The sequence below is a fragment of the Phyllobates terribilis genome, unplaced genomic scaffold, assembly GCF_046119375.1.
Source record: "Phyllobates terribilis strain yellow unplaced genomic scaffold, ASM4611937v1 Scaffold_8__6_contigs__length_399053987, whole genome shotgun sequence".
In the NCBI taxonomy this organism is placed as follows: domain Eukaryota; kingdom Metazoa; phylum Chordata; class Amphibia; order Anura; family Dendrobatidae; genus Phyllobates; species Phyllobates terribilis.
The window spans coordinates 166,186,184-166,330,362 of NW_027362768.1; the positions used below are offsets into that span (position 1 = coordinate 166,186,184).

Genomic DNA, 144,179 nt, shown 5'->3' on the forward strand with positions numbered 1-144,179 from the left:
TGCAAAGAAAAAACCTGAAGCTCTGAACTGAAACGTAAGTTGATGTGCATGCAAAATGTAAATGCATGTACACATAAGGCCATTAAACAGAGAGAAACCAAGAACAAGAAAAATACCCAAATAACTGAAAGTAGATGTATAAATAGGACTGTCCCATAAGGGTTGCCGTGAAGTTTCGGGATGGCTTTCACATTATTTTGATCAAAATTATGTTAACTAAATACCCTTTATTATTTATTATTATTTTTGCACTGTGCGATTTATACATCTACTTTCAGTTATTTGGGTATTTTTCTTGTTCTTGGTTTCTCTCTGTTTAATGACCATCTTAAAAATATTATTCCCATTATTGGGGAGTGGGTCTCCCTCAGTTTTTGCTTATGCCTTCCAAGCAAAAGCTGTCAAAAATAAGGACGGAGGTACTTTCAATAATGGCAACACAGACCACGGTCACCCTGGTGGTACAGTGGTGGTGGAGGCTGAGGATAAGGAGAAGAACATAAAACAGCCGAAATGAGGAAGCGTATACCCATGTGTGGGTGTGAAGCGGTGCATGGGAATACACCTCCCGAAATAACACAGTGGATTTGACTTTGTTACTCTGCTGTCATTTGGTGGTGATGAGAAGTCTGGCCCAATCCAGCCCTTGTTCATTTTGATAAGGGTCAGCTTGTCAGCATTGTCAGTTGACAGGCGAGTGCGCTTATCAGTTATAATTCATCCAGCGGCACTAAAAACACGCTCCGATAACACGCTAGTGGCAGGGCAGGCCAGGACCTCCAAGGCGTACAGAGCGAGTTCATTCCAAGTGTCCAGCTTGGATACCCAATAATTAAAAGGCACACTGGTACAGTCGGCAAGGTACTCCCTCACCATCTTTTGAAACTTTCCACTCCTTGTGAGAGTACCCCGCGCCTCAGGGTCTGTCCGAAGGGAGGGTCTGAGAAAACTGTCCCAGAACATTGACAGTGTTCCCCTGCCTCTGCTGGATTGGAGTTGCCTCTCTCTCGCTTGTATGCTTTGGTTGGTCAACGAACTGTGACCTCTGCTGCTAGAGTGTTCAGATGGGAATTTTTTTAACAGTTCTGCAGCAAGGGCCTTCTGGTACTGGCCCATTTTTGTAGACCTCTCCACCTCAGGAATAAGAGAGTGAAAGTTCTCCTTGTAGCGGGGGTCTACAAGTGTCACCAACCAATAATGACTGTCACCCAACATTTTGACAACGCGAGGGTCACGGTTAAGGCAGCGTAACATAAAGTCAGCCATGCGTGCCAGACTGGTAACGGGCAAGATTTCCGTGTCCTCACCAAGATGACGACTGACCATGCTCTCCTCCTCCTCCTCCTCCTCCTCCTCCTCCCCCCTGTCCTCAGGCCACCCACGCTGAACCGACGGTATGACACTTGTACAGGTACTACCATGTACAGTGCATGATACCAGCTCCTGTTCTTCCTCCTCCTCCTCGTCTCCCTCATTGTCCCCCAATGCACGTTGGGATGAGATGAGGCTGGGCTGTGTGTAATCGCCCGCTATGGCTTCTTGATCCATCTCATCATACTCTGGCTGCAATGCCTCCTCTTTAATTCTCTGCAGAGAGCGTTGCAGAAGACAGACAAGTGGGATGCTGACACTAATGATGGCATCATCGCCACTCACCATCTTGGTGGACTCCTCAAAGTTTGTCAGGATGGTAAATATGTCAGACATCCAGGTCCACTCCTGAGGTCTTATGTGTGGAGTCTGACCTGAATATCGATGGCCTTATTGCAGCTGGTACTCCACAACTGTTCTATTCTGCTCACAAATCCTTTGCAACATGTGGAGGGTAGAGTTCCAATGTGTGGGGACATCACACACCAGTCGGTGTGCCGTAAGCAGCAAACGCTGCTGCAACACAGCAAGGGCGGCGGAAGCTGTAGCCGACTTGCGAAAATGATCTGACAGGCGGCGTACTTTCGCGAGCAGATCTAGCAACTCGGGGTACGATTTAAGAAACCGCTGAACCACAAGGTTAAGCACATGAGCCATGCATGGTAAGTGTGTGACCTCGCCTCGCCTCAGAGCCGCCACCAGGTTAAGGCCATTGTCACACACAACCATGCCTGGATGTAGGTTCAGCAGTCTCAGCCACAGATCTGCTTGCTCTTTCACAGCTGTCCACAACTCACAAGCAGTGTGAGGTTTATCACCTAAGCTTATGAATTTCAGCACAGCCTGTTGCCGTTTGGCGGAGGCAGTAATGCAGTGCTTCCAGCTTGTAACTGATGTGGTGATATCTGAGATGGAGGCTGAACATGAGGAGGAGGAGGATGATGTGCAAGAGCTGTACACTGTGGGGGCATCTCTGACTGACATAGGGCCCGCAATCCTCGGTGTGGGGAGGATGTGTTCCGTCCCAAGGTCCGACTGGGTCCCGGCTTCCACTATGTTTACCCAGTGTGCCGTCAGGGAGATGTACCGTCCCTGGCCACAAGCACTTGTCCACGTGTCCGTTGTCAGGTGGACTCTCCCAGTAACTGCGTTGTTGAGGGCACAGCAGATGTTTTGGGACACGTGCTTGTGTAGTGCGGGGATGGCACACCGGGCAAAATAGTGTCGGCTGGGGACCGAGTACTGAGGGATGGCCACCGCCATAAGGTTGCAGAAGGATTCCGTCTCCACCAGCCTAAAAGGCAGCATTTCCAACGCAAGCAGTCATGAAATGTGCGAATTTAGGACTGTGGCCTGTGGGACGTTAGCTGTGAATTTCCACTTTCGTTCAAAGGTCTGGGATATGGACAATTGAACGCTGCGGTGGGACGTGGACGTGGATGCTGTTTCTTGAGAAACTGCCATAATAAGTGAAAACTGAGAGGAGGGGGCATCTTTACATGCAGTATGGACAGGGGATTGACTTGCACACACAACAGTGGGTTCTATTGCATGCAAAACAGAGGAAGAAGCAGTGGTGACACCCGCTGACACTGCTCGTGGACCCTGGGTTTCGCCCCACAAAGTCGGGTCCTTTGCTGTCATGTGCCTGATCATGCTGGTGGTGGTCAGGCTGGTAGTTTTGTCACCCCTGCTGATGCTGGCATGGCAGGTAGTAAAAATGGCCTTTTTGGGGTTATCAGCAGAGTCTTTAAAAAAATTCCAGACTCTGGAAGACCTACCGCTTGTACTGGCAACGTCCCTCATGTTGGTGTTACGGGGAACGGTTGGTCGCCTTCTGTCTGCGACCACCACACTGCTTCTTCCTGCCTGTTGGGGTACTCTACCTCACTCCCCCTGTGTGCTGCTGGCCTCACTCTGCATGTCCTCCTGCCACGTTGGGTCAGTTACTAGATCATCCACCACCTCCTCCTCATCCACTTGCACACCACGATGCTCCTCCTCACTTCCTGGCAATTGTGTCTCGTCATCGTCCACCTCTTGTGACAAATTGCCAGCGTCGACTTCCTGTGGCCGTGGCTGTTCAAATATTTGGGCATCGCTACATGGGATCTCCTCTTCCACCACTTCAAGCGTAGCAGGCGAGGGGCACAAATATGGAAATGGACCAGTGAACAGCTCTTCAGAGTGTCCGAGTGTGGGATCAATTGCTGTCTGAAGACACTCGGCATGGTGGGAGGAAGGAGCATCAGGGTGAGGAGGAGTATGCGGTCGAGACTCAGGGCTACTAAGAGTTGACCGTGTGGAAGACAGACTGGAGGTGGTGGTGCCCAGGTAACTGGAAGTATTATCTACTATCCAATTAATGACCTGTTCACACTGATCAGTTGGCATTAGTGGTGTTGTTGTGGCTTCCCTAGTAATTTGGTCAAGAAGTGGGAGTGAGAAGATGTGGCTGTTGGTTGTGGCACATTTTCACCTTGGCCACGGCCCCGTCCTCTGCACGCACCATCACCAGAACGTCCAGTTCCACGTCCCTTGCCACGCACCTTGCCCATTGTAAAGGAAGTAAAATAGCTTACACTCGCACTATCAATGGAAAAAGGGTAATAAAAAGTAGATTAGAACCATGGAAGAGGAAAACCACAGTTCTATTTCTCTGGCCTACACCCGACCCTTTTAAACAATCAGAACAATCAGGGAGAAACTATTACTGTTTTTCTTTACGGAAAAAATACCAAAACCTGAATAATAGAGATTTTTTACCGTGAAATGGCAAAACCACAGTTATTGTTTACTGGTATATACCAGACTTTTTAAAATATATATATTAGCAGCTGAATAGTGAGCGACACACTCACACTGGGTTTTTTTAGATACCAAAGGCCCAAAACTGGACACTACAGAGATTTGACCCATAGAACTGCAAAACCACACTGAGATTTGTCGGGCCTACACCAGACTATTTTCAACAGATATATTTTTGTGTCACAACAATCAGGAGACACTACTGTTTTTTTTTACTGCAAAAAATGCGAAAAGCAGGATAATAGAGATTTTTTACCATGGAACAGCAAAAGCACAGTTTTAATTTACTGGTGTATATACCAGACTTTTTTAAATATATAGATTTGCGGCTGAACAGTGAGTGACACACTCAAACTGGGTTTTTTTAGATACCAAAGGCCCAAAACTGGATACTACAGAGATTTGACCTGTAGAACTGCAAAACCACACTGGGATTTGTCGGGCCTACACCAGACTATTTTCAACAGATATATTTTTGTGTCACAACAATCAGGAGACACTACTGTTGTTTTTTTACTGAAAAAAATGCGAAAAGCAGGATAATAGAGATTTTTTACCGTGGAACAGCAAAACCACAGTTTTAATTTACTGGTGTATACCAGACATTTTTAAATATATAGATTTGCAGCTGAACAGTGAGCGACACACTCAAACTGGGTTTTTTTAGATACCAAAGGCCCAAAACTGGATACTACAGAGATTTGACCCGTGGAACTGCAAAACCACACTTCTGTTTCTGTGGCCTATACCAGACTATTTTCAACAGATATATTTGTGTCTGAAAAATCAGAGACACCCTTTTTTGGGGGGGGGGGGGACACAAATAGGTTAATAAGACGGGTATTTGTACAGTGTGAAGGAGGGGAAAAAAAAGAGGATTTAGATGAAAAAAAAGGATTTTTCTGGCCCCCGAGACCTGGAGCTAAGTCCAGCAATTTCAGAAACAGGAGCACAAAGGACTGTAATGTAGCGTTTTCTGGTATAACCACTGCATCTCCTATACAGCCTGCCTGCCTGCCTGATATCTGGGATGGATATTAGTCCTGAGAAGGACTGTTTGTTTTTTCTGGCAGCCTTTACAGACCCTACACTAACTATTTTGCAGTATAAATCTCTCCCTAGCTCAGCAGCGATGTCCCTACACTGTCTAATCCGGAGCGACTGTGTCCAAGATGGCGGCGCCCGGTTTTAAATACTCGAGGTGACGCTGTGCGGCCAGCCAATCACTGTAATGCCCACAAACAACATGGCTGCGGCATTACAGTGACTGGCTGGCAATCCCTGCATGTTCATTGGCTCTGTAAAGAGCGGCAAACATGCAGGGCGGAGACCCGAGCTCCTGCCCGAGTAACCCGGAAACGCTCGGTGCTCACCGAACATCCCGAGTAGCGTGATGCTCGGGCGGGTACCGAGCAGTGTCGAGCATGCTCGCTCAACACTAATACTGAACAAATACTGAACGTGTGAACATGGCCTTAGTCTGTAAAACAACAAACTTCACAAGCTGGTCAAAGCGGGAAAAGTCAATGGTTTCAAAAAGGCTTTGATGCTTTTTTTTTAGAACAAAATCACATTTTTTATTTCGCCTCTCTTCAATGGAGAAGCAAAATAAAAAAAAAGTTGCATTGCATTGTATGTCCAGGTCAACATGAAATTTTGGTAAAAAGTCCTCTTTGAGCATCAAAGCCACCATTAATAGGGAAATTAATGTGAGCTCATCTGATGCTCTGACAAGGTGGAACAAATCCAATTTCTAATAAATCATAGGTTAGTTAAATGTTATGATTTCTGCATGTGTGAATGTGTATATGCATCCAGTCCTTCAGATGGTAATCCAACATTTAATGCCAGATTATAAGAATTTATTGTGCTTCTAGTTTTGATTGTCAGATTTTTTTTATTATTACATATATTTATATATACAAATATCACGTTGCTAACAATAAATCCTTTAAAAAAATAAACCATTCAATAAATAGACATATAAGATAAATAAATGAAGTGCTCATAGGGGTGCTTGGGGTTATTCATAATGTTCAGCAGACGGGCATGATGTTGTATGTAGAAATGAACCATTGTCCTGTTTGTCGTATGATGTATCCTATGTGTGTGATATCTGACCATCCATTGGTAAGGCCAAAATCACTGTAGACATTAGTGCAAATCCACAGACCTTCATTACATTTCTGATACCCCCTGTCCTCCCAGACAACTACCAGTGACCACAGCTATGTGCAGATTACATATGTGCAAAATGTGGTCACCAATACTGGAAATGGCTGGAGGGAGATGGCAGAATCGTGATACAGGGGCTTACTAGGTGATTATAGAGTAGAGGACATACAATAGTGGTCTTCATTCAGTGTTTCTCCAGCTGTGCAACATCTCCTAGAATGGCCGATAGTCACAGACTGTATGGAGATTGCGTCTCTTTGCTGCTGTATTACTAATTTGCAGGTTTTAGATGTAGCAGGATCTCTGGATTAGAAGTCGTTCTTTTACTACAGTTGCAATGATCTTTCAGAAATATTGGACGTCTCTCATTGCACTTTGTCCCTCTTTTCTGGTTTATTGGATGATCAGTGAATTGGGCATCCACATCTGTGCAGGAAAAAAAATTACATCACTGAATAAGATGGATGCAAGACTGATACACCCGCCATTGTCTGTAGAATGGTGCATAAGCATAACTCCCAGCTGTCCTGTATTTTTGGGATATAGCCACATAATGTTTGTCAATGTGGATGAGGCTAGTACAAAGTGCCCAACAATCCTTGATCCTGACACAGTCACGTAGGGCATGTGCAAAGAAGCCAACAGAAATTCTCTTACCGTTGGAAGTGTCAAAACTTTAGGTTGGGATCCCAACATTAGGCAAGGTAAAGGACACAGTAGTGAATCTGGCAGCCTAAAAATCAAAAAATGATATGTATTACACTGGTATGGAAAAGAAAATCTGCAAAACAGCCAGGAACGATCTTTACAACCATTTTGGACCCTGTGCACTTTGCATTTCACATTAATCAGGGAACCCCAGTATTAAATGAAGAGGGCAGTACTAATGATAACTTCTATGTCTTTTTAGGACCATTGCTCATTGCCAACATTCAGAAGCTTCTTTCCTGATCTAGTCCTGCTCACACAGCTGATGGGCTCCGACAATGTATCAGTCTAGATAACAGCTATCAGTTTGGCCTAGGACAGGAGAAAGATTTATACTGCTGCTGTACTTACAGTAGCTTAGAGAATTGTTTAGACTGGATTCATTGTAACAGTTTTTTATGTGAAATATTACATATACTTTCCCTAGACATGAAATACATTTTACAGAACAATTTTGCCATAATTATTATTTTTTTTAATTCAGCAGGTCTGAGCTTTCCTAAAATGGAGAGGATTCTGAGAGGAACCCCCTTTTAGGAAATATGGACAGGTGTTTCTCATAATGAGTAAGGTATCAAATGCTCTCCTAACTAAGCAGGGGGTAATCATCATAATATTTATAGGAGCCCCAGTAATATGTCTACATACCACAATGAAGCATACAGGTACAATAACGATAACGACAATGACCAGAACAATTAGGGCAATTCCAAAAGCAGGGATAGAGGCTGCAGCAGCAGTAATTCCTGTGGAAAAACAAAATGGAGCAAAATTATGTACATAAATAAGAAATGTATATTATCATTATACAATATGTTTTTTTGTTAAGCCAAAATACCTAAAATCAATTACAAAATAGCAGTGCTATGTATCTGTGTTACTGGCCTCTTTACCTTGTGGCTGATTTGATTGAGTTGGAGCTAAACTTTGCGTCGTTGCAGTTCCCGGCGTTGGTGTTGCAGGTCCTGGGGTTGTTGTTACTTGTCCTGTGGTTGTTGTTGCGGGTCCTGTGGTTGTTGTTACTGGTCCAGTGGTTGTTGTTGCGGGTTCTGAGGTGGTGGTTGTAGGGCCTGGGGTTGATGTTGTAGGTCCTGGGGTTGTTGTTGCGGGTCCTGAGGTGGTGGTTGTAGGGCCTGGGGTTGATGTTGTAGGTCCTGTGGTTGTTGTAGGTTTTGGGGCTGTTGTAGGACCGGTGGTTGTTATAGGTTTTGGGGCTGTTGTAGCACCTGGGGTTGTTGTTGCAGGTCCTGTGGTTGTTGTAGGTTCTGGAGTTGTTGTTGGAAGCACTGTGGTTGTTGTTGTGGTTCCTGGGGTTGTTGTTGTGGGTCCTGGGGTTGATGTAGCGGTTCCTGGGGTTGATGTTGCGGGTCCTGGGGTTGTTGTTGCGGGTCCTGAGGTGGTGGTTGTAGGGCCTCGGGTTGATGTTGTAGGTCCTGTGGTTGTTGTAGGTTTTGGGGCTGTTGTAGGACCTGTGGTTGTTATAGGTTTTGGGGCTGTTGTAGCACCTGGGGTTGTTGTTGCAGGTCCTGTGGTTGTTGCAGGTTCTGGAGTTGTTGTTGGAAGCACAGTGGTTGTTGTTGTGGTTCCTGGAGTTGTTGTTGTGGGTCCTGAGGTTGATGTTGCGGGTCCTGGGGTTGATGTTGTGGGTCCTGGGGTGGTGGTTGTAGGGCCTGGGGTTGATGTTGTAGGTCCTGTGGTTGTTGTAGGTTTTGGGGCTGTTGTAGGACCTGTGGTTGTTATAGGTTTTGGGGCTGTTGTAGGACCTGGGGTTGTTGTTGCTGGTCCTGTAGTTGTTGTAGGTTCTGGAGTTGTTGTTGGAAGCACTGTGGTTGTTGTTGTGGTTCCTGGGGTTGTTGTTGTGGGTCCTGGGATTGTTGTTGTTACAAGTATTGGGGTTATTGTAGTTACTGGGGTTGTTGGAAGCTCTGTGGCTGTTGTTGCAGGTCCTGGGGTTGTTGTAGGTCCTGGGATTGTTGTTGTTGCAGGTCCTGAGGTTGTTGTTTCAGGTCCTGTGGTTGTTGTTGCTGATCCTGGGGTTGTTGTTGCTGGTCCTGGGGTTGTTGTGGGTCGTGGGGTAGATGTTCGGGGCTTTGGGGTTGATGTTGCGAGTCCTGAGGTTGATGTTGCGGGTCCTGGGGTTGATGTTGCGAGTCCTGGGGTTGATGTTGTGAGTCCTGGGGTAGTTGTTATAGGTCCTATGGTAGTTGTTATAGGTCCTGTGGTTGTTGTTGCTGGACCTGTGGTTGTTGTTGTGGGTCCCGTTGTTGTTGCAGGTCCTGTGGTTGTTGTTACTGGTCCAGTGGTTGTTGTTGCGGGTCCTGAGGTGGTGGTTGTAGGGCCTGGGGTTGATGTTGTAGGTCCTGTGGTTGTGGTAGGTTTTGGAGCTGTTGTAGCACCTGTGGTTGTTATAGGTTTTGGGGCTGTTGTAGCACCTGGGGTTGTTGTTGCAGGTCCTGTGGTTGTTGTAGGTTCTGGAGTTGTTGTTGGAAGCACTGTGGTTGTTGTTGTGGTTCCTGGGGTTGTTGTTGTGTGTTCTGGGGTTGATGTTGTGGGTCCTGGAGTTGATGTTGCGGGTCCTGGGGTTGTTGTTGCGGGTCCTGAGGTGGTGGTTGTAGGTCCTGGGGTTGATGTTGTAGGTCCTGTGGTTGTTGTAGGTTTTGGGGCTGTTGTAGGACCCGTGGTTGTTATAGGTTTTGGGGCTGTTGTAGGACCTGGGGTTGTTGTTGCAGGTCCTGTGGTTGTTGTAGGTTCTGGAGTTGTTGTTGGAAGCACTGTGGTTGTTGTTGTGGTTCCTGGGGTTGTTGTTGTGGGTCCTGGGGTTGATGTTGCGGGTCCTGGGGTTGTTGTGGGTCCTGGGGTTGATGTTGCGGGTCTTGGGGTTGATGTTGCGAGTCCTGGGGTAGTTGTTATAGGTCCTATGGTAGTTGTTATAGGTCCTCTGGTTGTTGTTGCTGGACCTGTGGTTGTTGTTGCGGGTCCCGTTGTTGTTGCAGGTCCTGTGGTTGTTGTTACTGGTCCAGTAGTTGTTATTGCGGGTCCTGAGGTGGTGGTTGTAGGGCCTGGGGTTGATGTTGTAGGTCCTGTGGTTGTGGTAGGTTTTGCGGCTGTTGTAGCACCTGTGGTTGTTATAGGTTTTGGGGCTGTTGTAGTACCTGGGGTTGTTGTTGCAGGTCCTGTGGTTGTTGTAGGTTCTGGAGTTGTTGTTGGAAGCACTGTGGTTGTTGTTGTGGTTCCTGGGGTTGTTGTTGTGGGTCCTGGGGTTGATGTTACGGGTCCTGGGGTTGATGTTGCGGGTCCTGGGGTTGTTGTTGCGGGTCCTGAGGTGGTGGTTGTAGGGCCTGGGGTTGATGTTGTAGGTCCTGTGGTTGTTGTAGGTTTTGGGGCTGTTGTAGGACCCGTGGTTGTTATAGGTTTTGGGGCTGTTGTAGGACCTGGGGTTGTTGTTGCAGGTCCTGGAGTTGTTATTGGAAGCACTGTGGTTGTTGTTGTGGTTCCTGGGGTTGTTGTTGTGGGTCCTGGGGTTGATGTTGCGGGTCCTGGGGTTGTTGTGGGTCCTGGGGTTGATGTTGCGGGTCTTGGGGTTGATGTTGCGAGTCCTGGGGTAGTTGTTATAGGTCCTATGGTAGTTGTTATAGGTCCTCTGGTTGTTGTTGCTGGACCTGTGGTTGTTGTTGCGGGTCCCGTTGTTGTTGCAGGTCCTGTGGTTGTTGTTACTGGTCCAGTAGTTGTTGTTGCGGGTCCTGAGGTGGTGGTTGTAGGGCCTGGGGTTGATGTTGTAGGTCCTGTGGTTGTGGTAGGTTTTGCGGCTGTTGTAGCACCTGTGGTTGTTATAGGTTTTGGGGCTGTTGTAGTACCTGGGGTTGTTGTTGCAGGTCCTGTGGTTGTTATAGGTTCTGGAGTTGTTGTTGGAAGCACTGTGGTTGTTGTTGTGGTTCCTGGGGTTGTTGTTGTGGGTACTGGGGTTGATGTTGCGGGTCCTGGGGTTGATGTTGCGGGTCCTGGGGTTGTTGTTGCGGGTCCTGAGGTGGTGGTTGTAGGGCCTGGGGTTGATGTTGTAGGTCCTGTGGTTGTTGTAGGTTTTGGGGCTGTTGTAGCACCTGTGGTTGTTATAGGTTTTGGGGCTGTTGTAGTACCTGGGGTTGTTGTTGCAGGTCCGGTGGTTGTTGTAGGTTCTGGAGTTGTTGTTGGAAGCACTGTGGTTGTTGTTGTGGTTCCTGGGGTTGTTGTTGTGGGTCCTGGGGTTGATGTTGCGGGTCCTGGGGTTGATGTTGCGGGTCCTGGGGTTGATGTTGCAGGTCCAGGGATTGTGGTAGTTGGAGGTTCAGTACTGGTGGGAGCCTGTGTGGTAGTTGGAGGCTCAGTGCTGGTGGGAGCCTGTGTGGTAGTTGGAGGTTCAATGCTGGTGGGAGGCTGTGGGGTAGTTGAAGGCTCAGTGTTGGTGGTAGACATTGTGGTAGTCAGAAGGACAGTGCTGGTGAGAGGCTGCATGGTAGTCGGAGACACTGTGCTGGTGGGAGGCTGTCTGGTAGTCGGAGGTTCAGTGCTGGTGGTAGGTTGTATGGTAGTTGGAGACTCAGTGTTGGTAGGATGCTGCGTGGTAGTTGGAGGCTCAGTGCTGGTGGGAGGCTGTGTGGTAGTTAGAGGCTGTGCGGTAGTTGTTGCTGGTCTTGTGGTTGTTTGTTCTGTGTTCGGTTCCATAGTGGGTACTGTTGCTTCTGCATAAATAGAAAAATTGACATTTACAAACTGTTCTGCTCCTTTTCTTATTTGTGGATCTCACGATAAAATCTCCATGAATCTCATCCTGGATTATAGAAAGAATTAGCACATATGATTCCTAGATTTACTCACCAATTACTGACATGTTCACAATTTATTTCATTGCTGGAGCTATGAGAAGACTTTGTATTGCCTTAGGTTATTTTCACATTGTAGCTAACTTTTTTGTCTTTCTGATGATTTAGGATAAAAGCCAAGCCAGAATCTCAATTTGCAGACAGTGTTTCGGATATTGCCCCTCATCAGTGCAATTTGCTTCTTCTAATAGATGGCACTACAGTTTAAGTCTTCTTCCTCTCCAAAGAGGTTATTTGCATATTTTATTCCCAAAGGAGGGTACAAGTTTCCTCACTCTGATATGCTAGGCCTGGCTTGTCACGCTCCACAAGAAGAAACATTACCCCTTAGATCTGTCACGCAAGGAGTGGGAAAGACTTAGTGCAACACAAAGGGAAGAGGGAAAGGGAGCCCAGACTCCAGGGAAATGGGAGAGCGGAGACCTCCTAGGTAGACCTAATATCACCCTGTCTCCAGTAACGTCCCTATATTAGTTCTTCACCAATCGCCGCACGCGTACCTCGCCCTGCCTTTCCTTGGCGTTTGGCCCTGGCTAGGGAAGGGAGGGGATGAGCGCTAGTCGATACCCACTGACCACTACAGACAACAGGGGGGAACAAACAAGGGAAAATCGCCTAGCTTTAGACGACGCCAGACAAATGTGCACACGTCCTCTAGCACCAGAGAGAAAGAAGTACTGCTCTTGCTCAAGGCTTCACAAGGGAACATGTGAATATTGCCAGTACCTCCCTCTGACACACAGCAGGTATTTGTATATCCAGGCCAGGGTGTTAATTAGCCAGAGTAAGGTAGCCGCTAGGTCCTAGAGAGACAGCTTCAAGAAGGTGTCTGTCATGCCAAACGAAGAGATCTCTTGCAACCAGCTGCAGGACAACTGTCTGTCAGTTCTGACACACCCGTGACAAGATCCCAGTGTTAAGCCTCTCTCCCAGCCAAATCAGATGTCATACTTTGCACTGACAAGGTGGAATACGCCAAAACATTGTGTCTGCAAATTGAGATTCTGGTTTTTCTTTTATCCTAAGTTATATGGCAAGGCTCGTTAAAGGGTTGGTATTGACTTTTGCTACTTCCAATAGGTGGCACTCGAGTTTAATTACTCTTCCTCTCTGAGGATTAATTTGCATATTTTTCTTATTTTTTATATTTTTTACTTCTTTTCACTGCTTCCGGCTTTGAAAAGCGGCTGGAAGAAGTGTCCTGACCATTCTTAAGGTGGTTTTCGTTTGGAAGCTGCCACTATTTAATATATAAAATTTAAAAAAAAGACATCCAAAAAGACATTGGAAAAGACGCTCAGAAAAAACACAGTCAGCATGGTCCTGAGGAGTCTTTTGCTATGTGAATGCTGCTGTTGTCGTCAACATTTAATTAGTTAAACATCAGCAAACAGAGATAGCTGCTGCTGCTGCTGCTGTTACAGGTGTATGCTGGCAATGTAACACAGCCGGCATCTGCCCAATATGGTGCAAACTCCACTCCTGAGTCTGCTCCATACAGTGGGGAAAAAGTATTTAGTCAGCCACCAATTGTGCAAGTTCTCCCACTTAAAAAGATGAGAGAGGCCTGTATTTGACATCATAGGTCGACCTCAACTATGAGAGACAAAATGAGAAAACAAATCCTGAAAATCACATTGTCTGATTTGGAAAGAATTTTTTTTCAAATTTTGGTGGAAAATAAGTATTTGGTCAATTAAAAACTAGCAAGATTTCTGGCTCTCACAGACCTGTAACTTCTTCTTTAAGAGGCGCCTCTGTCCTCCACTCATTACCTGTGGTACTGGCACCGGTTTGAACTTGTTAGCAGTATAAAAGGCACCTGTCCGCAACCTCAAACAGTCACACTCCAAACTCCACTATGGTGAAGACCAAAGAGCTGTCGAAGGACACAAGAAACAAAATAGTAGCCCTGCACCAGGCAAGCAGCTTGGTGTGAAGAAATTAACTGTGGGAGCAATAATTAGAAATGGAAGACATACAAGACCACTGATAATCTCCCTCTGGGGCTCCACACAAGATCTCACCCTGTGGGGTCAAAATGATCTCAAGAACGGTGAGCAAAAATCCCAGAAACAAATGGGGGGACCTAGTGAATGACTTGCAGAGAGCTGGGACCAACATTACACAGGCTACCATCAGTAACACACTACGCCGCCAGGGACTCAGATCCAGCAGTGCCAGACGTGTCCCCCTGCATAAGCCATTACATGTTCGGGCCCATCTGAAGTTTGCTAGAGAGCATTTGGATGATCCAAAAGACTATTGGGAGAATGTCATATGGTCAGATGAAACTGTTGAACTGTTGGTAGAAACACAACTCGGCATGTTTGGAGGAAAGAATGAAGAAAGAATGCTGAGTTGCATCCACAGAACACTATACCTACTGTGAAGCATGGGGTAGCAACATCATGCTTTGGGGCTGTTTCTCTGCTAAGGGACCAAGACGACTGATCCGTGTACATGAAAAAATGAATGGGGCCATGTATCGTGAGATTTTGAGTGCAAACCTCCTTCCATCAGCAAGGGCATTGAAGATGAAACGTGCCTGGGTCTTTCAGCATGACAATGATCCCAAGCACACCGCCAGGGCAATGAAGGAGTGGCTTCGTAAGAAGCATTTCAAGGTCCTGGAGTGGCCTAGCCAGTCTCCAGATCTAAACCCTATAAAAAACCTTTGGAGGGAGTTGAAAGTCTGTGTTGCCCAGCGACAGCCCCAAAACATCAGTGCTCTAGAGGAGATCTGCATGGAGGAATGGGCCAATATACCAGCAACATTGTGTGCCAACCTTGTGAAGACTAACAGAAAATGTTTGACCTCTGTCATTACCAACAAAGGATATATAACAAAGTATTGAGATGAACTTTTGGTGGAAAATAAGTATATGATCAATTACAAAAATTTAAAAAAAAATTACTTTCCAATTCAGACAATGTGATTTTCAGGATTTGTTTTCTCATTTTGTCTCTCAAAGCTCAGGTCTACCTATGATGTAAATTACAGGCCTCTCTCATCTTTTTAAGTGGGCGAACTTGCACAATTGGTGGCTGACTAAATACTTTTTTTCCAAACTGTACACATGCACCCTGACTGTGACATACACCTACGTAAAGGTGTGCATATGTGCAAAGCGGTTAATAACTTGGCACAAAAATAAACCATTTATATTTTTCATTAACACTTAAGGAAATATCGTTAATGCATTGGATTTTCTTTGAAAGATTCTTAATACTTATTCTATACCTGCCTGATGAAGGGACCTTTGTTCTCTGAAACTCGTCTGAATAGTCTGAAAAAAGTGCATAAAACTGCTAAAAAAGAAATTAACATATGCACTGCAATGCCAAAATAATGTGCACACTAAGTCTTTTTGAGCTTCTTTCAACTACTTCAAGCTTCGAAAGCCACAAAGCAGTTACAGCCTTAAATGTGCAGCAAAAGACACCAAAAAGAAGCTCGAGTAAAAACACCACCTGCATTTTCCAGAAACATCTTCCAATTGCAAAACTCAGCAGGTACTGTTGTCTAAAAGACGCTGTTTGCATATATCCAGAGGCTGCATTTTACATGAAAATATCTACATAGATTCTTTTAAACAATGCGGTATCATATTATTTGTTTACTGTATATCTGGAAGCTTTTGAAAATAGAGACCCGAAGGACTCCTGGTAGAGGCAGCTAGCCTCGTGGGTGCCCTGTGTGTCCATGCTTCATCCTCACCTCTCCGTGTTTTCACAGTTCTGGGCGCCACTGCAGGACTTTCTGGCAGCGCCCAGGAGTGATGATTAGTGTTGAGCGAGCATGCTCGACACTGCTCGGTACTCGCCCGAGCATCTCACTACTCGGGATGCTCGGCGAGCACCAAGCATTTTCAGGTTACTTGGGCGGGAGCTCGGGTCTCCGCCCTGCATGTTTTGCGCTCTTTACAGAGCCAATGAACATGCAGGGATTGCTAGCCAGCCACTGTAATGCCGCAGCCATGTTGGTTGTGGGCATTACAGTTATTGGCTGGCCGCACAGCGTCACCTCAAGTATTTAAAACCGGGCGCCGCCATCTTGGACACAGTCGCTCCGGATCAGACAGTGTAGGGAGAGAGCTGCTGAGCTAGGGAGAGATTTATACTGCGAAATAGGTAGTGTAGGGTCTCTAAAGCCTGCAAAATCAAACAAACAGTCCTTCTGAGAACTAATATCCATCCCAGATATCAGGCAGGCAGGCTGTATAGGAGACGCAGTGGTTATACCAACAAACACTGCATTACAGTCCAGTGTGCTGCTGCTGCTCAAATTGCTAGACTTAGCCCCAGGTCTCAGGGGTCAGGAAAAATCCTTTTTTTTCATATAAATTCTCTTCTTTTTTTTCCCTCAGTCAGACTATACAAATACCAGTCTTATTAAACTTTTGGTATCCCCCCCCCCTAAAAAAAAAATTGAGTGTGTCTGTGAGTGTTCAGACACAAATATATCTGTTTAAAAGAGTCTGGTTTCGGCCAGATAACTAGAACTATGGTTTTGCAGTTCCATGGTTCAAATCTCTGTATTATCCACTTTTTTGCCTTTTTTCCATAAAATAAAACAGTTTGAGTGTCTCCCTGACTGCTCAGACACAAATATATCTATTTAAAAAAGTCTGGTATACGCCAGAAAATTAGAACTGTGGTTTTCCTCTTCCACGGTTCAAATCTGGGTGTTATCCACCTTTTTGCTTTTTTTCCATAAGAAAAAAACAGTTTGAGTGTCTAGCTGACTGTTCAGACACAAATATATCTGTTTAAAAGATTCTGGGGTAGGCCAGAGAAATAGAACTGTGGTTTTCCTCTTCCACGGTTCTAATCTCCTTTTTATTACCCTTTTGTCATTGATAGTGCAAGTGTAAGCTATTTTACTTCATTTACAAAGGGCAAGGCGCATGGCAAGGGACGTGGAACTGGACGTTCTGGTGATGGTGCTTGCAGAGGACGGGGCCGTGGCCAAGGAGAAAATGTGCCACAACCAACAGCCACATCTTCTCACTTCCAGTTCTTGATCGAATTACTAGGGAAGCACACAACAACACCACTAATGCCAAATGATCAGTGTGAACAGGTTATTAATTGGATAGAAGATAATACTTCCAGGTCACCTGGGCACCACCACCTCCGGTCTGTCTTCCACACGGTCAAGTCTTAGTAGCCATGAGTCTCGACCGCATACTCCTCCTCACCCTGATGCTCCTTCCTCCCACCATGCCGAGTGTCGTCAGACAGCAACTGATCCCACAGTTGGACACTCTGAAGAGCTGTTCACTTGTCAATTTCCATATTTGGGCCCCTCGCCTGCTCCGCTTGAAGTGGTGAAAGAGGAGATCCCATGTAGAGATGGCCAAATAATTGAACAGCCATAGCCACAGGAAGGCGACACTGGCAATTTGTCACAAGAGGTGGACGATGACGAGACACAATTGCCACGAAGTGAGGAGGAGGACCGTGGTGCGGAAGTGCAAGAGGAGGAGGTGGTGGATGATCTAGTAACTGACCCAACGTGGCAGGAGGACATGCTAAGCGAGGCCAGCAGCACACAGGGGGAGGGAGGCAGAGTACCCCAACAGGCAGGAAGAAGCAGTGTGGTGGGCGCAGACAGAAGGCGGGCAACCGTTCCCTGTAACATCAACACGAGGGACGTTGCCAGTAGTGTTGAGCGAGCACTAAAATGCTCGAGTGCTCGAAGCTCGGGCCGAGCTCACCGTGATACTCGGGTGCTCGACCCGAACAATGAGCTCAATGTTAGTCTATGGGAGACCCGAGCATTTTTGCGGCGGCACCCCCAGCAGTCTGTAGAAAGCCTAAAAAGTGCCCAAAACGATAGTGACAGTGCTCAAATGACATGGGGACAGCATGGGGGATCGCCCCAGGAAGCATTTCTGACCCCCAGGTCACTGTTGTCAACAACGTGGTCAGAGGTATTAAGCCACTTTTACGGGCTCACAAATAAAAGTTCAAAAACGAAACTGAAACTGTTTTCCTGTGAAATATGTTAAGGAGCATCCTTTCCAGGGTAAAGACTTGTGTATAAGGTAAAATAAATATCCAAAAACAAAAATACTCCTCCACACCTTGGGCTATGTTCACAAGTAGCACTTTTGTATTGCTTTCAACCGTGACAAATGCATTCACCGGGAAATGTCATTTTAACATTTTACAACCTTATCCGGCCATGTGCTGTGTGACACATGCATACAGTGCTGAAAAGACATGGGAACAGCATGGGGAAGACCCCTGGAAGCATCTCTGACACCCAGGTCACTGCCTAAAAGTGTGCCCATCAGAAGTGATCCTTGCCGCATCAGAAGATGCAGACTTGCAACTATCCCCGTGCATGTCCTTGTCTATCTAGGATGGATATTAGTCCTCAGAAGGACTGTTTGTTTGATTTTGCAGGCTTTAGAGACCCTACACTACCTATTTCGCAGTATAAATCTCTCCCTAGCTCAGCAGCACTCTCCCTATACTGTCTGATCCAGAGCGACTGTGTCCAAGATGGCGGTGCCCGGTTTTAAATACTCGAGGTGACGCTGTGTGGCCAGCCAATCACTGTAATGCCCAAAACCAACATGGCTGCGGCATTACAGTGACTGGCTAGCAATCCCTGCATGTTCATTGACTCTGTAAAGAGCGCCAAACATGCAGGGCGGAGACCCGAGCTCCCGCCCGAGTAACCCAAAAATGCTCGGTGCTCGCCGAACATCCCAAGTAGTGAGATGCTCAGGCGAGTACTGAGCAGTGACGAGCATCCTCGCTCAACACTAATAGAAACATGTCAGTCACATATACAATAAGTACAGTGACAGTGTTGGTTACTGTACTTGTCATTTAGTGTTAAAGTAAAGGATTTAAAAAAAAAAAAAATTGGCGTGGGGTTCTCCATAATTTTAGTCTCTAGCAGAGGTTAAGCAGACGGCTAGGGCAGATGTTTGAAGCCTGGGAAGGGGGTAATATCCACAGAGCTTCCCAGGCTACTAATATCAGCCCCCAGGTGAATACCTAGCCTTTACTAACTATTAAAATGGGGGACCCAAAAAAAATGACATGGGGTCCCCTTTATTTTAATAGCTAGCAAAGGCTAGGCAGACAGCTGGGGGCTGATATTAATAGCCCAGGAAGGGTGCCATGAATATTGGCCCCCTCCCAGGCTAGAAACACCAGCCGTCAGCCGCCCCAGAAATGGCGCATCCATAGGATTCTGTTTGGTGTGTCATAATGAGCTATTAGTGCATTTTTGATGTTGCAGAATTTCTGCACCTATTTTTTTAAATTAGTTTACTTGCGTTTTTTCATTGCATTTTTGTGTGTTTTTTTAATGTGCGTTTTTATCATGTTTTTGACGCTGTGTTTTTTGTCTCTGTTTGGTGTATCATGATTTAAATAAAGCTGCTTTGTTTTTAATACTTCTTGCTTTTTGCTTTGACAAACCATTATTGCTATACCTAGGTGCGGATTACAAGCGTCTTTGATGCGTTTCCGCTGTGGAAACGCAGTAAAAGCACACATATACTTTTTCGCTGCTGATTTTCTGCATGTAATGTATGTCTATAGGGGAAAACAGTGTACTCACAAGAGAAATTGCTATTCTCCAGATTTTAAAAATGCATCGCAGGTCAGTTAACGCAGTATTAGGCTATGTGCCCACGATGCAGAAATGAAGCAGAAAATTTCTGCAGCATTTCTGCATCTCCCTGGCAGAAAAAACGCATGCAGATTGTGCATGCGTTTTTCCTGCAGAATACATGCGGATCCACATGCGGATTCACATGCGTTTCTGCATGCAGATTGACAAGCGCTTTCCAGGCGATAGCATCACTTGGAAAGTGCTTGACAACTAGGTCACACTGTATAAATCCATGCAAACGGCATGGATTTATACAGTGTGAACCGTAAAAATGAAAACAAATAAAGCTATACTCACCCCCGAGGCCCCGGTGTGTGCTGCAGCGCTCGTTCCTGTCTGGTTCCCGGCTGCCGGCATATCGCGAGACACAGCGGTGAAGGGCCTGCGGTCACATGACTGTGACGTCACCGCAGGTCCTCAAGCGATGCCGGCATTCAGAGAAAAGCCTTCGGACAGGTGAGTATAAACTTTATTTGTTATTTTATTATTTTTTTACAGGTAGAATGGTACCCAGGTCTGGATGAGAGTCTCCTCTCCTCCAGACCTGGGTACCATCCGCACATAGAGACGCATAGAAGCCGCTTGTACAAATGTACAGTCGCGGTTTCTATGCGTTTCAATGCAAGTCAATGGCGGGAGTTCCGCTGCGCTTCCGCAAAATTAAATGACATGCTGCGGATTTTTGTACGCAGCATAAACGGTGCAGAAAAATCCGCAGCATGTGCATAGAACATGCGGAATCCCCTTGGGGACCATGGGGTGCGGATTACCTAGCGTTTAACAAGCGTTTCCGCTGCGGAAATTCCGCAGCATAAACGCTTGAAAAACGCTACGTGGGCACCCAGCCTTAACCCCTTCATGATTGGAGGATTTTCCGTTTTTGAGTTTTCGTTTTTTGCTCCCCTTCTTCCCAGAGCCATACCTTTTATATTTTTGGTCAAAATGGCTTATTTTTTGCAGCACGAGTTGTACTTTTAAATGCCATCACTGATTTTACCATATCGTGTACTGAAAAATGGGAAAAAAGTTCCAAGTGAGGTGAAATTGCGAAAAAAAATGCAATTCCACAGTTTTTTTTTACCACGTTCACTGAATGCTAAAACTGACCTGCCATTATTATTCTCTAGGTTATTACAAGTTCATAGACACCAAACATGTATAGGTTCTCTTTTATTTACGTCATGAAAAAAAAAATCCAAAGTTGTTAAAAAAAAAAAAATGGCGCCATATTCAGAGACCCAAAGCGTCTCCATTTTTCGGGATCTTGGGCCGGGAGAGGTCTTACTTTTTGCATGCCGGGCTAATGTTTTTAACCATTTTGGGGTAGATCCGATGTTTTGATCGCCCGTTATTGCTTTTTATGGCGACAAAAAAAACGTAACTCTGGCATTTGGAATTTTTTCTCGTTACGCTGTTTACCGATCGGATTAATTCTTTTTTTATATTGATAGATCGAGCGATTTTGAACTCGGCGATACCAAATATGTGTATGTGGGGTTTATTTTTTATTATTTTATTTTGAATGAAGCAAATGGGGTTGATTTAAACTTTTATATTTTTTACATTTTTTTAATATTTATAAAAACTTTTTTTTACACTTGTTGCTTGCTTCTATAGTCTCTATAGGAGACTAGAAGCAGCAACTGTCTGATCGCCTCTGCTACATAGAGGCGATGAGCAGATCACCTCTATGTAGCCGAAATGCTCCTGTGCTATGAGCGCCGACCACTAGGTAGCGCTCATAGCAATCTTTACATGACAACCAGTGGGGTCTACTGCAGACCCCAGGTTGTCATGCCCATGCATTCTTGACCGGCTATCACGTGGCGGAGTCACCGATGGGCGGGGTAAGTGATGCGCTTCCGGCGTGGCGCTGTTAAATGCCTCTGTCAGAGATTGACAGCGGCATTTAACTAGTTAACAGCTGCGGGTGGATCGCTGTATAAATCAGCTGACATGTGCCTAGTTCAGTGAGGGCTCAGTGCCGGAGCCCGCGCTGAAGAGGGGGTGCCAAAGTGATACGTACTATTACATAGCACGTCGGAAAGGGGTTAATGTTACATGCACGCCGCCTAAGTTCAGATAGGGGCGAGACCGGTTACATGAATTCGTTGGAATCCTGGGGGAACAGTTACTCAGGGCAATCATAGGTTGCAGCTTATCTCAGGCACACATAGATTCAGTTGCTGACCAGACACCTTTAACAAGAGTCTTCATAAACGGTAGAACAGTAACATTTAACCCATTAATGACACATGACGTATTAGTATGTCCTGTGTCATCACACCCGGTTCAGTGAGGGCTCCGGCGGTGAGCCCGCACTGAACTTGGCACATGTAAGCAGATTATTACAGCTGACATGTGTCGGCAACAGCCGCGGGTGGAATCAGATCTCTGATAGCGGCATTTAACATCGCCGCGCCGGAAGCGTGTCACTTGCTCCGCCCATCGGTGACCCCGTCACGTGATCGCGGGTCACCAATGGGTCGGCACTCGGCATGACAACCCTGGGTCTGTTTTTTTTAGAAAACTTTGGATTTTTTTTTCACCACTTAAATAAAAAAGAACCTATACATGTTTGGTGTCTACGAACTCGTAATGACTTGGAGAATAAGAATGGCAGGACAGTTTTAGCATTCAGTGAACATGGTAAAAAAAATTTTAAAAAACATCTGTGGTACAGCATTTTTTTGCAATTTCACCGCACTTGGAATTTTTGTCCCGTTTTCCAGTACACGATATGGTAAAACTAGTAATGGCGTTTAAAAGTACAACTCGTCCCGCAAAAAATAAGCCCTCACATGGCCATATTGTCCAAAAAATAAAAACGCTATGGCTCTGGGAACAATGGGAGCAAAAAACTAAAATGCAAAAACGGAAAATCCCAAGGTCGTGAAGGGGTTTTAATGAGGCACGGCCTGTGCAAAGCAAATGTCTCTTTGAGCAACAGGCTCCAGTAATAATAGTACAGTCTCCTTTGCAGCACAGCAGTACACAGTCTATTATCAAGTAGCACAGGACAACACAGTTTTAATGCATACACAACCACAGGCTTTTCCTTCACAAGGACTCAATAGTACACAGCATTCTTTATCCTGCATGGAGATGGAGGGGGGAAGGGTGTGATGAGGGAGATGATCTCTATGACAGGCTTCCTTCCAGTCCTTATCTTCACACTGAAGATAATACTCCACACTGTTAGCTCAGGGAGTCTAACTGACCTTTGTTTAGCTTCCCTTCTGACCCAAATTCTGTTCCCTTGCCTTCTGTGAGATACAGATCATAAGCCACCTTTCTCTGGTTCTGGCCAGACAGTAAACAAATTCCCCACAATCCCCCTAGGGCTCTGCTAAAACACTTCCCTTCTCCTGTTACTGTGTTAACCCCTCTAGTTGCTGGATGCTTCTGGAGCATAACACTTCCTGTCTCCTGTGCTTGTGTTACTTCTAATAGCTGCTGAATGCATGTCACACCCTGCAACAGTACTACTTCTGCATGTCACACCCTGCAACAGCACTACTTCTGCATGTCACACCCTGCAACAGCACTACTTCTGCATGTCACACTCTGCAACAGCACTACTTCTGAATATCACATTAAAAAGAAGCACAGTGGGTGAAAGATATCTATAAATACCATTTACTTTGCTACAACTGTAAAAGGCTGCATTTTTGATGCAGCAAAACACGCAGCATTAAAAATGAACGAAAAGTTAATTGTGGAAACATAGCCTAAGGCTGTGTTCACACGATGCGTATTTCATGCGTTTCCGCGGCGTTTTTGCAGTTGCGTAAACGCCGCGGAAACGCATGAAAAACGCATGGTAGAAGGGAAGCAATGTTCCCCAATGGAAATCCGCATGTGCTGTGCCCATGATGCGGATTTTTCCGCAGCGTTAACGCTGCGGTCAAAAATCCGCAGCATGTCAATTAATTTTGCGGAAACGCGGCGATTTCGCCGCCATTGACTTGCATTAGAACGCGCCAATTCCGCAAGACTGCATCTGTACTTGCGTAATTGGTGCGTTCTAATGTGCGGATGGTACCCGGGTGTGGAGGAGAGGAGAGTCTCATCCACACCCAGGTACCATTAAAAAAGCTGTAAAAAGAAGAATAAAATAAAAAATAAATGTATTCTTACCTTCTGTCGGCCCGCACAGCGCTCCCGCTTGGTTCCCGGCACTTGCAGTGAGTTGTAGGACCTGCGGTGACGTCAGAGTCATGTGACGGGTCACGTGACGCTGACGTCGGCAGGTCTTTCAATTCAAAGTTGCCGGCAGCCGGGAGAACGGAGTGAGCAGGACAGCGCGGGCCATCGGAGGTAAGTATATACACTCTCTCGGTTCACACTGTATAAATCCATGCTGTTTGCATGGATTTATATAGTGTGACCTAGTTATCAAGCACTTTCCAGGTGATGCTAACATTGCCTGGAAAGCGCTTGTCAATCTGCATGCGGAAACGCATGTGAATCTGCATGTGGATCCGCATGTATTCTGCAGGAAAAACGCATGCACAATCTGCATGCGTTTTTTCTGCCAGGGAGATGCAGAAATGATGCAGAAATTTTCTGCTTCATTTCTGCATCGTGTGCACATACCCTAAGTGTGACTTTTTTTAGTTGAGCAGAAACTCTCCAAAAACTTCAAAGTGTTCAAAAACCAGGAGTTTTGATTAGCTAGATAATTTGCTCTGAAAATTCAGCAAAAAGAAAAACAACTTGGTGTGAACACACCCTAAAGGCTTGTTGACACTTGGCTTTTATTATGTGCAAATTCAATTCAATTCCTGACACCTCATTCACATGGTGTTTTTTTTTCTTTTTGCATTTGTTGACATCTAGTTAATTTTTTTAAAATACCAGACAATGGCAATTCATTCAGCATTTTAACTGCAATTTTCCCTATTATGATCAAAATGTCTTAACATCAAAAATCAGTAATTTCCACAGGAGTTTTCTGACCATAGCCTGCATCTTTCATGGTGATAAAAAATATGTAAAAAAATCAACATGTGAACATATGCTAAGCGAAGTCATCTATCTATATATTAGGGTCTGTAGTTCAAGCCAAAAATTTATTCTAAGGATACATTGGAATAGCAACTCTCAGTCTTTATAGACAGATCCAATAGACAATTACATAAAGGAAGGTTTTTTAGAGGCTGAAGTCAGTGAGGCCAGAACCTCCACCTCACCTAAATCGCCCAAAATTTGTCAGCTTGAACATTGAATATAATAAAAAGAACATGGTCTGTATTTATTTGTGGGTCTGGTGTGGGGTTTGTTTTTTGTTTTGGAGTTTAGCTGTGACTGTTACGTAGCTCTGAATAATCCCAGTGTAGACTTACCTCTAGACTGAATACTCTGAGGATCAATCTGTAAACCATCCATGGTGTTCGGTGGGGTTGTTTTTTTCAGTTCTTCATACACTTTATCCACCATCTCTCTGTGGGTCGGGGTAACTGTCTCATTTGCAAATTCTACATTCATGGAGGGCACTAAGGAACCGCTCCTGCAGAAAGGATCCAGAAAAATCAGGTTAGAAGTGTGGAGCATCCAGTGTATTGTGCACAACAGCAGAACGGGGGCTGTAGAAGAGGATTATTCCATGAGAAATTCTCTCTTACACCAAAACCTACATATTCTACATTGCAGACACTGCAGATTTGCACTTGCACATTTATGTCACTTATTTAGAAACAAATGTGTGTCTTTGTGTCCCTCTTATACCAGTCATCCTCACACCCTTCACCCTCCCATGAAATAGACATTTTCCTGTAACTATTCCTATAATTTTACTGTAGAGCTGCAGTCTGCTTTACCTGAGGACAAGGAGTTGCAGCCATAGTCAGACTTTTTGGTGGCTATTGATGGGAATTTTGACCACCTGGTCATTTACCTATATAGAAGTATATGTTAAACCTTACTTTCCTCCATATGGTATGAATGTATGATTCAATGGGAGTTACAGAAACAGCTAAGGGAAAGTGCCCATTGGTTTATTTAATAGTCTGCAGTTATATGAAGCCGCAGTACACGCTCAACCACCGCTCATTATAAACCGGCTCTCCTGACCCGAGCGTGACAGCCCAATATTTCTATGCCGCTCTCACGCTCGAATCAGGAGAGCCGCCGGCCAGTCCGAGGATTGCAGTGCGATCGTCATCCATGTTATACGGCCGTCTGACTGCGCCAAAATCAGGAGTGGAATAATCAGAGAAAAAGTATAATAAAAACACGTCACCACTTCTGCATTTTTCACCCACCCCTCATTTTGGCTTACAAATACTGATGTAAAATACTGACCAAATACTGAACATGTGAACGTGGTCTTAGACTACTTTCCCACGATGAGCTTTTGATGAGTTTTTGACGCTGCAGAATTTCTGAACCATTTCTGCACCTATTTAAATTAGGCTACTTGCAGTTTTTCATTGCATTTTTGTGTGCGTTTTATAAACTTGCATTTTTATTGCATTTTTGTTGTGTTTTTTGATGCTGCATTTTTTGTCTCTTTTTGGTGTGTTGTGCTTTAAGTAAAGCTGTTTCTGATGCTTCCTGGTATTTGGCTTTGACAAAACTTTATTGATATATACTTAGGTGCGAATTACATGCGTTTTGATGTGTTTCTGTCGCAAAAACATTAAAAACGCATGTGCGTTTTTTACCTGTGTTTCTTACTAATCTAATGCAGCAGATGTCAAACGCACCACAGGTCAGTTTACGCTGAGTACAAAAAAGCACAGTGGGAATGAGATTTCTATAAATCCCATCCACATTTCTGGAACTGTAAGGCTATGTGCCCACGATGCAGAAATGCTCCGGATTTTTCCTGAGCGTTTCTGCACCTCCCTGGCAGAAACAACGCATGCGGATTTTACATGCGCTTTTTCTGCCTGGGACAAGCGTTTGTCAAGCGTTTTTAGCATGTGATTTCACATGCTTTTATCAAGTGCTTTTTCAAGCGATTTTAGCATCACTTGGAAAAGTGCTTGAAAGTTGGTTACACAATATAAATCCATGCAACCGGCATGGATTTATATTGTGTGACCAACGTAATGTTAAAATAAAAACAATTAGAAAGTAAAAAATAAAAAATAACTTTATACTCTACTTCTGATGGCCCCCTCTCTGCTCCCGGCGTCACTGCTGGCTCCGTGGGGGGTACCGGTAATGTAAAAGGATCTTCCATGATGTCAGCAATCATGTGACAGGTCACGCGACCGCCGACGTCAGCGGTCACGTGACCTGTCACATGACCGCTGACGTCATGGAAGGTCCTTTTACATTCCTGGACCTGCCACGGAGCCAGCAGCAACGCTAGGAGCAGGGCAGGGGCCATCAGAAGGTGAGTATAAAGTTATTTTTTATTTTAATTTTTTTTTACTTACAGATACTATGATACTCGAGTCTGGAGGAGAGTCTCCTCTTCTCCAGACCCGGGTACCATGCGCGCATTGAATCGCATGATATCTGCATGTGCACATGTAGTCATGAGGATTTTATGCGGTCCAATGCAAGTCAATGGCAGCTAAAACGCCACAATTCCGCAAAATTAATGGTTGTGCTGCGGATTCTTCCGCAATGATAATCCGCAGCAGAAATTTCCGCAGCATGTGCACAGCACATGCGGATTATCATTAGGAAACATTGCAGACAACTCAACATACGTTTTTAATGCGTTTTCGTGGAGGAAATGGTGCCGTGGAAACGCATTAAATCTGCATCATGGGCACGCAGCCTAAGACGCAAAAATATGCAGTATCAAAGACACACTAAAAGCACATTGTAGGAGCATAGCCTTACTGTTAGGTATTCCTCAGGGTCGACACCGGGTAGATCACGCAATATCTTACCTTGCCGTCACTCTGTCAGGATTTTGTCAGGGATCTACGAGCACACGGTCCCCACTACTCACTACGTAGGTATCGGCAAGCGACCAGTGAGCATATGGTGTCACACCTCCGGATTCCAATACATGGAATATGTGTATACGCCTCCCGTACGGTCACTGTCAGCTTCACGATAGCCCAATTATTAATATTATTCACTGCCACCACTGACCAAGTTTGAAATATAATACAAGCCTGGTCGGACCTCTGCGTTCTGGTAGCGTATATGGCTTTGGGGGAGGGAACGATTACAGAGCAAAAGAAACAGAGCTATTAAATTTTATATTTAATCCAAAAGGGAGGCAATGTTTAGGAAAATATATACAAGGATTTTACAAAGGAGACATTACAATACATAAGCAGTTACACAAAATATTAAGGGTTAAAGAAGAAACTTACTCTATAAAGATCGCTGCAACGATTCAATATAGCCGGAGGAGGGGCTCTCCGATTTGATTTGAGCTTATAGTACCTATACCCCCCTGGCAAAGAATATTGATTAATCTTCCATCGGCTCTCTTATGCCGAAGGGGAAGATCGGCCCACCCACCCACATGACATCATGTGGGCTTGGGCTCCACCATTCACGCTTGTATTAAAAACCTGGTTTCTGGGATAACTTATCACTGGTTGATCCCAGAAGCGCAAAAGTGGTACCATATTTTCCGTTATGAATTTACCTTCATTTAGAGACCACACATCGCATAGATGTGATCCGTTATTCTGGTGCTTTTGCGCTACTGCTCCACGGAGGAGCTTAAGGCTACAAAAAAATAAGCATCTTGTTCTTTGGCTCACCCTGCCACTAAAAATATGGGTCCTATAATTGTCAGAATTATGGAACTTCAGTTATTCCATATTTTGTATCAGCTCCGAAACTCCTGCAGTCAGCAGCTGGGGAATTGTCTTAATTATAGTGAGTGCGTTTGATCTTAACGAGCTACGTCCTCCTCTCTGTGTCAGAGGAAACACATTCACATGCTAAATGGGTTCTGTAGCACCTCTCTTGTGCCAGCATTTGTGTACCTAGAAACTTTTCCTGTGTGCTGAGACTTGCATACAGACAGCTGCGTGGAGTGTTAATTTGAATAGGAGAGACTGTAGATTGTCATCTCTGGACAAATACTATAGGGGAGGGGTGAGAGGGGCTTCAGGGGAATCAAGAAAGAATTCTTAATATCTATGACAGGGGCGAAGAAAAGATTTGCAATTTTTCTATTACACTTACTTTCCTGTATATGGTATGACTGTATGATTCACTTGGAATTACAGGAACGGCCAAGGGAAAGTGTCCAGTTTTTAATTTAAAGCACCACTCCTGCATTTGTTTTTATTTCACCGCTGGAGTGGTGGTTTAAATGTAAGTTCCCTGCCCCCTGTCTCATACTCGCCAGCAGCTGCCTTCATCCTTTTCCAGCGTTGCTCCCATCGGTCTCTGGCAAAAAAGTGATCTGCGGGCAGCTCCAGTGTTTCTTGAAGCGCGCCAGAGGTCACTTTACAATACAAGTCTATGAGAGCCTTGTTCTGGCTCTGATAGATTTGCATTGAGCTCTTGTAACGTAACTTGTCAGAAGTAACGGGCACAAGAGGGTGAAGCCGCCAGAAGGTGAGTATAAGAAAGGGGGGCAGGGAGCTTACACTTAAAGTGCCACTCCAGTGCTGAAAAAAAAGCAAAATGATGGAGTAGTGCTTTATTAGTCTTCAGTTATATGAAGCCGCAGTACACGCTCAACCACTGCTCATTATAACTTCTGCATGTTGTGCTGTTGATGAAGAAAAGGGGACAACAGGCCCCTACATTATTCATCATGGGGGGTCACAACATTTTAATATTAATCACCAGTAATCTGACGTCTGACTTAGTACCTGTTTTGGATAAAAAAAAAAGTCTTAGAGGCCAATTCACGTGGCTTTTGCACCTTTTTTAGTATAAAAATTGTTCTAAGAGCGACTCTGTATTTGCACTCTATTAATTTTTTAATTTGCATCTTTTCATTTTACTTGGTGTTTTTTTCTGTGTGTTTTTTGTTTCTTTCAGCATTATGGAGGTGCTTTTTAGTCATCATTTTTGACTTTTTAAAATGTCACAAGTTTTGCGCAATTGTACCCCAGTACTTTACAAAATTTGTCATAATTTTGCATAGTTGAAGACTAACATGTGACATTTTAAAACTCATTGGAGATTGTGTGACATTTTACTCTAAAAAGATGTAAAAAAAAAGCCCAGAAAAGAAGCATCTTTGAATTTGCACTAATTTATCAAACTTTGTGAGTCCATTTTGATGAATTTTGCTCAAAATTGTAATAAATCCTTCACACTTATATATAATAATCACTTACATGAATTCTTTGATGGATATGCTTCGAACGATGAAAATTCTCCCTAAAAATAACATCACCTTTAGAGAGATGAAAGGAGAAAAGGGTGAGAGCTCCAGTAATGACAGTGGTAATACCCTCATCATCCGGTGTTGTAGCTTCTAGTCTGATCTGCTGCAGTCTACACTCCTAGATTTGACCGACGCAGCAGATGATGAACATGTAATCAAAGGAAGAGGAAATGGTGCAAAATGTGTCCCAAATCTACTACATCTGTTCTGATCAGTCGTAGATTTCATTATTATAACTGTCAAAAAGTAAAAAATGCGAAACATTACTGATATCGTGGGCACCGTTTAATGAGTTAATTTCACCTCCCTTCTAAGACTGGTTTAAAAAAAACACTATTAGACCTCATTCCGACATCCGTATAAAGAGTTTGCGTGCCATCAGTGTTTTGTATCCGATTTTCATCAGTGTTTGGTCCATGCATTAGAGTTTTTACCGTCAATAGTTGATCAGTTATTTCCACGTATGAAAAAAAAAGATAATAAAGCTTCTCCTATCTATTACAATGTTAATCATGGGCAGCACACGGGCAGCTCACACTGATGCCATCCAAGTGCTGTCCGTAATTTTTCACTGACCAAAGACTTGTCTGGGTAATTTTGATCTGTAACTCAATAAAAAATAGACATGTCCCAGGGATTTTTGTGCGGACACAAAGTGCACAAAAACACGGACATGTGAATAGCACTATAGACTTTAATATTAAGTACATGTTTTATCTTAGAAAATAACAGAACATGTACGAAATTCTTGGACGTCTGAATGAGGCCTTAATGCATGTGGTTTACTATAATCCATTCAATACGATGAAATCCCCCGCAGTGGAGAGGATCAGAAGAGAGAATAAAATTTTCCATATATCTGCCTGGTAGTACATGGTACAAAATCAACGTCCTATGAAATATATATAGACTACATCTTAACAATAAGATTATGAAAAAGAGTATGGAGATAAATTCATTGTTACTTACTATGTTAACTATTTCAGTGGACTGTCTTCTATAGTCTGCAGACGATGTGTCTCTGAGACTTTCCGTATATGATCTGTTTATAATCCTGAACATTAACGGAACTACGTTTTTAGCAGTTGTGGTTGTCTTTGGCAGAGCAATAGTTGTGGGCTTAGTGGCGGTGGTGGAGTCGCCTGTGGGGGCTGGAGATGTGGTGGTGGTGGAGTCGCCTGCGGGGGCTGAAGATGTGGTGGCGGTGGTGGAGTCGCCTGCGGGGGCTGGAGACGTAGTGGCGGTGGTGGAGTCGCCTGCGGGGGCTGGAGACGTAGTGGCGGTGGTGGAGTCGCCTACGGGGGCTGGAGACGTGGTGGCGGTGGTGGAGTCGCCTGCGGGGGCTGGAGACATGGTGGTTGATGGAGACTCAGTGGCGGTACTTGGAGCCTGTGTGGGAGTTGGAAGCTCAGTGGCCGTGGTTGTTGGAGCCTGTCTGGGAGTTGGAGGTTCAGTGGCTGTGGTTGATGGAAACTCAGCGGCGGAACTTGGAGCCTGTGTGGGAGTTGGAGGCTCAGTGGCTGTGGTTGTTGGAGCCTGTGTGGGAGTTGGCGGCTCAGTGGCCGTGGTTGATGGAGACTCAGTGGCGGTACTTGGAGCCTGTGTGGGAGTTGGAGGCTCAGTGGCCGAGGTTGTTGGAGCCTGTGTGGAAGTTGGAGGCTCAGTGGCCGAGGTTGAAGGAGACTCAGCGGCAGTACTTGGAGCCTGTGTAGGAGTTGGAGACTCAGTGGCCATGGTTGTTGGAGACTCCGTGGTGGTACTTGGAGCCTGTGTGGGAGTTGGAAGCTCAGTGGCTTTAGTTGTTGGAGCCTGTGTTGAAGTTGGAGGCTCAGTGGCCGTGATTGTTGGAGGCTCAGTGGCCATGGTTGTTGGAGACTCAGTGGCAGTACTTGGAGCCTGTGTGGGAGTTGGAGGCTCAGTGGACGTGGTTGTTGGAGACTCCGTGGTGGTACTTGGAGCCTGTGTGGGAGTTGGATGCTCAGTGGCCGTGGTTGTTGGTGACTCCGTGGTGGTACTTGGAGCCTGTGTGGGAGTTGGAGGCTCAGTGGCCATGGTTGTTGGAGTCTGTGTGGGAGTTGGAGGCTCAGTGGCCGTGGTTGATGGAGACTCAGTGTCGGTACTTGGAGTCTGTGTGGGAGTTGGAGGCTCAGTGGCCGTGGTTGTTGGAGGCTCAGTGGCGGTACTTGGAGCCTGTGTGGGAGTTGGAGGCTCCGTGGCCGAGGTTGTTGGAGCCTGTGTGGAAGTTGGAGGCTCAGTGGCCGAGGTTGATGGAGACTCAGTGGCAGTACTTGGAGCCTGTGTAGGAGTTGGAGGCTCAGTGGCCATGGTTGTTGGAGACTCCGTGGTGGTACTTGGAGCCTGTGTGGGAGTTGGAAGCTCAGTGGCCTTAGTTGTTGGAGCCTGTGTTGAAGTTGGAGGCTCAGTGGCCGTGATTGTTGGAGTCTCAGTGGCCGTGGTTGTTGGAGACTCAGTGGCGGTACTTGGAGCCTGTGTGGGAGTTGGAGGCTCAGTGGCCGTGGTTGTTGGAGACTCAGTGGTGGTACTTGGAGCCTGTGTGGGAGTTGGAGGCTCAGTGGCCGTGGTTGTTGGAGACTCAGTGGTGGTACTTGGAACCTGTGTGGGAGTTGGAGGGTCAGTGGCCGATGTTGATGGAGACTCAGTGGTGGTACTTGGAGAATGTGTGAGAGTTGGAGGCTCAGTCGCCATGGCTGTTGGAGACTCAGTGGTGGTACTTGGAGCCTGTGTGGGAGTTGGAGGCTCAGTGGCTGTGGTTGATGGAGACTCAGTGGCAATACTTGGAGCCTGTGTGGGAGTTGGAAGCTCAGTGGCCGTGGTTGTTGGAGGCTGTGTGGGAGTTGGAGGCTCAGTGGCCGTGGTTGTTGGAGGCTCAGTGGCCATGGTGGTTGGAGACTCAGTGGCGGTACTTGGAGCCTGTCTGGGAGTTGGAGGCTCAGTGGCCGTGGTTGATGGGGACTCAGTGGCGGTACTTGGAGCCTGTGTGGGAGATGGAGGCTCAGAGGCCGTGGTTGATGAAGACTCAGTGGCAGTACTTGGAGCCTGTGTGGGAGTGGGAGGCTCAGTGGCCATGGTTGTTGGAGACTCAGTGGCGGTATTAGGAGCCTGTGTAGGAGTTGGAGGCTCAGTGGATGTGGTTGTTGGAGACTCAGTGGCGGTACTTGGAGCCTGTGTGGGAGTTGTAGGCTCAGTGGCCGTGGTTGTTGGAGACGCAGTGATGGCACTTGGAGCCTGTGTGGGAGTTGGAGACTCAGTGGCCGTGGTTGTTGGAGACTCAGTGGTGGTACTTGGAGCCTGTGTGGAAGTTGGAGACTCTGTGGCCGTGGTTGATGGGGACTCAGTGGCGGTACTTGAAGAGTGTGTGGGAGTTGGAGGCTCAGAGGCCCTGGTTGATGGATACTCAGTGGCAGTACTTGGAGCCTGTGTGGGAGTTGGAGGCTCAGTGGCCAGGGTTGTTGGAGTCTGTGTGGGAGTTGGAGGCTCAGTGGCCGTGGTTGTTGGAGGCTCAGTGGCCGTGGTTGTTGGAGGCTCAGTGGCGGTACTTGGAGCCTGTGTGGGAGTTGGAGGCTCAGTGGCCGTGGTTGACGGAGGCTCAGTGGCGGTACTTGGAGACTGTGTGGGAGTTGGAGGCTCAGTGGCCGTGGTTGTTGGAGACTCAGTGGCGGTACTTAGAGCCTGTGTGGGAGTTGGAGGCTCAGTGGCCGTGGTTTTTGGAGACTCAGTGGGGGTACTTGGAGCCTTTGTGGTAGTTGGAGGCTCAGTGGCCATTGTTGTTGGAGACTCAGTGGCGGTACTTGGAGCCTGTGTGGGAGTTGGAGGCTCAGTGGACGTGGTTGTTGGAGACTCAGTGGTGGTACTTGGAGCCTGTGTGGGAGTTGGATGCTCAGTGGCCGTGGTTGTTGGAGACTCCGTGGTGGTACTTGGAGCCTGTGTGGGAGTTGGAGGCTCAGTGGCCATGGTTGTTGGAGTCTGTGTGGGAGTTGGAGGCTCAGTGGCCGTGGTTGATGGAGACTCAGTGTCGGTACTTGGAGTCTGTGTGGGAGTTGGAGGCTCAGTGGCCGTGGTTGTTGGAGGCTCAGTGGCGGTACTTGGAGCCTGTGTGGGAGTTGGAGGCTCCGTGGCCGAGGTTGTTGGAGCCTGTGTGGAAGTTGGAGGCTCAGTGGCCGAGGTTGATGGAGACTCAGTGGCAGTACTTGGAGCCTGTGTAGGAGTTGGAGGCTCAGTGGCCATGGTTGTTGGAGACTCCGTGGTGGTACTTGGAGCCTGTGTGGGAGTTGGAAGCTCAGTGGCCTTAGTTGTTGGAGCCTGTGTTGAAGTTGGAGGCTCAGTGGCCGTGATTGTTGGAGTCTCAGTGGCCGTGGTTGTTGGAGACTCAGTGGCGGTACTTGGAGCCTGTGTGGGAGTTGGAGGCTCAGTGGCCGTGGTTGTTGGAGACTCAGTGGTGGTACTTGGAGCCTGTGTGGGAGTTGGAGGCTCAGTGGCCGTGGTTGTTGGAGACTCAGTGGTGGTACTTGGAACCTGTGTGGGAGTTGGAGGGTCAGTGGCCGTGGTTGATGGAGACTCAGTGGTGGTACTTGGAGAATGTGTGAGAGTTGGAGGCTCAGTCGCCATGGCTGTTGGAGACTCAGTGGTGGTACTTGGAGCCTGTGTGGGAGTTGGAGGCTGAGTGGCTGTGGTTGATGGAGACTCAGTGGCAATACTTGGAGCCTGTGTGGGAGTTGGAAGCTCAGTGGCCGTGGTTGTTGGAGGCTGTGTGGGAGTTGGAGGCTCAGTGGCCGTGGTTGTTGGAGGCTCAGTGGCCGTGGTTGTTGGAGGCTCAGTGGCGGTACTTGGAGCCTGTGTGGGAGTTGGAGGCTCAGTGGCCATGGTGGTTGGAGACTCAGTGGCGGTACTTGGAGCCTGTCTGGGAGTTGGAGGCTCAGTGGCCGTGGTTGATGGGGACTCAGTGGCGGTACTTGGAGCCTGTGTGGGAGATGGAGGCTCAGAGGCCGTGGTTGATGAAGACTCAGTGGCAGTACTTGGAGCCTGTGTGGGAGTGGGAGGCTCAGTGGCCATGGTTGTTGGAGACTCAGTGGCGGTATTAGGAGCCTGTGTAGGAGTTGGAGGCTCAGTGGATGTGGTTGTTGGAGACTCAGTGGCGGTACTTGGAGCCTGTGTGGGAGTTGTAGGCTCAGTGGCCGTGGTTGTTGGAGACTCAGTGATGGCACTTGGAGCCTGTGTGGGAGTTGGAGACTCAGTGGCTGCGGTTGTTGGAGACTCAGTGGCGGTACTTGGAGTCTGTGTAGGAGTTGGAGGCTCAGTGGACGGTGTTTTTGGAGACTCAGTGGCGGTACTTGGAGCCTGTGTGGGAGTTGGAGGCTCACTGGCCGTGGTTGTTGGAGACTCAGTGGTGGTACTTGGAGCCTGTTTGGAAGTTGGAGGCTCTGTGGCCGTGGTTGATGGGGACTCAGTGGCGGTACTTGAAGCCTGTGTGGGAGTTGGAGGCTCAGAGGCCCTGGTTGATGGATACTCAGTGGCAGTACTTGGAGCCTGTGTGGGAGTTGGAGGCTCAGTGGCCAGGGTTGTTGGAGTCTGTGTGGGAGTTGGAGGCTCAGTGGCCGTGGTTGTTGGAGGCTCAGTGGCCGTGGTTGTTGGAGGCTCAGTGGCGGTACTTGGAGCCTGTGTGGGAGTTGGAGGCTCAGTGGCCGTGGTTGACGGAGGCTCAGTGGCGGTACTTGGAGACTGTGTGGGAGTTGGAGGCTCAGTGGCCGTGGTTGTTGGAGACTCAGTGGCGGTACTTAGAGCCTGTGTGGGAGTTGGAGGCTCAGTGGCCGTGGTTTTTGGAGACTCAGTGGCGGTACTTGGAGCCTTTGTGGTAGTTGGAGGCTCAGTGGCCATTGTTGTTGGAGACTCAGTGGCGGTACTTGGAGCCAGTGTGGGAGTTGGAGGCTCAGTGGCCGTGGTTAATGGAGACTCAGTGGCGGTACTTGGAGCCTGTGTGGGAGTAGGAGGCTCAGTGGCCGTGGTTGATGGAGACTCAGTGGTGGTACTTGGAGCCTGCGTGGGAGTTGAAGGCTCAGTGGCCGTGGTTGTTGGAGCCTGTGTGGGAGTTGGAGGCTCAGTAGCCGTGGTTGATGGAGACTCAGTGGCGGTACTTGGAGCCTGTGTGGGAGTTGGAGGCTCAGAGGCCGTGGTTGTTGGAGGCTCAGTGGCCATGGTTGATGGAGACTCAGTGGCGGTACCTGGAGCCTGTGTGGGAGGTGGAGGCTCAGTGGCCATGGTTGTTGGAGCCTGTGTGGGAGTTGAAGGCTCAGTGGCCATGGTTGTTGGTGACTCAGTGGTGGTACTTGGAGCCTGTGTGGGAGTTGGAGGCTCAGTTGCCGTGGTTGTTTGTGACTCAGTGGCGGTACTTGGAGCCTGTGTGGGAGCTGGAGTCTCAGTGGCCGTGGTTGTTGGAGACTCAGTGGCATTACTTGAAGCCTGTGTGGGAGTTGGAGGCTCAGTGGCCGTGGTTGTTGGAGACTCAGTGGCGGTACTTGGAGCCTGTGTTGGAGTTGGAGGCTCAGTGGCCGTGGTTGATGGAGACTCAGTGGCGGAACTTGGAGCCTGTGTGGGAGTTGGAGGCTCAGTTGCAGTGGCTGTTGGAGACTCAGTGGCGGTACTTGGAGCCTGTGTGGGAATTGGAGGCTCAGTGGCCGTGGTTGTTGGAGACTCAGTGTCAGTACTTGGAGCCTGTGTGGGAGTTGGAAGCTCAGTGGCCGTGGTTGTTGGAGCCTGTGTGGGAGATGGAGGCTCAGTGGCCGTGGTTGTTGGTGACTCAGTGGTGGTACTTGAAGCCTGTGTGGGAGTTGGAGGTTCAGTGGCCGTGGTTGTTGGAGACTCAGTGGCGGTACTTGGAGCCTGTGTGGGTGTTGGAGGCTCAGTGGCCGTGGTTGTTGGAGACTGTGTGGGAGTTGGAGGCTCAGTGGCCGTGGTTGTTGGAGACTCAGTGGTGGTACTTGGAGCCTGTGTGGGAGTTGGATGCTCAGTGGCCGTGGTTGTTGGAGACTCCGTGGTGGTACTTGGAGCCTGTGTGGGAGTTGGAGGCTCAGTGGCCATGGTTGTTGGAGTCTGTGTGGGAGTTGGAGGCTCAGTGGCCGTGGTTGATGGAGACTCAGTGTCGGTACTTGGAGTCTGTGTGGGAGTTGGAGGCTCAGTGGCCGTGGTTGTTGGAGGCTCAGTGGCGGTACTTGGAGCCTGTGTGGGAGTTGGAGGCTCCGTGGCCGAGGTTGTTGGAGCCTGTGTGGAAGTTGGAGGCTCAGTGGCCGAGGTTGATGGAGACTCAGTGGCAGTACTTGGAGCCTGTGTAGGAGTTGGAGGCTCAGTGGCCATGGTTGTTGGAGACTCCGTGGTGGTACTTGGAGCCTGTGTGGGAGTTGGAAGCTCAGTGGCCTTAGTTGTTGGAGCCTGTGTTGAAGTTGGAGGCTCAGTGGCCGTGATTGTTGGAGTCTCAGTGGCCGTGGTTGTTGGAGACTCAGTGGCGGTACTTGGAGCCTGTGTGGGAGTTGGAGGCTCAGTGGCCGTGGTTGTTGGAGACTCAGTGGTGGTACTTGGACCCTTTGTGGGAGTTGGAGGCTCAGTGGCCGTGGTTGTTGGAGACTTAGTGGTGGTACTTGGAACCTGTGTAGGAGTTGGAGGGTCAGTGGCCGTGGTTGATGGAGACTCAGTGGTGGTACTTGGAGAATGTGTGAGAGTTGGAGGCTCAGACGCCATGGCTGTTGGAGACTCAGTGGTGGTACTTGGAGCCTGTGTGGGAGTTGGAGGCTGAGTGGCTGTGGTTGATGGAGACTCAGTGGCAATACTTGGAGCCTGTGTGGGAGTTGGAAGCTCAGTGGCCGTGGTTGTTGGAGGCTGTGTGGGAGTTGGAGGCTCAGTGGCCGTGGTTGTTGGAGGCTCAGTGGCCGTGGTTGTTGGAGGCTCAGTGGCGGTACTTGGAGCCTGTGTGGGAGTTGGAGGCTCAGTGGCCATGGTGGTTGGAGACTCAGTGGCGGTACTTGGAGCCTGTCTGGGAGTTGGAGGCTCAGTGGCCTTGGTTGATGGGGACTTAGTGGCGGTACTTGGAGTCTGTGTGGGAGATGGAGGCTCAGAGGCCCTGGTTGATGAAGACTCAGTGGCAGTACTTGGAGCCTGTGTGGGAGTGGGAGGCTCAGTGGCCATGGTTGTTGGAGACTCAGTGGCGGTATTAGGAGCCTGTGTAGGAGTTGGAGGCTCAGTGGATGTGGTTGTTGGAGACTCAGTGGCGGTACTTGGAGCCTGTGTGGGAGTTGTAGGCTCAGTGGCCGTGGTTGTTGGAGACTCAGTGATGGCACTTGGAGCCTGTGTGGGAGTTGGAGACTCAGTGGCCGTGGTTGTTGGAGACTCAGTGGCGGTACTTGGAGTCTGTGTAGGAGTTGGAGGCTCAGTGGACGGTGTTTTTGGAGACTCAGTGGCGGTACTTGGAGCCTGTGTGGGAGTTGGAGGCTCACTGGCCGTGGTTGTTGGAGACTCAGTGGTGGTACTTGGAGCCTGTGTGGAAGTTGGAGGCTCTGTGGCCGTGGTTGACGGGGACTCAGTGGCGGTACTTGAAGCCTGTGTGGGAATTGGAGGCTCAGAGGCCCTGGTTGATGGATACTCAGTGGCAGTACTTGGAGCCTGTGTGGGAGTTGGAGGCTCAGTGGCCAGGGTTGTTGGAGTCTGTGTGGGAGTTGGAGGCTCAGTGGCCGTGGTTGTTGGAGGCTCAGTGGCCGTGGTTGTTGGAGGCTCAGTGGCGGTACTTGGAGCCTGTGTGGGAGTTGGAGGCTCAGTGGCCGTGGTTGACGGAGGCTTAGTGGCGGTACTTGGAGACTGTGTGGGAGTTGGAGGCTCAGTGGCCGTGGTTGTTGGAGACTCAGTGGCGGTACTTAGAGCCTGTGTGGGAGTTGGAGGCTCAGTGGCCGTGGTTTTTGGAGACTCAGTGGCGGTACTTGGAGCCTTTGTGGTAGTTGGAGGCTCAGTGGCCATTGTTGTTGGAGACTCAGTGGCGGTACTTGGAGCCTGTGTGGGAGTTGGAGGCTCAGTAGCCATGGTTGATGGAGACTCAGTGGTTGTACTTGGAGCCTGTGTGGGAGTTGGAGGCTCAGTGGCCATGGTTGATGGAGACTCAGTGGCGGTACTTGGAGCCTGTGTGGGAGTTGGAGGCTCAGAGGCCGTGGTTGTTGGAGGCTCAGTGGCCATGGTTGATGGAGACTCAGTGGCGGTACTTGGAGCCTGTGTGGGAGGTGGAGGCTCAGTGGCCATGGTTGTTGGAGCCTGTGTGGGAGTTGAAGGCTCAGTGGCCATGGTTGTTGGTGACTCAGTGGTGGTACTTGGAGCCTGTGTGGGAGTTGGAGGCTCAGTTGCCGTGGTTGTTTGTGACTCAGTGGCGGTACTTGGAGCCTGTGTGGGAGTTGGAGTCTCAGTGGCCGTGGTTGTTGGAGACTCAGTGGCATTACTTGAAGCCTGTGTGGGAGTTGGAGGCTCAGTGGCCGTGGTTGTTGGAGACTCAGTGGCGGTACTTGGAGCCTGTGTTGGAGTTGGAGGCTCAGTGGCCGTGGTTGATGGAGACTCAGTGGCGGAACTTGGAGCCTGTGTGGGAGTTGGAGGCTCAGTTGCAGTGGCTGTTGGAGACTCAGTGGCGGTACTTGGAGCCTGTGTGGGAATTGGAGGCTCAGTGGCCGTGGTTGTTGGAGACTCAGTGTCGGTACTTGGAGCCTGTGTGGGAGTTGGAGGCTCAGTGGCCGTGGTTGTTGGAGCCTGTGTGGGAGATGGAGGCTCAGTGGCCGTGGTTGTTGGTGACTCAGTGGTGGTACTTGAAGCCTGTGTGGGAGTTGGAGGCTCAGTGGCCGTGGTTGTTGGAGACTCAGTGGCGGTACTTGGAGCCTTTGTGGGAGTTGGAGGCTCAGTGGCCGTGGTTGTTGGAGACTGTGTGGGAGTTGGAGGCTCAGTGGCCGTGGTTGTTGGAGACTCAGTGGCGGTACTTGGAGCCTGTGTGGGAGTTGGAGGCTCAGTGGCTGTGGTTGTTGGAGCCTTTGTGGGAGTTGTTGCTGGTCCTGTGTTGGTTGATAATGCAGTAGTAGTTTGCTCTGTGCTCGGTTCCATAGTGGGTAATGTTGCTTCTGTGTAAATAGAATAATTGACATTTACAAACTTTTCTGCTCCTTTTGTTATTTGTGGATCTCACTATATAATCTCTATGAATCTCATCCTGGATTATAGAAAGTATTAGTACAGATGATTCCTAAATGTATTCACCAATTACTGACATGTTCACAATTATGATTGCTAGAACTATGACAAGACTTTGTATTGAGATCTTGGTTGGATGAAATTCACCATCCACATCAATGTCCACATCTAGTAGATTTGATTGAATCATGTGTGAACAATGATGTGAATTCGGATTCAGCCTGACAGTGTGGTGGTGATGTGGTGGTAAAGCTGATAAAGCTCTGCCCCCCTGCAATGGGCGCATTGGCGTATTATTTTTAAATGACAATTGGCCTATGTAGTAGTCAGTTTCAGATGTATGGGGCCGACAATACAGTTAGAAATGAAATCATGAATGATTGTAATATGATAATCCAATTCAGCCGCCTCAGGCCTATGACTTTAAATTTTTTAAATGTCGTCGCTGAATTATATCATCTATATATTTTTCATTAGCATTACGGGGAATATCAGATTGTTCTTGTATTTCATTTTCTTTCATAGAATCCTCTTGCTTATTCCATTATTCCATACTTGTCTGATGTAGTGGTCTGTGTGCTCTGAATGATTGCAATTAGTGATGAGCGAGTATGTTCTGCTAACCGTTTCGGCGAGCATGCTCGGGCGAGCACTGAGTATCTTCATCGTGTTCGGGTGTTATGTTTCAGTCTCACTGTGTGCATGATTTGCGACTGTTTGACAGCTTTAATACATGTAAGGAATGTCTATTTCTTAGGCATTCCTCACAGACACGTGAGGTATATAGTCCCTACATACAGTTTGAGCCCCCACACAGCCCCGTACATACTGTTTGAGCCTCCACAAAGCTCCCTATGTACAGTGTGAGTTCCCACATAGCTACCTAGATTCAGCATGAGAACTCATTTAACTACCTATATACAGTATAATCACCACATAGCTCCCTGCACAGCCCCAGCATGCATCCCCACACAAGCACTCAGCATGCAGCCCTACATGAGTGACATTATCCCCTTCACTATGCAGCCCCATGTGAGTAGCATCACTCCCTTCACAACACATCCCACAGCTCCACGCAGCCACAATGCATGCAGCCTCACAAGAGTGACATTACCCATTTTCCCTTGCAGTCATCCAGCATCAACCACCCTTCCCCACACAACCCCACATCACTCCCACTCCACAGCCCCCTTCTCCACAATGCTCCATCATCATCATCCCCCCTCCTCACAGCCATCATCATCATCATCATTCCCCCTCCTCATAGCCCCCGTCATCATCAACACCATTCCCCCTCCTCACAGCCCCCATCATCATCACCATTCCCCCTCCTCACAGCCCCCATCATCATCACCATTCCCCCTCCTCACAGCCCCCATCATCATCACCATTCCCCCTCCTCACAGCCCCCATCATTATCACCATTCCCCCTCCTCACAGCCCCCATCATCATCACCATTCCTCCTCCTCACAGCCCCCATCATCATCACCATTCCCCCTCCTCACAGCCCCAATCATCATCACCATTCCCCCTGCTCACAGCCCCCATCATCATCACCATTCCCCCTGCTCACAGCACCCATCATCATCCTCCTCTTCTCTATACAGCCCATCATAACCTTTCCCATGCAGCCTCACGCATATAACATAAACCCTTTTCCTGTGAGAGCCCCCCCTCCCCATAAGCAGCCTTATACAAGTAGCAGTGGCCTTTCTCCCATGCAACCCTCCATCATGCAGCCCCCATACAATACCATCATCCACACTTCTTTGCACCCAAAATTCATCCTCAGCCCACTCACATTGACTCCTGTGTCCTCATTCCCACCTGCACACAGCTCCATCATGCAGCCTCTCTGTCCGCTTCAGCAGCCACAGCTCAAGCTCCACGCTGCTTCCTGCTATCGGGTCATCACTGGATTGAAGGAAACACAGCTCCGCCCCTTCCGGTGACATCATCCCCTCAAAAAATCAACTCCACTCTAGACGCTACCGAGTTGCAGCTGTCAGTGCACAAAGGATTATATGAGGGCAGTCTGGCTATGAGACCCTCGGGCCCTGGGCAGTGGGCCAGATTGACGTCATTATAATCCGCCTATGGTTGCAAAACATATTTTGGTTAGCTTATATCAGGGGTCTAAAACTAAAGTGAGGTCCGGGGCTACTTAGAAAAATGCCATTATGGCACTGTGCATTGTTAAATTTTGGTTGGGATTTTACAGCGACAGAGGTCGTTCGGCTAAAGTTTGCTCTCTGTAGCTGCTACATCACTGTGTCATACAAGAAAATGTGCATCTCCAAGTGTAGTGGCCTCTGCCAGGTCCTGCAACACAGCTCCTGATCAAAAGGGTAGGAGCTGTTCTTCAATGATCGGCAGTAGCTGCCACACATTGAATGGTGCGAGGCTCAGACACTACTTTCAATGTGTCTACATCCAGCGACTGACGGACCTGGTTTCAGCTGATCAGTGAGGCTCCAATGTGTCTGGTGCAGCACGGTGTTGGCTGTAGTATACAGCTGATACACAGCCTGTACCCGCCTGGGTGTGTTATTCAATTAGTCTTCAGTGCCATAAAAGGCGGCTCTGAGGAATAAATTAATAGCATCCTCCAGTAGGTGCAGACTGAGCAGGTACCAGCTGTATACTACAACTGCTCCTCCCTGATGTAGCTGCCTTGAGCTGCAATACACTTGGGGGTTCTCCTCCACTGACATCCTCAGCTGACACTGCTCCCTATGGTCTTGGATTCCACATTATTATTGGTTTGATACATTTAATACCATTATATTTATGCCTTTTTCTTTCTATTAATCAGTTACATAGGTGTATCTCACCATTGACTATATAGTGTTGTATTTATATTTGTACTTTTTCTTGCGGCGCCTTCTTTTGCCCTTTCACTCTGTCAACACCCACCTGTGACACCAAATAATAGCTTTTGATAAAGGATGCAGGATAGTGTCTGAAACGCGTAAAGCAACCCTCCCTTCCTCTTCACAAGCGGATATGTCTTGTTAAATAGATTGAATAAATTTAAATGTTTTTATCTGGAGCTGGAAAATCTACAATTTTTTCCTACAAGTTTTCAACCGTATTTACACAAGAAAATCGCATGACAGAAAACATGATTAGTGATAGCAAAAATTCTCCATTAAATGTCACTTGCTTAACCCAGCAGGAAGTACGGTGCCGTCTAAAAATCACTAAAGTTGACAAATCCCCGGGCCCGGATGGGATACACAATTCGAGTACTGCAGGAATAAAGTAACATCATAGATAGACCATTATTTTTAATCTTTAAAGATTCCATAATAACAGGGTCTGTACCACAGGACTGGCGTATAGCAAATGTGGTGCCAATATTCAAAAAGGGGACAAAAACTGAACTTGGAAATTATAGGCCAGTAAGCTTAACCTCTACTGTGGGTAAAATCCTGGAGGGTTTCCTAAGAGATGCTATAATAGAGTATCTGAAGAAGAATAACCTCATGACCCAATATTACGAGGCACCGTTCCTGTCAAACTTATCTGATCAGTTTTTATGAGGAGGCAAGTTCCGGACTGGACCGAGGAAATGAGGTGGATGTTGTGTATATGGACTTTTCAAAGGCTTTTGATACGGTTCCACACAAAAGGTTGATACATAAAATGAGAACAATGGGGATAGGGGAAAATATATGTATGTGCGTTAAGAATTGGCTCAGTGATAGGAAACAAACGGTGGTTATTAATGGAAAACACTCAGACTGGGTCTCAGTTAACAGTGGGGTACCACAGAGGTCAGTATTGAGCCCCCTTCTTTTTAACATATTTATTAATGACCTTGTAGAGGGCATACAGAGTAATATTTCAATATTTGCAGATGACACTAAACTCTGCAGGGTAATCAATACAGAGGAGGACAATTTTATATTACAGGAGGATCTATGTAAACTAGAAGCTTGGGCTGATAAATGGCAAATGAGCTTTAATGGGGATAAATGTAAGGTAATGCACTTGGGCAGAGGAAATAAAATGTATAATTATATGCTTAATTGTAAAACACTGGGCAAAACTGTAACTGAAAAAGACCTGGGTGTATTGGTGGACGACAAGCTCACGTTTGGTGGCCAGTGTCAGGCAGCTGCTGCAAAGGCCAATAAAATAGTGGGATGCATTAAAAGAGGCATAGATGCTCATGAGGAGAACATAGTTTTACCTCTATACAAGTCACTAGTGCGACCACACTTAGAATACTGTGTACAGTTCTGGTCTCCGGTGTATAAGAAAGACATAGTTGAACTAGAGCGGGTGCAGAGAAGAGCGCCCAAGGTTATTAGAGGATTGGGGGGTCTGCAATACCAAGACAGGTTATTACACTTGGGGTTATTTACTGTGGAAAAAAGAAGGCTTAGGGGTGATCTTATTACTATGTACAAGTATATGAGGGGACAGTGCAAAGACCTTTCTACTGATCTTTTTACTCTGAGGCCTGAGACTGGGACAAGGGGGCATCTTCTACGTCTGGAGGAAAGAAGGTTTAATCATAATCACAGACGCGGATTCTTTACTGTAAGAGCAGTGAGACTATGGAACTCTCTGCCGCATGATGTTGTAATGAGTGATTCACTACTAAAATTTAAGAAGGGCCTGGATGCCTTTCTTGAAAAGTATAATATTACAGGTTATATATACTGGATTCCTTGATAGGGCGTTGATCCAGGGAACTAGTCTGATTGTCGTATAGTCGGGAAGGAATTGTTTTCCCCAATGTGGAGCTTAGTGTTTGCCACATGGGTTTTTTTGCCTTTCTCTGGATCAACATGTTAGGCTATGGGTTGAACTAGATGGACTTAGTCATCCTTCAACCTTAAAAACTATGTTATTATGTTACTATGTTACTAAGTTCACATCTGTTTCCGTACTCCAACCTTGAGATGTGCTGCAAGTACAGGTGAGCTGGCACTCTTCTCTCCAGTACCAAATAATATCCTTGGTATCTGCCACTATGGTGTCTGGTGTCCTGTCAGCCCCTATCATAAGCAGATCTATCAGGCCATGTGTTCCTCTAAACCTGACAGGTTTAATGCACAGCAGTACAGAAGAATGGCCGTGCATTAGACCAGAGAACAATATATAAAATGTTCAGTTTCCATGGTGGGACAAAATAAAAAGGGAAAATAATCCAAGAAATATCTTTCACTATTAAAAATGTTTTTTTTATGTACAAAAAAATACCAATAAATAGTATCACTATATTCGGAATGGTTGGAGTTAAAACTGTCCCATTACATAACCCATATGGTGAATACCGTAGGAAAGAATAAATAAGTAAAAACATACACTGAAAGCTCAAACTCATCAAGTAAAAAGCAAACCCTCATATAGCACTGTTAGCAAAAAAGAAATGTATGAGGCTATATTCTCACAGGGCGTTTTATCAGCGTTTTTTTCTGCAGCAAAACCTGATCTCTTGGCAGGAAAGAAACAGCGTAAAAAATGCAGGTTTTAGTGTGTTTTTGGTGCCTTTTTGCTGCGTTTTTTTGTTCGTTTTGCAGGATCCCAAAGTTCAGCTTTGCTTGCACCACAGAAGCATGAACACAGGTCACCAATGCAAGACAAATCTTCATGAAAAAATACACATTAGAAATGTAAGAAGGGGGAGGTAAATTGATCTGGAATAGGTTACCTAAGACACTGGCAGTGCATTGAGTTTGTAGGACACTATTTACTTTTCATTTTTTCTCAGGAGTGGGAGCCAAAACCAGAAGTCGGTGATAAATGCAGAATTGGTGCACTTGTTTCTATTATAACTTTTCTCTGATTGTTCTTCACTTAGTTTGGCTCCCACTCCTGAGGAAAAATACTGACCAAATACTGATAGTGGAGCCGTGGCCTAAGGCTATGTGCCCACGATGCAGAAATGCTCCGGAATTTTTCCTGAGCATTTCTGCATCTCCCTGGCAGAAAAAACACATGCGGATTGTACATGCGTTTTTCCTGCCAGGGACAAGCGGAAGTGAAGCATTCTTCACATGCATTTCCACATAAGGGTTGACAAGCGCTTTCTAAGCGATTTTAGCATCACTTGGAAAGTGCTTGACAACTTGGTCCCACTATATACAGTTATATGAAAAAGTTTGGGCACCCCTATTAATCTTAAGCTTATTGTTTTATAAAAAATGGTGTTTTTGCAACAGCTATTTCAGTTTGATATATGTAATAACTGTTGGACACAGTAATGTTTCTGCCTTGAAATGAGGTTTATTGTACTAACAGAAAATGTGCAATCTGCATTCAAACAAAATTTGACAGGTGCATAAGTATGGGCACCTCACCAGAAAAGTGACATTAATATTTAGTAGATCCTCCTTTTGCAAAAATAACAGCCTCTAGTCGCTTCCTGTAGCTTTTAATGAGATCCTGGATCCTGGATGAAGGTATTTTTGACCATTCCTCTTTACAAAACAATTCCAGTTCAGTTAAGTTTGATGGTCGCCGAGCATGGACAGCCCTCTTCAAATGATCCCACAGATGTTCAATGATATTCAGGTCTGGGGACTGGGATGGCCATTCCAGAACATTGTAATTGTTCCTCTGCATGAATGCCTGAGTAGATTTGGAGCGGTGTTTTGGATCATTGTCTTGCTGAAAGATCCATCCCCTGTGTAACTTCAACTTTATCACTGATTCTTGAACATTATTGTCAAGAATCTGCTGATACTGAGTGGAATCCATGCGTCCCTCAACTTTAACAAGATTCCTGGTGCCGGCATTGGCCACACAGCCCCAAAGCATGATGGAACCTCCACCAAATTTTACTGTGGGTAGCAAGTGTTTTCCTTGGAATGCTGTGTTTTTTTGCCGCCATGCATAACGCCTTTTTGTATGACCAAACAACTCAAACTTGGTTTCATCAGTCCACAGGACCTTCTTCCAAAAAGAAATTGGCTTCTCCAAATGTGCTTTTGCATACCTCAGCCGACTCTGTTTGTGGCGTGCTTGCAGAAACGGCTTCTTTTGCATCACTCTTCCATACAGCTTCTCCTTGTGCAAAGTGCGTTGTATAGTTGACCGATGCACAGTGACACCATCTGCAGCAAGTTGATGCTGCAGCTCTCTGGAGGTGGTCTGAGGATTGTCCTTGACTGATCTCACCATTCTTCTTCTCTGCCTTTCTGATGTTTTTCTTGGCCTGCCACTTCTGGCCTTAACAACAACTGTCCATGTGTTCTTCCATTTCCTTACTATGTTCCTCACAGTGGAAACTGACAGGTTAAATCTCTGAGACAGCTTTTTGTATCCTTCCCCTGAACAACTATGTTGAATAATCTTTGTTTTCAGATCATTTGACAGTTGTTTTGAGGAGCCCATGAAGCCACTCTTCAGAGGAGATACAAACAGGAGAACAACTTGCAAGTGGCCACTTTAAGTAGCTTTTCTCATGATTGCATACACCTGGCTATGAAGTTCAAAGCTCAATGAGGTTACAAAACAAAAAAAAAGTGCTTTAGTAAGTCAGTAAAAAGTAGGTAGGAGTATTTAAACAAGAAAATGATAAGGGTGCCCATACTTATGCACCTGTCAAATTTTGTTTGAAAGCAGATTGCACATTTTCTGTTAGTACAATAAACCTCATTTCAAGTCAGAAACATTACTGTGTCCAACAGTTATTACATATATCAAACTGAAATAGCTGTTGCAAAAACACCAATTTTTATAAAACATTAAGCTTAAGATTAATAGGGGTGCGCAAACTTTTTCATATAACTGTACGGGTCCATGTGCACCTGTGTGGCACATATGTTACAACCAACCGTGTGGTGCTTTTGTGCCACATCAGGAGCACACGCAGCGGTGCTTGGGAATCAGCGTACAGTTAGCGCTGTTACCAAGCGCTGGGTGTTGAACGCTACACTCATTATTGTCCCCTGCTTATGCTGCGATCAGCACTGATCGCAGCGCAAGCAGGGGACGATGATGAGGGCAGCGTTCAGCACCCGGCACTACTGATTCCCAGGCGTCGGTATGTGTCACACATGTCATGAGTGTAGGACGATTTGCGGCCTGTGCAGCGGGTAAAACATTGACATGTCAGCGTGTTTTGCCCACAGACACATGGTCCGTGAAAATACGTTGACATGTGCACAGGCCCAGAATGGGTCTACCTGTGTCAGTGACTCCAGTACATGTGGAAACTGTCATCACACGTACTGGACACTATTCTGTCCCCATGGCCTGTGGCTGTAAATATGGCTCTGTGAAACAGGGTCTCTTCACCTGTACTTACAATGGCAATGGTTGCAGATAGCTTTACTCAGCTGCAAGCTGGCACGTTGTAAAGAATTCAGAAGAGACTTTGTTTTCTTTAAGAACTCTTGTTAAATGCATGCAGGAGCAGCAGGTTAAAAAGAACTTTTCACAGAACAAGCTGTGAGCACATGAGCTTCAGAAGGTGCCAAGATGGTGAATGAAAGCAAGGCAGGAGAAAAGAAGAGAGGGGTTAGCTAAAGAAGTCACATGAGAGGAAGACAGGGAGAGAGAAGGGACAGACTTAAAGAAAGTAAACACTACAGCAATGCAATAAGATAGCAATGCATAGCAACTGTAAGAAGGTCCATTATAGTCCATAAATGTCCCAATCATGGAACAGAACAGACACAATGACATACGAAAGAGCCTTTAGAGATAATTTGCTCTGAAAATTTTGCAAAAAGAAAAAACTCTGTGTGAACACATCCTAAAGGCTTGTTGACACTTAGCTTTTATTACGTGCAAATTGAATTAAATTCCTGACACCTCACCCATATGGTGTTTTTTTGTTTTTTTTTTGTATTTGTTGATGTTTGGTTCATTTTTAAAAATATCAGACAATGACAATTCATTCAGCATTTTAACTGCAATTTTCCCCCATTAAGATCAAAATGTCTTAACATCAAAAATCAGTAATTTCCACAGCAGTTTTCTGACCATAGCCTGCATCTTTCATGCTGATAAAAAACGTCAAAAAAGCAACATGTGAACATACAGTATGCTAAGCGAAGTCACCTATCTATATATTAGGGTCTGCGGTTCAAGCCAAAAATTTATTCTAAGGATACATTGGAATAGCAACTCTCAGTCTTTATAATCAGATCCAATAGACAATTACATAAAGGAAGGTTTTTTAGAGGCTGAAGTCAGTGAGGCCAGAAATCACCCAAAACTTGCCCGCTTGAACATTGAATATAATAAAAAGAACACGGTCTGTATTTATTTGGGGGTCTGGTGTGGGGTTTGTTTTTTGTTTAGGAGTTTAGCTGTGACTGTTACGTAGCTCTGAATAATCCCAGTGTAGACTTACCTCTAGACTGAATACTCTGAGGATCAATCTGTAAACCATCCATGGTGTTCGGTGGGTTGGAGTTTTTCAGTTCTGCAGCGACTTTATCCACCATCTCTCTGTCGGTCGGGGTAACTGTCTCATTTGCAAATTCTACAATCATGGAGGGCACTAAGGAACCGCTCCTGCAGAAAGGATCCAGAAAAATCAGGTTAGAAGTGTGGAGCATCCAGTGTATTGTGCACAACAGCAGAACGGGGGCTGTAGAAGAGGATTATTACATGAGAAATTCTCTCCTACACCAAAACCTACATATTCTACATTGCAGACACTGCAGATTTGCACTTGCACATTTATGTCACTTATTTAGAAACAAGTGTGTTTCTTTGTATCCCTCTTATACCAGTCATCCTCACACCCTTCACCCTCCCATGAAATAGACATTTTCCTGTAACTATTCCTATAATTTTACTGTAGAGCTGCAGTCTGCTTTACCTGAGGACAAGGAGTTGCAGCCATAGTCAGACTTTTTGGTGGCTATTGATGGGAATTTTGACCACCTGGTCATTTACCTATATACAAATATATGTTAAATCTTACTTTCCTCCATATGGTATGAATGTATGATTCAATGGGAGTTACAGAAACAGCTAAGGGAAAGTTCCCATTGGTTTATTTAATAGTCTTCAGTTACATGAAGCCGCAGTACACGCTCAACCTCCGCTCATTATAAACCGGCTCTCCTGACCCGAGCGTCAGAGCACAATATTTCTATGCCGCTCTCACGCTCAAATCAGGAGAGCCGCCAGCCAGTCCGAGGATTGCGGTGCGATCGTCATCCGTGTTACTACTCTTCTCCAGACCCGGGTACCATGCGCGCATTGAATCACATGATATCCGCATGTGCACAAGTAGTCATGAGGATTTTATGCGGTCCAATGCAAGTCAATAGCAGCTAAAACGCCATGATTCCGCAAAATTAATGGTTGTGCTGCGGATTCTTCCGCAATGATAATCCGCAGCGGAAATTTCCGCAGCATGTGCACAGCACATGGGGATTATCATTGGGAATCATGGCAGACAACTTAACATGTGTTTTTAACGCATTTTCGTGGAGGAAATGGTGCCGTGGAAACGCATTAAATCTGCATCATGGGCACGCAGCCTAAGACACAAAAATATGCAGTATCAAAAAGACACCAAAAGCGCATTGTGGGAACATAGCCTTACTGTCAGGTATTCCCCAGGGTCGACACCGGAGAGATCTCGCAATATCTCACCGTGCCGTCACTCTGTCAGGATTTTGTTAGGGATCCACGAGCACACGGTCCCCAGTACTCTCTACGTAGGTATCGGCAAGCGACCAGTGAGCGTATGGCGTCACACCTCCGGATTCCAATGCATGGAATATGTGTATACTCCTACCGTACAGTCACTGTCAGCTTCACGATAGCCCAATTATTAATTTCATTCGCTGACACCACTGACCGAGTTTGAAATATAATACAGGCCTGGTCGGACTCCTGCGTTCTGGTAGCGTATATGGCTTTGGGGGAGGGAACGATTACAGAGCAAAAGAAACAGAGCAATTAAATTTTATAATTAATCCAAAAGGGAGGCAGTGTTTAGGAAAATACACTGCTCAAAAAACTAAAGGGAACACTCAAATAACACATCCTAGATATGCATGAATGAAATATTCTCATTGAATACTTTGTTCAGTACAAAGTTGAATGTGCTGACAACAAAATCACACAAAAATCATCAATGGAAATCAAATTTTTTAACCAATGGAGGCCTGAATCTGGAGTCACCCCCAAAATTAAAGTGGAAAAACACACTACAGGCTGATTCAACTTTGATGTAATGTTCTTAAAACAAGTCAAAATGAGACTCAATATTGTGTGTGGCCTCCACGTGCCTGTATGACCTCCCTACAACGCCTGGGCATGCTCCTGATGAGGTTGCAGATGATCTCCGGTGGGATTTCCTCCAGGATGGCACATCAATGCGAGCTGTGGCAAGAAGGTTTGCTGTGTCTGTCAGCGTAGTGTCCAAAGGCTGGAGGCGCTACCAGGAGACAGGCCAGTACACCAGGAAACGTGGAGGGGACCGTAGGAGGGCAACAACCCAGCAGCAGGACCGCTACCTCCGCCTTTGTGCAAGGAGGAACAGGATGAGCACTGCCAGAGCCCTGCAAAATGACCTCCAGCAGGCCACAAATGTGCATGTGTCTGCACAAACGGTTAGAAACTGACTCCATGAGAGTGGTATGAGGGCCCGACGTCCAAAGATGGGGGTTGTGCTCACAGCCCAACACTGTGCAGGACGCTTGGCATTTGCCACAGAACACTAGGATTGGCAAAGTCGCCACTGGCGCCTTGTGCTCTTCACAGATGAAAGCAGGTTCACACTGAGCACATGTGACAGATGTGACAGAGTCAGGAGACGCCGTGGAGAGCGATCTTCAGCCTGCAACATCATTCAGCATGACCAGTTTGGCAGTGGGTCAGTAAATGGTGTGCGGTGGCATTTCTTTGGAGGGCCGCACAGCCCTCCATGTGCTCGCCAGAGGTAGCCTGACTGCCATTAGGTACCAAGATGAGATCCTCAGACCCCTTGTGAGACCATATGCTGGTGCGGTTGGCCCTGGGTTCCTCCTAATGCAGGACAATGCCAGACCTCATGTGGCTGGAGTGTGTCAGCAGTTCCTGCAAGATGAAGGCATTGAAGCTATGGACTGGCCCGCCCGTTCCCCAGACCTGAATCTGATTGAGCACATCTGGGACATCATGTCTAGCTCCATCCACCAACGTCACGTTGCACCACAGAATGTCCAGGAGTTAGCGGATGCTTTAGTCCAGGTCTGGGAAGAGATCCCACAGGAGACCATCCGCAACCTCATCAGGAGCATGCCCAGGCGTTGTAGGGAGGTCATACAGGCACGTGGAGGCCACACACAATACTGATCCTCATTTTAACTTGTTTTAAGGACATTACATCAAAGTTGGATCAGCATGTAGTGTGTTTTTCCAGTTTAATTTTGGGGGTGACTCCAAATCCAGGCCTCCATTGGTTAATAAATTTGATTTCCATTGATGATTTTTGTGTGATTTTGTTGTCAGCACATTCAACTTTGTACAGAACAAAGTATTCAATGAGAATATTTCATTCATTCACATCTAGGATGTGTTATTTGAGTGTTCCCTTTATTTTTTTGAGCAGTGTATATACAAGAATTTTACAAAGGAGACATTACAATACATAAGCACTTACACAAAATAATAAGGATTAAAGAAGAAACTTACTCTATAAAGATCGCTTCAACAATTCAATATAGCCGGAGGAGGGGCTTCCCGATTTGATTTGAGCGTTATGTAAAGCGAACCGTTGCTTATAGTACCTATACCCCCCTGGCAAAGAATATTGATCAATTTTCCGTCGGCTCTCTTATGCCGAAGGGGAAGATCGGCCCACACACCCACATGACATAATGTGGGCTCGGGCTCCATCATTCATGCTTGTATTAAAAACCTGGTTTCTGGGATAACTTATCGCTGGTTGATCCCAGAAGCGCAAAAGTGGTACCATATTTTCCGTTATGAATTTACCTTCATTTAGAGACCACGCATCGCGTAGATGCGATCCGTTATTCTGGTGCTTTTGCACTACACCTCCACGGAGGGGCTTATGGCTAAGAAAAAAATAAGCATCTTGTTCTTTGGCTCACCCTGCCACTAAACATATGGGTCCTATCATTGTCAGAATTATGGAACTTCAGTTATTCCATATTTCGTATTGGCTCCAAAAATCCTGCAGTCAGCAGCTGGGGAATTGTCTTAATTATAGTGAGTGCGTTTGATCTTAAGGAGCTACGTCCTCCTCTCTGTGTCAGAGGAAACACATTCACATGCTAACTGGGTTCTGTAGCACCTCTCTTGTGCCAGCATTTGTGTACCTAGACACTTTTCCTGTGTGCTGAGACTTGCATACAGGCAGCTGCTTGGAGTGTTAATTTGCATAGGAGAAACTGTAGATTGCCATCTCTGGACAAATACTATAGGGGAGAGGTGAGAGGGGCTTCAGGGGAATCAAGAAAGAATTCTTAATATCTATGACAGGGGAGAAGAAAAGATTTGCAATTTTTCTATTACACTTACTTTACAGTATATGGTATGACTGTATGATTCACTTGGAATTACAGGAACCGCCAAGGGAAAGTGTCCAGTGGTTAATTTAAAGCACCACTCCTGCATTTTTTTTTATTTCACCGCTGGAGTGGTGGTTTAAATGTAATTTCCCTGCCCCGTCTCATACTCGTCAGCAGCTGCCTTCATCCTTTTCCAACGTCGCTCCCATCGGTCTCTGGCAAAAAGTGATCTGCGGGCAGCTCCAGTGTTGCTTGAAGCGCGCCAGAGGTCACTTTACAATACAAGTCTATGAGAGCCTTGTTCTGGCTCTGATAGATTTGCATTGAGCTCTTGTAACGTAACTTATCAGAAGTAACGGGCACAAGATGGTGCCGCAGGACCAGAGCGCCGTCGCTAAAAGGTGAAGCCGCCAGAAGGTGAGTATAAGAAAGGGGGACAGGGGGCTTACATTTAAAGCGCCACTCCAGTGCTGAAAAAAAAAAGCAAAATGCTGGAGTGGTGCTTTATTAGTCTGCAGTTATATGAAGCCGCAGCACACACTCAACCACTGCTCATTATAACTTCTGCATGTTGTGCTGCTGATAAAGAAAAGGGGACAACAGGCCCCTACATTATTCATTATGGGGGTCACAACATTTTAATATTAATCACCTGTAATCTGACGTCTGACTCAGTACCTGTCTTGGATAAAAAAAAGTCTTATTGGCCGATTTACGTGGCTTTTGCACCTTTTTTTAGTATAAAAATTGTTCTTAGAGTGACTGTATTTGCACTCTATTCATTATTTAATTTGCATCTGTTTCAGTTTACTTGGTGGCTTTGTGGGGTTTTTTTGTGTTTTTTGTTTCATTCAGCATTATGGAGGTGCTTTTTAGTCATCATTTTTAACTTTTTAAAATGTCACAAGTTTTGCACAATTGTACCCCAGTACCTTACAAAATCTGTCATAATTTTGCATAGTTGAAGACTAACATGTGACATTTTAAAACTCATTGGAGATTGTGTGACATTTTACTCTAAAAAGATGCAAAAAAAAAGCCCAAAAAAGAAGCATCTTTGAATTTGCACTAATTTATCAAACTTTGTGAGTCCATTTTGATGAACTTTGCTCAAAATTGTAATAAATACTTCACACTTATATATATAATAATCACTTACATGAATTCTTTGATGGATATGCTTCGAATGATGAAAATTCTCCCTAAAAATAACATCACCTTTAGAGAGATGAAAGGAGAAAAGGGTGAGAGCTCCAGTAATGACAGTGGTAATACCCTCATCATCCGATGTTGTAGCTTCTAGTCTGGTCTGCTGCAGTCTACACTCCTAGATTTGACCGACGCAGCAGATGATGAACATGTAATTAAAGGAAGAGGAAATGGTGCAAAATGTGTCCCAAATCTACTACATCTGTTCTTATCAATCGTAGATTTCATTATTATAACTGTCAAAAAGTAAAAAATGCAAAACATTACTTATATCGTGGGCGCCGTTTAATGAGTTAATTTCACCTCCCTTCTAAGACTGATGTAAAAAAATCACTATAAGACCTCATTTCAACATCCGTATAAAGAGTCTGCGTGCCAGCAGTGTTTTGTATCTGATTTTCATCAGTGTTTGGTCCATGCATTAGAGTTTTTACCGTCAAGAGTTCATCAGTTATTTCCACGTATGAAAAAAAAAAACCGATAATAAAGCTTCTCCTATCTATTACAATGTTAATCATGGGCCGCACACGGGCAGCTCACACTGATGCCATCCAAGTGCTGTCCGTAATTTTTCACTGACCAAAGACTTGTCTGGGTAATTTTGATCTGTAACTCAATAAAAAATAGACATGTCCCAGGGATTTTTGTGCGGACACAAAGTGCACAAAAGCACGGACATGTGAATAGCACTATAGACTTTAATATTAAGTACATGTTTTATCTTTGAAAATAACAGAACATGTACGAAATTCTTGGACGTCTGAATGAGGCCTTAATGCATGTGGTTTACTATAATCCATTCAATACGATGAAATCCCCCGCAGTGGAGAGGATCAGAAGAGAGAATAAAATCTTCCATATATCTGCCTGGTAGTAATAGTACAAAATCAATGTCCTATGAAATATATATAGACTACATCTTAACAATAAGATTATGAAAAAGAGTATGGAGATAAATTCATTGTTACTTACTATGTTAACTATTTCAGTGGACTGTCTTCTGTAGTCTGCAGACGATGTGTCTCTGAGACTTTCCGTATATGATCTGTTTATAATCCTGAATTTTAACGGAACTACGTTTTTAGGAGTTGTGGTTGTCTTTGGCAGAGTAATCGTTGTGGGCTTAGTGGTGGTGGTGGACTCTGTGGGGGCTGGAGGCGCAGTGGTGGACTCTGTGGGGGCTGGAGGCACAGTGGTTGACACTGCGGAGGCTGGAGGCGCAGTGATGGACTCTGTGGGGGCTGGAGGCGCAGTGGTGGACTCTGTGGGGGCTGGAGGCACAGTGTTGGACACTGCCGGGGCTGGAGGCGCAGTGGTGGACTCTGCGGGGGCTGGAGGCGCAGTGGTGGACTCTGCGGGGGCTAGAGGCGCAGTGGTGGACTCTGCGGGGGCTGGAGGCGCAGTGGTGGACTCTGCGGGGGCAGGCGGCGCAGTGGTGGACTCTGCGGGGGCTGGCGGAGCAGTCGTGGACTCTGCGGGGGCTGGAGGCGCAGTCGTGGACTCTCCGGGGGATGGAGGCGCAGTCGTGGACTCTGCGGGGGCTGGAGGCGCACTGGTGGACTCTGCGGGGGCTGGAGGCGCACTGGTGGACTCTGCGGGGGCTGGAGGCGCACTGGTGGACTCTGCCGGGGCTGGAGGCGCACTGGTGGACTCTGCCGGGGCTGGAGGCGCACTGGTGGACTCTGCCGGGGCTGGAGGCGCAGTGGTGGACTCTGCCGGGGTTGGAGGCGCAGTGGTTGACTCTGACGGGGTTGGAGGCGCAGTGGTGGACTCTGCCGGGGCTGGAGGCGCAGTGGTGGACTCTGCCGGGGCTGGAGGCGCTGTGGTGGACTCTGCCGGGACTGGAGGCGCTGTGGTGTTCTCTGTCGGGACTGGAGGCGCAGTGCTGGACTCTGCCGGGACTGGAAGCGCAGTGCTGGACTCTGCCGGGGCTGGAGCCGCAGTGGTGGACTCTGCCGGAGCTAGAGCCGCAGTGGTGGACTCTGCCGGGGCTGGATCCGCAGTGGTGGACTCTGCCGGGGCTGGAGATGCAGTGGTGGACTCTGCTGGGGCTGGAGGCGCAGTGGTGGACTCTGCGGGGGCAGGAGGCGTACTGGTGGACTCTGCCGGGGCTGGAGGCGCACTGGTGGACTCTGCGGGAGCAGGAGGCGCACTGGTGGACTCTGCCGGGGCTGGAGGCGCACTGGTGGACTCTGCCGGGGCTGGAGGCGCAGTGGTGGACTCTGCCGGGGCTGGAGGCGCAGTGGTGGACTCTGCCGGGGCTGGAGGCGCAGTGGTGGACTCTGCCGCGGCTGGAGGCGCAGTGGTGGACTCTGCCGGGGCTGGAGGCGCAGTGGTGGACTCTGCTGGGGCTGGAGGCGCAGTGGTGGACTCTGCCGGGGCTGGAGGCGCAGTGGTGGACTCTGCCTGGGCTGGAGGCGCAATCGTGGACTCTGCGTGGGCTGGAGGCGCAGTGGTGGACTCTGGCGGGGCTGGAGGCGCAGTGGTGGACTCTGGCGGGGCTGGAGGCGCAGTGGTGGACTCTGCCGGGGCTGGAGTCGCAGAGCTAGACTGTGGCGGGGCTGGAGGCGCAGTGCTGGACTCTGGTGGGGCTGGAGGCGCAGTGCTGGACGCTGGCGGGGCTGGAGCCGCAGTGGTGGACTCTGGCGGGGCTGGAGCCGCAGTAGTGGACTCTGCCGGGGCTGGAGCCGCAGTGGTGGACTCTGCCGGGGCTGGAGCCGCAGTGGTGGACTCTGCCGGGGCTGGATCCGCAGTGGTGGACTCTGCCGGGGCTGGATCCGCAGTGCTGGACTCTCCCGGGGCTGGAGCCGCAGTGGTGGACTCTGCCGGGGCTGGAGGCCCAGTGGTGGACTCTGCCGGGGCTGGAGGCGCAGTGGTGGACTCTGCCGGGGCTGGAGGCGCAGTGGTGGACTCCGCCGGGGCTGGAGGCGCAGTGGTGGACTCCGCCGGGGCTGGAGGCGCAGTGGTGGACTCCGCCGGGGCTGGAGGCGCAGTGGTGGACTCAGTGGGGGCTGGAGGCGCAGTGGTGGACTCAGCGGGGGCTGGAGGCGCAGTGCTGGACTCTGCGGGGGCTGGAGGCGCAGTGCTGGACTCTGCGGGGGCTGGAGGCGCAGTGCTGGACTCTGTGGGGGCTTGAGGCGCAGTGCTGGACTCTGTGGGGTCTGGAGGCACAGTGGTGGGCTCTGCCGGGGCTGGAGGCGCAGTGGTGGGCTCTGCCGGGGCTGGAGGCGCAGTGGTGGGCTCTGCCGGGGCTGGAGGCGCACTGGTGGGCTCTGCCGGGGCTGGAGGCGCACTGGTGGACTCTGCCGGGGCTGGAGGCGCAGTGGTGGACTCTGCCGGGGCTGGAGGCGCAGTGGTCGACTCTGCCGGGGCTGGAGACGCAGTGGTCGACTCTGCCGGGGCTGGAGACGCAGTGGTCGACTCTGCCGGGGCTGGAGACGCAGTGGTCGACTCTGCCGGGGCTGGAGACGCAGTGGTCGACTCTGCCGGGGCTGGAGGCGCACTGGTGGACTCTGCCGGGGCTGGAGGCGCACTGGTGGACTCTGCCGGGGCTGGAGGCGCACTGGTGGACTCTGCCGGGGCTGGAGGCGCACTGGTGGACTCTGCCGGGGCTGGAGGCGCAGTGGTGGACTCTGCCGGGGCTGGAGGCGCAGTGGTGGACTCTGCCGGGGCTGGAGGTGCAGTGGTGGACTCTGCCGGGGCTGGAGGCGCAGTGGTGGACTCTGCCGGGGCTGGAGGCGCAGTGGTGGACTCTGCCGGGGCTGGAGGCGCAGTGGTGGACTCTGCCTGGGCTGGAGGCGCAGTGGTGGACTCTGCCGGGGCTGGAGGCGCAGTGGTGGACTCTGGCGGGGCTGGAGGCGCAGTGGTGGACTCTGTCGGGGCTGGAGGCGCAGTGGTGGACTCTGCCGGGGCTGGAGTCGCAGAGCTAGACTGTGGCGGGGCTGGAGGCGCAGTGCTGGACTCTGGTGGGGCTGGAGGCGCAGTGCTGGACTCTGGCGGGGCTGGAGCCGCAGTGGTGGACTCTGGCGGGGCTGGAGCCGCAGTAGTGGACTCTGCCGGGGCTGGAGCCGCAGTGGTGGACTCTGCCGGGGCTGGAGCCGCAGTGGTGGACTCTGCCGGGGCTGGATCCGCAGTGGTGGACTCTGCCGGGGCTGGATCCGCAGTGCTGGACTCTCCCGGGGCTGGAGCCGCAGTGGTGGACTCTGCCGGGGCTGGAGGCCCAGTGGTGGACTCTGCCGGGGCTGGAGGCGCAGTGGTGGACTCTGCCGGGGCTGGAGGCGCAGTGGTGGACTCCGCCGGGGCTGGAGGCGCAGTGGTGGACTCCGCCGGGGCTGGAGGCGCAGTGGTGGACTCCGCCGGGGCTGGAGGCGCAGTGGTGGACTCAGTGGGGGCTGGAGGCGCAGTGGTGGACTCAGCGGGGGCTGGAGGCGCAGTGCTGGACTCTGCGGGGGCTGGAGGCGCAGTGCTGGACTCTGCGGGGGCTGGAGGCGCAGTGCTGGACTCTGTGGGGGCTTGAGGCGCAGTGCTGGACTCTGTGGGGTCTGGAGGCACAGTGGTGGGCTCTGCCGGGGCTGGAGGCGCAGTGGTGGGCTCTGCCGGGGCTGGAGGCGCAGTGGTGGGCTCTGCCGGGGCTGGAGGCGCACTGGTGGGCTCTGCCGGGGCTGGAGGCGCACTGGTGGACTCTGCCGGGGCTGGAGGCGCACTGGTGGACTCTGCCGGGGCTGGAGGCGCACTGGTGGACTCTGCCGGGGCTGGAGGCGCACTGGTGGACTCTGCCGGGGCTGGAGGCGCAGTGGTGGACTCTGCCGGGGCTGGAGGCACAGTGGTGGACTCTGCCGGGGCTGGAGGCACAGTGGTGGACTCTGCCGGGGCTGGAGGCACAGTGGTGGACTCTGCCGGGGCTGGAGGCGCACTGGTGGACTCTGCCGGGGCTGGAGGCGCAGTGGTGGACTCTGCCGGGGCTGGAGGCGCACTGGTGGACTCTTCCGGGGCTGGAGGCGCAGTGGTGGACTCTTCCGGGGCTGGAGGCGCAGTGGTGGACTCTGCCGGGGCTGGAGGCGCAGTGGTGGACTCTGCCGGGGCTGGAGGCGCAGTGGTGGACTCTGCCGGGGCTGGAGGCGCAGTGGTGGACTCTGCCTGGGCTGGAGGCGCAGTGGTGGACTCTGCCGGGGCTGGAGGCGCAGTGGTGGACTCTGGCGGGGCTGGAGGCGCAGTGGTGGACTCTGTCGGGGCTGGAGGCGCAGTGGTGGACTCTGCCGAGGCTGGAGTCGCAGAGCTAGACTGTGGCGGGGCTGGAGGCGCAGTGCTGGACTCTGGTGGGGCTGGAGGCGCAGTGCTGGACTCTGGCGGGGCTGGAGCCGCAGTGGTGGACTCTGGCGGGGCTGGAGCCGCAGTGGTGGACTCTGGCGGGGCTGGAGCCGCAGTGGTGGACTCTGGCGGGGCTGGAGCCGCAGTGGTGGACTCTGCTGGGGCTGGAGCCGCAGTGGTGGACTCTGCCGGGGCTGGAGCCGCAGTGGTGGACTCTGCCGGGGCTGGAGCCGCAGTGCTGGACTCTCCCGGGGCTGTAGCCACAGTGGTGGACTCTGCTGGGGCTGGAGGCGCAGTGGTGGACTCTGCCGGGGCTGGAGCCGCAGTGGTGGACTCTGCCGGGGCTGGAGGCCCAGTGGTGGACTCTGCCGGGGCTGGAGGCGCAGTGGTGGACTCCGCCGGGGCTGGAGGCGCAGTGGTGGACTCCGCCGGGGCTGGAGGCGCAGTGGTGAACTCCGCCGGGGCTGGAGGCGCAGTGGTGGACTCAGTGGGGGCTGGAGGCGCAGTGGTGGACTCAGCGGGGGCTGGATGCGCAGAGCTGGACTCTGCGGGGGCTGGAGGCGCAGTGCTGGACTCTGCGGGGGCTGGAGGCGCAGTGCTGGACTCTTCGGGGGCTGGAGGCGCAGTGCTGGACTCTGCGGGGGCTGGAGGCGCAGTGCTGGACTCTGCGGGGGCTTGAGGCGCAGTGCTGGACTCTGCGGGGTCTGGAGGCACAGTGGTGGGCTCTGCCGGGGCTGGAGGCGCAGTGGTGGGCTCTGCCGGGGCTGGAGGCGCAGTGGTGGGCTCTGCCGGGGCTGGAGGCGCAGTGGTGGGCTCTGCCGGGGCTGGAGGCGCAGTGATGTGCTCTGCCGGGGCCGGAGGCGCAGTGGTGGACTCCGCCGGGCCTGGAGGCGCAGTGGTGGACTCCGATGGGGCTGGAGGCGCAGTGGTGGACTCCGCCGGGGCTGAAGGCGCAGTGGTGGACTCCGCCGGGGCTGGAGGCGCAGTGGTGGACTCCGCCGGGGCTGGAGGCGCAGTGGTGGACTCCGCCGGGGCTGGAGGCGCAGTGGTGGACTGCGCCGGGGCTGGAGGCGCAGTGGTGGACTCACCCGGTGCTGGAGGCGCAGTGGTGGACTCCGCCGGGGCTGGAGGCGCAGTGGTGAAGTCCGCCGGGGCTGGAGGCGCAGTGGTGGACTCAGCGGGGGCTGGAGGCGCAGTGGTGGACTCAGCGGGGGCTGGAGGCGCAGTGGTGGACTCTGCGGGGGCTGGAGGCGCAGTGCTGGACTCTGCGGGGGCTGGAGGCGCAGTGCTGGACTCTGCGGGGGCTGGAGGCGCAGTGCTGGACTCTGCGGGGGCTGGAGGCGCAGTGCTGGACTCTGCGGGGGCTGGAGGCGCAGTGCTGGACTCTGCGGGGGCTGGAGGCGCAGTGCTGGACTCTGCGGTGGCTGGAGGCGCAGTGCTGGACTCTGCGGGGGCTGGAGGCGCAGTGGTGGACTCTGCCGGGGCTGGAGGCGCAGTGGTGGACTCTGCCGGGGCTGGAGGCGCAGTGGTGGACTCTGCCGGGGCTGGAGGCGCAGTGGTCGACTCTGCCGGGGCTGGAGGCGCAGTGGTCGACTCTGCCGGGGCTGGAGGCGCAGTGGTCGACTCTGCCGGGGCTGGAGGCGCAGTGGTCGACTCTGCCGGGGCTGGAGCCGCAGTGGTCGACTCTGCCGGGGCTGGAGCCGCAGTGGTCGACTCTGCCGGGGCTGGAGACGCAGTGGTCGACTCTGCCGGGGCTGGAGACGCAGTGGTCGACTCTGCCGGGGCTGGAGACGCAGTGCTGGACTCTGCGGGGGCTGGAGGCACAGTGCTGGACTCTGCGAGGGCTGGAGGCGCAGTGCTGGACTCTGCCGGGGCTGGAGGCGCAGTGCTGGACTCTGCCGGGGCTGGAGGCGCAGTGCTGGACTCTGCCGGGGCTGGAGGCGCAGTGCTGGACTCTGCCGGGGCTGGAGGCGCAGTGCTGGACTCTGCCGAGGCTGGAAGCGCAGTGCTGGACTCTGCCGAGGCTGGAAGCGCAGTGCTGGACTCTGCCGGGGCTGGAGCCGCAGTGGTGGACTCTGCCGGGGCTGGAGGCCCAGTGGTGGACTCTGCCGGGGCTGGAGGCGCAGTGGTGGACTCCTCCGGGGCTGGAGGCGCAGTTGTGGACTCCGCCGGGGCTGTAGGCGCAGTGGTGAACTCCGCCGGGGCTGGAGGCGCAGTGGTGGACTCAGCGGGGGCTGCAGGCGCAGAGCTGGACTCTGCGGGGGCTGGAGGCGCAGTGCTGGACTCTGCGGGGCCTGGAGGCGCAGTGCTGGACTCTTCGGGGGCTGGAGGCGCAGTGCTGGACTCTGCGGGGGCTGGAGGCACAGTGCTGGACTCTGTGGGGGCTTGAGGCGCAGTGCTGGACTCTGCGGGGTCTGGAGGCACAGTGGTCGGCTCTGCCGGGGCTTGAGGCGCAGTGGTGGGCTCTGCCGGGGCTGGAGGCGCAGTGGTGGGCTCTGCCGGGGCTGGAGGCGCAGTGGTGGGCTCTGCCGGGGCTGGAGGCGCACTGGTGGACTCTGCCGGGGCTGGAGGCGCACTGGTGGACTCTGCCGGGGCTGGAGGCGCACTGGTGGACTCTGCCGGGGCTGGAGGCGCACTGGTGGACTCTGCCGGGGCTGGAGGCGCAGTGGTGGACTCTGCCGGGGCTGGAGGCGCACTGGTGGACTCTGCCGGGGCTGGAGGCACAGTGGTGGACTCTGCCGGGGCTGGAGGCACAGTGGTGGACTCTGCCGGGGCTGGAGGCACAGTGGTGGACTCTGCCGGGGCTGGAGGCGCAGTGGTGGACTCTGCCGGGGCTGGAGGCGCAGTGGTGGACTCTGCCGGGGCTGGAGGCGCAGTGGTGGACTCTGCCGGGGCTGGAGGCGCAGTGGTGGACTCTGCCGGGGCTGGAGGCGCAGTGGTGGACTCTGCCGGGGCTGGAGGCGCAGTGGTGGACTCTGCCTGGGCTGGAGGCGCAGTGGTGGACTCTGCCGGGGCTGGAGGCGCAGTGGTGGACTCTGGCGGGGCTGGAGGCGCAGTGGTGGACTCTGTCGGGGCTGGAGGCGCAGTGGTGGACTCTGCCGGGGCTGGAGTCGCAGAGCTAGACTGTGGCGGGGCTGGAGGCGCAGTGCTGGACTCTGGTGGGGCTGGAGGCGCAGTGCTGGACTCTGGCGGGGCTGGAGCCACAGTGGTGGACTCTGGCGGGGCTGGAGCCGCAGTAGTGGACTCTGCCGGGGCTGGAGCCGCAGTGGTGGACTCTGCCGGGGCTGGAGCCGCAGTGGTGGACTCTGCCGGGGCTGGAGCCGCAGTGGTGGACTCTGCCGGGGCTGGAGCCGCAGTGGTGGACTCTGCCGGGGCTGGAGCCGCAGTGCTGGACTCTCCCGGGGCTGTAGCCACAGTGGTGGACTCTGCTGGGGCTGGAGGCGCAGTGGTGGACTCTGCCGGGGCTGGAGGCGCAGTGGTGGACTCTGCCGGGGCTGGGGGCGCAGTGGTGGACTCTGCCGGGGCTGGAGGCGCAGTGGTGGACTCTGCCGGGGCTGGAGGCACAGTGGTGGACTCTGCCGGGGCTGGAGGCACAGTGGTGGACTCTGACGGGGCTGGAGCCGCAGTGGTCGACTCTGCCGGGGCTGGAGCCGCAGTGGTCGACTCTGCGGGGGCTGGAGGCGCAGTGCTGGACTCTGCGAGGGCTGGAGGCACAGTGCTGGACTCTGCCGGGGCTGGAGGTGCAGTGCTGGACTCTGCCGGGGCTGGAGGCGCAGTGCTGGAGTCTGCCGGGGCTGGAAGCGCAGTGCTGGACTCTGCCGGGGCTGTAGCCGCAGTGGTGGACTCTGCCGGGGCTGGAGGCCCAGTGGTGGACTCTTCCGGGTCTGGAGGCGCAGTGGTGGACTCTGCCGGGGCTGGAGGCGCAGTGGTGGACTCCGCCGGGGCTGGAGGCGCAGTGGTGGACTCCGCCGGGGCTGGAGGCGCAGTGGTGAACTCCGCCGGGGCTGGAGGCGCAGTGCTGGACTCAGTGGGGGCTGGAGGCGCAGTGGTGGACTCAGCGGGGGCTGGAGGCGCAGAGCTGGACTCTGCGGGGGCTGGAGGCGCAGTGCTGGACTCTGCGGGGGCTGGAGGCGCAGTGCTGGACTCTTCGGGGGCTGAAGGCGCAGTGCTGGACTCTGCGGGGGCTGAAGGCGCAGTGCTGGACTCTGTGGGGGCTTGAGGCGCAGTGCTGGACTCTGCGGGGTGTGGAGGCACAGTGGTGGGCTCTGCCGGGGCTGGAGGCGCAGTGGTGGGCTCTGCCGGGGCTGGAGGCGCAGTGTTGGGCTCTGCCGGGGCTGGAGGCGCAGTGGTGGGCTCTGCCGGGGCTGGAGGCGCAGTGGTGGACTCTGCGGGGGCTGGAGGCGCAGTGCTGGAATCTGCGGGGGCTGGAGGCGCAGTGCTGGACTCTTCCGGGGCTGGAGGCGCAGTGCTGGACTCTGCGGGGGCTGGAGGCGCAGTGCTGGACTCTGCGGGGGCTGGAGGCGCAGTGATAGACTCTGCGGGGGCTGGAGGCGCAGTGATGGACTCTGCGGGGGTTGGAGGCACAGTGCTGGACTCTGCGGGGGCTGGAGGCGCAGTGCTGGACTCTGCGGGGGCTGGAGGCGCAGTGGTGGACTCCGCCGGTGCTGGAGGCGCAGTGGTGGACTGCGCCGGGGCTGGAGGCGAAGTGGTGGACTGCGCCGGGGCTGGAGGCGCAGTGGTGGACTCCGCCGGGGCTGGAGGCGCAGTGGTGGACTCCGCCGGGGCTGGAGGCGCAGTGGTGGACTCCGCCGGGGCTGGAGGCGCAGTGGTGAACTCCGCCGGGGCTGGAGGCGCAGTGGTGGACTCAGCGGGGGCTGGAGGCGCAGTGCTGGACTCTGCGGGGGCTGGAGGCGCAGTGCTGGACTCTGCGGGGGCTGGAGGCGCAGTGCTGGACTCTGCGGGGGCTGGAGGCGCAGTGGTGGACTCTGCCGGGGCTGGAGGCGCAGTGGTGGACTCCGATGGGGCTGGAGGCGCAGTGGTGGACTCCGCCGGGGCTGGAGGCGCAGTGGTGGACTCCGCCGGAGCTGGAGGCGCAGTGGTGGACTCCGCCGGGGCTGGAGGCGCAGTGGTGGACTCCGCCGGGGCTGGAGGCGCAGTGGTGAACTCCGCCGGGACTGGAGGCGCAGTGCTGGACTCTGCGGGGGCTGGAGGCGCAGTGCTGGACTCTGCGTTGGCTGGAGGCGCAGTGCTGGGCTCTGCGGGGGCTGGAGGCGCAGTGGTGGGCTCTGCCGGGGCTGGAGGCGCAGTGGTGGGCTCTGCCGGGGCTGGAGGCGCAGTGGTGGGCTCTGCCGGGGCTGGAGGCGCAGTGGTGGGCTCTGCCGAGGCTGGAGGCGCAGTGGTGGACTCCGATGGGGCTGGAGGCGCAGTGGTGGACTCCGCCGGGGCTGGAGGCGCAGTGCTGGACTCCGCCGGGGCTGGAGGCGCAGTGGTGGACTCCGCCGGGGCTGGAGCCACAGTGCTGGACTCCGCCGGGGCTGGAGGCGCAGTGGTGGACTCCGCCGGGGCTGGAGGCGCAGTGGTGGACTGTGCGGGGGCTGGAGGCGCAGTGGTGGGCTCTGCTGGGGCTGGAGGCGCAGTGGTGGGCTCTGCCGGGGCTGGAGGCGCAGTGGTGGACTCTGCCGGGGCTGGAGGCGCAGTGGTGGACTCCGATGGGGCTGGAGGCGCAGTGGTGGACTCCGCCGGGGCTGGAGGTGCAGTGGTGGACTCCGCCGGGGCTGGAGGCGCAGTGGTGGACTCCGCCGGGGCTGGAGGCGCAGTGGTGGACTCCGCCGGGGCTGGAGGCGCAGTGGTGGACTCCGCCGGGGCTGGAGGCGCAGTGGTGGACTCCGCCGGGGCTGGAGGCGCAGTGGTGGACTCCGCCGGGGCTGGAGGCGCAGTGGTGGACTCCGCCGGGGCTGGAGGCGCAGTGGTGGACTCCGCCGGGGCTGGAGGCGCAGTGGTGGACTCCGCCGGGGCTGGAGGCGCAGTGGTGAACTCCGCCGGGGCTGGATGCGCAGTGGTGGACTCCGCGGGGGCTGGAGGCGCAGTGCTGAACTCTACGGGGGCTGGAGGCGCAGTGCTGGACTCTTCCGGGGCTGGAGGCGCAGTGCTGGACTCTGCGGGGGCTGGAGGCGCAGTGCTGGACTCTGCGGGGGCTGGAGGCGCAGTGATGGACTCTGCGGGGGTTGGAGGCGCAGTGCTGGACTCTGCGGGGGCTGGAGGCGCAGTGCTGGACTCCGCCGGGGCTGGAGGCGCAGTGGTGGACTCCGCCGGGGCTGGAGGCGCAGTGGTGGACTCCGCCGGGGCTGGAGGCGCAGTGGTGGACTCCGCCGGGGCTGGAGGCGCAGTGGTGAACTCCGCCGGGGCTGGAGGCGCAGTGGTGGACTCAGCGGGGGCTGGAGGCGCAGTGGTGGACTCAGCGGGGACTGGAGGCGCAGTGGTGGACTCAGCGGGGGCTGGAGGCGCAGTGCTGGACTCTGCGGGGGCTGGAGGCGCAGTGCTGGACTCTGCGGGGGCTGGAGGCGCAGTGCTGGACTCTGCGGGGGCTTGAGGCGCAGTGCTGGACTCTGATGGGGCTGGAGGCGCAGTGGTGGACTCCGCCGGGGCTGGAGGCGCAGTGGTGGACTCCGCCGGTGCTGGAGGCGCAGTGGTGGACTCCGCCGGGGCTGGAGGCGCAGTGGTGGACTCCGCCGGGGCTGGAGGCGCAGTGGTGGACTCAGCGGGGGCTGGAGGCGCAGTGCTGGACTCTGCGGGGGCTGGAGGCGAAGTGCTGGACTCTGCGGGGGCTGGAGGTGCAGTGCTGGACTCTGCCGGGGCTGGAGGCGCAGTGGTGGACTCCGATGGGGCTGGAGGCGCAGTGGTGGACTCCGCCGGAGCTGGAGGCACAGTGGTGGACTCCGCCGGGGCTGGAGGCGCAGTGGTGGACTCCGCCGGGGCTGGAGGCGCAGTGGTGGACTCCGCCGGGGCTGGAGGCGCAGTGGTGGACTCAGCGGGGGCTGGAGGCGCAGTGGTGGACTCTGCGGGGGCTGGAGGCGCAGTGGTGGGCTCTGCGGGGGCTGGTGGCGCAGTGGTGGGCTCTGCCGGGGCTGGAGGCGCAGTGGTGGGCTCTGCCGGGGCTGGAGGCGAAGTGGTGGGCTCTGCCGGGGCTGGGGGCGCAGTGGTGGACTCCGTTGGGGCTGGAGGCGCAGTGGTGGACTCCGAAGGGGCTGGAGGCGCAGTGGTGGACTCCGCCGGGGCTGGAGGCGCAGTGGTGGACTCCATCGGGGCTGGAGGCGCAGTGGTGGACTCCGCCGGGGCTGGAGGCGCAGTGGTGGACTCCGCCGGGGCTGGAGGCGCAGTGGTGGACTCCGCCGGGGCTGGAGGCGCAGTGGTGGACTCCGCCGGGGCTGGAGGCGCAGTGGTGGACTCCGCCGGGGCTGGAGGCGCAGTGGTGAACTCCGCCGGGGCTGGATGCGCAGTGGTGGACTCTGCGGAGGCTGGAGGCGCAGTGCTGGACTCTGCGGGGGCTGGAGGCGCAGTGCTGGACTCTGCGGGGGCTGGAGGCGCAGTGCTGGACTCTGCGGGGGCTGGAGGCGCAGTGGTGGACTCCGCCGGGGCTGAAGGCGCAGTGGTGAACTCCGCCGGGGCTGGAGGCGCAGTGGTGGACTCTGCGGGGGCTGGAGGCGCAGTGCTGGACTCTGCGGGGGCTGGAGGCGCAGTGATGGACTCTGCGGGGGCTGGAGGCGCACTGCTGGACTCTGCGGGGGCTGGAGGCGCAGTGCTGGACTCTGCAGGGGCTGGAGGCGCAGTGCTGGACTCTGCGGGGGCTGGAGGCGCAGTGCTGGACTCTGCGGGGGCTGGAGGCGCAGTGCTGGACTCTGCGGGGGCTGGAGGCGCAGTGCTGGACTCTGCGGGGGCTGGAGGCACAGTGCTGGACTCTGCGGGGGCTGGAGGGGAAGTGCTGGACTCTGCGTGGGCTGGAGGCGCAGTGCTGGACTCTGCGGGGGCTGGAGGTGCAGTGGTGGACTCTGCGGGGGCTGGAGGCACAGTGCTGGACTCTGCGGGGCCTGGATGCGCGGCACTACTTGTTTGTGTAGAGTTGGTTGTCGGTGCCGAGGAGGAGGTCATTTTACCTGTTGTAGGAAAACAACATTATTAGGTGTTAGATAATTTCAGTACAAATTTCTCACTTGGAGACCTCAGTAGAAAACTCAGATTATGGTGGATTGTGTACATCTGCAGCTCAGCATTCCTTATGTGATGTGTGTGAGATATAATGGACACTGTGGCCCCTATTCATGAAGGTGTTTGTGTCATTTTTCTGGCATAAAACAGCTTCATTTGTTGAAAACTCTTTGCACACCTTGGACGTTGCATAAAAAGTTTGTAAAGTTGAACATTTTCACATCTGTCCCAGACATATTCACTAAAATGGGCTGAATGGGGCGCGGTTAATTTGTTACAATTTATGCCTCTTTATTTGTGCAAATTTCTCTAGAGATCTACTCCAGTCCCTGATGGGGCATTCCAGGTAAGAGATGTACCTAAATAAGCATCAACCACAGTTACTGATAACACTGTTCTACAGCCAAATTGGTTCAGAGATGAAAACAGTTGATCTTAACTAATTTTGTGGTGCTGAAAACGAATATGATATTTAAATTTGCCAATTTGGTCTAATTTTCAAGATCCAGAGGAGGTTGTAATTACTTATGACTCCTTTCATGCAGGTTATGATCATTATTGCATTGTTAGTAGCACGTCTATTTCATCATCTATTTAGTATTTTGAGCCTCTATTGTTCTATAATTTTAAAGCGACCAATCCAAAAACTCTAATTCAGCTCCGATGATATAATCCTAATTACAGTGGCATCACCTTCTTTTATAAATGCTCCGTGTGTAAGGTATACAGTTTTAGGATCCCTTAGCTTAGTTCACACATGTCAAACTCTGGCACATGGGTCAAATTTGGCCCGCAGGGTGGTTTTATTTGGCCTGTGACACCAGAACCACCACCCCTATGTGATCGCATTATTCTGTATGGAGGACTGTGTGTGGCCAATTATTCTGTATGGAGGACTATGTGGGGCCCATTATTCTGTATAGAGGAAACTGTGGGGCCCATTATTCTATATGGAGGACTATGTGGTACCCATTATACTGTATGGAGGACTATGCGGGGTCCATTATTCTGTATGGAGGATTATGTCGGGCCCATTATTCTGTATGGAGGACTATGTGGTACCCATTATACTGTATGGAGGACAATGCGGGGTCCATTATTCTGTATGGAGGATTATGTGGGGCCCATTATTCTGTATGGAGGACTATGTGAGGCCCATTATTCTGTATGGCGTAAACTGTGGGGCCCATTTTTCACTGGAGTGTCAGAGGTGACAGACAGTCGCCCTGCAGTGGGTTGCAGGAGATCTCTACGTTTGTCATTGCATACAGCTTCTTAGATTAGAGGCTGTCTTTAGGACCAAGCGGCTACCTCTCTCTTGCTAAGTAGCTCTCTGGTCTGGGTGTATATATACCTGATGTGTCTGAGAGGGAGTCGCCGGCTATCTACATTTGTACTTAGCAGGAGCAGTACTTTGTCCAGGGCCGGCGTCAGCACCCGGGCAAGTGTCGGGGCCCTGAGCAGGCGGGGGAGCCCATTCACTGTCGGGCACCCCACTGTGCTATGGGACCCGTGAGCGGTGCGGTGACAGCGCCCCCCCCCCCTTCCCGGCCCGCTTGCTCATATTTTAAGCATAAAAAAGATATCTACACCTATTTAATATGGCTAAAGCCTAACTGATTATGAAGAATCAGTGTTTTATGACTGGAAATTGTAACATCTAGAATATGTAAATGATTGCAACATACTATGTGGGGGCTGTAACTATGAATGTTATATACCTCAAGTATGCAGAAGATGTTTATATGTGGAACATATGATCAATGTTTATTTGACCGTGAATAGTGGCATAATTTAAAATTGGGACATCTTGTATCTGTCAATTGTATATTAGAAAATATTATATGCCGCACTGTAACTTCTTCGGAATTGACATTGTGTGTTGATATAAGCTTGTAGATCAGACCCATTGTTTGATCTACAGTTTGGTTATCTTAATTTTTGGTGGGATATGTACTGTTTATTAATGGCCTCCCCTTCCCATTCTGTATCATTTAGCTTTAACAAACTTGCCTTGAGGGCCGAAGCATGCATGCGCGTCATACCTGCAGGCAGCCCGTCCCCCGGCTTTCGGCATCTCATCGTGAGGACCTGCGCTATGGTCAGTTGATCGTGACGCGGGTGCCACGTGATGCCGACGCCGTGGGCCGCCCCGCTTGTTATGACGCGGTATGCGTCACCAAAAGTCCTCAAACAGATTGACCGGAACACGGTCTGTGCACGTGGTGATTGGTGTGTGGACATTTAAAAGGGTCATTCTGACACTGCCATATGCCCCCTGACGAAGGTTCGCTGAAACGTGCGTTGGGGTGGACATACACCCATCCAGCCATTGGTATGCTCTTGGCTTCCCGGATTTAAGGTAGCTATATATTCCATATACAACATACTTAACTATGTATTGTCTACAAACTGCCCTAATTGGTGGGGATACTTGAGTGGTAGTATGGATTGGAGCATATAATTTATTGTTGATTGTGTTGATATGCCAAAGGGGCTGGAAGTTCTGTATGTCTGTTCTTCCCTGTACATGGCCATTTGTGTCAAACACTCCCTATGCGATTGAATTGTTTTTAATTAAGACATGTTTAATAAAGGTATATTATTTTTATATTAACAAATGTCTATGGGCTTTATGTCGCTATCTCTATTTTTCATACTCCAAAAGCAGCAACATGAATATTTCTGCAATGGTGCGACGCAGCGCAAAATGGAAAAAAGCGGTAGAATAAGTGGAGTTAGGGGATTTTTAAAAGGTATTTTACTTAATTTTTTAGCAAATGACGGGTCCTCTTTAAGATACATTTTTAGAAACCAGAACACTTTGAAATTCTGTTCACAGGTGCACAAAAAGAGGACTATTGGCAGGTACGGTATTTATTCCTGTGTGGACAGAAGCTATTTCCTCTGATGCTCTTAACTTCTAAACATTTCCGTATTACCTCTCCCTGAAGGTGATAGGATGATAGCTGCTTTATTGTTCTGCTGTAAAGATTACAAGTTATCTGTGAGTCCACCTCTGATATTTGTGTCATATGCTGACATCTAGTGGTCAATAGGACATTGACCTTTTTCTTGAAATATTTTAAATCAGTTGTGAAAGCAAAATAAATCAGTGGTGAAAGCAAAACAATTTCTCCAGGATTATGCCACTAATCAGTGCATCTGTTAATATCTGTTTATATCACAGGGACAGGATGAATACAGAATATTGGGCTAATCCTAAAGCCTAGTTGAGAATTTAGTTGCCAGACAATCAGAATGAAAATCATAAAATGGCCAGTCTTGCATAATTTGGGACATTCTCTAAAGGTGTTTATTTACGGCGCCGCTTGTGTGTGTGTCTGATGATGGAGAGCCAGTTTGTAGATTTAGAAATTGGTTTTGCTGTGTTCACAGCACTGTAAAAATAACATGTTACATATATTCTGTGGGTCCACATCTAAGAATGGTGGACTGTGCTATTGTATCTCTACTCCTGAAGTCACGAATTGCATCATAATATAGTGTGAACAAGGTTATGCATCATTTATATATACAGTACAGACCAAAAGTTTGGACACACCTTCTCATTTAAAGATTTTTCAGTGTTTTCTTGACTATGAAAATTGTATATTCACACTGAAGGCATCAAAACTATGAATTAACACATGTGGAATTATATACTTAACAAAAAAGTGTGAAACAACTGAAAATATTTCTTATATTCTAGGTTCTTCAAAGTAGCCACCTTTTGCTTTGATGACTGCTTTGCACACTCTTGGCATTCTCTTGATGAGCTTCAAGAGGTAGTCACCGGAAAGGGTCTTCCAACAATCTTGAAGGAGTTCCCAGAGATGCTTAGCACTTGTTGGCCCTTTTGCCTTCACTCTGCGGTCCAGCTCATCCCAAACCATCTCGATTTGGTTCAGGTCTGGTGACTGTGGAGGCCAGGTCATCTGGCGAAGCACCCCATCACTCACCTTCTTGGTCAATTAGCCCTTACACAGCCTGGAGGTGTGTTTGGGGTCATTGTCCTGTTGAAAAATAAATGATGGTCCAACTAAACGCAAACCGGATGGAATAGCATGCCGCTGCAAGATGCTCTGGTAGCCATGCTAGTTTAGTATGCCTTCAATTTTGAATAAATCCCCAACAGTGTCACCAGCTAAGCACCCCCACACCATCACACCTCCTCCTCCATGCTTCACGGTGGGAACCAGGCATGTAGAGTCCATCCGTTCACCTTATCTGCGTCGCACAAAGCCTTAGTGGTTGGAACCAAAGATCTCAAATTTGAACTCATCAGACCAAAGCACAGATTTCCACTGGTCTAATGTCCATTCCTTGTGTTCTTTAGCCCAAACAAGTCTCTTTTGCTTGTTGCCTGTCCTTAGCAGTGGTTTCCTAGCAGCTATTTTACCATGAAGGCCTGCTGCACAAAGTCTCCTCTTAACAGTTGTTGAAGAGATGTGTCTGCTGCTAGAACTCTGTGTGGCATTGACCTGGTCTCTAATCTGAGCTGCTGTTAACCTGCAATTTCTGAGGCTGGTGACTCGGATAAACTTATCCTCAGAAGCAGAGGTGACTCTTGGTCTTCCTTTCCTGGGGCGGTCCTCATGTGAGCCAGTTTCTTTGTAGCGCTTGATGGTTTTTGCAACTGCACTTAGGGACACTTTCAAAGTTTTCCCAATTTTACGCACTGACTGACCTTCATTTCTTAAAGTAATGATGGCCACTCGTTTTTCTTTACTTATTTGCTTTTTTCTTGCCATAATACAAATTGTAACAGTCTATTCAGTAGGACTATCAGCTGTGTATCCACCTGACTTCTGCACATCACAACTGATGGTCCCAACCCCATTTATAAGTCAAGAAAGCCCACTTATTAAACCTGACAGGGCACACCTGTGAAGTGAAAACCATTTCCGGTGACTACCTCTTGAAGCTCATCAAGAGAATGCTAAGAGTGTGCAAAGCAGTCATCAAAGCAAAAGGTGGCTACTTTGAAGAACCTAGAATATAAGACATATTTTCAGTTGTTTCACACTTTTTTGTTAAGTATATAATTCTACATGTGTTAATTCATAGTTTTGATGCCTTCAGTGTGAATGTACAATTTTCATAGTCATGAAAATACAGAAAAATCTTTAAATGAGAAGGTGTGTCCAAACTTTTGGTCTGTACTGTATATGGTAATGTGTAAGACATAAGTAAGATGTCCAGTGTAACGTATAGATTAAGACATAGGTTAGGCTTAGGACATAACATAGACTTCGGGATAATATGTGTCTTTCAGACGCAAGTACAATTGAAGCTCTGACTGTCAGAAAATGTTAGCAGCATGATCAGGTCATGTGATCACGCTGCTGACGTCACTGGTCGGCGCGGCTGCACACAGAGATGGTGGTAAGTGCTCCACACTGGAGCTGAAGACAATGAAAAGAGAGGGGGCAATATTTACTCTGTGGGGGGCAATATTTATGCTGTGGGGGGCAATATTTATGCTGTGGGGTGGCAATATTTATGCTGGGGGGTAATATTTATGCTGTGGGGTGGCAATATTTATGCTGTGGGGGCAATATTTAGTGTGGGGGAGAGGGGTGGGGAAGATTTAGTCTAACGGGGAGGAAGATTTGAGGACAAAACTTTGAGGAGCAAGGGAGGGACAGGTTTAGACAATATGGAGAGCAGGAGAGATTTGAAGCCATAGTATGAATAGAAAGTGGGGAGATAGGGGGCATATATGAGGAAATAATATGGGGGATGGGTGCATTAACAATATAGTGATTGCGAGAGATGGATGCAGACACAGTATGGTGAGTGAGGGGATTGGTGCAGACACAGAATGGGGAGTATGGGTGTGAATGCAGTACGGGGAGTGAAGGGGGAAATGTATGGGGAGCGAGTGAGAGGATGGATGCAAACAGTATGGGGAGTCGGGGGAATTTGTGAGGAGACAGTATGGGGGAGAAAGTGTGAGTGGGCACAGAATAAAGAGTGAGTAGTGTGGGGGGGGATAGCATGGGGGGACAGTGTAAGGGCACAGTCGGGAGGAGACAGCATGCTAAGGAGGGGGAGTGTGATGAGGTGGCATAGAATAGAGACTGGGCCCTATAAGGGGGACACAGTGTGAGAGGACAGTGTGAAAAGGGGGCTCAGTATGGAAAGGAGGGGGCAGTGTGGAGGGCCTGTAACATAAGAGGGACCATGTGGATTCATATTTTGTGCAGGGAATATAGTGAGGGGCAATTATTTATTCAGGGGCTCAGCATAGGGCAGATATTTTTTATTCAGGATCATTATAATGACAGTGCTATCTTTAAGGGCATCGTGTGGGGATGTACTGCAGAATGCAGAAGACCGGAGAAGATGGAAGTCTGCAGAGACGAGCTGTGGATGAGAAAAGTCATCATGGAGTCTGGACAAGATTAAGATGAAAAGAAAGAGACATTGTCTCTGGAGTTGTTCATCTAAAAAGGTACCTGGATGTAAATATTTTTTTGTGATACTAATTCTCATACTTTTATTTATGTTAGGAGCATTAAAGGAGTTGTCCAGGTTTGTGATGAGTTTGCAGTCACTTTATGTGACTGCAGACTTCTGAATTCTCACAGTGCACACTACACGCTGATAGGATTCTCTCATGCTGGAGATTTGCATACTTGCGGTCATGTGCTGACTAGACATGTGTGGCCTCACACAATGAATTGAATGAGGCAAGGCAAGTCTAGTCGTAATGTGGCCAGAAGTATACAAATACTTGTGCAAGAGAGAATCCAAAAAGTGTGCAGTGCATGCGCTGTGAGAATTCAGAAGCCTGCAGTCACATAGAGTGACTGCAGACTTTCATCTCTAAACTGGACAAGCCCTTTAACTATAAAATAAAGCCCTGTAGCCAATCTTAACAGCATGTAATATACTCACTGCCAGGATTCAGCTCCTATTGCTGGTTCCAGCAGTCATCACATGGCCACTTCACTCATATGTGATTTTCACACGGTCACGTGATAACTAGCTTTTCTTCCTGCTTCTTTCAGTTTTTCACTAAACATTGACAGAATTAGGAAGAGCAGCTAGCCGGCATATGACTGTAAGGCTATGTGCACACGATGCAGAAATGCTCAGGATTTTTTCCTGAGCGTTTCTGCATCTCCCTGGCAGAAAAAAACGCATGCGGATTGTACATGCGGATTGTACATGCGTTTTCCTGCCAGGGACATGTGGATATGGAGCGGTTACCCACTGACATTTCTGCATGCGGATTGACAAGCGCTTTCCAAGCGATTAGCATCACTTGGAAAGTGCTTGTGACAACTAGGTCACACTGTATAAATCCATGCAAAAAGCATGGATTTATATAGTGTGAGCCGAGAGTGGTAAAAATAAAAAATAATGTATACTTACCCTCCGATGGCCCCCGGTGTCCCGCTCACTCAGTTCTCCCTTGCCGGCAACATTGAATTGAAAGACCTGCCGACGTCAGCGTCACGTGACCCGTCACATGACTCTGACGTCAGCGCAGGTCCTTCAACTCACTGAAAAGTGCCGGGATGCAAGCAGGAGCGCAGCGCGGGCCGACAGAAGGTAAGTATACATTAATTTTTTATTTTATTCTTTTTTTACATATTTTTTAATGGTACCTGGGTGTGGATGAGACTCTCCTCTCCTCTACACCCGGGTACCATCCGCACATTAGAACGCGTGGATTACGCATCTACATATACAGTGATGCGTAATCCATGCGGTCTAATGCAAGTCAATGGCGGCGAAAACGCCGCGTTTCTGCAAAATTAATGGACATGCTGTGGATTTTTGAGCGCAGCATAAACGCTGCGGAAAAATCCGCAGCATGGGCACAGCACATGTGGATTATCATTGGGGAACATTGCTGCCCTTCTACCATGCATTTTTAATGCGTTTCCACAGCTGCAAAAATGCTGCGGAAACGCATTAAAAATGCATCGTGTGCACACAGCCTAAGAGTGTAAATCGCTTATGTGCTTTGAGTGATGGTGGTCGTGGTGGGTGATGGGGGCCGGGGAATCCCTGGCTTTGACAGAACCTGTAAACGTGGGGATAGTTCAGGAGGAATGGATAGTAATGCTGGAAATGTACTGTACTAAGGAAACAAGAATAAGAAGTGTTGTGCTGATACTGCGTGTTACTGTGGCACCCCAGGAGTCTGGTTGCCACAGTGGCATTGCCTCCCTCACAAGGGGGTGATGCCATGCCTGGAAGCAAGGAGGGGTCCCCTAATCAGGTTTTGCTAGCATAACACTTTCCTGGCTCCAGACCAGCAAGCGGAGCTCCTCCCCTTAGCAACTGGGATCTGGAGGCGGGGTTAGTTAGTGTGAGGAGAGCAGAGAGGAGTTGAAATCAGGACGTCGACGAGGAAAGACCTAGGGAGTGGAGCTGCACGGCAGTTCACCCCAGAGGAAGCGCAGAAGAACCGGACACCGGAGTCCGAGGTTGTGGGTCACTGAAGACCCAGCAGCAGAAACTGGAGGTCAGGAGACTGCAGGTCTCCTGGCCCCATCAGACGCCCGGAGGCTCAGCAGCACATAGGGCCCAGCACCTCCACGTAGACTCTCCAAGAAGACCCGAACTGTCTGCTATATGGGTGAGAACAAAGACGTTTTACTCAGGGACGAGGGCCACAGCATATCTATAAGCAGCAGGGCCAAAGAGATTAGCACAAAGGGAAGGCCTCCAACTTCACCTGGCGAGGTGGATTCCCAACTTGCTTCCAGGCCGCCTGGACCTCCACTACCAGCTAGTACCTGTGCCCCGGTCTGCCTAACCACCGCAAGTAAAGATAAGAGGAAACCGCCATTAAGTTGTGGACTGATTATTAACTGCGCCATCCTCTGCACTACACCATAACAGCAACATCTATAAAATCACTACTTCCTGCCCTGGAGCTAAGCTCTACCTGTGGAGAGCTGAACCAACTCTGCTGCGTCACCATCAGATCCAGAGGTTCTGCACCACAGCAGCAGCCCTATATAGCCACATACCACAAGTGGCGTCACGAACATTATATAAAAACTATAATCCCCTTTCCCAAATTCCCCTTTTATTGACCGCCCTGGGTCACGGACCGGGTCACCGCCACTGTGACATCTCCCTTAGCAACGACCGGCCCGGCACCGAGTACCCCACGGCCCAGGGGACGCGTCATTATAGACTGATGAACTTGAACTGTCCAGTAAACGTTTGCTTGTTACAATGAACTGCGTGTTCCCTGATTATGTGCTGCTGATCCCGAGGAGGGAGACCTGGAGATAGCGGAGGCCGGCAGCCTACAAGTGAGTGTGATACACTCCACACTTGACAGCACATTGGGACTGGGACACGATTTTCCTGTAATGTGCATTTTCTTTTGCTTTTTTTTTTTTTAGCTCCACTCTGGAATTTGAGCTTATTTGGGCTTGATCTGTCATATTATACACTGCAAAACTTTAGTATTGCAGTGTATTAAACCTGTAAGTGTAAAACTGACAGGCAATCAATGTGGCACTGTGCCAGGCGAGATCTACCGTAATAGGGGTACTAACATGACAGGAGGAAGACCGATGGGGTAGCGAAGGAAACTCATTATACAGTCATATGAAAAAGTTTGGGCACCCCTATTAATCTTAAGCTTAATGTTTTCTAAAAATTGGTGTTTTTGCAACAGCTATTTCAGTTTGATATATGTAATAACTGTTGGACACAGTAATGTTTCTGCCTTGAAATGAGGTTTATTGTACTAACAGAAAATGTGCAATCTGCATTCAAACAAAATTTGACATGTGCATAAGTATGGGCACCTCACCAGAAAAGTGACATTAATATTTAGTAGATCCTCCTTTTGCAAAAATAACAGCCTCTAGTCGCTTCCTGTAGCTTTTAATGAGTTTCTGGATCCTGGATGAAGGTATTTTTCACCATTCCTCTTTCAAAACAATTCCAGTTCAGTTAAGTTTGATGGTCGCCGAGCATGGACTGCCCTCTTCAAATGATCCCACAGATGTTCAATGATATTCAGGTCTGCGGACTGGGATGGCCATTCCAGAACATTGTAAATGTTCCTCTGCATGAATGCCTGAGTAGATTTGGAGCGGTGTTTTGGATCATTGTCTTGCTGAAAGATCCATCCCCTGCGTAACTTCAACTTTATCACTGATTCTTGTACATTATTGTCAAGAATCTGCTGATACTGAGTGGAATCCATGTGTCCCTCAACTTTAACAAGATTCCCAGTGCTGGCATTGGCCACACAGCCCCAAAGCATGATGGAACCTCCACCAAATTTTACTGTGGGTAGCAAGTGTTTTTCTTGGAATGCTGTGTTTTTTTGCCGCCTTTTTGTATGACCAAACAACTCAATCTTGGTTTCATCAGTCCACAGGACCTTCTTGCAAAAAGAAATTGGCTTCTCCAAATGTGCTTTTGCATATCTCAGCCGACTCTGTTTGTGGCGTGCTTGCAGAAATGGCTTCTTTTGCATCACTCTCCCATACAGCTTCTCCTTGTGCAAAGTGCGTTGTATAGTTGACCAATGCACAGTGACACCATCTGCAGCAAGTTGATGCTGCAGCTCTCTGGAGGTGGTCTGAGGATTGTCCTTGACTGATCTCACCATTCTTCTTCTCTGCCTCTCTGATGTTTTTCTTGGCCTGCCACTTCTGGCCTTAACAATAACTATCCCTGTGTTCTTCCATTTCCTTACTATGTTCCTCACAGTGGAAACTGACAATTTAAATCTCTGAGACAGCTTTTTGTATCCTTCCCCTGAACAACTATGTTGAATAATCTTTGTTTTCAGATCATTTGACAGTTGTTTTGAGGAGCCAATGATGCCACTCTTCAGAGGAGATTCAAACAGGAGAACAACTTGCAAGTGGCCACTTTAAGTAGCTTTTCTCATGATTGCATACACCTGGCTATGAAGTTCAAAGCTCAATGAGGTTACAAAACCAAAAAAAGTGCTTTAGTAAGTCAGTAAAAAGTAGGTAGGAGTATTTAAAACAAGAAAATGATAAGGGTGCCCATACTTATGCACCTGTCAAATTTTGTTTGAATGCAGATTGCACATTTTCTGTTAGTACAATAAATATCATTTCAAGGCAGAAACATTACTGTGTCCAACAGTTATTACATATATCAAACTGAAATAGCTGTTGCAAAAACACCAATTTTTATAAAACGTTAAGCTTAAGATTAATAGGGGTGCCCAAACTTTTTCATAAAACTGTATGTACCAGCCCTGCTCCTGCTGTTCATCTCACAGGTGTACTGATAGCACCCATGAGAAAAGCATGATCTATATATATAATCCTCATCATTTGGATACGTTCACACAAACTGTATTTTCGGTCTGAGTGATATCCATGGAAAAAACTGATCACACACAGACAGCACTCGGACCAATGTTATTCAGTTGGGCTGTTGAGATGACAGTTTTTTTGGTCCATGTAAAGAGAATTGCAGCATGCACTAGTCTATTCCATATTTTGGACGAGACTCGCTTACGCAAGTCTATGGGTGCGAATAACAAATCAGATCAACTGTAAAGTATCTTATTTTTTACCGATACCTTTCAATTTCTAACAAAATAAATTGTTTTTGTTCTTGAAATTTTTTTTCACTGCTGATGTATAAAAACTAATGATGATGATGCCAGTAAGTATTGGGTCGGTAAAGTGTTTGTGATCTTGTAAGGATGGTGGGCTGTGCTCCAGCGTTCCTACTCCTGAAGACACCAATTGCATCAGTATCATGTGTTGTGATGTAATGTGAATAGTGTCCTGCGTCTTTGTATATATCGTGTCATGTGAATTGTTTTGTAATGTATTGTGATATGGTTATGCATGATGTATAATGTGTGTAGTAATGTAAGATAAGTAATGTGTAGTGTAAGGCTAAGGCTATGGCCCCACTATCAGTATTTGGTCAGTATTTTTCTTTAGCATTTGTAAGCCAAAACCAGGTGAGGAACAATCAGAGATAAAGGTATAATAAAAACAAGTCACCAATTCTGCATTTTTGACCCACTACTGGTTTTGGCTTACAAATACTGAGGAAAAATACTGACCAAATACTGATGGTGGGGCCATAGCCATAGTGAGTAAGGCAGATAGTATAGGGATGTACGGTGGTGTGAAAAAGTGTTCCCCCTTCCTGATTTCTTAATCTTTTAGAGAGTAAGACAGATAGTATAGAGATGTACAGTGGTGTGAAAAAATGTTACCCCCTTCCAGATTTCTCATTCTTTTACATGTTTGTCACATTTAAATGTTTCAGATCACAAAGCAAATTTAAATATTAGACAGAGATAACACAGTTAAACAGAAAATGCAGTTTTTAAATGAAGGTATTTATTATTAAGAGAAAAAAATCTAAACCTACAGGGCCCTATGTGAAAAAGTGATTGCCCCCTAAACCTAATAACTGTTTGGGCCACCATTAGCAGCAACAACTGCAATCAAGCATTTGCGATAACTGGCAATGAGTCTTTTACAGTGCTCTGGAGTAATTTTGACCCACTCATCTTTGCAAAATTGTTGTAATTCGGGCACATTGGAGGGTTTCCGAGCATGAACCTCTTTTTTAAGGTCATGCCACAGCGTCTCAATCGGATTAAGGCCAGGACTTTGGCTAGGCCACTCCAAAGTCATAATTCTGTTTTACTTAAGCCATTCAGAGGTGGACTTGGTGTGTTTTGGATCATTGTCCTGCTGCATAACCAAAGTGCGCTTCAGCTTAAGATCACAAACAGATGGCCGGACATTCTCCTTCAAGATTTTTTGGTACACAGCAGAATTCATTGTTCCATTTACCACAGCAAGTCTTCCAGGTCCTGAAGCAGCAAAACAGCCACAGACCATCACACTACCACCACCATATTTTACTGTTGGTATGATGTTCCTCTTCTGAAATGCTACGCCATATGAAATGGGACATATTCCTTCCAAAAAGTTTTGTCTTGTCAGTCCACAGAGTCTTCTTCCAAACGTCTTGGCAATCATCAAGATGTTTTCTATGTTTTCTGGCAAAATTGAGATGAGCCTTTATGTTCTTTTAGCTCAGCAGTGGTTTTTGTCTTAGAACTCTGCCATGCATGCCAATTTTGCCCAGTCTCTTTCTTATGGTGGAATCATGAACACTGAGCTTAACTGAGGCAAGTGAGGCCTGCAATTCTTTGAATGTTATTGTGGGGTCTTTTGTGACCTCTTGGATGAGTTGTCGCTGCACTCTTAAAGTAATTTTGGTGAGCGGGCCACTCCTGGGAAGGTTCACCACTGTTCCATGTTTTTCGCCATTTATGGATAATGGCTCTCACTGTGGTTCGCAGGAGTCCCAAGGCTTTAGAAAGGTCTTTGTAACCTTTTCCAGACTGATAGATCTCAATTACTTTGTTTCTCATTTGTTCCTGAATTTCTTTGGATCGCAGCATGATGTCTAACTTTTGAGGATCTTTTGGTCTACTTCACTTTATCAGGCAGGTCCTATTTATGTGATTTCTTGATTGAGAACAGGCGTGGCAGCAATCAGGCCTGTGTGTGGCTGGGGAAATTGAACCCAGCTTCCAAAAATATGATAAACCACAGTTAATTGATGTTTTAAAGGGATAGGTGCAATCACTTTTTCACACAGGGCCCTGTAGGTTTGGATTTCTTTTTCTCATAATAATAAAGACATTCATTTGAAAACTTCACTATGTGTTTACTTCTTTTATCTTTGTCTAATATGTTGTTTTGGGAACTGAAACACTTAAGCATGACATACATGCAAAAAAATAAGAAATCAAGAAGGGGGCAAAAAAAATTTCACAACCCTGTAGATAGTTGACTCTAGCATAGGTAGTGACAATAGGTTAAGTTAGGATGTATGGAACTAGCCCTTAGTGGGTGGGGTTAATGTTATGGCAAGTGACTGCTTCCTGGGAGTTAGGGAGTTCAAGTTTGGAGTGCAAAGTGAGCAGTGCTGCCAAAAGGGTGACCCATTGTGAGAAGAGACTAATGGGGGAGGATAGTGTGATTCTAAAGAAAAGTGGCTGACGAGACAGAGTGGCCTTCCGGAGAATGGTCCTTGGAGTGGACACCGAGTCACAAACCCTAGAGCTTGTAATGCTGACGGTATCTGGCTTAAACAGGAATGAATACATGGAATTAGTGGGGTCTCAAGTGCAAGTGTTCCAGGGCTCCAGTAGTGGAAGAAAAAGGACGCGGAACCAAAGAAGTAATGAGACTTGCTGATCAGGACTGTAGCAATAAAACTGGATATTGTGCCTTGAAAGCCATGGAGAAAACTACAGAAGAAGGATACTCTATGGAAAATGCTTCATAATGTAAATGAAACATGTATAAGACTTTGTACCCACTATCCCTTGTATATAACCCTTACCAAGTTACCGTTCAGTAAAGAGTTTATTTTGGATAGTGGTCTCCCTCATTGAACTGTAAACATCCGGTGCTGGCAAACCAGTAATATCAGTTACATGCAGCCTGCACGGGCGTAATGCCCTCACTCACAAAGCCAGGATCCAAACTTTCATGTAGCATGCCGGGGCGCCGAAGATGAGTTCCCCGTGCTGTGTTACACATGGGGTACAAGAAGGATGGCGACCGGTACGTGGTCTGAGATGGCTGTAAACAAGGACTGCAAAATGGTTGTGAGTGGCACGAAACAGCAAGGCGGACCCGCCCAACATGGGTGTGGGAGAAGAAAAAGGGTACAAAGTGGTGTACATCCCTTCAACAGGTATGCCTATAGAAGGGAGTGCCGAAATCAAGAGCGCCAGCCTCCAACGAGGTGTGACCATTGTCGCAGAATGAGGTGGAAAGAGAAGATCCGCTTAGTAAGATGTGGCCCAAGGGAACGGGTAGAGACGATTGAGAAATGGAATGGTGAGTCACAGATGACTCCAACCAGTGAAAGGTGGTGCCATGATGGGCCACAGGAGACAGAAGAGACTGCACCACTTATGGGTTGTAAGTCGAAAACGAAAGAGCGAGAAGACATGGCAGATGGAAGAGTGTGAATGCAGCACACTGGGCTCTTGTTCGGCGTACCCAATCGAGGAGGACTGGGATACAGTGAGTGGCGGAGGCTCATAGCCTTGGTGGAGCGAGAGGAGAAGGCGAGTGGCATGGCGGGGAAGGATGCCTGATACTTCGACTCCGAATCAGATATAGGCCTCAGCCTCTGACCCTCAGATGGACTGAAAGCCTTAAACCCTTCTTAGCATTGTGTCTGGTGTGTCCCCCACCCTTGCTGAAGATTCCTCCTCTGACCTTAAAGGCTTCCCCTCCAACAACGGAGGCACCTCCACCAAGTCCGGAGGTAATATTCAGCCCTGGAACCATGCCTCTCACCTCACGAGAGAAGTGGATTGTGGGAGTGGTCCAGGCCAAGACAAATGAGGAGCAACGGTTCCAGGCCCAGTTGGACAGTCCTGACAGAGAGAAACTCACCTGGCAGATGACCAGGGGAACCATGAAGTATTCTGACCGCTGATGAGTCTTCGACTTTGTCATGGAGGAAGGGACCAGACACAAGTTGTACGTTAATGCTAGCACCGTCCGGCCTTGGCCTAGTGTGCAGAAGGAAGTTCCTGAAGGAGGAGGAACTGCTTGGCTGGTTGCAGTCATAGTCTCTCAGATTAGGACGGAGGAAAGCGGGGAGCCGGCGGCCATCCAGTCTGGCCAGAAGGTGGCAATACCCAAGATTGTGAAGCTCTTATGAATTCTTGGCAGAACACAGGATCCCGGGACTGCCAGAGGTAGCGACCAATCTGGCCGTAGTGTAAGTGGCCCAGGGAGCACACTCAGCCGTGTATATAAAGAGTGTAGAGGCCAAGGAAGCCTGGATTTGAACATGGCAACCTGAGAGTTTATCACAAAAGAAAAGGAAGAGTCAGACATTGAGCGGGCCCAGTTGTGCTGGTAGCATGTGTGCATTGGCCCAGAGCTCGAGCAGGTGAGAGACTTACATAATCTGGGACTTCAGCATGTTGATGGCCACGAACAGCCAAGATTTTGTCATTTTTTCCTTCCCAATTTTGTTGCGCCTTCCCCTTCTAGATTGCAGAGACACTGCAGCTGCAGAGGGTGTCTTACACCATCAGTCAAGGACTGGATCCTATTTAGTTAAGGTGGAGAAATTACTCTAAATGACTGTCATGTTCCTACCTACTTGACTGGTGACAATAGACTTTGTCAGACATGGACACGAAGTCCCAATTTTGTGGGACCGAAGTCATGCTGACCCACCAAGGTAAGGGACCTTACTTGCCCCCGGAAAGGAGATTGTTGTAGTATTGTGCCCTGTGTTGGTGTCTTCTGGGTGTCAGGATGGTCAATGACGACCATCATTAAAGAAAGGAGGAATGTAAGGATGATAGACTGTACTATACAGCGTTCCAACCCCTGAAGACACCAATCGTGTCAGTGTGATGTGTTGTGATTAGTGATGGGCGAGCACTAAAATACTCGGGTGCTCGATGCTCGGGTCGAGCACATTGGGATACTCGGGTGCTTGACCCGAGCAATGAGCACAATGTAAGTCTATGGGAAACTCGAGCATTTTTCAGGCGGCTCCCCCCGGCGGTCTGCAGAGGGCCTAAAAATTGCCCAAATCGATGGGAACAGTGCTCAAATGACATGGGAACAGTACGGGGAAGACCCCTGGAAGCATTTCTGACTCCCAGGTCACTTCTGTCAACAACGTTGTCAGAGGTATTATACCACTTTTACGGACTCACAATAAAACATACAAAAACGAAACCAAAATAGATTTTCCTGGGAAATATTTTAAGGAACATCCTTTCCAGAGTAATGACTTGTATATAAAGCAAAATAAATAGCCAAAAACAAAAATACTCCTTCACACCTTGGGCTATGTTCACACTTAGCGTTTTTGATGCGTTTTTGCACTTTTGCATTGCTTTCAACCGTGACAAATGCATTCACCAGGAAATGCCATTTTAACACATTACAACCTTACCTGGCCATGTGGTGTGTGAGATATCATCAGACACATCATGTTTTATTTATGATGGAGGGACTCTGAAAGTCGCAAAACCTATTTTTATAGGGCCATCAGGCGGCCTTTACTATTCTAAAAGGGCCAGCAGTCGGCCCTCATTATTCTTAGAGAGCCATCAGCCGGCTATGTTTTATTGTTCCCATTACTAAAGAGTGGGTCTCCTATACTGTTATTGCGTATGCAGCGAGTGGCAGGGCTGCTCAAAATTTGGATGCACCCCAATACCCCTTTGAAGAGACTTTGTGGAGGGCCTCCTGAAAACAATGTTCCCACTATTAGGAAGTAGGTCTCCCATTGTGTTTGCCTTCGCAGTGAATGCAAGGGTTGCCAAAAATTTGGAGGCTCTCCAATGCTCCTTGGAAGAGAAATAGAGGGCCTCCTGAAAAAATGTTCCCATTATTAGGAAGTGGGCCTCCCATAGTGTTGGCCTATGCAGTGAATGCAAGGGCTGCCAAAAATTGGGAGGCACTCCACTGCCCCTTGGAAGAGACATGGAGGAGAGCCTCATAAAAAATGTTCCCATTAGAAAGGAGCGGGTCTCCTATACTTGTAATGCCCATGCACTAAGTGTATGGGCTGACAAACATTTACCCCTGGGGGGGTATACATGAACATACTGTCTAAAATTTTTTTTTACGTGCGTCATAAACACCCTTTAAAAAAATTATGTGGGTGTTGCATCACGGACCACGGTCACCCTGGTGATATGGTGGTAGAGGATAAGGGTGAGGAGAGGGAGGAGGACAAGAGCAAATAGCCAAAATCAGTAAGCGTATACCCATGTGTGGGTGTGAAGAGGTGCATGGGAATAAGCCTCCCAAAAAAAGACACTGGATTGGAGTTTATGTTACGCTGCTATCACTCAGTGGTGTTGAGAAGTCTGGCCCAATCCAGCCCTTGTTCATTTCTATAAGAGTCAGCCTGTCAGCATTTTCAGTTGACAGGTGGATGCGCTTATCAGTTATAATTCCACCAGAGGCACTAAAAACCCGCTCTGATAAAACACTAGCGACAGGGCAGGCCAGGACCTCCAAGACATAGAGAGCCAGTTCATTCCACGTATCCAGCTTGGATAACCAATAATTATAAGGCACAGAGGAATCACGGAGGACGCTGGTACGGTTGGCAAGGTACTCCCTCAGCATCTTCCCAAACTTTGCACTCCTTGTGAGAGTACCCCGCGCCTCAGGGACTGTGCGATGGGAGAGGCTGAGAAAATTCTCCCAGAACTTTGACAGTGTTCCCCTGCCTCTGCTGGATTGAAGTTGTGTCTCTCTCACATGTACTGCTTGGTTGTCCAATGAACTGTGACCTCTGCTGCCATCGTTTTCAGATGGGAATTTTTTTTAATCATTCCGCAACAAGGGCCTTCTGGTTCTGCCCCATTTTTGTAGACCTGTCCACCTCAGGAATAAGAGATAGAAAGTTCTCCTTGTAGCATGGGTCTAGAAGTGTCACCAACCAGTAATGACTGTCACCCAAAATTTTGAGAACTCGAGGGTCATGGGAAAGGCAGCGTATCAAACTCAGCCATGCGTTCCAGACTGCTAACAGGCAAGACTTCCGTGTTCTCACCAAGAGGATGACTGACCATGCTCTCCTCCTCCTGCTCCTCCTCTGTCCTCTGGCCATCCACGCTGAACAGACGGTGTGACCGTTGTGCAGGTAGTACCATCTATAGTGCATGAAACTATCTCCAGTTCTTCCTCCCCCTTCTCTTCCTCATTGTCACCCAATCCACGTTGGGATGAGATGAGGCTTGGCTGTGTGTAATCACCCTCTATGGTTCCTTGCTCCATCTCATCATGCTCCACCTGCAATGCATCCTCTTTGATTGTGATCAGAGAGCATTTCCGAAGAAAAAGAAGCGGAATGGTGATGCTAATTATGGCGTCATCGCCACTCACCATCTTGGCGGAGTCCTCAAAGTTTTGGAGGATGGTACATATGTCTGACATCCCTGTCCACTCATGAGGTCTTATGTGTGGAGTCTGAACTGAATACCGACGGCCTTGTTGGTGCTGGTACTCAACAACTGCCCTCTTCTGCTCACAAATCCTTCCCAACATCTGCAGTGTAGAGTGCCAACGGTGGGGACAATCACATACCAGTCTGTGAGCCGGAAGCTGTAAACGCTGCTGAAACACGGCAAGGGCGGCGGAAGCTGTAGGTGACTTTCTAAAATGGGCACACAGGCGGCGTACTTTGACAAGCAGATCCGGTAGCTCCGAGTAGGATTTGAGAAATCGCTGAACCATGAGGTTAAGCACATGGGCCAGGCATGGTACGTGTGTGAGCTCGCCTAGCCTCAGAGCCGCCACCAGTTTCTGGCCATTGCCACACACACGACCATGCCTGGCTGTAGGTTCAGCGGTGTGAGCCACAGATCTGCCTGCTCTTTCAGCGCTGTCCACAACTTTTCAGCATTGTGCGGATTGTCACCTAAGCATATTAGCTTCAGTACAGCCTGGTGCCGCTTTGCCGAGGCAGTGCTGCAGTGCTTCCAGCTTGTGACTGATGTGGTCATTTCGGAGATGGAGGATGAAGAGGAGGAGGCGGCTGAGGAAGTTGAGGTGCAGGAGCTGTAGACTGTGGAGGCAACCCTGATTGACCCAGGGCCCGCAATCCTTGGCGTCGGGAGTAGAGATGAGCGATGTTCGACTAGAACTGTTCGCCAATCTCAAATTCGAGCTGTTTTGGGCGGTGTTCGAGTTGTTCGACGAACCCGAACGATTTGCAAAAAATTCGGCTGTTCGAGGTTATGTTCGATAACTGTTCGTGCACCAAAAGCGTGTCCTGCATGTCTGGCGCTATTTAGAGCACCAATCATGCAGGGATTGTCTGCCACTCACTGTAATGCCACAGCCATGGTGGTTGTGGCATTACAGTGATTGCCCAAATCGATGGGAACAGTGCCAACAGTGAAACATGAAAAGCCGGCAATTCAGCAGCGGCATACACCGGTACCCGACAATTTAGAACCGAAAGAATAGAGCTTCACACATAGATTAGATAGATATAAACATGTCAGCCACATATATACGAAGTACAGTGAAAGTGCTGCTTACTGTACTTGTCATTTAACGTAAAGGATTTATCAAAAAAAATAATAGTGTTTTCATGCACCGTCTCTTTAAAAAAGCCGGCCGGCAATTCAGCAGCGGTACCCGACAATTTATAACAGACAGAGTAGAGCTTCACACATAGATTAGATAGATAGAAACATGTCAGTCACATATATATGAAGTACAGTGATAGTGTTGGTTACTGTACTTGTCATTTAGTATTAAAATAAAGGATTTATTATTAAAAAAATTGGCGTGGGGTTCCCCTTAATTTTAGGCTCTAGCGGAGGTTAAGCAGACGGCTGGGGCAGATGTTTGAAGCCTGGGAAGGGGGTAATACCCACGGAGCTTCCCAGGCTACTAATATCAGCCCCCAGCTGAATACATAGCCTTTACTAGCTATTAAAATGGGGGACCCCCCAAAAAAAATGACGTGGGGTCCCCCCTAATTTAATAGCTAGCAAAGGCTAGGCAGACAGCTGGGGGCTGATATTAATAGCCCAGGAAGGGAGCCATGAATATTGGCCCCCCTCCCAGGCTAGAAACACCAGCCGTCAGCCGCCCCAGAAATGGCGCATTCATAGGATGCGCCAATTCTGGCACTTAGCCTCGCTCTTCCACGCTGCCCTGGTGCGGTGGCAGGGGGTAATAGGGTTGGGGTTGATGTCAGCTTATAATGCCAGCTGACATCAAGCCCAGGTTAGTAATGGAGAGGCGTCTATAAGACACCCCCATTACTAACCCATAGTCAAAGTTAAAAAAAACACAAACACCCAGAATAAAGTCCTTTAATTGAAATAAAGGCACAATCCTTTATTGTTCTAAATTAAACCATACTTACCGTCACGCCCATTCCAGCTGAAGCCAACGATCTCCTGCAATAAAAGAAAAATAATAAAGCAACCTCATCCTTACCTTTCCATGGTTCCCACGACAGCTTCAGCTCTGCTACATCGAGATGACAGGCTGGACCACAGCAGAACGCTGCCATCCAGCCTGTCATCCCGCAGACACTGAGAAGCGCAGGCTTGCTTGCGCTGCTCAGCGTCTCTCTGTGACGACATCCAGATGAGCCGAGTTCATGTCCAATGAACTCGGCTCACCTCATGCACGTCACTGACAGCGTGGGAAAATTCTCCTGCACTCAGCGCTTCAGCGTGAGAATTCTCCCACGCTGAAGCGCTGAGTGCAGGAGAATTCTCCCACGCTGTCAGTGACGTGCATAAGGTGAGCTCATGTCCAATGAACTCAGCTCACCTCCTGCACGTCACTGACAGCGTGGGAGAATTCTCCTGCACTCAGCGCTTCAGCGTGAGAATTCTCCCACGCTGAAGCGCTGAGTGCAGGAGAATTTTCCCATGCTGTCAGTGACGTGCATAAGGTGAGCTCATGTCCAATGAACTCAGCTCACCTCCTGCACGTCACTGACAGCGTGGGAGAATTCTCCTGCACTCAGCGCTTCAGTGTGAGAATTCTCCCACGCTGAAGCGCTGAGTGCAGGAGAATTTTCCCACGCTGTCAGTGACGTGCATGAGGTGAGCCGAGTTCATTGGACATTAACTCGGCTCATCTGGATGCCCTCACAGAGAGACACTGTGGAGCGCAAGCAAGCCTGCGTTTTTCAGTGTCTGCGGGATGACAGGCTGGATGGCAGCGTTCTGCTGCGGTCCAGCCTGTCATCTCGATGTAGCAGAGCTGAAGCTGTCATGGGAACCATGGAAAGGTAAGGATGATGTTGCTTTATTATTTTTCTTTTATTTCAGGAGATCGTTGGCTTCAGCTGGAATGGGCGTGATGGTAAGTATGGTTTAATTTAGAACAATAAAGAATTGTGTGTTTATTTCAATTAAAGGACTTTTTTCTGGGTGTTGTGTTTTTTTTAAATACTTTACTAGAAATTCATGGTGGTCATGTCTAATATTGGCGTGACCCCATGAATTTCGGGCTTAGGGCCAGCTGATAATGCCAAGCTGGCCCTAACCCCTTTATTACCCAGTGAGCCACCGCATCAGGGTCCTGGATGAGTTGGGTACAGCGCCAGAAGATGGCGCTTCTATGAACGCGCCATTTTCCGGGGTGGCTGCGGACTGCAATTTGCAGCGGGGGTGGCCCAGAAAGCTTGGGACTCCCTGCGCTGCGGATTCCAGCCCCCAGCTGCCTAGTTGTACCTGGCTGGACACAAAAACAGGGCGAAGCCCCACGTCAATTTTCTTTAAATTATTTCATGAAATAATTAAGAAAAAAAGGGCTTGCCTATATTGTTGTGTCCGGCCAGGTACAAATAGGCAGCTGGTGGTTGGGGGCAGCAGGTTCCTGCCTGCTGCACCTGACTGGACACAAATATAGTGCGAAGCCCCACGTCAATTTTTTTTTAATTATTTCATGAATTTCCTGAAATAATTTAAAAAAATTGAAGTGGGGCTTCGCACTATATTTGTGTCCAGCCAGGTACAGCAGGCAGGAACGGGCTGCCCCCAACCACCAGCTGCCTATTTGTACCTGGCCGGACACAACAATAAAGGGAAGGCCTTTTTTTCTTAATTATTTCATGAATTTCATGAAATAATTAAAAAAAATTGAAGTGGGGCTTCGCACTATATTTGTGTCCAGCCAGGTACAGCAGGCAGGAACGGGCTGCCCCCAACCACCAGCTGACTATTTGTACCTGGCCGGACACAACAATATAGGGAAGGCCGTCTGCTTAACCTCCGCTAGAGCCTAAAATTATGGGGGATCCCACGCCAATTTTTATTTTAATAAATCCTTTATTTTAACACTAATTGACAAGTACAGTAACACTGTCACTGTACTTATAAATGTGACTGACATGTTTCTATCTATCTAATCTATGTGTGATGCTCTATCTTTCTGTTCTAAATTGTCGGGTACCGCTGCTGAATTGCCGGCCGGCTTTTTTAAAGAGACAGTGCATGAAAACACTATTATTTTTTTAAATAAATCCTTTACACTAAATGACAAGTACAGAAAGCAACACTGTCACTGTACTTATTATATATGTGACTGACATGTTTCTATCTATCTAATCTATGTGTGATGCTCTATCTTTCTGTTCTAAATTGTCGGGTACAGATGCTGAATTGCCGGCCGGCTTTTTTATAGAGACGGTGCATGAAAACACTAATATTTTTTTTAATAAATCCTTTACACTAAATGACAAGTGCAGTAACCAACACTGTCACTGTGCTTCTTATATGTGTGACTGACATGTTTCTATCTATCTAATCTATGTGTGATGCTCTATTCCTTCTTGTCTAAATTGTCGGGTACCGGTGTATGCCGCTGCTGAATTTGCCGGCCGGCTTTTTTAAAGAGAGTGTCTTCTGAGCAGTTTGTCAGCTTTTGGACACCTTTGCAGGTGTTTTCTATGTGTTTCTATGTGTTTTTGTTTGCCTGCCATTGGTTTTAACGGTGTTCGACGGTGTTCTAAGGTGTTCGACGAACAGTTCGACGAACAGTTCCTCGAACATCCCGGTGTTCGACGAACCGAACCGAACCCGAACACTACGGGGGTGGCTCAACACTAGTCGGGAGGACATATTCTGTCCCAAGGTCCGACTTGGTCCCGGCTTCCACTATGTTAACCCAGTGTGCCATCAGCGAGATGTACTGTCCCTGCCCTCAAGCACTTGTCCACGTGTCCGTGGTTAGGTGGACTTTCCCGGTAAATGCGTTGTTGAGGGCACGGCTAATGTTTTGGGACACGTGCTTGTGTAATGCGGGGACGGCACACCGGGAGAAATAGTGGCAGCTGGGAACTGAGTTCCGAGGGACGGCTGCCGCCATCAGGTTGCGGAATGCTTCTGACGCGCCCCCTGGGCCATATTCTTTAGGGGAATACCCGGAGCCGGATCAGATGGGGGTTGTAGTCTCCGAGTGGCTGTGACCCGGTCCGTGCCCAGGGTGTCAAGCTCAGAGTATGTGGCAGTCCTACAGATGTTACAAAGTTCGTTATGTCGACTACGCCACCCGTTGGATTGCGGTCACTACGGCCGCCGCTGCAGCAGGGTCCGCTGAGGCTGATGGTGTTGGTGCAGCTTTAGATAGTATAACCCCCAACGGGAGGGGTATGGCCTCAGGGGGTCAGGTGCAGAGGATGGGGGTTGTGGTGGTGCAGCGTAGATGATAATTAAAGACAGAGTCGGGTTGTGCAGTTCAGGGTGTTTACTTACTGCAGATGTTCCGGTCACTCCGGCCTTGAGTGACCACCCGAGCCGTGCTGCGTCCACCAGGTCCTGGATTCAGCCAACCCCCAAGCAAGTCCGGAGCGTGTCCCTGAGCCCTCCTTCTTGTCCTTTCTTCTGGCCGTCCCCACCAGGGATCCACCTAGGTCCAGCTCCCTCGGGCCTTCTGTTGGGAGACCCTTGGCCTTGGGTTCCCTGACCCTACACGTGGTTTGCCTTCAGGGTGGATGTGGTGGGTGACCGTGGCAGATCCTGCCCACGGCCTCCGGTCTCTGGCTGAGGTATGCTTTAGCCCCCACCAGTTTGGGATCCGGTACCCTGTTGCCAACTCTTCACCCTGGGGTTGTACTTGGGTTCTCAGAGTTCCTTCTGTCTCCCCCTCTGGGTCTTTCTTTCTTTCTCCTCTCTCTCTCTCTGGGCCTGGGGCTTCTCTGCTCCTCTGCTCTGCTCCTCCAGTTACACTCTGACAGACTGACTGTAGCTGACAGACTGACTGTGGCTCACTGGCTGACTGACTGACCCTGATCTTAGATGGTGCCCACCTTAAATACTCCCTCTATGTGTGAGCTCAGGTGACCAGCACCCAATGAGCTCCTAACCTTACCCAGGCTGCTCCCCCTATCTGCCCCTACACTACTGGGATGTACCACCCCCCTCCCACTCCAGCCAGGAACAGACTCGATCGTACCTGCACATTTCTAAGTGGGAGTACCGTTGGTCTGCTCCTCGGAAATGGGATGTGTGTAGTGCATGCAGCTTTCTGAGCTCAGCTCCACACTCCATCCTTACCCGGGAGTGGAATACCACACCTCTGGGTTGAGGTGCAATACCCCTGTAGCAGCCGAATCCTCAGGGTGCTACATTCACCCCTGGTAAATCACAGCACGTCCTCGGGCTGTAAGAGATATAAAAACACCAAAACATACAATTTTTGCATAAACATATAAAACATCATATAAAACATTATATATAGATATATATCAATAAAACTTTTTCATATAAAACATTCTTGTAGACTTCTCTCGTTTCTAGCTCCTCCGGTCACTGTGCAAGGTGTGCCCGGGAAAAGTGCAACAGTTTCTCTAGAAAAATGGTTTTCCTATAAAACCGGTAGGGGGCGCTTTACGAAGCGCAACTATATACAAAAGGGGAAGGTGGCCGCTCTCAGTCCTCGGCCAGGTATTAGGGAGGAATGACCGCTCTCAGTCCTCGGTCAGTGGGAATGGGGACACACGGGTTAACAGTTTAGTTCTCTGGTCCCAACGGGGACTATATTAGCAGCAACGGTTCACTGTGCCCCGACGGGCAACTATATACAGCTTCTACTCTGCTGTACTCAACGACGACGTCCTCCTGCTCTTTCTTTGTGATTGGTTCCAGGTTCTGGTTCAGACCCGTCCGGGCACGTATGCTGGGCAAACAGGTCTTCTCCCAGATGCGGCACTCTTGGTTTTATGGGCGCGGTGGTGGCGGCGCCCGGGTTGCCCAGGCCTTGCGGCCAGGCCTGGGGCACCTGGAAAGTGAAGGGCACCGTAAGAACGGCGGCGCCCTGTGTTACTTGGCCCTGCGACCAGGCCGGTGGCTCCGCGGAGGTAGGGGGCGCTGTTGGTATTGCGGCGCCCGTGGGTACTAGGCCTTGCGACCAGGCTGATGGTACTTCCTGCTTGGTCACGCTCGGGGTCGAGGCGTGTGACGTCACAGGGGTCGCGGCTCCCGTTTGAGGCCTAGTCTGCGGCGGTGACGTTGCAGCGACGGGCACGGCAGGGGGTACTTCGGGCTCTGCGACGGGGAGCTGGGGCAGGTACGCGGTTTCCCGGTTTGGGGTGGAGACGTCCCCTTTACCTGCCTCCTTTCGTTCGGCTCCCTTCTCGGCGCCGTCTCCTGCCTTCAGTCCTCCTGCGCCATCCTCGGAGGCGGTCTGTCTCCTCGTCTCGGGTGGCGTGCTCCGCTGACGGGTTCTTGTCTGCTGGGCCATCTCACGGCTCCATTCTGCTAACGTCTCTCGCTGCACCCGGGCCATCCTCCGTGCGAGGCCCTCCAGCGCAGTCTGTGCACACTCCCGATCTCGGGGGAGCTGTGCCAAGACCTCCACTAAGCCTAGTGGGGTCGTTGCTTCTAGCAGGCTCCTGACCAACGGGTCGGTGCTGCTCTGCTCTCCTCCCGTTGTCTCCAGCAGGCCTTCTGGAGTGGCGACCGGCAACAGGCTCCTGACCACTGGGTCGGTGCTGCCTGGAGTGGCGGCCCGCATCAGGCTCCTGACCACTGGGTCGGTGCTGCCTGGCTCTCCTTCCATCTCCGGGTAGGCTCTTTCTGGACTCTGCTCCAGGCTTCTTGTCTCCGGGTGCGCTCTCTCCAGACTGCTCCAGGCGACACCCATCTTTGCTCTCTTGTTCTCAGTCCTCCCACTTCGAGGGCGGTCCCGGGGCCACTTGGTGATTGTCAGCTCCAGGGGCAGTTCTTTCACGCTGACAGACACCTCTAGCATCACAGTCTCTGTTGGTGGGGGCGGTTTCCACTTTTGGCGCCATTTTCGGTCCTGGCCCACGATGGGAGGTGGCCTCTTGCCACCCTCTGGCACGCCCATAATGGCGTCCGCTCTTCCAAGGCGGGAAACCTTTGGAAATGGCGGGAATCGTCTCCCAATGGCGGGAAACTCTGCAGATGGCGGGAAAAAGCTGTTAATGGCGGACAACCGGCGGGAATCGACCTGTGATGGAGTCCGATGGCGGGGACCCTCCGGAACCGGCGGGAGACTTCTTTTTGAGGTAAACTTGTTCTTTTCTTCAGGCACGCAGTACCCGGTTGTTGTGGGCACGTCATCCTGCCGACTACGCCAAAGTTGACGCGCCCCCTGGGCCATATTCTTTAGGGGAATACCCGGAGCCGGATCAGATGGGGGTTGTAGTCTCCGAGTGGCTGTGACCCGGTCCGTGCCCAGGGTGTCAAGCTCAGAGTATGTGGCAGTCCTACAGATGTTACAAAGTTCGTTATGTCGACTACGCCACCCGTTGGATTGCGGTCACTACGGCCGCCGCTGCAGCAGGGTCCGCTGAGGCTGATGGTGTTGGTGCAGCTTTAGATAGTATAACCCCCAACGGGAGGGGTATGGCCTCAGGGGGTCAGGTGCAGAGGATGGGGGTTGTGGTGGTGCAGCGTAGATGATAATTAAAGACAGAGTCGGGTTGTGCAGTTCAGGGTGTTTACTTACTGCAGATGTTCCGGTCACTCCGGCCTTGAGTGACCACCCGAGCCGTGCTGCGTCCACCAGGTCCTGGATTCAGCCAACCCCCAAGCAAGTCCGGAGCGTGTCCCTGAGCCCTCCTTCTTGTCCTTTCTTCTGGCCGTCCCCACCAGGGATCCACCTAGGTCCAGCTCCCTCGGGCCTTCTGTTGGGAGACCCTTGGCCTTGGGTTCCCTGACCCTACACGTGGTTTGCCTTCAGGGTGGATGTGGTGGGTGACCGTGGCAGATCCTGCCCACGGCCTCCGGTCTCTGGCTGAGGTATGCTTTAACCCCCACCAGTTTGGGATCCGGTACCCTGTTGCCAACTCTTCACCCTGGGGTTGTACTTGGGTTCTCAGAGTTCCTTCTGTCTCCCCCTCTGGGTCTTTCTTTCTTTCTCCTCTCTCTCTCTCTGGGCCTGGGGCTTCTCTGCTCCTCTGCTCTGCTCCTCCAGTTACACTCTGACAGACTGACTGTAGCTGACAGACTGACTGTGGCTCACTGGCTGACTGACTGACCCTGATCTTAGATGGTGCCCACCTTAAATACTCCCTCTATGTGTGAGCTCAGGTGACCAGCACCCAATGAGCTCCTAACCTTACCCAGGCTGCTCCCCCTATCTGCCCCTACACTACTGGGATGTACCACCCCCCTCCCACTCCAGCCAGGAACAGACTCGATCGTACCTGCACATTTCTAAGTGGGAGTACCGTTGGTCTGCTCCTCGGAAATGGGATGTGTGTAGTGCATGCAGCCTTCTGAGCTCAGCTCCACACTCCATCCTTACCCGGGAGTGGAATACCACACCTCTGGGTTGAGGTGCAATACCCCTGTAGCAGCCGAATCCTCAGGGTGCTACACTTCCGTCTCCACAAGCCTAAAAGGCAACATTTCGAGCGCAAGCAGTCGGGAAATGTGGGAATTTAGTAGTGTGGCCTGTGGGCATTGGCTGCGTATTTGCACTTGCGTTCCAAGGACTGGGGTATGGACAACTGAACACTGCGCTGGAACAAGGACATGCTTCCTGATGCTGCAACTTGAGAGTGTGCAATGACAGGTGCAGGGCAGGAGGCATCTTCACATGTGCCATGGACAGGGGATTGGCTTGCATGCACAACAGCGGAAGAAGCAATGGTGCCACCCGCAGACATTGTTCCTGGACCCTGGTGACTGGAAGCATTATCCGCTATCCAATCAACAACCTTTTGACACTGCTCTGGGTTCAATAGTGGTGTGCTGCGGTCCCCTAGGAATTGGGACAGGAAGGTCGGGCGAGAAGATGTGGGTGTTTGTTGTGGCACAATTTCAGCTTGCCCATGGCCTCGGCCTCTGCATGCCCCATCACGTCCCTTGCCATGCGCCTTGCCCATTTTAAATGGAGGACAATATCTTCCACGCTCACTACAAATGGCTGAATTTGAAGCGAAGTTATATGTAATCCGTGTGATGAAGAAACTGCAGTTTTAAATACCTGGCCTGTAGGTAACTATTTTGAACAGCAAACCGGTGTCAAAAACTTTTCTGACACACTAAAAAAAATTAGAATGGAGGCCAGAAATGGCAGAATTTTCAGCGCAACTATATGTGATCTGTGTGACGGACAAACCACAGTTTTAAATAGCTGGATTTTTCGCGCTGTAATATGGAAAAGACCAGGCTGTATACTGCAGTGCCAACAAGCAAATGGCGCAGAAAAACTGTCTACGGATTGCTTTTTAAGCAAATAATGAGGATTAAGATCCAAAAAAAATTATTCCGGGCCCCTGAGACCTGGGCCTTTGTCTAGAAATGTCTAACAGCAGCAGAAGGCAGAACTGGAATGGAGCCTCTTGTGCTATATGCACTGCAGTCTGCTATATACACTGCCTGCCTATATACCCTGCCTGCCTGATATCTCTGCAGATGGATTAGTCCTCAGAAGGACTGTTTGTTGAGATGGATATGTGTAATGTACTTGCTTTCTCCCAACACTACCTAATACACAACCAAATCTTTCCCTAGCTCAGCAGAACCTCTCCCTACACTGCCTGATTGCGGAGTAGACTGACGAGCAAAGCGGCGCCAGGTCTGATATAGACCTGATGACGCTGTGTGGCCAGCCAATCACTGTAATGCCATAACCAACATGGCTGCAGCATTACAGTGAGTGGCAGGCAATCCCTGCATGTTGATTGGCGATCTAAAGAGCGCCAAACATGCAGGGAGGGGACCCGAGCATCCACCCAAGCATCTCGCAAGTACTCGACGAGCTCCGAGCATCTCCAGTACTGAGATGTTCCGGCGAGTACCGAGTACTTGCGAGTATGCTCGCTCATCACTAGCTGTGATGTAATGTGAATAGTGTCTTGTGTTTTTGTATATTTTGTGTCATGTGAATTGTGTTGTAATGTATTGTGATATGGTTATGCATAATGTATAATATATAGTGTGTAGTAATGTAAGATAAGTAATGTGTAGTGTAAGGCACAGTGAATAACACAGATAGTATAGGGATGCAGATAGTTGACTGTAGCATAGGTAGTCATGATAGCATAAGTTAGGATAGAGTTACTGTTTAGGACTAGCCCATAGTAAGTGGATTTAGTTTTAGGGCAAGTGACTGCTTTTTGTGAGTTAAGGAGTTTGAGTTTAGAGTGCGAAGTGAGCAGTACTGCCAAAAGGGTGATCCATAGTGAGAGGAGACTAAGGCTAGGAATAGTGTGATTCTAAAGAAAAGTGGCTGACGAGGCAGAGTGGCCTTCTGGAGAAGGGTCCTTGGAGAGGACACCGAGTTGCAAACCCTAGAGCTTGTAACACAGAAGGTAATGGGCCTAAACAGGACTGAGTACATGGAACTAGTGGGGGTCCAGAGAGCAAGGGTTCCAGGGTGCCAGTAGTGGAAGAAAAAGAACGTTGAACCGAAGAAAAAATAAGGAGCTGATCAGGACTGCAGCAGTAAAGCTGTGTTGTGGCAAAGTAGGGAGAAACAGTGTGCCTTACTAGCCCTGGAGTAAACTACAGAGCAAGGATACTGTGTGGAAAATACTTTATACTGTAAAGGAAACATGCATAACACTTTGCACCTGCTATCCCTTGTATATAACCCTTACCAAGTTATTTTGGAAAGGTGGTCTCCCTCATTGAACTATGAAACATCCGGTGCTGGTAAACCAGCAAGATTAGTTACATGCAACCTGCATGGGCGTAATGCCTTCACAGCACAAGTCCACACACCCAGCCAGGACCCACACTTTTATGTAACGTGCTGGGGCTCTGAAGACAAGTGCCTCGCCTATGGCTACCGTCCCACACCACGTTACAATCTGAACAGATGAATTGATAACATTAGTCGCCCGGCTGAAGGGGTTGTCATTAATATAGACATTGTATAGCACGATTATCAGTATTATTTTAGCTCTGTGTGGTGATATCTACATTGTGCGGCTCTGTTGTTATTTCTGCAGTGCTGAATTATTCTGTTTTCGATTCTATTATTTATTCTTATCTTGTAAAAATAAATATAAAAGTAAACCTGAACTAAAATGAAAGAACTGAATATTTAATAGATCGCCAAGAGATTAAAGCAGACCATGCCGTTTCTATAGGGGACCCTCCTGAAGTAGTTTGGGCCCCATCCTGGTAGGTCCTATCCACTTTACTGTTGGGTGGTAAGAACTTGTGGGGGACGGAGCCCTCCAGAGCAACTGCACAAATGGCAAGTAAAATATCGTAACTTCCATCAAATCCTCTAGAAAATTTGGGAGGTTGTGTTGTAGTTGGAGATTCAATGCTGGTGGGAGGCTGTTTGGTAATTGCAGGTTTAGTGTTTGTCGGATGGAGGCTGTTTGGTAGTTGGAGGCTCAGTGCTGGTGGGTGGTTTTATGGTAATTCCAGGTTTAGTGCTGGTTGGAGGCTGTGTGGTAGTTGGAGGCTCAGTACTAGTGGGAGGCTGTGTGGAAGTTGGGTTTTTGTAGCCTCAGTGCTGTTCGGAGGCTGTGTGTTAATTGGAGGCTCAGTGCTTGTGGAAGGCTGTGTGGTGATTCAGTACTGGTGGAAGGCTGATGGTAGTTGGAGGCTCAGTACTGGTAGGAGGCTGTGTGGTAGTTGGAGGCTCAGTGCTGGTGGGAGGCTTTGTGGTAGTTGGAGGCTCAGTACTAGTTGGAGACTGTGTGGTAGTTGGGTTTTTGTAGGCTCAGTGTTGGTCAGAGGCTGTGTGTTAATTGAAGGCTCAGTGCTTGTGGAAGGTTGTGTGGTAGATGGAGACTCTGTACTGGTTGGATGCTGTGTGGTAGTTGGAGGCTCAGTGCTGGTGGGAGGCTGTATGGTAGTTGGAGGCTCAGTACTGGTTGGATGCTGTGGGGTAGTTGGAGGCTTAGTTGTGGTGGGATGCTGTGTGGTAGTTGGAGGCTCAGTGCTGGTGCGAGGCTGTGTGGTAGTTGGAGGCTTAGTTGTGGTGGGAGGCTGTGTGGTAGTTGGAGGTTCAGTGGTGGTGGGGGACTGTGTGGTAGTTGGAGGCTCAGTGCTGGTGGGAGGCTGTGTGGTAGTTGGAGGCTCAGTGCTGGTGGGAGACTGTGTGGTAGTTGGAGGCTCAGTGCTGGTGGGAGGCTATGTGGTAGTTGGAGGCTCAGTTGTGGTGGGAGGCTGTGTGGTAGTTGGAGGCTCAGTGCTGGTGGGAGGCCATGTGGTAGTTGGAGGCTCAGTTGTGGTGGGAGGCCGTGTGGTAGTTGGAGGCTCACTGCTGGTGGGAGGATGTGTGGTAGCTGGAGGCTCAGTGCTGGTGGGAGGCTGTGTGGTAGTTGGAGGCTCAGTGCTGGTGGGAGGCTGTGTGGTAGTTGGAGGCTCAGTGCTGGTGGGAGGCTGTGTGGTGATTCAGTACTGGTGGGAGGCTGTGTGGTAGTTGGAGGCTCAGTGCTGGTGGGAGGCTGTGTGGTAGTTGGAGGCTCAGTACCGGTGGGAAGCTGTGTGGTAGTTGGAGGCTCAGTGCTGGTGGGAGGCCTTGTGGTAGTTGGAGGCACAGTGCTGGTGGGAGGCTGTGTGGTAGTTGGAGGCTCAGTGCTGGTGGGAGGCTGTGTGGTAGTTGGAGGCTCAGTGCTGGTGGGAGGCTGTGTGGTAGTTGGAGGCTCAGTGCTGGTGGGAGGCTGTGTGGTAGTTGGAGGCTCAGTGCTGGTGGGAGGCTGTGTGGTAGTTGGAGGCTCAGTTGTGGTGGGAGGCTGTGTGGTAGTTGGAGGCTCAGTTGTGGTGGGAGGCTGTGTGATAGTTGGAGGCTCATTGCTGGTGGGAGGCTGTGTGGTAGTTGGAGGCTCAGTGCTGGTGGGAGGCTGTGTGGTAGTTGGAGGCTCAGTGCTGGTGGGAGGCTGTGTGGTAGTTGGAGGCTCAGTGCTGGTGGGAGGCTGTGTGGTAGTTGGAGGCTCAGTGCTGGTGGGAGGCTGTGTGGTAGTTGGAGGCTCAGTGCTGGCGGGAGGCTGTGTGATAGTTGGAGGCTCATTGCTGGTGGGAGGCTGTGTGGTAGTTGGAGGCTCAGTGCTGGTGGGAGGCTGTGTGGTAGTTGGAGGCTCAGTGCTGGTGGTATTTGAAGCATGGTTCAGACCTTTTGATTTTTTACTTAAAATAGTCTCTACTTACCAGTTGTCGTTTGTGCGTCAGCTCCCAGGCTCAAGGCTGTATACAGAAAAATACAGATTATGCATTAGCTGTGTGATGTTACCTACATGTCATCTACATTTATATCTGGCTTTTTATGTCACCAGTCTCAGGGCCGGATACTGAGAATTTTAGCCATTGGGTTACAACAGTAACAGGCAGGTGCCAGGCAGGAGGAAGATGCCCCAATTTATCCCATGGCTCACTCTGGATGATGCATTTTCGCACATTGGTGCCACCTTTACTCCAGATATTGTTTGCCTTTAAAGCAAATAATCAGCCTAATATGCTGCCTTATTTAAGACATTATATTGCATCTGCCATTTGGCTACTAGCAATTCTGAAAAATAACATTGAAAACACAATTTGAGGCCGTCTTATTTATGAGAAGAGCGCTGCCCCTCCACAGCTCCCCCCACTGTTCAGAACAGGGATTGCTGTATTGCTGTGTGTAAATATGTATAGCGGCCTGTAAGTCAATGCAAAGAGGGTCTGGGAGAGGCGGGGGCGGCGCTCTGCTCATAAATACCACCGCTCTTAAACTATACGTCCTGTGCATTCTTTAATGGCAGCATAGTGAGCTGATAGATCAACCATTAAAGTGATTATCTAATTTATTGTCCCTATTCTTACTGTATATGATCCGTTCTGTTCCTGAGCTGGTTGTCAATAAATGTGCAGGGGAATGATCACAGCCGCACTCACTTTATAGTGAACAGTGACTATAATGGCTCCCTGCACCGCCCTGATAACTGGAAGCATCTTCTCCATGCTCCAGTAAGTTGGCTAAACAGTATATAAATGGTATTTACCTGCAGTTTAGCCCATATATGCAGGTAAAAAATGTGGAGGTGACTGGTTCCTTCTAAAGGTGTAATATTGCTATAATATATGATGAGAGCAGAGATCTTGCACGAGTGTTACAAGAACAATTCCAAAAATTTGCTTTACTGCAGCAAAATAGGAAATCTCATTCATAAAAATATATTTATAGTGTAGCAGACATGCCGTATATGTATATAGCACAGGTGTCCATTACCAGCTATTGAAAATAGTGATTCCTGGGTATGGACCTAACGTTATAAAAGAAGTGTTAGTTTTTATCATAACTCATCCTATAGTGAGGGATCATAAAAACCAAAAGGCCTGATGACGCTTTCCTTGAAAGGTAGAGGGCTTAATGTTTCAAAAATGCTGAAGAAGGGACCGAACAATGATTGCAGGTTTCAAGACTTTTGGAATTTTTGAAAGGATGGAGGAGGTGCAAATTCATGAAAATTTCTGTTTCAGGACCAATGTCCAGTGCAAAGATTCATCCACTTACCTGCAAGGAGCAGCCCGAGCTTGAGCGCCTTCCAGTTCATTCTGAGATCAGAGTCTCAGACCTTTTCCTTGTGTCCTCAGTATCTGTGGATGTATAAATGAGAAATCCATTTAAGTTTAGTATTAACACTCAGTCACAAATTAAATGTTTCCTTACAATAGAAAAAGCTGCTTGTGACCCATGGTTTTCACATTTTATTGCACTTTTTTCTACCAAAGATTGCCTAAATAAATAGAACAGTTTTTTCTAATCTTTAAAAATGTTCAGAAAACAGTTGATATCATTGAGTTTAATAATGACTGTTTATTCATTAATATGATGCTGAATTTATACACATAGATTGTAATTCTACAGATACCTCAATCTCATGAAATTAGCTTTTTCTGTTTCTTATTCTTTTTATTATTAATTTTTTCCTAAAAATGGCAGTTATGATGTTTTGTAACAAATTTGTTTAGAGATAGATATATAAAAGAATGGTCAAATAAATATATGGTCAGATTGATAATAGATATTCATGAAGAATGACAAAGCTGTTTATCCATTGTTGTGAAATAGTTTTCCAAGTAGCGCCACTCATTATAGTGGAGGAACCTGTTTAGGGTTGAAATTTGACCCACTCCTAAATTTAGAAATAGAAAAATAGATATGTCTGAGATATCTATTAGAAAAACAGATAAATAGATTTACAGAAAATGAGGATTAGAGAAGTTTATTCACTTGTGAATACATAGCATTACTTATCCTATACTGATCCTGAGTTACATCCTGTATTATACTCCAGAGCTGCACTCACTATTCTGCTGGTGCAGTCACTGTGTACATACATTACATTACTGATCCTGTACTGATCCTGAGTTACATCCTGTATTATACTCCAGAGCTGCACTCACTATTCTGCTGGTGGAGTCACTGTGTACATACATTACATTACTGATCCTGTACTGATCCTGAGTTACAGCCCGTATTATACCCCAGAGCTGCACTCACTATTCTGCTGGTGCAGTCACTGTGTACATACATTACATTACTGATCCTGTACTGATCCTGAATTATATTCTGTAGATCTTTTATTATAAAAATGAAAAACATAACAATAATAATAAAAGAAACATAACAAAATTAATAACCAGAAAATAAACAATGTAATGAAACTGGTCCAGCCGCTCCCTCTCTCCTCACACACATATTATACATATATACACAATAATAACCACCTACACCATGACATCTGGTCCGATTACCAAACAAATAATAACAATATAATAAACAATAACCGACAAATTATATACAAACTAATATATACCTTTTTTTTTTTTTTTTTTTAAATAAATAAAATAAATACTAACTATACAAATATATACAAGACAAAACAAAACACCCCACACTCGAGCCCACCAGTCCCTCCCCGGCACTGACCTGAGAGCTGGTCCTGCGCCTCATGCCTCAGTCCAAAGTCCATAGGCCAGATCAGGCAGTGCCAGTTTTTCACCCAAATAACCAGTGTCCCACAAGATGAACCCACCTCCCCCCTTTTCCCTCCACCCAACCTAACACCTACACCCAAACCCATATATACAATATATACAGAAACAAACAATACAATAACCACAACTGACAAAGCCCAAGTTCGGTGCCTGCAGCCCTACATCACTGTCTACTGATCAATAAAACAAAAATCTATGGTGTCAGCAGCAGCCCACCACCAGGAGAGGAGATGACCAGACTAGGGCACACTAAAAGAAAAGCCCCGCCAGAGGAGAGCGGCCCTCCGTGTACCCAGTCTCTCATACTCCAGAGAACGCACCTTCACCGGGTCACCGAGTATGGTCCTAAACACATCGTCCACTGGGAGGATTTTCCGCTGCGTCGATACTAAGCACCGTGCGTTCCACGTGTGATACCTAACCACTGCGCTAACTAGAAATAAGGTGCAGCGGTCCCGACCACCCAGGTCCCCGAATGCTCCGTAGGCCCATTCCGCATAAGAGAGACCGGCCAGCCGGGGCCAGCCAATGGAGGCGCCCACCCTGTTGTACACCTCTGTGTTAAAGGGACAACGAAGCAGGAAGTGGTCCATGCTTTCAAGCATGGTACCACAATGCTCCCGAGGACAGTTCCTGTCCTCAGAGCTCCTACACTTCAGATTGTCCCTCACACACAGTTTCCCATGGAAGCAGCGCCAAGCCAAGTCCCAAACCTTCGAGGGGATCCTGATAGAATTCAAAAGATGCAGACCCACCCCAAGATCCCGACTTGGGCAATCCCTGAGCGCCAGAGGCCTCTGAAAATGGGTCAACAGAACCCTTTTGTCAAGGAGCTTCCTTGGCAGAGTCCTGACCTCCCACATTCACAGACCCCACCGGCGAATTACCTTCAGAACCACGGTAGCGTAAGCCGGGAGATGTCCATGCGGTGTGCGGAGATCCTTCACTTGCCCTCCTGTCTCCCATTCCTGGAAGAAAGGCTGAAACCATCCCTTACAGGAGAATACCCACGGAGGAGCCCTCTCTTTCCAGAGGTTTGCAATATTGATCTTAATGAAAGTATTCACAAGGAATACCACAGGGTTGACCATACCCAACCCTCCTAGTCTCCTCGTACGGTAAGTAACCTCCCTCTTGACCAGGTTCAGTCTATTCCCCCATAACAGTTGAAAGAACAAACTGTAGACCCGAGTCCAGAGAGGCTCTGGCAAGATGCACACACTGCCCAGATAGATCAGCAAAGGGAGCAGGTAAGTTTTGATCAGGTTTACCCTTTCCCTTAGGGTCAACGACCAACCCTTCCATTGGTTCACCTTCTGAGTGGCGATCTCTAGCCTGCTGTCCCAATTTTGTTTGGGGTAATCCCCCTGGCCAAATTCGATAACAAGAACTTTTGCAGAGACTTTGGGTTCTGGAAGGGTGTCCGGGAGATCAAAACCAGGATCTCCTCCTCCCAGCCAGAGACTCTCACACTTATCCCGGTTGATCTTAGACCCGGATGCCTCCGAGTAGCGATTTACCTCTGACATCAGCCATTCTGCCTCCCCATCAGAGGAAACAAAAACGGTGACGTCATCGGCATACGCCACCACTCTCAGAGTGGCTTCCGGTGCTGCCCGGTCCATCCCGATCCCAGCCAACGGTCCACGCTCCACCCTCCTAAGAAGTGGGTCAATCGCAAACACGTACAGTAGCGGGCTCAAGGGACAACCCTGGCGAACACCACACCCAACCTCAAAAGAGCTACCAATCCAACCGTTCACAAGCGGGAAACTCTCTGCCCCAGAGTACAAGGTCTTAAGCCAATCAACAAACCCCCCCGGCAGGCCATACCTCAGAAGGACAGACCAGAGGTACTCATGATTAACCTGATCAAACGCTTTTGCCTGGTCCAATGACAGCATGTACCCCTTCCAGTGGCCAGCCCTACCCTGCTCCACCGCCTCTCGGACACAGAGTACAGCACTAATTGTACTGCGGCCCGGAACAGAGCAATGCTGGGCCCCCGAAAGGAGCTGGGGTGCAAATTTCACCAGCCGATTAAACAGCACCTTTGCCAAAACCTTCCTGTCTGCATTGAGAAGCGCTATGGGACGCCAATTCTCAATGCAAGATGGGTCCTTACCCTTTGACAAGATGATCAGGGCAGACCTCCTCATTGACTTTGGCAGAGTGCCCGAGGAAAGACACTCATTGAATACCTCAGTCAAGAGGGGAACCAAGGCGTCCTTAAAGGTCTTATAGAATTCAGATGTTAAGCCATCCGGACCGGGAGATTTCTTCAGGGCAAGCCCTTCAATCGCCAACTTAACTTCCTCTTCCCTGATCATCTCTGTCAAAACGCCAAGAGAGGGGTCTACCCCTGGTTCGGGGACGGCTTCAGCCAGAAAAGCCGACATCTCATCCCAATCCAGATCCCTCTTCCCCAAGAGGTGCGAGTAGAAGGATCTGACGACCTCCAGGATCCCTGATCTGGATCTTTTCAGGGACCCCGCAGTGTCAACCAGTCCTGTAACAACTTTACTATTCACTGACATCTTGCAGTTTCTATAAGGGTCGGGCGAGCGGTACTTCCCGTAATCCCTCTCAAAAACCAAAGATGCGTGTCTATCATACTGACACCTCATTAGCAAAGATTTCACTCTGGAGATCTCCTCGCAGCTACCTCCAGTTGAGACAAGATGCTCGAGTTTCCTCCTCAGGCCCTGATACAGGCGGTACCTGTCCAGGCTCCTGAGGCACGAGAGCTGACGGAAGAATCTCGCCACCCTTTTCTTAAACATCTCCCACCACTCTGACTTACTACTACAAAGATCCAGTAAGGGTACCTGGCTCTGAAGAAAATCCTCAAAGGACTGTCTTATCTCCGCTTCTTCCAAGAGAGACGAATTGAGCCTCCAAAAGCCTCTTCCCATCCGGGGGGTCTCTGTAACATTCAGGGAAAACAAAATCAAACAGTGATCGGAGAACTCCACCTCAACAACAGATACTGCTGAAGAGACGGCTTGCTCCTTTAAATAAAACCTGTCTATCCTGGACCTACAGTTACCTCTGTGATAGGTGAACCCCTCGTGGCCTGCGGTGTGCCGGATGTGGACATCCACCAGGCGAGCCTCACTAGCTATACTATTAAGGGCGACGCTATCATAAGTCAGCTTGTCTCTGGAACCTCCTCTATCCCGGGGCCTCGTGACAGTGTTGAAGTCCCCTCCAAAGACGACCTGCCGACTCGTAAAAAGGTAGGGCTTGATCCTCATAAAGAGACACTTCCGGTCCCATTTAGATTGGGGACCATAGATGTTAATGAGCCGAAGCTCTTGTCCCTTCATGAGGACATCTAATATCAGGCACCTCCCCATTTCTAACTCAATAACCCGTCGGCATTCTACCGATGCGGTAAAACGGACCGCCACTCCGCTATACGGCTCGGCCGCAAGAGACCAATAGGAGGGCCCGAGTCTCCACTCCCTCTTAGCTATAAACACCTCTGCCATATTTGGCAGCCTGGTCTCTTGCAAAAAGAAAATGTCAGCTTCAACCCGGCTGAGAAAATCAAAGGCCGCAAATCTAGCCATGTTTGACTTAATGCTGGCGACATTAATGGACGCCAGCGTCAACGGAGTGGGTACCGCCATCATTGGTGATTGAGTTAGATGGCTTTCTTCTTCCCACTCCCCTTATCCTCTGCCTCAGAGGAGGAATCCTTCCCCCTCTTTAATGACACAGAGGTGTCCATTCCCACATTTTTCCTTCTTTTTTCGTCCTCGTCTCCGGACTCTGGGCCAGTCCCTCCCCCCAAGGACCTTGCATCCCCAGGAGAAGGAGACTCGGCGCCCCCTGTAAGCTCCGCTGAAGCCGGAACCTCACCCTCAGCCTCCTCCTCAGAGGAAGAGATGTTATCAAGGGCTTGGAACCGGTTAGAAAGACCAACTAGAGGGGAGTCGGTTTTACCTTCCTTAGGTACCTTGGTCAGAGCGGGAAAAGATGTTTTATCTCCCTTCTTTCTCTTCTTTTTGGTGCCGAGCTTACGCTTGTGCTCTAGCCACCGCTTATTATCCTCATCCATACTTTCATAATGGGAGGATTCTGAAGCAGAGGCAGTTTCCTCCCTGTGGATCCTCCTGACCTCCTCATCCAACTCATCATCCCTCGGGGCCTCAGCAGCAAGACTGGCATCCAGGACAGGGGCTGCCCTGGTAGTCTGGGGCTCGCCCCGCTCCCTCTCCTGTCTGCGCTTGTCTAGACGCCTCAGCTGGGCAGGCGTCTTTTTATTGCTTTTCTTCCCTGGCCCCTCAGCTCCCCCACCCCTGCTAGTCCCCTCTCCAGCAGAATCGGCCTCACGGCTTACTCCCACCGGGGTCTCGACTGCATTAGCAAAGGAGCGAGGACAACGGCTGAATGGGTGGCCTAACTCACCACACAGGTGGCACCTAATCTCCACACAAGAGGCGGCAAGATGGCCGACACCCCCACACAATGCGCATTTCTGCACGGTGCAGTTTGCACTGAAGTGTGTGGGGTCGCCGCACCTGTGACAGAGCTTCGGTTGCCCCTGGTAGAAGACCAGGATACGATCCCTACCCAGGAAGGCAGACGATGGAATGTGGGCAACCATACCACCTGAACGCTTAAGTTTTACCATAAACGTCCAGGCCCCTGACCAAATACCAAACTCATCGCGGTTTTTCTTTGGCATCTCCACCACCTCTCCATACCGACCAAGCCACGTCATGATGTCATAGCAAGAAAGCGACTTGTTACGAGTCATCACTGTCACTTTCTTGATCTGGTTTTGGCGAGACACTGCCTGAACGGCAAAGTCTCGCCAGCCGGGCTCATTTTTTGCCAACTCATAATTCGCCCAGAAGAGCTCAAGCCCCTCCGGCCGAACAAAGCTGACATCAAACTCAGGCGTGGAATAGGGATGTATCAAGGCGTAGATGTCAATCGCCTTGAAGCCCATCCTCAGCAGGAGCTCCACAACTTTAGACCTTGGCGGACATGCATCACTGCCCCTCCACCGAAGACTGACCACATTCCTACGCACACTGCCTGGCCCGGCTGTTGGGAGGGACCACACTGTATCTCCCCCTTTTTGCTCTTGGAAGGCCCCGAGGCCATGCCTCTCTATCCAGAAGGATAGATCAACCTCTCGACCCTCTACCATTAGTGATCTCTCCCCCTTCTTTAGAGCCTCCAGAAGGCGCCGTTGCAACATGCCGTTCCCAAAGCCCGGAGACGAGGAGGATGCCCTATTTGCCCCGGAGGTGACACTGGCATAACTCTGGACAGGTGTTGCCACCCCCGGGGGGGCAACCGGACCAGTGACCACATCAGCCCCAACAGTATCACCATTACCCACCTCCATCTCACCCTCCACCAAACCAGCAACCACACCACTAGACAATGAATTATCCTCATTCACCTCCACCACCACATTCATTCCTGCTGGACCATTAACAATGGTGGATGACCTTTTGACCTCCGCATCAGGCACAAGGGGCTCAGTCACCTCCATAGAGCTGGAGGCGACCTCACCCCCGGTCTTATGTGTGCCCTCCACATCATCGGTCGGTAATTTCCGCTGTTTGGCATTTGGTATAATGTGCCGCTGATCTCTAGCTGCAGTTAGGCGCCGCTGATCTTTAGCATCAGGATCTTCCGGACCAGCGACGCCAACACAAAATAGCACTTTCGTGGGAGGACCGGAACGCTCAGCCCCAACTGCCCCCTCACACTGCCGCCGCTTCTCAACTAAGTGATCAGCGGCAACAGCATTCAGAGGTGCCGAGGGTACCGGAGCTGCCCCCGACACCGGGCTGCTCCCTCCTCCCACTGAGGAGCGCACCACAGCATCGTGGCCTGATGGAACGCCCGCCGCCGGGCCGCCCTCACTGTCCAGCCTCTCGGCTGATGCACCTCCTGCTGCGTCCCCGCTACTACAAGCAGAGACAGAGCTCTGCGCCTCACTACCGCGCTCTGTAATCTCCCCGCGCCTTTGCACCGGATCCACAGCAGAACCCGGGCTGGGCTGGGCAACGGGGCTTATACAGCGAGCTGAGCCTGCCGCCAACTCAGGGGGTACAGGGAGGGGGGCATATACGTATCTTACCGCTTCCTGCAGCTTTGGCTTGGTCTTCTTTGCCTTTTTGTGGCCCCCAGGTGCCTCTTCTGGTAGATCGTCACCAAGATGGAAGTTTTGGAGGCACACTGGGGACTCCAGGAGCTTAATCTCCGCCATTAGCGCCCCTCCCTGGCCGCTGCTGTCACTGTCCTCCCCAGAGCCGGCAGAACTGCGACCGGATGTCACTATCGCCTGTCCTGCAGGGAGCTTGCTGCACGTGGCCTGCGGGTGACTTTGCAGGCTGCCAGGTGGGGCTTGCTGCTGGTCATCATCACTCTCATCATCCACCTGGCTCTCAGGCTGCAGCCCTATCTGCCTTTGCTCTGTGGTATCAGCCATTTCTCTGTAGCGGTCTTCATTTATAAGTTTTTCTTTGAAAGGACCACTCTGCTCCCTGATGGTGGCTTTCCTAAGTTCCAGGCGTTGAATTTCACTGCTCAGTCTTTTTACCTCGGCTTGGAGTTTTGCCTTCCTTGGTTTGGAGGCCCCCGCAGCTTTGTCGCTTGTGCAGCGCAGCTCCTCCCGGAGCCTCCTGATGAGCTTACTGGCATCTTCATACTCACGGAGGCGGATCATGACCCGGGAGGCATAGGTGGACACAGACTCCCGGGGTCCCTGCAGCGCCCATTCCCCCTCAGGGAGGTCGGCCTCACCTCCGTGAGCACTCAGCTTTCCTCCGGAAGGAGCGCCATCTTGCACGCCGCTGTCAGGCTTTTCCTCCATGCTGGAAGCCTTGCGGCTTCTGGGGGTCTCCACAATCCCGGGGGGAATAGGAGCCACATTGCTGCGACTCCTGGTGCAGCGTCTCACCCCCGAGTCCTCTGATGTGCAGGCCGGTTGCTGGTTTCTTCTGCCCCCCGCCGGCCTGGTTCGGGAAGCAGAAGCCTGGGACTTGGCTCCATCACTCATCTCAGAAACCCGCTCCCTCCCAGGGAAAGAGAGAAAGCAGGTCCCCAGTTGGAGAGGTGTTGGTTTCTCAGAGATCAGGAGTTCACAGAAGGATCTGCAGCCACCACACCCGTAATCAGCACATTGACTAGCAGCTGATCAGAGCTGCACCCAGTATGCTGCTGGTGGAGTCACTGTGCACATACATTACATTACTGATCCTGTACTGATCCCGAGTTACATCCTGTATTATACCCCAGAGCTGCACTCACTATTCTGCTGGTGCAGTCACTGTGTACATACATTACATTACTGATCCTGAGTGATATCCAGCATCTTACTCGTCACGATTCAAGTTTCATAGATCAAATCTTTCAGCATTTGCTACTTGTTCAGTGTCAGATGATAGAGTGAACATTAGCGCCCCCTTTTTTATAATGATGTCTGCTAAGCAGTTAGACAGGATATCTATCCATACACTCGCTGATTTGAAGTGTGAAACATATTTAACTGCAAAGGACATATTCATTGCATCTCCTTTATATATATATATATATATATATATATATATATATATATATATATATATATAGAATCTATCATAAAGCCTCCTAATAGTCCAAATTATTTATCCCAAATCCTGTTTACAAGACACAGAGGACCATTAACTTTGGATAAATAAATGTCATTTTCTGTCTTTTCTCAGATACTGTCACAGGAGCTATAAGTAAAATAACTTGGAATAACAAATCATTTTCTGGGAATGAATGACAAAAAAATGAGATTTTCCATCCTCACCTGAGTGCAGATAATCCCTGTAGATCCTCCTGGCTGATAAAGGTAAGTGTGAGGTCTGGAAGGTGACAATGGCTTAAATAAAGGGGGCAGTGCCAACTAGTTTCATGAGTCAGGTACCTGCACAGAATATCATCCCCTTTCCCTGCTCACACCTGACACTGGGATGCAGGAATAGCAGGACATCTCAATTAACACAGTCATCACCATTATAAAATGTAATACAAGTATGTGAGGAATGAGAGAAGAAGCTGAGACAACCCCAGGCGGGGCCACAGCTTCTGTCACAAGAACCTGCAAATGTTACAGTTATCTGGGTGCAACCTGCAGGAAGCGAGAGGAAAGCTCTGTGATTGGAGCCCGGTCACTGTGTTATTGGGAGACCAGGGCTGGGGATTAATGGGACAACGTATGGAACAACAGAGAAAGATCCATGTTACATTATAATTAGAACCTGTCACATTATAGGAGAGATGTTGACTGCCCTTGTGCACAAGAGGGGCCGTCAATCAGTCATAAGAGTTATAATATTTGCTTTACTGCAACTCAATTATGAAGTTGGTGCTGGGTTATTCCTGACTATGGATTCTTGCTATATATATAATTGAGGCTGTCAGGATATAAGAAAGAGAAATAGATTTTTTATACTTGCACTTTTTTAGCCTGTGTACGCTATGTTTCAGCCCATTAAACTTGGGCCTTTTGGGGTAATTGAATAAGCCGCATACACAGGCTGCTGAAAATAAAATTATTCACCTTTTTTAACTCAAAAGCTGCCCTTTTTTCAGTAAATTCAGTCACACAGCTCAGTCATTGGCTACAGCAGCTATGTGTCATGAGACGTGAGCAGCGGCTGGGAGCTGGCGCTAAGCCTGCGGGGGGCGACTACATGATCCTGATGGGGAAAACACGTATGTTGGTAAGCGTGCCTCCGGTAGTATTTTCATAAAAGCCTGTGTATTTGTGATGCCCTATTGGTTTTGGACCAAATTTGGAAGCGTACTCAATTTAGATGTGTGCCACTGCTGGCTGGCTATGTCATTTGGGCTGTATGTCAATAAAAGGGTTCGCTCACACTGGTGTATAACACGGCCGGGTGCTATCTGTTGTTTTATCGGATAACACTTGGCCCACTGTTATACTATGGGGCAGGGCAGATCTGCATTAGAAAGTAATCACAAATGGGGATGAATAGAGACTGGGGGGTGGGGGACAGCAAATGGTAATGAATTGAGACTGGCGGTGGGGGACAGCAAATGGTAATGAATTGAGACTGAGGGTAGGGGACAGCAAATGGTGATGATGGATTGAGACTGGCGGTGGGGGACAGCAAATGGTGATGATGGATTGAGACTGGCGGTGGGGGACAGCAAATGTTGATGATGGATTGAGACTGGCGGTGGGGGACAGCAAATGGTGATGATGGATTGAGACTGGCGGTGGGGGACAGCAAATGGTGATGAATTGAGACTGAGGGTGGGGGACAGCAAATGGTGATGATGAATTGAGACTGGGAGGGTGGGGGACAGCAAATGGTGATGATGAATTGAGACTGGGAGGTGGGGGACAGCAAATGATAATGAATTGACAATGGTGGGTGGGGGACAGCAAATGGTGATAAATAAAGACTGGGGGGTGGGGGACAGCAAATGGTGATGAATAAAGACTGGGGGGTGGGGGACAGCAAATGGTGATGAATCGACACTGGTGGGTGGGGGACAGCAAATGGTGATGAACTGAGGCCCTATTCATCGCCATCTGCTACCCCCCATCCCCCAGTCTCAATTAATCAATATTTGCTGAACACTGACACTATATACAGATCTCCTGTGTATAATGTCACAGGTGATCCCTGTATTACCTGTACACTATATACAAATCTCCTGTGCATAATGTCCCTGTTGATCACTGTATTACCTGTACACTGACACTATATACAGAGCTTCTGTGTGTAATGTTACTGGTTAGTCAGTGTGTTACCTGTACACTGACACTATACACTGTATACTATATACAGAACTCCTGTGTATAATGTCACTGGTGAGTCCCTGTATTACCTGTAAATTGACTATACACTGTATACTGTGTACAAAGCTCCCGTGTATAATGGCACTTCTGGTAATATCAGTATTGTTTTTTGTATTAATGATCAGTATTGTAGTATTCAGTCACTATATGGTGGTAATATGAGGTCTTGTCATGGTGGGGCGGTATTTGTTCCTTGCGTGTGGTATTATCTGGTCATTATGTGGTGGTAATATGTGGTCTGGTCATCATGTGATGATATTTGTCCCTTGTATGTGGTATTATTGATAATTTAAAAAAATGCATGTGACACATTCCCTTAAAGACCAATAAATAAAAGTATGCCTAAAGAGAGCATTGGATATTTTAAGAAATGGTTAATAGGTTAGAGTAAAGTAGGGCCCGGCCAAAATAGTCTACCTTGTCGTGGTAAAGGCTTAAAAACATCTTTTGGCCGAAACAAAAGCTGCTGGCTATGTATGTGATATGGTGTTCAATGAGAACTGTTAATGTGTGATTGGTGATGACATTCAGAAGTGGACTTTTTCCAAGAGTGGGCGGTGGGACTGTGGAAGGTTCGAGGGGTGGAAATGGAGCTTGGGTGGAGCCTGGGTGAAGTCTCAAGGGGGCTCGAAAATTTTGCCAGCATGGGGCCCTGAAATTCCTGGTGGCAGCCCTAATGGTGGAGTAATACAACCTGCAAATAAGTTGTTACCCCAGCTTGGGTTGAGGTAAGGGGACACTCATTACATGGTGGGTGGTGCCAACAGGCTTTACCCTGAGAATAACAAATTGAGTGACCAATACTAATTAACACTAATTTGTGCCAGAAAACTCGAATTGGTGCCTTACAGCATTGCACCATACTCTGCTGTGTGTAGTTGCAGCTCCATTAGGAAGATAACTTATGAACTTGCTGTGTGATTAAGCATCGCAATAATGTAACATTATGGTAACACCATTAATAGTTATGAGTTAGGAAGATCCTGATGATGAAAAAGTAGAGAAACAGGGAGTTTTTCTAAAGTTCACTTAAACCACTTACACACCGTTATAGAGGCTACGTGTTCAGGTAAAGATTAACAAGTACAATTACAATTATTAAATAAGTGGGAAAAGCACAGGGAGCAACAAGATGTTTCCTGAATATTATCTAGGCATGAGGAAACACAAAGTCTGATTTAACTCCATCTGCCCCTCCACCCCCATATGGTAAATTTGCTATACATAGTAAACTTGTGATGGCAGCTACGCAACTATCTAGCTAAGATTAATCTGCACAACATATAGGTGAAACACTTGCACCTGCTGAATAAGATATGAATACCGCAATAGAAGTAAAAGGTTCCATATTTCTGATGCCATGCCATGTACTCCATATATTAACGCATACACCAGTTTTTGGTTCTAAAATTGCACAAGCGTAAGATGATCAAAAACAGGGGTGTACATAGAAATCACAGGACACCACCCCACACTGTCCCCCACCCAAAAAAATTATATCATACCCTGTGAACTTTTCCACATTTTTTCACGTTATACCCACAATCTTGAATGTAGATTATGATTTTATATGACATCTCAACACAAAGTAGCAAGTATTTATGAAGAATTAAAAGGAAATGATACCTGGTTTTCTAAATATTTTAAAAATATAAATCTGAATATTGTGATGTGCATTTTTTATTCAGTCCCTTGTTTTCTAATACCGGTAAATGAAATACAGAGTGACCAATTGCCTCCAGAGCTCACATAATTAGTAAATGGTGTGATTTATTCTCAGTATAACTACAGCTGTTCTGTGAAGGCCTCAAAGATTTGTTTGAGAACATTAGGGATCAAACAGCATCATGAAAACCAAGGAACACATCAGATAGGTCAGGAATAAAGTTGTGGAGAAGAGGAAAGCAGGGTTAGGTTATAAAAAAATAGCCCAGCATGAGAAAGTCAGAGGAGCTAACAATATACTAAAATCTACAGAAAAGTAAAGACTAAGGGTCCCTTTACATAGACCAACCAGCAGCATGATACGACCGCTGATAGGCAAACCTTTACTGATTGGCGATCGTTTAATAGTCTATTTGCAGCGGCAGACCAGAGTAAATGATGTCCACAGAGCGATCTGTAACAGATATGTAATAGATAGCTCAAAGCACATAAGCTGCCAAAGAATGAAGATCTTTTGCATTGCACTGTGATCGGCAGCCTATTTACACTGCAAAATAATGGTGAAATAAGTGTTTTTAAGAGCACTCGTTCACATTTCTGTTTCAGTGTAAATACAGCTTAGCCTCATATGTAAAAAAAACTCTGGAGCTAGAGGACGACAAAACCTGCAGCACTACAGACTGAGCCCCGGAAGACCATTTTCCTGATACAAAGTTCCAAATAATAACTAGTGAGGGACAATCATCATATAAGACCTCTTCTTCCTTGGAGGATGAAAAGAAGTTATACATCCTGTAAGGGTAAGAGCAAAACATGGCATAGCAGCACAATACATTTGTGCTTGTCATAGGCTGAGAGGAAGATGCTGTGCCATGATCTTACTGGGTTTGTACCTGTCTCTCATTTCTAGATTTTCCACATACTATAGCAATGCTAATGTGCATTTGGTCCTGCCAAAAAGCTGATTTTAATTTGAACTGGGAAGATGGATTATAAGTAGATTGCAATATATATTAATGTAAGGCAATGATGAATGTTACACTGTTCTTCATATCGATGTAAATACTTTTATGCCAAAAATGACAAAAGTATTCTTGGGGTGATACCTTTATTGGCTAACCAGAAAAATATATATATATATGTATGCAAGCTTTCAGAGCACAGAGGCTCCTTCTTCAGGCATGATTACAAATGAATTCATAAGACAAAAGGCACAGCATTTGAGAGATGTTACAAGACATTTGTTCGTGAGGTGTAAGTTGTGATGCCTCCTACTGATAAGTTAGGGAGAGCAAGTTAGTTTTTTTTTGTTGCAAAATGAGAGGCCTTGGGAATGTTTAATTATCTGGATGCGTGAATTGTGTCCATGTAGTGAGTCATAAAGCCAGGTGTTATATTTAGTCCTGTTGTCAGTGAACTGTTCTTCATAAGAATGCAGTGCGGTATGTGATAATTTCCACCCTTTTTTTAATTGATTTGGCTGCATTAATTTGTGACTAATGGTTTATCCGAACTCTTTAGTCTTCACTCTGATCCATCATGTTTATAGTTATATGTAGGTTAAAATTAATGTGGATAAGATGTTACCTGTGTCAAGAAAAAGTTTGGTTAAGGGCTCGCTCATACAAGCAATAATTCTCTCTTCCTGGAGAATCGGATGAATTATGGTAATAACGACACTTGGCTTAAAATCTGATCAGAGTTTGAGCCGAGTGTCAGTTTACTGAGATCCGATTCTCTCACATGAGAGAATCTTATCACAGGTGCAATGGAGAAGGAGAAATTAATTTCTCCATTGTCTGTGTCAAATCGTAAATCGGACTGCACTAGGGTGACATCTGAGTGCAATCCGATGTTTTACACGCACCCATAGACTTGAATGAGTGCGCATGGTTCGATTTGCGGAGACATTGGCAGCATGCTGTGATTTATTTCTCATGCTGAATCAGCATAAAAAAAATGCAGATCTGCCCATAGCTTAACATTGGTCCGAGTGCTATCCGATAAAACATCAGATTGAACTCATCCGAGTTATACACTTGTCTGAGTGAGGCTTAACAAATGTTATTTGCTCTAATTGCTTTAGGCATAACTGCACTTTCAGAAAACTTTTCACATGTCGAGACCCCAATTGATTGCTAAAATGAAGGAGCAGAAGCAATGATGAACTAGTGTCCAATGGGCCTCCTAGCAAACTTTATTCTTGAATATAGGTGACCTTTATTCGCATTATGTGAGGAGTGTTCAATAATTTATCTACCTGAATATGAAACCTAAACTTTCTGAGAAAAATTAACTTACTACTTTTCAGTGTAATCCCCCTTGACTTCAACACACTTATTTCACTTCGCCTTTAGTGATTAGATGCTCTCAGAATAGAAAGAGACTTCTTGCTGCTGCAAAAACCTGTTACTACCCCTTTGACTGTATTATCAGAAATCATTTCCCACTCAGAAATTTCTTCAAATTCCGAAAGAGAAAGTAATCACTTGGAGCCAGGTCTGGACTGTAGGGTTTCAGGATTATGGTGGTAGACCCATGTTTTAACACCCGTAATTCAAGAATAGAAGTTTTCTGAATCTTCTGTAAGTTTGTCTAAATTCTCATGGCTAAATTGTTGCTGACATGTTTTTTGCTCAGGCGCCAACATTCGTGGCACCCACCGGGAACTGACCTTTGACATCATTAAGACCCCTTGAATGAAACTTGAAACTATGCCAACTGAATGCCTATTTCATGAGTTATACCACTGACTTTGACACGATGAACTTCCAAAATCATGACCTCCACTTTATGGCACATTTCCTCTGAAGATGCTTTGACCAGCAGGGACCATCTTCAATTGATTCCCTGCCCAATTTAAACTGCTTTGCCCAAAACTTTATTTGGTAGTAGGAAGGTGCATCATCACCACATACAGCAGTCATCCTTTCATTGATTTCTTTAGGCTTCTTTTCTTTTTTTATATGGAATTTAATAACAGAATGAAGTGTAATGCAGGTGCCGGAATGCAACGCACAGAGACACAAGGTGAGAACAGTCAGAGATGAATATAAACAGTTTATATACAGTACAGACCAAAAGTTTGGACACACCTTCTCATTAAAAGATTTTTCTGTATTTTCATGACTATGAAAATTGTACATTCACACTGAAGGCATCAAAACTATGAATTAACACACGTGGAATTATATACTTAATAGTGTTGAGCGAGCACTAAAATGCTCGGGTGCTCGAAGCTCGGGCCGAGCTCGCCGTGATACTCGGGTGCTCGACCCGAGCAACGAGCCCAAAGTTAGTCTATGGGAGACTCGAGCATTTTTGCGGTGGCACCCCCGGCAGTCTTTTAAAAGCCTAACAAGTGCCCAAAACGATAGTGACAGTGCTCAAATGACATGGGGACAGCATGGGGATCGCCCCAGGAAGCATTTCTGACCCCCAGGTCACTGCTGTCAACAACATGGTCAGAAGTATTAAGCCACTTTTACAGGCTCACAATAAAACGTTCAAAAACGAAAGTGAAACTTTTTTCCTGTGAAATATGTTAAGGAACATCCTTTCCAGGGAAAAGACTTGTGTATAAGTTAAAATAAATGACCAAAAACAAAAATACTCCTCCACAACTTCAGCTATGTTCACAAGTAGCATTTTTCATGCGTTTTTGCACTTTTGTATTGCTTTCAACTATGACAAATGCATTCACCGGGAAATGTCATTTTAACATTTTACAACCTTATCTAGCCATGTGCTGTGTGACACATGCATAAAGTTCTGAAAAGACATGGGAACAGCATGGGGAAGACCCCTGGAAGCATCTCTGACTCCCAGGTCACTGTCTAAAAGTGTGCCCATCATAAGTGATCCTTGCCGCATCAGAAGATGCAGACTTGCAACTATCCCCATGCAAGTTCTAGTCCCAGGGCAGTGTTCAATTGTACCTCCCCCATTCCTTGCAATACAAGCGCAAATATGCAGCCTGCCACCCACCCACCCCCAGGCTGCAATACCATACTGCTTGCTTGCTTGCTTGAACTTGAAATTGGGCCTTTTAGGCATGTCGAGGCGGAATCTGGCCACCACGTCATGGCTGTGTTGGCGGCCTGGAATCCATACTCAGTCCCCAGCCGCCCGGCGGCCAGGTGTCCATACTCGGTCCCCAGCCGCCCTGCGGCCGGGTGTCCACACACGGTCCCCAGCCGCCTGGGGGCAGCCGGGTGTCCATAAACGGTCCCCAGCCGCCCCTATTTCTCCTTGGAACATCCCCCCACACACTTTTCTTAGCCCGGCCTGCTTTAGGCAGCATTGAACGAGCCCACCAGAGAACCAGACTCCTCCGGTGGTCCCTGACTTCTCCATCGGTGGAGTTGAGAGTGCCAAGGTGAGGAGCATGATGATGATGACAGAAGTTAGCATCTGCTATGTTTTCTTTTAATGCAAGTGTAAGTGTGCATCCTGCCACCCACCCACCCCCAGACTGCAATTCCATACTGCTAGCTTGCACTTGAAATGGGGCCTTTTAGTTTGGAGGAGGCCGAAGCTGGCCACTACCTCATGGCTGCTTCGGCAGCGAGGTCTCCATACTCAGTCCCCAGCCGCCCCTATTTGTCCTGGTGTGCCTTATACATAAGATTAAGCGCGTATACCAAAACATTACCTGTGCCCTCCCCAGTGCATTTAGTGAGAAGGAGAGCTTATTCCGCTGTAGTGTGTGCATGCCAAGCCCCTGTTCATGGTACATGCGAAGATGCCTCCCACCTTGCACCTGTCGTTGCAGACTTGCAACTATCCCCATTCAAGTCCTTGTCCCAGGGCAGTGTTCAATTGTACCTCTCCCATTCCTTGCAATGCAAGTATGCAGCCTGCCACCCACCCACCCCCAGGCTGCAATACCATACTGCTTGCTTGCTTGCACTTTAAATTGGGCCTTTTAGGCATATGGAGGCGGAATCTGGCCACCACGCCATGGCTGTGTCGGCGGCCTGGTATTCATACTCAGTCCCCAGCCGCCTGGTAGCCGGGTGTCCCCGCTTACTCCCCAGCCTCCAGGGGGTGGCCGGGTGTCCATACTCGGTCCCCAGCCACCCCTATTTGTCCCGGTAACCTTTCCCACACTTTTCTTAGCCTGGCCTGCTTTAGGGCAGCATTGGCCGAGCCCACCGGACTATCAGACTCCTCCGGTGGGCCCTGGCTTCTCCATCAGGGGAGTTGAGAGTGCCAAGGTGAGGAGCATGATGAGGATGATAGAAGTTAGCATCTGCTTTGTTTTGTTGTAATGCAAGCGCATGTATGTAGTAGCAGCTAGGCCTGAGGTGGTCAGCGTTTTGGCGCATATCCTACCTCCTCCGAGGATTGCTGGATGTTTTCCTGCTACTATCCAAGTTCTATGACTCCCATTAAAACAAAGCTTCAGGTGATAAATGATGGATGAGGTAGTGGCAAAGGAGAAAGAGCAGGAGGAACAGGGACCATTCACATCAATATCAGGCCAGTCAACCAGATATGTCTTGTAGGATATGTTTCTGTAACAAAAGGAGCAGTTCGGATACACAGTTATAGGGCATACAGTGAGTGCAATGCCTACCAAAAATTTCGAGCCACTCCAATGCCCCTTGGAAATGACATGGAGGTCAGAGGGCGTTAACTAAACCTTTTTTTCCATTTATAGCAACTGGGTCTCCTGTGCACTGTTGGCCTAAGCAGTGAATGGAAGGCTTTCCAAAAATTATGAGGAACTGCAATGCCCCTTACAAGAGCCATGTGTGGCACCCCAGGGGTCTGGTCACCACAGTAATAGAGATATTATGTCGGAGAGCAAGTGGGAGGTTTCCTGGTCAGGATCCCTTAAACACGCAACATCCTCCTGCCCCAGTCCTGGGAGGGGAGAATTCTGCCCTTATAAACTGGATCTGGGGCGGGGTTGAGTGAGTCAGAGAACAGAGAACAGTCAGAGTCAGAGTGAGAGCAAGGGAAAGTAACAGCAAGGAGCTCTGTAGGAGCTAGGAGCTAAAGACCAGGGGCTGGAAGCTGAGCAGAGCTCGCCCTGGCAGAAGACAATAGGAACCGGACACAGGAGTCCGAGGCTGTGAGGACTTATATATCCAGCAGCAGAAACCAGCCGGCAGGGGATTTCAGGTCCTCTGGCCATAGAAGCCCGGAGGCTCAGTCACAAGCAAGGGACCAGCACCGCCGTCGTGGAGCGGAGGCTAACAGAAGGCCCCAAGTCACCAGCCATACGGGTGAGCACTACACGGTACACTCAGGGACGTGGGCTACTTCTACCCGCTTACAGCAAGGTAGCCAGGAAGAGTGCAGACAGACGGGGAGGCCTACAACTCCACCTGGCCAGGGGAACTCCTGCTTGCTCACAGACTGACCAGGCCTCTTATGCTAGCCAGTACTCCCGGGAGGGTCTACCTTATAATCATCAGTAAAGACCCTGAACTGCACTGCAAAGACTCTGAGTCGTTCCTGCTGCGCTCGTGCACCATCACCCCCATCATCCACACTCACTGCCCTGAGGCTATACTCCTCCCATGGGGAGTTATCCAATTCTCTGCTGCGCACACAACACCAGCCTCAGCGGTCTGCCTCGCAGCGGTGGTACTCCCTGACCGCAATCCACGGGTGGCGCAGTCAGACAATTAACCTCAAAACCTAAGAAAGACTGCCAATGGTTTGACCAGCCTGAGCCACGGGACCGGGTCACCGCCACGGAGATTACAGACCCCAGAGACCCTGCACCGGGTATCCCACACACGTGTACACACGGCCCAGGGGGCGCGTCACATGCAGTACAGCATATTACAAACATAAGTCCCATTATTGGGGAGTGGGTGTCCCGTAGTATTTGCTTATGCCTTGCAAGCAAAAGCTGCCAAAAATTAGGACGGAGCAACTTGCAATTCCCCTTACAAGAGCCATGCAGTACAGCATATTACAAACATAAGTCCCATTATTGGGGAGTGGGTCTCCCATAATATTTGCTTATGCCTTGCAAGCAAAAGCTGCCAAAAATTAGGATGGAGCAACTTGCAATGCCCCTTACAAGAGCCATGCAGTACAGCATATTACAAACATAAGTCCCATTATTGGGGAGTGGGTCTCCCATAGTATTTGCTTATGCCTTGCAAGCAAAAGCTGCCAAAAATTAGGACGGAGCAACTTGCAATGCCCCTTACAAGAGCCATGCAGTACAGCATATTACAAACATAAGTCCCATTATTGGGGAGTGGGTCTCCCATAGTATTTGCTTATGCCTTGCAAGCAAAAGCTGCCAAAAATTAGGACGGAGCAACTTGCAATGCCCATTACAAGAGCCATGCAATACAGCATATTACAAACATAAGTCCCATTATTGGGGAGTGGGTCTCCCATAGTATTTGCTTATGCTTTCCAAGCAAAAGCTGCCAAAAATTAGGATGGAGCAACTTGCAATGCCCCTTACAAGAGCCATGCAGTACAGCATATTACAAACATAAGTCCCATTATTGGGGATTGGGTGTCCCATAGTATTTGCTTATGCCTTGCAAGCAAAAGCTGCCAAAAATAAGGACGGAGGAACTTGCAATGCAGGCACCCTGTTGGTATAGTGGTGGTGAGGCTGAGGATAAGGAGAAGAAGATAAAACAGTCGAAACGAGGAAGCGTATAGCCATGTGTGGGTGTGAAGCGGTGCATGTGAATACACCTCCCGAAATACCATAGTGGATTTGACTTTATGTTACTCTGCTGTCATTTGGTGGTGATGGGAAGTCTGGCCCAATCCAGCCTTTGTTCATTTTGATAAGGGTCAGCTTGTCAGCATTGTCAGTTGACAGGCGAGTGCGCTTATCAGTTATAATTCCCCCAGCGGCACTAAAATTACGCTCCGATAACACGCTAGCGGCAGGGCAGGCCAGGACCTCCAAGGCATACAGAGCGAGTTCATTCCAAGTGTCCAGCTTGGATACCCAATAATTAAAAGGCACAGAGGAATCACGGAGGATGCTGGTACGGTCGGCAAGGTACTCCCTCACCATCTTTTGAAACTTTCCACTCCTTGTGAGAGTACCCCGCGCCTCAGGGCCTGTAAGCTGGGCAGGTGTCAGAAAACTGTCCCAGAACGTTGACAGTGTTCCCCTGCCTCTGCTGGATTGGAGTTGCATCTCTCTCGCCTGTACGCCTTGGTTGGGCAACGAACTGTGACCTCTGCCGCTAGCGTGTTCAGATGGGAATTTTTTTAAGAGTTCTGCAGCAAGGGCCTTCTGGTACTGCCCCATTTTTGTAGACCTCTCCACCTCAGGAATAAGAGAGTGAAAGTTCTCCTTGTAGCGGGGGTCTACAAGTGTAACCAACCAGTAATGACTGTCACCCAACATTTTGACAACGCGAGGGTCACGGTTAAGGCAGCGTAACATAAAGTCAGCCATGCGTGCCAGACTGGTAACGGGCAAGATTTCCGTGTCCTCACCAAGATGACGACTGACCATGCTTTCCTCCTCCTCCTCTTCCTCCTCCCCCCTGTCCTCAGGCCACCCACGCTGAACCGACGGTATGACACTTGTACAGGTACTACCATCTACAACGCATGATAGCAGCTCCTGTTCTTCCTCCTCCTACTCCTCCTCCTCCTCCTCCTCTCCCTCATTGTCCCCCAATGCACATTGGGATGAGATGAGGCTGGGCTGTGTGTAATCGCCCGCTACGGCTTCTTGATCCATCTCATCATACTCTGGCTGAAATGCCTCCTCTTTAATTCTCTGCAGAGAGCGTTGCAAAAGACAGACAAGTGGGATGCTGACACTAATGATGGCATCATCTCCACTCACCATCTTGGTGGCCTCCTCAAAGTTTGTCAGGATGGTACATATGTCAGACATCCAGGTCCACTCCTGAGGTCTTATGTGTGGAGTCTGACCTGAATATCGACGGCCTTGTTGCAGCTGGTACTCCACAACTGCTCTCTTCTGCTCACAAATCCTCTGCAACATGTGGAGGGTAGAGTTCCAACGTGTGGGGACATCACACACCAGTCAGTGTGCCGGAAGCTGCAAACGCTGCTGCAACACAGCAAGGGCGGCGGAAGCTGTAGCCGACTTGCGAAAATGAGCTGACAGGCGGCGTACTTTCACGAGCAGATCTGGCAACTCAGGGTACGATTTAAGAAACCGCTGAACCACGAGGTTAAGCACATGAGCCAGGCATGGTACATGTGTGATCTCACCTCGCCTCAGAGCCGCCACCAGGTTACGGCCATTGTCACACACGACCATGCCGGGATGTAGGTTCAGCGGTCTCAGCCACAGATCTGCCTGCTCTTTCACAGCTGTCCACAACTCCCAAGCAGTGTGAGGTTTATCACCTAAGCTTATGAGTTTCAGCACAGCCTGTTGCCGCTTGGCGGAGGCAGTACTGCAATGCTTCCAGCTTGTAACTGATGTGGTGATATCTGAGATGGAGGCTGAACATGAGGAGGAGGAGGAGGATGCGCAGGAGCTGTACACTGTGGGGGCAACTCTGACTGACATAGGGCCCGCAATCCTCGGTGTGGGGAGGATGTGTTCCGTCCCAAGGTCCGACTGGGTCCCGGCTTCCACTGTGTTCACCCAGTGTGCCGTCAGAGAGATGTACCGTCCCTGGCCACAATCACTTGTCCACGTGTCCGTTGTCAGGTGGACTCTCCCAGTAACTGCGTTGTTGAGGGCACGGCAGATGCTTTGGGACACGTGCTTGTGTACTGCCCGGATGGCACACCGGGCAAAATAGTGTCGGCTGGGGACCGAGTACCGAGGGACGGCCACCGCCATAAGATTGCGGAAGGATTCCGTCTCCACCAGCCTAAAAGGCAGCATTTTCAACGGAAGCAGTCGTGAAATGTGCGAATTTAGGACTGTGGCCTGTGGGGCGTTAGCTGCGAATTTCCGCTATCATTCAAAGGTCTGGGATATGGACAATTGAACGCTGCGGTGGGACGTGGATGTTGATGCTGTTTCTTGAGAAACTGCCATAACAAGTGAAGACTGAGAGGAGGGGGCATCTTTACATGCAGTATGGACAGGGGATTGCCTTGCACACACAACAGGGGGTTCTATTGCACGCACAACTGTGGAAGAAGCAGTGGTGACACCCGCTGACACTGGTCGTGGACCCTGGGTTTCACCCCACAAAGTCGGGTGCTTTGCTGCCATGTGCCTGATCATGCTGGTGGTGGTCAGGCTGGTAGTTTTGTCACCCTCGCTGATGCTGGCATGGCAGGTGGAACATATGGCCTTTTTGGGGTTATCAGCAGAGTCTTTAAAAAAATTCCAGACTCTGGAAGACCTACCGCTTGTACTGGCAACGTCCCTCGTGTTGGTGTTACGGGGAACGGTTGCCTGCCTTCTGTCTGCGGCCACCACACTGCTTCTTCCTGCCTGTTGGGGTACTCTGCCTCCCTCCCCCTGTGTGCTGCTGGCCTCACTCTGCATGTCCTCCTTCCACGTTGGGTCAGTTACTAGATCATCCACCACCTCCTCCTCTTCCACTTGTGCACCACGATCCTCCTCCTCACTTCCTGGCAATTGTGTCTCGTCATCGTCCACCTCTTGTGACAGATTGCCAATGTCGACTTCCTGTGGCCATGGCTGTTCAAATATTTGGGCATCGCAACATGGGATCTCCTCTTCCACCACTTCAAGCATATCAGGCGAGCGGCCCAAATATGGAAATGGACCAGTGAACAGCTCTTCAGAGTGTCCAAGTGTGGGATCACTTGCTGTCTGACGACACTCGGCATGGTGGGAGGAAGGAGCATCAGGGTGAGGAGGAGTATGCGGTCGAGACTCACGGCTACTAAGAGTTGACCGTGTGGAAGACAGACAGGAGGTGGTGGTGCCCAGGTAACTGGAAGTATTGTCTGCTATCCAATTAATAACCTGTTCACACTGATCAGTTCTCAATACTGGTGTTGTTCTGTGCTTCCCTAGTAATTCGGTCAAGAAGTGGGAGCGAGAAGATATAGCTGTTGGTTGTAGCACATTTTCACCTTGGCCACGGCCCCGTCCTCTGCATGAACCATCACCAGAACGTCCACTTCCACGTCCCTTGCCATGCGCCTTGCCCATTGTAAATGAAGTAAAATAGCTTACACTTGCACTATCAATGGAAAAAGGGTAATAAAGAGTAGATTAGAACCGTGGAAGAGGAAAACCACAGTTATTGTTTACTTGGGTATACCACACTTTTTTAAATAGAGATATTTGCGGCTGAACAGTGAGCGACACACTCAAACTGCTTTTTTTTTAGATACCAAAGGCCCAAAACTGGATAGTACAGCGATTTGACCCGTGGAACTGCGAAACCCCACTGGGATGTCGGGCCTACACAAGACTATTTTCAACAGATATTTTTTTGTGTCACAACAGTCAGGAGACACTACTGTTTTTCTTTACGGAAAAAACTACCAAAAGCTGAATAATAGAGATTTTTTACCGTGGGATGGCAAAACCACAGTTATTGTTTACTGGGGTATACCACACTTTTTTAAATAGAGATATTTGCGGCTGAACAGTGAGCGACACACTCAAACTGCTTTTTTTTTAGATACCAAAGGCCCAAAACTGGATAGTACAGAGATTTGACCCGTGGAACTGCGAAACCACACTGGGATGTCGGGCCTACACAAGACTATTTTCAACAGATATATTTTTGTGTCACAACAGTCAGGAGACACTACTGTTTTTCTTTACGGAAAAAAATACCAAAATCTGAATAATAGAGATTTTTTACCGTGGGATGGCAAAACCACAGTTATTGTTTACTGGGGTATACCACGCTTTTTTAAATAGAGATATTTGCGGCTGAACAGTGAGCGACACACTCAAACTGTTTTTTTTTTTAGATACAAATGGCCCAAAATGGATAATACAGAGGTTTGAACCGTGGAAGTGCAAAACAACACTTCTGTTTCTCTAGCCTACACCAGACTATTTTCAACAGTTATATTTGTGTCTGAAAAATAAGAGACACGCTTTTTTTGGGAGGGGGAGGGGACACACCAAAAGGTTAATAAGACGGGTATTTGTACAGTGTGAAGGAGGAAAAAAAAGGAGAATTTAGATGAAAAAAAAAGGATTTTTCCTGGCCCCCGACACCTGGTGCTAAGTCCAGCAATTTCAGCAACAGGAGCACACAGGACAGTAATGCAGCGTTTGCTGGTATAACCACTGTGTCTCCTATACAGCCTGCCTGCCTGGTATCTGGGATGGATATTAGTCCTGAAAAGGACTGTTTGTTTGTTCTGGCAGCCTTTACAGACCCTACACTAACTATTTCGCAGTTTATATCTCTCCCTAAATCAGCAGCGCTGTCCCTACACTGTCTAATCCGGAGCGACTGTGTCCAAGATGGTGGCGCCCGGTTTTAAATACTCGAGGTGACGCTGTGCGGCCAGCCAATCACTGTAATGCCCACAACCAACATGGCTGCAGCATTACAGTGACTGGCTGGCAATCCCTGCATGTTCATTGGCTCTGTAAAGAGCGCCAAACATGCAGGGCGGAGACCCGAGCTCCCGCCAGAGTAACCCGGAAATGCTCGGTGCTCGCCGAACATCCCGAGTAGCGTGATGCTCGGGCGAGTACCGAGCAGTGTCGAGCATGCTCGCTCAACACTAATACTTAACAAAAAAGTGTGAAACAACTGAAAATATGTCTTATATTCTAGGTTCTTCAAAGTAGCCACCTTTTGCTTTGATGACTGCTTTTCACATTCATGGCATTCTCTTGATGAGCTTCAAGAGGTAGTCACCAGAAATGGTCTTCCAACAATCTTGAAGGAGTTCTCAGAGATGCTTAGCACTTGTTGGCCCTTTTGCCTTCACTCTGCAGTCCAGCTCACCCCAAACCATCTCGATTGGGTTCAGGTCTGGTGACTGTGGAGGCCAGGTCATCTGGCGTAGCACCCCATCACTCCCCTTCTTGGTCAAATAGCCCTTAAACAGCCTGTAGATGTGTTTGTGGTCATTGTCCTGTTGAAAAATAAATGATGGTCCAACTAAATGCAAACCTGATGGAATAACATGCCCCTGCAAGATGCTGTGGTAGCCATGCTGGTTCGGTATGCCTCCAATTTTGAATAAATACCCAACAGTGTCACCAGCAAAGTACCCCCACACCATCACAACTCCTCCTCCATGCCTCACGGTGGGAACCAGGCATGTAGAGTCCATCCGTTCACCTTTTCTGCATCTCACAAAGACACGGTGGTTGGAACCAAAGATCTCAAATTTGGACTCATCAGACCAAAGCACAGATTTCCACTGGTCTAATGTCCATTCCTTGTGTTCTTTAGCCCAAAGAAGTCTCTTCTGCTTGTTGCCTGTCCTTAGCAGTGGTTTCCTAGCAGCTATTTTACCATGAAGGCCTGCTGCACAAAGTCTCCTCTTAACAGTTGTTGAAGAGATGTGTCTGCTGCTAGAACTCTGTGTGGCATTGACCTGGTCTTTAAGCTGAGCTGCTGTTAACCTGAGATTTCTGCGGCTGGTGACTCGGATAAACTTATCCTCAGAAGCAGAGGTGACTCTTGGTCTTCCTTTCCTGGGGCGGTCCTCATGTGAGCCAGTTTCTTTGTAGCGCTTGATGGTTTTTGCAACTGCACTTGGTTACACTTTCAAAGTTTTCCCAATTTTTCGGACTGACTGACCTTCATTTCTTAAAGTAATGATGGCCACTCATTTTTCTTTACTTAGCTGCTTTTTTTCTTGCCATAATACAAATTCTAACAGTCTATTCAGTAGGACTATCAGCTGTTTATCTACCTGACTTATGCACAACACAACTGATAGTCCCAACCCCATTTATAAGGCAAGAAATCCCACTTATTAAACCTGACAGGGCACACCTGTGAAGTGAAAACCATTTCCGGTGACTACCTCTTGAAGCTCATCAAGAGAATGCCAAGAGTGTGCAAAGCAGTCATCAAAGCAAAAGGTGGCTACTTTGAAGAACCTAGAATATAAGACATTTTTTCAGTTATTTCACACTTTTTTGTTAAGTATATAATTCCACATGTGTTAATTCATAGTTTTGATGCCTTCAGTGTGAATGTACAATTTTCATAGTCATGAAAATACAGAAAAATCTTAAAATGAGAAGGTGTGTCCAAACTTTTGGTCTGTACTGTATATATATATATATATATATATATATATATATATATATATATATATAAAACAGTTATTCTGAACAAGAGATTTGCAACAAGGATAATGAACAGTAATTTGAAATATTAGCAAAATGCGAAGTCTCTCAAAGTAATGTGGTGCCCTCAATCATGAGAGACACCACGTGAGTTCTTTAACTCTGCATATGGCCCTAGCGGGGGTCACCGGTTATTCCCGCTAGGCCGAAAGTCTTTTCCGGATAAATTGAATTAGATCACGTTGAGCTTCTTTAGCCCCAACCGTTCCCCTCCCAACCTGAGTACCTAAACCAAATTGGCCCCGGTACCATGAGTGAACAGTAGAAGTGACGGCCCTGTTCACGTATGCAGCTCCTCTGCCTTCACTGGCATGACTTTCCTGGGGCATCCATCTCTCAACTCCTCTCTGCTTGGCTGTTGGAGGCAATCTCTCAAGCCTTTGGTAGGGGGGTCCAGACCTCGTCTATCGGCGGGCGATGTCGGGTTACGCGACCTCACTCAGCACCGCAAGCAGGTTCTGAGTCTCCTCAGCAGGCACAGCACTCGGGTCACATCTGTGAGGGATCCGGAGCTCTTCTACCGGTGCCCGGCTGTGGCACCTCACAGGCCTCTGGCTTAGGCCTGCCACGCGGGGCTTCTCAGCATGCAGGGAACACGTCTGCTCCTTTCTGCTGCTTGGCGCCAAAAACTGCTCAGGCTTGGCGCGCTGTCCTCTTATCTCCCGGAACTCCTTCCTGGAAGTCATCTGATCGAGTCCAGCGTCTAAATCTGTTCTCCCTTCAACTTCCCTTTCATATCTTGGTTCCGCTTGACTGTGTCTGGCCAGCAGATGGCAGTCTCTCTCCATCTTTGAAACATCATATAGGAGTTCTCTTAAAGGCTCTCTCGCCTCTACTACATTCCTCCCTCCTTTTTGCTCGCCAGTACTCGGGCGAGTGGATTTCCTGCAGAATTGACGTCTCTTTCCAGGCAGTGCAAGTTCAGACAGGAGTTGAGCACACTCCTGCGTTTTCTGTTGGATTTGAGACCAGATAAACTCTTCTTGAGCATACCGGTTAGGAGGAATTCCGGCATTAGCCCGCTCAGTTCTGCGGAGCTCCTCCTGCGGGGGTGACTCCGGGATATCCGATGAATCAACCACTGGGGATTGCATGTCATTTCTCGACTCATTCTGGGTTCCACTCGGGGTTGGCATCGACGGTTCTGACGGGCCCAACTACACTGTGGCCCATCCTTCTTCATCCCCCAAGGTTCCTGTATGTGGCACTTCAGCCAATTCATTTGGGGGCTCAACCCCGTTACAGGCTTCTGCTTCAGAGGAGCAAGGTCGCAGCATATTGCGGTGCAACACCCTGGGTGTCGCGGCGTCATCCCCTTCGGGCCTAACCTCGTAGACTGGGTTGTCTGGGTGAACGTTCTTCACCACCCAATATGGTATCGCCTCCCAACGATGGTCCAGTTTACTCCCAAATCGTTTGACCCTTACCAGTACACGGTCTCCTGGCTGGAGTGATCCACCTATGGTCGGGGGCCAATCCGCATGCTCTACTTCCTGAAACTTCTGAGCAACCAATCTTCTCACTGTATGTAGCCGGCGCTGGTGTTCTCGAATCCAGGTATTTGGGCTACTGCCCGGGCTGGAGTCTTCAGAGTCTAGCTCCAGTTCAGTAATTTCTCGCCCACTTTTTCCAAACAGCAACATGTAAGGGGTGTAGCCAGTAGTCGCATGAACTTGATTATTATACACCCACACCAGCTCGGACACAAATTTGGGCCACTTCATCTTCTTGTCCGCTTCCAGCGTTCGCAACATTTGCATCAAGGTTCGGTTGAAGCGCTCGCATGCGCCGTTCCCTTGAGGGTGGTAGGGTGTTGTTCGGGATCGGTCGATCCCATAGATGCGGTATAGCTCATCCATCACTCGTCCTTGGAAGCAGGCCCCCTGATCAGAATGTATTCGCTTTGGGCACCCATAAATCCTGATGAAATCCTGACAGATGGCCTTAGCTGCGGCTTCCGCTGTCTGATCTTTGGTAGGCATTACTACTGCGAACTTGGTAAAGTGATCAGTCATGACTAAACAGTGCCCATAACCATTGTATGAAGTTCCTATCATCAGGTAGTCAATCATTAGGACTTCCAAGAGGGCAGAAGTTCGGATGGTCTGAATGGGAGCTCTTTGTTCCAGGGGCTTGTTCAACTCACACTGGCGACATGTTCGGCAGACCCCCTCGACTTCTTGCCGAAGTTGAGGCCAATACACCAGCCGTTGCAACCACAGAAAGGTCTTCTCTACACCGAAGAGAGCACCTCTTCTATGAGCTTCCTGGGCTAGCTGCATTACTAGCGCTTCTGGAACTACTACCTGCCAGGTAACATCAAACTCTCGAGGCAGCTGGATTCTTCAGCATAGCAAGCCATCCTTCAGGAAGAGCCTCTCCCACTGGCCTAGGATTTGTAGGGTAGTTGGAAGTGAAGCGGCTCTGGCTTCCTGGTCGGGTCTTTGACCAAGGGCGACCCATTCTCTCAGCTTTGCCAGCTCTGGGTCGGATTGTTGCAGATGTATCCATTCGTCTCTTGAGCGGCCCAGAATTTGAGTGTGCCTCGGTTCCTCTCTGGTCTCCTGGGCGTCAACCACAGCAGCGGCGAACTGGCTGAAATCCTGAATCTCATCGCCTTGGAGCTCCTCATCTCTGTCCCTCTTTGTCCCCGTCTGAGTGACCCGGGACAGGGCATCTGCATGGGTGTTCAGGGCCTTGGACCGATAGGCGATTTTATACTGGTATTTGGACATCCTTGCGACCCACCGCTGCTCTAATGCGCCCAGTTTGGCGTTCTCCAAGTGGGCCAAAGGGTTGTTATCTGTCTGCACTTGCACTTCTGACCCTGACAAGTACTCAGCAAATTTCTCGGTCATGGCCCACACCAGTGCCAGTAGCTCCAGCTTAAACAAACTGTAGTTGTTCGGATTCTTCTCCGTATCTCGGAGCGACCTGCTGGCATACGCGATCACCTGCTCTTTTCCTCCTTGCACTTGAGCCAGCACTGCTTCCAGTCCATGCAGGCTTCCATCAGTGTACAACGTAAAAGGCTGCGAAAAGTCAGCGTAGGCCAGTATTGAGGCATCCGTTAGCGCCATTTTCAATGCTCGGAATGCCTCTTCTTGTCGTGGGCCCCACTGAATGGGCTGTCGCTTGGCTCCCCTAGCCGTTCCTCTCAGCAATTCATTGAGCGGGATTGCAATCTTAGTGAAGTCTTTAATGAATCTGCGGTAGTATCCAGCGAGCCCCAGGAATGCCCTCAATTCTCTTAGATTGGCGGGTGTGGGCCACTTCTGCACGGCAGCTATTTTCTCCGCAGTGGGGTGCACTCCTGCACTGGACACAGTGTGCCCCAGATATTCAATTTCTCGCTTGAAGAGGCGACACTTACGAGGCTTAATTTTCAGGCCGTGCCTTTGAAGCCGTTCTAACACTTGTTCCAGTCAGCGGAGATGATCTTCAAACGTAGCGGAATAGATAATAATATCGTCCAGATATATTAAAGTGGCTTCAAAGTTGAGGTCCCCCAAGCATCTCTCCATCAGTTTCTGGAAGGTTCCTGGCGCATTTGTTAGCCCGAACGGCATCCGATTGAACTCAAACAGGCCCATAGGGAGAACAAAAGCGGTCTTCGGACGATCCTTCTCAGCTACTGGGACCTGCCAATAGCCACTGGCCAGGTCGAGGGAAGAGAAGAACTTGGAGCTTCCTAGCGCAGATAGAGACTCTTCAATTCGGGGGAGTGGATGTGCAGGCATTCAGCTTCCTTTAGTCTATGCAGAATCTCAGGGTACCATCCTTCTTCCGGACCAGCATGATTGGAGCCGCCCAAGGACTCTGACTTTCGCGGATCACGCCGTTCCGCAACATGTGGGCCAACAGATCTTTCACCTCCTGGTACATTTGAGGCGGGATCTGCCAATATCTCTCTCTGATGGGAGCAGCATTTCCGGTGGGTATTTCGTGCTGAATGTCCCGAGTGCACCCGAAATCATCTTCATGTTGTGCAAACACTCCCTGATATCGCTGTAGAAGTTGTTCGATCTGCCTTACTTGTCCAGCAGAAAACTCAGTAAGATTAGCCTCCATTTTCTCCAAGAGGTGGCGCCCAGCCAACGGTTCTCTTCCATTCTCTTGGCTGTTGAGGGACACCTCAGGGTCCATGGCTCTCCTTCCACAGGTGCCAGCCCTATAGCGTCAGATCTGGTAAGGGCCTCTAGCATTATACACACTCACGCCACCTCTTGTCGGGGCATCAACTGTAAACTCGTGCCACTTAGATTGACAGTAGGTTCCTGCCAGGAACGAGCAACTTCAGGAAAGTGACTTTGGAAATACGTCTCAGGCATAGTGGTCACTTGAGACCCGGTGTCCATTAGACAGCGGATCCGCTGCCCATTAAATTCAGCCCAGATAATGGGCCTCTCGGAGACAATGTCTTCAGAGCTCCCTCTTCCACTCTCTGAAGCTCGAGACCCCACGGTATGCTCCACAACCGTGGGGCATTTTAGTTTACTGGCTGTCCCCTCCTCCTCCTTTCTCGGTTGTGACAGTCCTTGGAGATATGCCCCCTACCGCCGCAGGTCCAACACTCTGATCCGCGTTCTACCGATAGGTCGGGTACATGCCGTGCTGGGGCCGGGTACAAACGTCTTTCTTGCTCTGGTCTCCATCCGCGTTGGGCAGTACGGTTCATCGGCAGGGGGGCAGTAGGGGTCTTTCTAATAGCGTTCAACTCTCCCCGAATATGTCAAATTTCCTGACGTATTTCTCGTACCCAATCAGGCACTTTGTTGGTGAATCCGGGGTCAAATGCCTCATGACTTCTAACTGTGACTTTGAAAACAGGAACTTCTCTCTCCAGGACTCTAGCTTCAGCCCCTACCTCCAGGAAGCCCAGATCAGGGCTCAATCGCAGCCGCTCCTTCAAGATCTGCCTCTGGGAAGGGTTTTTCAAGCCAGCAATCAGTTGGTCACGCAACACTTCATCCAATGGTCCCAGTCCTCGGTTCCCGTCTCGAGCCTTCTTAGTGATATGGGCCGTCACTTCCTGTAATGCATTAACATACTGATTTATGGTCTCATTTTCCCCTTGGACCCACTGAAACAACCATAGGCGCAAGTGTCCCAGATCTGTAGTGTCACCGTGCATGTCCTCTAGAATTTTTATCACCTTGTCCACAGTGTCTTGGTCCCCAGGTGGGCGATACATCACAGTCTGCCGGGTGTCCCCATCAAGGGTTAGGAGGGCCAGTTCCGCCTGGACTAGGGGATCGAGGGGATACATACGTAGCATACTTCTCAGTCTTTCTACCCAGTCCCATAGTGACATGTGTGGCACCCCAGGGGTCTGGTTGCCACAGTGGTAGAAATGTCTAAGAGCGAGCATGGGTTTTCCTGGTTAGGAGCACTTTTGCATGCAACGCCTCCTGCCCCAGTCCAGGGAGGGGAGGAACCTGCCCTTTTTAAACTGGATCTGGGGCGGGGTTAGAGAGAGAGAGTCGAGTTCTAGTCCAGAGAAAGGGACAGAGCGGCAGCAAGAACCTCGGTAGGAGACAGGAGCTGAAGGCCAGGGACTGGAGCTAGCAGAGCTCGCCCTGGCCGAAGACGCAGAGAACCGGACACCGGAGTCCGAGGCTGTGAGGATCTCTACATCCATTAGCAGAAACCACCTGGCAGGGGATTTCTGGTCCTCTGGCCATAGGAAGCCCGGAGGCTCAGCCACACGCAAGGGACCGGCACCGCCATCGAGGAGCGGAAGCTACCAAAGGCCCCAAGTCACCAGCCATACGGGTGAGCACCACACGGTACACTCAGGGACATGGGCTACTACACGACTACAGCAAGGTAGCCAGGAAGAGTGCAGTCAGACGGGAAGGCCTACAACTCCACCTGGCCAAGAGGAGTCTTGTTTGCTCACAGACTGACCAGGCCTCTAATGTTAGCCAGTACTCCCGGCAGGGCCTTCTTCATTACCAACAGTAAAGACCCTGAACTGCACTGCACGGACTCTGAGTAATTTCTGCTGCGCCCATGCACCATGACCCTCACCATCTATACACGCTGCCCTGAGGCTATACTCCTCCCACTCCGCCACTGGTTTGACCACCCTGAGCCACGGGACCGGGTCGCTGCCACGGAGACTACAACCCCCAGCATTACACAGAGACCCGGCTCCGGGTATTCCCCCACACACGGCCCAGGGGGCGCGTCACATGCCATCCCCCGTAAACTTGGGAAGATGGCTGATCATAGCCCCCAAGGGTATATGGCTCTGGCCGGACCCAGTCACAGGCTGCTCCGCCATCTCTGCGTCTGAATGTTGCATCCTGCCAACTACGCCAAATGTAATGCAGGTGCCGGAATGCAACACATAGAGACACAAGGCGAGAACAGTCAGAGATGATTATAAGCAGTTTATATATATATATATATAGCAGGTATTCTGAACAAGGGATTGGCAACAAGGATAATGAACAGTAATTTGAAATATTAGCAAAATATGAAGTCTCTCAAAGTAATGTGGTGCTCTCAATCATGAGAGACACCACGTGAGTTCTTTAACTCGGCATATGGCCCTAGCCTGGGTCACCGGTTATTCCCGCTAGGCCGAAAGTCTTTTCCGGATAAATTCAATTAGATCACGTTGAGCTTATTTAGCCCCAACCGTTCCCCTCCCAACCTGAGTACCTAAACCCAATTGACCCCGGTACCGTGAGTGAACAGTAGAAGTGACGGCCCTGTTCACGTATGCAGCTCCTCTGCCTTCACTGGCGTGACTTTCCTGGGGCATCCGTCTCTCAACTCATCTCTGCTTGGCTGTTGGAGGCAATCTCTCAAGCCTTGGGTAGGGGGGTCCAGACCTCGTCTGTTGGCGGGCGATGTCGGGTTCCGCGACCTCACTCAGCACCGCAAGCAGGTTCTGAGTCTCCTCAGCAGGCACAACACTCGGGTCACATCTGTGAGGGATCCGGAGCTCTTCTACCGGTGCCCGGCTGTGGCACCTCACATGTTATGATCTGCTACAAGCACTAAGGAAAGACAGGAGATCTGTCCCTACAATAGAACTAAGCTTGATCCCTACGATGTAACGGGGAACCTGATCCTGCGATCAGATCCGCTAAAGTCCTCAGCTAGTCTGTACGAAGACCTATAGATGTGAAGGAGGGATCCCTACAAGAACTAGGGACTGGGAGTAAGATGGACACCTCCTAGCAGAAATTGTAGCAGAAAAGGACAAACAAACAACATAGAAAATAGAGGTCAAGAGACCTAGCTAAACTGACGGAGTAAGGTAACAAAGCACCAGGCTAGCTTAAGAGTTGAAATTACAATGAAGTCCAGCAAGGCCAGAAGGGCGGAGCAGGATTAAATAGGCAAAAAAGGTCATGTGACCAGCAAACTAGAAAAAATCTAACAGGAGAGTTCTAACAGTACCCCCTCTTCTATGAGGATCCTCTGGATCCCCTAGGCCCAAGCTTATCAGGAAACCTCCTGTGAAACGCTCTGACAAGTCTGGAAGCAGCAACATCATCCGCCCTCACCCATGAGTTATCCTCGGGACCGAAACCCTTCCAAGCGACGAGATACTGCAAACTCCCTCTATACCGTCTAGAATAAGGATGCGGGAAATTTCATATTCCCCGTCCTCCACCACCGGAGGAACAGTGGCAGTGGCGTCTCTATCAGATACATCAGCTTTTTTCAATAGAGAAACATGGAACACCGGATTAATCTTCCAGGAGGTGGGACTCTCCAACCTAACAGCAGATTGGTTAACTACCTGAAGCACCTTAAAGGGCCCTACAAACTTGGGACCCAATTTTTTAGAAGGAATCCTCAACCGCAGATTCTTAGAGGACAACCAAACCATGTCACCAGCCGTAAACAAAACCTCTTGACGTTTACTGTCAAAGTACCTCTTAGATTTTTTGTTAGCCTCCTGCAGATTGCTACGCACATCCGTCCAAACTCTTTCCAAATCACCGGAAAAACTCTCCTCCTCAGGCACAGCCGATACCAATTTGGAGAATGACCCAAAAGATGGATGTCTCCCAGAACAACAAAAAAAAGGCGAACACCCAGCAGAAGAGGATGTATGGTTGTTAAGAGCAAATTCAGCAAGCGGCAGAAACTCAGACCACCCTTCTTGATTGTCTGCCACAAAACAACGCAAGAACTGCTCAACATCCTGGTTCTTCCTTTCTGTCTGTCCATTAGACTCAGGATGATATCCAGATGAAAATGACAAATGAACTCCCAACCTGTCACAAAAGGCACGCCAAAAATGAGCCACGAACTGAGGTCTCCTTTCAGAAACAATGTCAGTAGGAAGACCATGGAGTCTGACAATCTCCTTGACAAAGGCCTTAGCGAGTGTCTTAGCGCAGGGCAGTTTGATGAAGGGAACCTAGTGACACATCTTGCTAAAACGGTCCACGACCACCCAGATGACCGTAAAACCCTCAGAGGGGGGAAGGTCAGTAATAAAGTCCATAGCCAGATGTGTCCAAGGTGCACTAGGAACCTCCAGAGGGCAAAGCAACCCCGCAGCAGGAGCATGCAAAGACTTAGATCTAGCACACACAGTACATTGACGCACCCACTTAATGACTTCCTTCTGCCATCCAGGCCACCAAAAACTGCGACCCACAAGTCTCTTAGTCTCAGAAATTCCTGGATGACCTGCCAACTGAGACTCATGACACTCAACAAACAAATCTCTCCTGAAGGTCCTAGGCACAAACAACCTCCCACGGGGAGTGTTAGATGGGGCATTCTCCTGTGCTTTAAGAATCTCATCTTCCAAAACGGAGTCCAATGCAGCAATCACAACACCTTCTTGTAAAATGCTTTCCTCCTCCTCAGCACCGACCATGGGAGAAAAGCTGCGAGACAAAGCATCAGCTTTAATATTCTTGGTACCCGGGATGTAAGTAACGGAAAAATTAAACCGCGAAAAAAAAAGTGCCCACCTAGCCTGACGGGCATTCAAGCGCTTGGCAGCATCAAGATAGATCAGATTTTTATGATCAGTGAAAACCTGAATGGGAAATTCAGCACCTTCCAAGAGATGACGCCAGTGTTCAAATGCGAGTTTAATAGTCAGCAATTCCCGATTACCAATATCGTAATTAAGTTCCGTCTCAGAATTTTTTTTTTGAAAAAAAGGCACAGGGATGTACTCCATCCTTGATTTCCTGAGACAACACCGCACCGACCCCCACAGAAGAAGCATCAACCTCAACCAAAAACGGCTTAGTCACATCTGGCTGCATAAAGATGGGGGCAGAGCTGAACCTCTCCTTTAGAAACACAAAAGCTTCAATGGCCTCAGTAGTCCACTGAACCGTATTAGCACCTTTCCTGGTGAGATCGGTCAGTGGTTTAACAATAATAGAAAATTTTTTAATGAATTTTCTGTAGTAATTGGCGAAACCCAAAAACCTCTGTATCGATTTCAAACCAATAGGCCTGGGCCATTCCTGCACAGCTTGAACTTTCACCGGGTCCATCTCAAAACCCTCGCTGGAGATAATGTAGCCCAAAAAACTAATTCTCTGTACAGCGAACTCACATTTCTCCAGCTTAACAAAAAGCGAATTGTCAATCAATAACTGCAATACCTCACGTATGATCCGCCAATGAGACTCCAGATCAGGCGAATAAATCAAAATGTCATCCAAATACACAACCACATTTTTGCCGATCAAAGGTCTAAGGATGTCATTAATAAGATTCTGAAAAAATGCTGGTGCATTGGTAAGACCAAAAGGCATCACCAGATTCTCAAAATGACCCACAGGAGTGTTAAAAGCAGTTTTCCATTCATCACCCTCCTTCATGCGCAACAAATTGTATGCCCCCCGGAGATCAATTTTAGAGAACCATTTGGCCCCCACTAACTGGTTAAACAAATCAGGAATCAATGGCAGTGGGTAGGGATTGCGTACAGTAATTTTATTAATCTCGCGAAACTCCAGACAAGGACGTAAACCGCCGTCCTTTTTTTTAACAAAAAAAAATCCAACAGCCACAGGTGACTTAGAGGGTCTGATATGACCGGCGGCCAAGCTCGTCTGTATGTATTCCTCCAAAGCCTTTCTCTCAGGAATAGTAAGATTAAATAAACAACTTTTAGGGAGAGTCGCTCCAGGGACAAATTCAATGGTACAATCATAGTCTCTATGAGGAGGCAAAATTTGCGACTCCTCCTCAGAAAAAACTTTCCAAAAATCCTGAATAGGTACAGGTAATTCCCCTTTATCCACAGCAGCAATGCGCCCGTTACAACACTTGTTATAACACTTAGGGCTCCAGGACTTAATTTCATTGGTAGACCAATCCAGTACAGGATTGTGCAATTTTAACCAGGGCAAACCCAAAACTACTGGAGAAGGCAAATTATTTAATACCACCAAATCCAAATTTTCTTGGTGAATACCATTAATAGTGAGAGGAAATTCATAAACCTTGTGAGTAACACATTTCAAGGGAGAACCATCGACAGAAACCACAGCAATAGGGGATGACAAAGGTTTGGGTTTTAATTTAAGTTTTTCCAAGAATCCCCCATCAATCACATTCAGAGTAGAACCACAATCCACAAATACCCGAAATTCAATTAATTCTTCCTGGCAGCGGTAGTAGCAGAAAGAAATACCCCCTTAGTATTTAAACAGGCTTTAGGGGCGAAACTGACCTTTTTTTTTCTTTGTTCATACGAAGCACACAGTTCTTAATGAAATGGTCAGATTTTCCGCAATAAAAGCACAAACCTTCAGAAAACCTGCAGTCTTTTTCCTGAGAGCGGGGTGACATCACCCCAATCTCCATCAGCTCTCCAATGTCAGTACAGACCCTCTCAGAACTCTGAGCTGACATGGCAGAGGATTTACTCTCATTAACCCTTGCACGCAGTCTCCTGTCCACCCGTATAGCTAATTGCATTGCCTCCTGCAAGTTTCCAGGTGTAGACTAAGCAATCAGCAGATCCTTAACCCTTTCACCTAGCCCTCCAAGAAACAAACTTTTCAGAGCAGAATCGTTCCACCCCACCTGAGCAGATCACCGACGGAAGTGAGTACAATAATTTTCCACATTACCTGATCCCTGCCTCAAATGTCTCAATTCCGTCTCAGCTGATGAGACACGATCAGGATCATCATACAACAACCACAAAGCAGAAAAAAAACTATCCACTGATCTAAAGCATGGATTACTAGGTTGGAGAGAAAAGGCCCATCCCTGAGGTTCCTTGCGCAAAAGTGACATTATGAACCCTATGCGCTGTGATTCATCACCAGAGGATCTGGGTCTTAAACGAAAATACAATAAACAAGCATTTTTAAAGGAATAAAAATCTTGTTGTTCACCAAAAAATAAATCAGGCAAACGTACCTTTGGCTCTACAAAATGCGCTCCAGAACAGCTACTCACGTGTTGTTGGAGCTCGGCCACCTCCAGAGAGAGTCCCTGCAGGCGTTGAGCCAAATCCTGAACCGACACCATGATGGAAACTGGAGGTCTTTCCTTAGAGATATTTTTGGGCTGGACTTACTGTTATGATCTGCTACAAGCACTAAGGAAAGACAGGAGATCTGTCCCTACAATATAACTAAGCTTGATCCCTACGATGTAACGGGGAACCTGATCCTGCGATCAGACCCGCTAAAGTCCTCAGCTAGTCTGTACGAAGACCTATAGATGTGAGGAAGGGATCCCTACAAGAACTAGGGACTGGGAGTAAGATGGACACCTCCTAGCAGAAATTGTAGCAGAAAAGGACAAACAAACAACATAGAAAATAGAGGTCAAGTGACCTAGCTAAACTGACGGAGTAAGGTAATAAAGCACCAGACTAGCATAAGAGTTGAAATTACAATGAAGTCCAGCAAGGCCAGAAGGGCGGAGCAGGATTAAATAGGCAAAAAAGGTCATGTGACCAGCAAACTAGAAAAAACCTAACAGGAGAGTTCTCAACATCACAGGCCTCTGGCTTAGGCCTGCCACGCGGGGCTTCTCAGCATGCAGGGAACACGTATGCTCCTTTCTGCTGCTTGGCGCCAAACACTGCTCAGGCTTGGCGCGCTGGCCTCTTATCTCCCGGAACTCCTTCCTGGAAGTCACCTGATCGGGTCCAGCGTCTAAATCTTTTCTCCCTTCAACTTCCCTTGCATATCTTGGTTCCGCTTGACTGTGTCTGGCCAGCAGATGGCAGTCTCTCTCCATCTTTGAAACATCATATAGGAGTTCTCTTAAAGGCTCTCTCGCCTCTACTACAGAAGCTCCAAATCCCTCACTTTCTGTGTAGAGCAGACAGAACTTCTACTGTGTCTTGTGGCTGTCCAGACATGTCTCAAAATGCACAAAAAAGCTCAACTCTCTAACACTGACAGAACATACTGGGGTAGATAACTTACTGAACATCTATATACAACACATTGCACACACACATTGCACACATATACACCTTACACATATCTGGTACATTAAGTGAAGAAGTAAAGAATGGAGGCAGCGCATCAAGCAATATAGCAGAAGAAAAAGGTGGTTTATTAGCAGCAGTGGCAACGTTTCAGTTCTGAGGTATGAACCTTTCTATACAATAAGTGCCCACAAAGCCAAAGTGTAAGAAGGTACAAAATCTCCTTTATTTTATTTTAAAAAAATACACATAAGACAAGTTAGAAAGTGAGTCACCCAGAGGACGGCGTCACATGCAGTAGGAGACATGACGACTAGTGATGCGTGAACTTGCTTGAATAAAGTGTTATCCGAGCACGCTCGAGTCCTAACCGAGTATCTTCAGCGTGCTCGGAAAACATGTTCGCGTCTCCGCGACTGTTATGCAGCCGAACCACATGCAGGGATTGCCTGTGTGTCAAGCAATTCCGTGCATGTGTTGCGGCTGTCAAACAGTGATCATATTTTCCGAGCACACCGAAGATACTCTGTTAGAACTCGAGTGTGCTCGGATAGCACCTTATCCGATCATGTTCGCACATCACTAGTCGTCATGCATCCTACTGCATGTGTCGCCGTCCTCTGGGTGTCTCAGTTTCTAATTTGTCTTATGTGTATTTTTTTAAATAAAATAAAGAGATTTTGTATCTTCTTTGTAACCCCTTATTCGAGCATGTTCGCGCATCACTAATGATGACATATTAGTAGGTATTTAAAAAGATAGTCAAGACTTTGGATGTTGCACAGCTCAAAAGTGTGTCAGATTGCTAAAAATATGCAATAGGGTTTATAGTAAATGAGCCAACGCTGGTAATGGTTCACATTATATAAGTAAAGAATGGGTGATGGTTAGTGTTGAGCGATACCTTCCGATATCGGGAAATATCGGATTGGATTGGATCGGACCGATACCCAAAAAATATCGGATATCGCCGATTCCGATACCAGAAACCAATGCAAGTCAATGGGACACAAATATCGGAATGAAAATAAACCCTTTCTTTCCTTGTAGGTTAATTCTACATGAAGGAAAACAGCTAAGAATAATGTAGAATGTATTGGGGGAGGTGGAGGAGACATTAAAGGCATAGAGGTTTAGCCCAATCAAATGCAATAGCAGGAATTAATATATTTTTTAAGACGTTCGGAGTTACAAAGATATTGACTATGTTAAGCTTTTTTATATTTTGTCAGATATTTGTTTCACTTCTTCCATGCTCTTCACCTTCTTTTTTACTTCTCCCACACTTTCTCCTTTATCATCCTCAGTAGCAGCATCTTTTTCATTAACTTCTTCTTCACCTTATTCATCTTCTTCTTCACCTTCTTCCTATTATTCTTTTTTTTTACATTCTTCATATTACTCTTATTCAACTATTATTCTTCTTCATATTCTACTTCTTCATCTTCTTCACATTCTTCTACTTCATCATATTCTTATTTGTGACAGGCATTCCTGTAGTTGTTATCTATAAAAGTTTGAAGATTACACCTTCCGTTCTGCCTGTCACAAAAGATTTACAACAGGATTTGTCCGCGTTCAGTTTGGCCTGCAGCAGCAGGTGTTTTCCAGGGGCACCACGAGGAGGAACGGACACACTCCATACACTGCTTAGTCTTCTTCTGCTTATAATTTAGATAATATCTTTTGCCCTGATTTTTAGTCTTATGCTTAATGTTCTTCTGCTTTTTGTTCTGCAGCTTCTTGTTCTTCTGCTTCTTGGTCTTCTGTCTCTTGTTCTTCTGTATCTTGGTGGTTGTCTTCTTGTTTTTTGTCCTCTTGGTCATCTTCTTCAGGGTCATCTTCTTGGTCTTCTTTGGGGTGGTCTTCAGGGTCATCGTCTTCAGGGTC

The 144,179-nt window shown here is 49.1% G+C and overlaps 1 protein-coding gene across 1 annotated transcript; it reads right to left on the bottom strand.

Moving 5' to 3' along the window:
- Positions 1-6,041: 6,041 nt before the first annotated feature.
- LOC141157714 (uncharacterized) lies at positions 6,042-112,097 on the bottom strand. The gene is made up of 21 exons (XM_073645260.1): positions 111,976-112,097; positions 102,679-102,761; positions 101,337-101,372; positions 67,858-68,178; positions 65,882-66,012; positions 63,533-63,841; positions 62,963-63,298; positions 61,688-61,831; positions 59,813-60,322; positions 58,058-58,201; positions 55,694-56,872; positions 54,672-54,730; positions 49,384-49,547; positions 39,047-39,990; positions 30,815-38,902; positions 29,796-29,854; positions 24,912-25,075; positions 7,956-11,777; positions 7,711-7,808; positions 7,012-7,087; positions 6,042-6,780 (listed from the first exon to the last, which is right to left on the bottom strand). Exons 2-20 carry the CDS (start codon positions 102,716-102,718, stop codon positions 7,031-7,033), a joined length of 16,605 nt encoding a protein of 5,534 aa, XP_073501361.1. The 5' UTR covers positions 102,719-102,761; positions 111,976-112,097; the 3' UTR covers positions 6,042-6,780; positions 7,012-7,030.
- Between the last annotated feature and the right edge of the window lie 32,082 nt (positions 112,098-144,179).

What these genes read in the sequence shown, in the direction of transcription:
- LOC141157714 (XM_073645260.1), bottom strand. Translation starts at nt 102,718, where the DNA reads ATGAACTGGAAGGCGCTCAAGCTCGGGCTGCTCCTTGCAG. An exon ending in CCCCGGCAGAGTCCACCACT is followed by an intron (nt 61,832 to 62,962) that starts GCGCCTCCAGCC and finishes GCCCCCGCAGAG; the next exon opens with TCCAGCACTGCGTCTCCAGC. An exon ending in CCACTGCGCCTCCAGCCCCG is followed by an intron (nt 56,873 to 58,057) that starts GCAGAGTCCACC and finishes GAGTCCACCAGT; the next exon opens with GCGCCTCCTGCTCCCGCAGA.